The 144,179-nt window shown below is 37.6% G+C and overlaps 1 protein-coding gene across 2 annotated transcripts; it reads right to left on the reverse strand.

Moving 5' to 3' along the window:
* Positions 1 to 26,719: 26,719 nt before the first annotated feature.
* On the reverse strand, positions 26,720 to 113,704 carry LOC116510352 (cadherin-10). 2 transcript variants are annotated; one of them, XM_032219868.1, is made up of 11 exons: positions 113,474 to 113,704; positions 74,617 to 74,911; positions 62,732 to 62,851; positions 59,127 to 59,294; positions 50,954 to 51,141; positions 47,741 to 47,994; positions 43,230 to 43,366; positions 40,792 to 40,913; positions 36,617 to 36,725; positions 34,467 to 34,718; positions 26,720 to 27,213 (listed from the first exon to the last, which is right to left on the reverse strand). In XM_032219868.1, exons 1-11 carry the CDS (start codon positions 113,702 to 113,704, stop codon positions 26,720 to 26,722), a joined length of 2,370 nt encoding a protein of 789 aa, XP_032075759.1. The 2 variants fall into 2 exon arrangements, with proteins under 2 accessions (XP_032075759.1, XP_032075761.1); XM_032219870.1 differs by lacking the exon at positions 62,732 to 62,851 and having other exon boundaries at positions 113,474 to 113,542.
* Positions 113,705 to 144,179: the final 30,475 nt, after the last annotated feature.

A 144,179-nucleotide genomic window follows, 5' to 3' on the forward strand; every position in this document is an offset into this window, starting at 1 on the left:
ACTTGTAGTGATGTACTTGAAAGCTCTGTGACCTTCCTGCAGGCGGAAAACGCCAGACTTCTAAATTTATGGCAAAAAAATTTATGACAGAAATGTATAACAGAAAACAATGTAGAGTGATTTAGATGCCCTCAAATACAAAACACCATTCTCCTCCCCACTCCTGTCCCTAGGACTGCAAACATTATAAGCTGCCCTGCAATTTACAATGCAAGCATTTATTGGGGTGCATACGAGTGATTTGTGCATTGCCTTTATCACACATTAATATTTTAAGTTCTGCCAGACTGCAAGTTCTAAACCCAAGGCCATAGGAATAATAATGTGACAAGAACTGGTATAGCGGTGCCTTCTTAAAGAGGTGATGAAAAATAACTTGGCAGGAAGCAGAACAGGATTTTTAAAACTTTTGCATGATTTTATACTACATGATCGGGAGTCATTATAAAATAATATCTTAATACATAGAATCCTTGCAGGTAATGTCCATAAAATAATGTGAGTCTCTAATAACCCTGCAATTAATTATAATTATCCCTGCAATACTTTAGAATATATATAGTTTTTATTGCAACAAAATGAGTATGGTTGTACATATTCTATTTTTTCTTGGATTTTTTTTTTTTTACTGCTTTCATAGTATCTATGAAATCTTGCTGTTTGTACTGAACGTTATTTCCTCTTTTATTATAATAGTAAAGTAGACACACCATATATGCAAAACCTATTAGCACTGTATATTAAGCTGACATTCCCTTTTATTACTATTAAAATATCTTAATGGTTATTGCTGTATTCTTGAGATATATAGATTAACCTTCTAACAGTGATCCCGATTTTAATACGATCCACACAGCAGTTGTGCAATCCTCATTGCTAATTTAATAATGGTTACAAGAGACTTTTATAAGCATTAGAAGTATTCAGTATTTAACTTGCTCACAGAGCCAGTTGTTTACCAGCCGTAAAGCAACATACAGTGTGTTAACAAAAATCTGCCAGATATTTATTTATGCATCAAATTTATATCACCACTCATCACACAAGAAGTGATTCTGGCCAGCATGCAATAGTCAAGTCAAACAACAATATAAAAACAATAATTTTAAAAAAAACAACAACAATGTTTATTAAAAGTAAATATTATTAAATATTAAAATACAGAAACCACAAAACAGAGAGAGAATAACAACAACAATAGGGGAGCCATCTTATAATATCACTGGTTACCTTTGGACCCTCAAATCTAATAATATAACCAGGCCTTGAGGGACTTCCAGAACATCATCAGGGATAGAACTAACCTTACTGGGGAGAGGGAAGAATGTCCCATCAGATGTGCCCCATGGCAGAGAAGGATGTTTCTTGGGACCCAGTAAATGTAAGTCCATTGCAAATAGTACTCACAGCATGCTTTCCGTGTCAGTTCTAATTAGACTGGCTGATATTCCAAGTCTTCACTTAAATAGGTTTTGATTCTACCCACAATCTGAAAACATCGTTATGCTAAAATGGATATGTTTCCATCAGGCTTAAATATTTATCATCCTTTTTGGAAATAACAGCCACCCTGGGATCTGAACCACAAATTTGTCATATTTCCTCCTGGGTTCAAATGTACATATTGTACACAGATTTACTAAGTTTACCACTGAGACAGTCATCCTATGAACCCAATACATTGAACAAATTGGAGTCCCCTGCAAGAGAGATTCATTTATCTAATTACTGTCTCTGCGTTAACACACTTGTATTTTGTCACTTTAATTTCTCCTTTATTTTTTCTTCTGAAATTAGACTATGTGCTGCATTTTATTTTATTGATAAGATCTCAAAACAATCAATCAATCAATAAACAGTGCATTACCAAAATGAATGTAGCCAAATCTAATCTTGTCATAAGTAAGTAGCAATAGCAATAGCAGTTAGACTTATATACCGCTTCATAGGGCTTTCAGCCCTCTCTAAGCGGTTTACAGAGTCAGCATATCGCCCCCACAGTCTGGGTCCTCATTTCACCCACCTCGGAAGGATGGAAGGCTGAGTCAACCTTGAGCCGATGAGATTTGAACAGCCGAACTGCAGATCACAGTCAGCTGAAGTGGCCTGCAGTACTGCACTCTACCCAATGCGCCGCCTCGGCTCTATGTGCACTTGTCCTGATTACTCATTGCATATTTACTTATTGTTTTTTCCTTTCTGTAATAATCAAGGGTACAATTGAATGACAAATTTCGAAAGGTCCATAAGAAGGCATCTGCCAGGCGTTCAATAGCCAAAGCAACATGTTCGCAGTTCCTCAGAGTTTTTAGATTGAGTTAAACAACAACACCATTTTCCTAGTTAGATCATCCCATACACAACAGAGTCAAGAACAGTTAAAACAAACAACCCTACTGTTGTTACTTATTAGGACCATTAGACGCAGCAAATGAAAGAAGTAGAGAGGAAAACCCCAAATAAAATCAAGTGTAATCAATAGGAATTTCCTTACGACAAGCTAAACAAATGGTACAATAAACAGTATTATGCTTTCAGCTACACTTCTTCTCGTCCCCAAAGCTTGACTCTGTATGTAATTGGTCACAAAGTGCCTGTTTAGTGAAGCAACATCTTTGTAATATGTTAGCTGCTGAAAGGTCTAAAAGTTACAAGATAACTAGTATAAATCCAGTACACAACACAATAATTTTGGTAAGTCAACTTGTTTCAGGAGGAAGTTGAATTTTTGCATGCTCTGTTTCCAAGCCCTTTTTTTTCCCCAGCAACAATTCAGATTTCCTAATAGTGTTCAACAATCCAATTCACTCTATGAAGAAATGCTAGTTTCTCATGAAGTCCCAGAAAAATAATATCAATATTAGTTACTGAAGCAACCCATTCCCGCAACATTTCTATTTCAGCAATAGAAGCATTTCAGGGTATATCTATATTATGGGTTCAGTTTAACAATCTGCCCCCAAAAATAATTATTATAGAAATGCTATTCATGATAATTCTATAAAAGAAAATAAATGAATAGCACAGGTGGCATGCAGAACCCTCTCTGTGGGCACACGAGCCGTCACTCCGGCTCAGCTCCACTGCACATGTATGCATGCCTTCCTGGCTAGCTGGTTTTGGGGTCTCTGCTGCACATGTTTGTGGGGAGGGGCACATGCAAGAAAAGTATGCATGCACGGGGATCACACATGCATGTTTAGGGATGGGGCACATGCAGGAGGTCAAGAGCACATGTGCGGGGGGACAGGGACCATGGGGGATCACTCATGCATGCATGGGGTACATGGGGGGTTGTGCATGTGTGCGTGGGGGCAGTGTCATGTGTGCAATGCATTATGGGTGCACTGCACACACACACACACACACACACACACTTTTTGCATGTGATGACCAAAAGGTTAGGCATCACTGCTATATTCCCTTCTTACAAGAATATAACAATTTAGCTCTCTCCATATTTCAATGGGACCCAATGACCAAATTTTAAGGGACTTATAGAAGGTCAATGGAATTGGGGCCAAACTCACCTTAGGGAAATGATATTCCAAAAAGTGGGTGCTGAATATTAGTGTAGGTAGTGTAATATTAGTGCGGTCAAATATTATAATATAATAGAAGAGTTTGAGCAGAATTGCTCTTTTGACTTCTATTTCTTATTTTATTGTTGTATAGATTTAAGTATTTTTTTAATCAACATCATCTCAAGCAAGAACATTACATGGTTGAATTTTAAAATATTACCTATGGAACATGACTGCTTTTTTTTTAAGAATGATATTGATTTTAACTTGGACAAAAACTTTTTAAAAATCCTTCTAATCCATAGGCAAGATCAGGGAGGGAGGGAATGTTTGGAATGTTTATTATAATTTATAGGCCGCCCTTTTCCCTGAGGGGACTCAGGGCGGCTCACAAAACACGGGGAGGGGGGTACAAAGACAAAAACATAAGACAATACATAATATTAAAAATAGAGCACAACATTCATTCATCATTCGGGAGGGGACAAACTAAGATTTTTCATCCCCAGGCCTGACGGGCTAGCCAGTTCTTGAGGGCCGTGCGGAAGGCCTGGGCGGTGGTGAGGGTGCGAATCTCCACGGGGAGATTGTTCCATAGCGTCGGAGCTGCAACTGAGAAGGCTCTCCTCCGAGTAGTCGCCAGTCGGCACTGACTGGCGGATGGGATTCGGAGGAGGCCTACCCTGTGCGATCTGATGGGACGCAGGGAGGTAATTGGCAGAGTAACAACCACTTTTTAAACATGTGAATACAAATTAAACACAAAAATCATACATCCCGGTGGCAATGCAGTGAGTGGGGTTGGGGGAGGGAAGAGGAGGAGGCAGCAGCAGGAGTGAAGGAGATCAAAGAGACAGAAGCAACAGAGTAAGGTCCTTTGCACTTGGGAGCTGTGGCAGTGACTATTTCAGCCACAGGCGGTCCAAAAAGCTGGCCCGTAGCACCTCTGATTACAAATGTAGATACGCTGTTAAGAAGGGGCCAAGCTGTAAGACCCAATCTCCTGAGCAGACTGAAAGAAAAAGCTCCCTGCTCTCCTGTCAGGAAATTAAATATTTTATTTTTAAAAAGTTATTCAGAGTACAGGGTAGAAATAAAAGGTAAAGGAGGGAGGTGGATGGATGGATGGATGGAATAAAGGAAGGAAGGAAGGAAGGAAGGAAGGAAGGAAGGAAGGAAGGAAGGAAGGAAGGAAGGAAGGAAGGAAGGAAGGAAGGAAGGAAATGTCTTGGTTGGTGCTCGAATATGAAAATAAGATTCTGCTCATGGTAATTGTTGTCAAAGCAATAGACAGATGTTTGCATGAATACACAATGATGCCAAAATGACAATTGTTGCACATAATGTCATTTCATAAATGCCACTGCATATTTGCATTCCAATATTTAAGTACAAATGAAACTTCTATGATGAGGTCATCATCATACCCGTTTTTCTGTCTATTTTTTTTCTTCCTCTCCCACCCCACCATACTATTAATAGACTTTTTAAAAATGATTTTGTCTGATTAGTATAAAAAAAAAGAATCCTAAAAGTTTGCATAATGTTGTGAAGTTGCAAATAATAGCAAATATTTTCTTTGATGTCTGTCCTTGGCAGTTTATTTCTTATGGAACAGATTTGGGAAAATGCATTTCATTCAAACATGAGTCAGAATTATGATTATTTTTTTTTTCTTTTTGTAAAGGCCAAAAAGGGGAAACGTGTCTCAATTGCCTGACATTAGAGCTGTGATATTGTTGAACAAAAGGCTAAAGGCACTGGAAAATGTAATATCTGTTCTAGTAATATAACCATTCATGTTGAACAAATTAACATTTTCCGTTTCAGGTATCAAATTTCAATCACAAAATTTAGTTATTAACTCTGCGGGTGAATTCTCAATTTAGCATCCTTTAAGTGAAATGTCAGATGGCTTTTCAGATAATGTCCATGATAAAATAATAATAATTGAGAATGAATGGAGAGAGAGAGAAAAAAAAAAAAGCTAAGAGATGGAGGCATGCAGATTGTAAGTGTCTGATAGACCAAACATGTTTCTTTCCCTTTACATTTGCCAGTATGCTATTTCTTCAAATTGTTTATCTTCCCTCTGAATTCCTTCCAATTTTCAGAAGTTCAAATATTATGCAGTCGGTGTAATTACTTACAAAACTACCTTTTGGTATTTGATAAGTAGCTATCCTCCTCCTCCTCCTCCTCCTCCTCATCATCATCATCATCATCACCCACGCATACGTACACACGTACACACACACACACACACACACACACACACCTGTCTGGAAAACTAAACAGTGTTTGTTTGTTTGTTTGTTTGTTTGTAAATTGGTGAACTTCAGTTCCCAATAGCTCCTCATTATCAAATGAGAGAAATGTAGGGAGTTATAATTCAGCACATATGAAGGCTCAATTGGCTTCATGCCTAAGCATAATTTGTTTTGGCATGATATTTTGAATAAATCAGAAGAAGCTGGGTTTGCTATTCTTAGCCCACAGAACATGATCTAGGATTTAGAAAATTAATGTCCAGATTGCACTAAGGTCTAAATTGATAGGATCACCCAATAATGGCATAGAAATATAGAGATATTCAAAAAAAAACCACCATAGACCCTTCGCTGACATCTAGTGACAGCAAACATAGAGTTTTGCAGTTCAAATCTAGCCACCTTATACTGAACCGAAACCAAATTGTATTTTGATTTAATTAATATATGCATCAACTCAAGTGGCATAGAAGCAGAGGTGGTTTTCAGCAGGTTCTGACCAGCTCTGGAGAACCGGTAGCTTTGAGTAGTTTGGAGAACCAGTAAATGCCACTTCTGGCTGGCCACACCCCTTCTATTCTCTGCCTCCCGAGTCCCAGCTGATCGGGAGGGAATGGGGATTTTGCAGTATCCTTTCCCTGCCATGCCCACTAAGCTATACCCACCAAGCCATGCCACGCCCACCAAACCATAGCCACAGAACCAGTAGTAAAATTTTTTGAATCTCACCACTGCATAGAAACCCTTTTAAGTAAATAGACAGGTATTAAGTAAATAAATAAATTCAAAACCAGGAAGAATGATATAGTTCCAGGCAATATTTCTTTTAGAAATGGGCACATGGGCACAGTGCAGTACTGCAGGCCACTTCAGCTGACTGCTAGCTGCAGTTCAGCGGTTCAAATCTCACCGGCTCAAGGTTGACTCATCCTTCCATCCTTCCGAGGTGGGTAAAATGAGGATCCAGACTGTGGGGGCGATGTGCTGACTCTGTAAACCGCTTAGAGAGGGCTGAAAGCCCTATGAAGCGGTATATAAGTCTAACTGCTATCGCTATTGCTAATGTAGACTTTCCCCCCATTCTCTCAGTATTTTTTTATACAATAGATACACTGTATATAGACAAAAGGAGACAGATTAAGCATATTAATCAGATGTTTTAGTGGGATAAAATAATTATTATGAATGCTAGTTACAGCTTGAACTGTGGTTCCTTTATTTTATAATGTTTAAATACTAGCTGCAAGCTAACCTAACATTGCCAGAGCAGAATAACTAGGGACAAATCTTTCTGCTTTTAGTTTCTGAGTTGGGTTGCTATTTCTTTCATACAAATTGCTTCCACCATTTAAGCATAGCCAGTAGTAGCTAGAGAAAACAGTTACTGACAAGTGATGCACAATTAATATTCATGCAATAGCAATAGCAATAGCAATAGCAATATAGCAATAGCAATATATAGCAATAGCAGTAGACTTATATACCGCTTCATAGGCCTTTCAGGCCTCTCTAAGCGGTTTACAGAGAGTCAGCATATTGCCCCCAACAATCTGGGTCCTCATTTTACCCACCTCGGAAGGATGGAAGGCTGAGTCAACCCTGAGCCGGTGAGATTTGAACCGCTGACCTGCTGATCTAGCAGTAGCCTGCAGTGCTGCATTTAACCACTGCGCCACCTGCGTCAACAAGCAGAAGCGAAAAGCCAGAAAGAGTACATGTTTCTAAAATGTTTTACGTGTTAAATACCTGGAGTTAAAAGAATTGGTTCAATTTCCTAGCCACCACTGCCTTTCAGATTTCAATTTCCCATCTTCTGCCCCACCCTTTCTTCACCAATTTATGAATTCATACCCTTCAGTTCTATATGAAGTTGTCCCAAATCCATTTTTTCTCTTAGCTCCATCATTCAACAATTTCATGTCTCATCGGCTTTTCTTTTCCAGACAGACATTGTCTATTCTGCTTTCTCTTTTCTTCCTTAGGTTAGTCTGCTGAAAATCAGATGTTGCTTTCCACCAATCTACCCATCTGTCCAGATTTTTTTCTTCTTATTGCCAATGCAAGATGATGATGATGATGATGATGATGATGATGATGATATTAATAATAATAATAAATTTCCTCCCTAACTTTCTTATTCCTTCAGTAAATTCTATTGGAGGCAGAGGTGGTATTTAGCAGGTTCTGACCAGTTCTGGGGAACTGGTAGTGGAAATTTTGAGTAGATCAGAGAATCAGTAAATACCACCTCTGACTGGCCCCGCCCCCATCTATTCTCTGCCTCCCGAGTCCCAGCTGAACAGGAAGAAATGGGGATTTTGTAGTAATCTCCCCCTGGAGTGGGGAGGGAATGGAGATTTTACAGTATCCTTCCCCTGCCATGCCCACCAAGCCACGCCCCAAGAACTGGTAGTAATTTTTTTGACATCCCACCACTGATTGGAGGTCTGTAGCGAGTGGCATTTCTATTGACTGCAAGAGCAACATAGAGATATGAAGAACCTCTTAATGACATTGTCATAATAAATACACCTAACTTTCCCAAACTTTCATTGTATTGTTTTCATGGGAGGTATGTACATTTTAAGATTTCACTACGGAAAGTGAGATGTCAAATATTTTAGAAAGCCCGCCTTAAAGAGTACAGCATGAAATGATTCTGTAAGAAAATGGAAGATTTTCAGATAGAAAGAGAGTAAGCGTAAGAGGATGAATCTAAAGGAACAAATAATGGCTATGAAAGACTACTTGCATTTAAATTCCCCTGCATAAACAGAATAGCTTCCTTTGTGATTCAATTCAGGCTGCAGCTCTGAGGTTTGAATATGCATGATTTAATTTTCAGATTTGAGATGCAAGGGCATCAACTTGATTTGAAATGCTTTGAGATGCAATTTTTTTTTTGGGGGAAAGGTTCACAGATTGTATAACAAGGAAGCATTTAAGATTTGCAACTGCTGCATTTTGAGGGGAAATATTAAAATAACAGGAGAGGTATATACTTAAGCGGGGAATTAACTTTAATGCCCTCTTAAGTTAGCAATTTCATGCTAGCCTATTTTTAAAATGTTTCCCTGGATCTTCAAAGAGAAAGAGAGGAGGGAGAGAGAGAGAAAGAGAGAGATAGAGAGAGCAATTTTTGAGGTGGAGACAGAATGACAGTCTATTCCAGCAAATAGTCTTAGGGTAAAATTGTAGTGAACCAATGTAGAAAATGTAATGCTCCGACTTCAAAGTAATTGTTCCAAAACAGTTGAAAAAGCTCAGCTTTTGGATGCTCGCAGACTTAGCCCTGGGGGATGGCGAGCTTAGCTCCCTCTGATCTTTGGGTTTTCAGGGATGCCAAGATGGCTGGCATCGGCATTTGGCAAGCTTGGCCTTTTCTGGGAAAGGCCCCTGTTACCCTGGGCTTTGGGTGGATGCCAGGAAAATGCAGTAATGCTTGGGTCAGTGCCTGGAAGTGCCTGGGAACAGTCACTCATGTCAAAATAGAGCTTGTATTTCATTTAATGAATGTACTATCTTGTCAGAACAAACGTGCCTGAGCAGGATCTAATAGGCAGCTACAGAATCTGTGATTTCAGCTTGCTTTTAACAAATGCCATGGCTGTTGTTACTTAACCACTTAAATGTACTAATGTAGGTTAATGCTACTTCTTTTAGAGATAAAGTTGCAAGTAATCAGATCCAAATCTATCAAGAAGCAAAAGAAACTGCCCAACGAATAATGATAAATGTTCATATGAGAAACTAAGACGCACAAGAATCAAGTCCTGGCACTTGTACAACAGAGTTGTTTAGTGCAATTCGACTCAACTTTCACAAAGACGAGAAATGGAAATCTAAGCTGCTTATAACTTATGCTCCAGAAGTAATAAAGGTATTTCTATGAAAGTTGGAGAACTGAACAAAAATGCTAGTAAGAGCAACCAATACAATATTTACCAGATTAGAATTTATTTGGAAAGAAGGGGGAAAGAAAGAACATGGAATAACAGAGTTGGAGGGACCTTGGAGGTCTTCTAGTCCAACCCCCTGCTTGAGCAAGAGACCCTATCCCGTTGCAGACAAATGGCTGTCCAATCTCCTCTTAAAAACCTCCAATTATGGAGCACCCAAGCAATTACACTGATTATTGTTCTCACCATTAGGAAATTCCTGCTGAGTTCTAGGTTCCTTCTCTCCTTGATTAGTCTCCATCCAATGTTTCTTGTCTTGCCTTCTGGTTCTTTGGAAAATAGGGTGACCCCCCTCATCTTTGTGGTAGCCCCCCAAACATTGGAAGACTGCTATCATGCCTCTCCTAGTCCTTCTTTTTACTGGAGTCGACAATCCAATTCTTGCAACTGTCCTTCATAGGTTTCAGCCTCCACCTCCCTAATCAACCCACTAGACATCATACTATGCGTACTTGTAATATATGTGGCTTCCATATTACTTAAGATTACGGTGGGATGGAGGGAATGTCATGTACCATAAAAATACTGGCATCACTCGGTTTCCTCACCCTGAAATACCTCGTGTGTACTTAACAAGCCACACATTCGATTAACGAATGCTTGGGCAAAAGGAGGGAGGGATTGTGTTCAAGATACGAGATTCACTCCCATTAATCTTCAGGTTACAAATGGAACTGGCAATCTCCATTTCATTCTTAACTCCAGGACTACCTGCATTATTTTATCAGGGTTTTTAAAAAGATTTTTATTAATAAACATGTAAAATACACACACACAAACAAATTAGATGCACACCACATTTATACAATACAATATGAATGGGAACTTCCTGTTCTTTATAATAGCAATCATCAATCAATACCGCTCACCATACCTTATTTCCCTTTCTATTGTATTTCATTTAGATTTCACCATTCTTAACCCTCTTATTTTACTCATAACTATTATTTTTGAGTTTTGTTATATTATTTCATTGATTTTTGTTTCTTTCCTCCATCCACCTATACCATTTATCCCATATCTGGTAGAATTCTGATTCTTTCTTTCCCTGGATTTCTTTAGTTAGTTTGTCCATTTCGGCACAGTCCATAACCTTTCCTATTATTTTGTCTTCGCTTGGAATTAATTTGTTTTTTCCATTTCTGGGCAAAGGCAATCCTTGCCACCGTAATTATATGTAATATTAAATACTGAATTTCTTTTTTATATTTTGCAGACATAATTCCTAATTAAAAAAAAACTTCAGGTTTCCATTCTATTTTAACCCCTGTTATTGCCTCCAGCCAATTTTTGATCCTTTTCCGAAAAAAATTTAGCCTCCTCACAAGTCCACCATAAATGGTAATATGTTCTGTGTATTGATTCACATTTCAAACATTTTGGGGAGGTATTTGTTAAGATTTTAGGTAACCTTGTTGGTGCCAGGTACCATCTATAAAGCATTTTGTACTGGTTTTCCTTGTATGCAACTTTATCAGGTTTTTTTATGTTTAACTTGTGAGTTGCAGAGAATCATTGAAATTTTGGTGGGTATGCATGTAATAAATAATAATATCAAAGATGATATCCATTCTTATCATCACAAGACTGCTACTCAGTTGGGAATGGTTCCTGTTCACAAATAATGTTTTTAGAGAATATTATATTGATAAGATTTACTGGTGAACACAAACTTATACTGCCATCCTTCTGCCATTAGCAACTCCTTGAAAGCTTTTTATCAATTAGTTTACTTTTCAGCAAATTTAGGATACCTTTCTCCAATCCAATCAAACATATCTAGCCAGAGCTCCATTTTCGGATCTCCCTAGAATAGTATTAGTCTGACTTTAATATTCACCAGATCTGGACATTCCCACTAAATACCTTAGTCAACTATTCTGTAATAATTACTTTACAATATATTACAAATATTTTGGGGGAGCGGGAGTGGGGAGGAGAGAATCCTAACTTTCTCACTGTTGATGTTATCTTGTGGAAGCAGCTCTTAAATAGCTTGAAAGTAAGCTGATTTTTATGACTGGTTTTGAATGAGTTGGAGTCTTGTCCATGAAAATATCCACTGTGTAAGATGAGATAAAATGACACATAATTATGGAAGATAAAAACTAGACAACAGGCATAGAAGCTATTAATTGAGAAGCTGGAGAGTTTCTGAGCTAGTTCAATAAATATTCCTAATTTGAAATAGCTGTTATTCAATTTCTGTCATTTAATTAATGAAGCACGTCCCATTATATCTAAAGGATAAGACACCCTTCATAGAAAAATTTTAATTGTATATTTGGTTTTGAATAAACAAAGAATACAAGATGGCCATATCTGAGCCTGGATTTGCTATTCAGTGAGAAGTGGGTGGAGGATGACAGTCTGCTGATATATCTTCTACCAGAGTTTGGCCTCACAATGGGGAAACAATGTCAGATATAACAGCTGATTCCTTCCAAAACTGGAAGATTCAAACTAGAAGACTTTGAAAGGGTCTTGAGCAAAGTTTGAGCAAAGTTAGATATGCTCTGAAGATATAAAGAACAAAGAACATAGTGTTTCATTCCTTCAACAAAAATGGAACCTAGAAAATATTAAAAAGCTGCCACTTAGATGGATCTCAGCCAGCAAGGCATGCACAGATCTTCAAGCACCCTGCAGTGATGCAGGCGGTACGCCCCGGTACGGGTGTACCGGAACCAGCCCGGAGCACCAGACACTATTCCGGTACGGTGCTCCGGAGGGCCCACCCACCTGCCCGAGCTCCTTATCTGTCTTTTAAGTCTTCCGTGTATGTGCATGGCGTGTACAGCGCCTGTGCGATGCTCCACTGTGCAGCTGGAGCATCGCGGAGGCTTGCTGACAGGTAGGACGCATGCGCACATCATGCACGCCCGTGCATGTGGGTGACGTTGGGGCCGTTCCAACCATACCAGTTGGAATGGAATCCGGAACCCACCACTGGCACCCTGTCATATCATATCAACCTTACTTAGCTAGGAAATATCCTATTCAATATCCTTCTGGTTTTTTTCATTTAGAAAACAAGCATATTAGATGAGATAATATAATGTCCCTGAGCTAGAATTTTGAATGGTCTTGCCATATTGGAGTTTTATCTTGGATATCAGAACTTGCAGTCCTGCAGTTCGGCTGTTCAAATCTCACTGGCTCAAGGTTGACTCAGCCTTCCATCCTTCCAAGGTGGGTGAAATGAGGACCCAGACTGTGGGGGCGATATGCTGACTCTGTAAACCGCTTAGAGAGGGCTGAAAGCCCTATGAAGCGGTAGATAAGTCTAACTGCTATTGCTATTGCTATTGCTATCTATCTATCTATCATCTATCTATCTATCTATCTATCTATCTATCTATCTATCTATCTATCTATCTATCTATCTATCTATCTATCTATCTTAGATAAGTGCAGTGGTTAGGGTACAGTATTGCAGCCACTTCAGCTGACTGCTAAGGTGCAGTTCGGCTGTTCAAATCTCACCGGCTCAGGGTTGACTCAGCCTTCCATCCTTCTGAGGTGGGTGAAATGAGGACCCAGACTGTGGGGGCGATATGCTGACTCTGTAAACCGCTTAGAGAGGGCTGAAAGCTCTATGAAACAGTATATAAGTCTAACTGCTATTGCTATTGCTATATCACTTTTTCTTGTAGTGATACTGATTTCTTATGTTTCACATAAAAATCTTATAAAAATGGAATCATTATCAGTTAGCATTCTTAAAAGCTATAGCTGATAAAGTACTTAAAAACATATTTCAAGTGGTTGGCACTGGCTTAGTCAAAGTATACTGTTTCAAAGATAGTGTCTGGTGTTTGCCAATCAGAGATACTCCCCTTCAAAATTCATATGCATACAGATAAAAATTTAACAATGATTCAAATCAGAATCTTTAAAAGGTTAATTCATTTCTGCTGAGCCAATATGCAAGTAAACGAGAATAGAGAAGCTCTCTGTTTTTTTTTTAAATACACATCCGCATAGAACACTTCAATAAGCTCATTATCCTCTCTAAATTCACAAATAGCAGGTTGTAGCTTTTCATTACATAGTTCTCCTGTTTTAATTGATAAACACATTTTATCCCAGTTCCATGAAATAATAACATGAAAAGAACAATGTTCAGGAGAGGAAGTGAAGGTTCTTACATGTTGAAATCATCCCCACTATAATTGGCAGCATCAATAGTCACAAATACAAGGTCCATATGAGTCTTTTAAGAGGTAAAATATGTTATTTCAAGACACTTCCTTTCATTATCCATAATTAAGGGCAAGAAAACAAGCTTCCTTCATGGCAACTGTCACTTTCAAAGGTTACTGTGACATTTCAAAAACATTCTGCTGCACATAGGACTGAACTATGCCTCTTCCTTAGCTGTTGCTTTGTCTGCAACACCAAATCCTTTGGAATGGAACTGACATTTTACATGGTGGAACAGGTTTCTTTTTTTTTTCCCCTTGTTAATTAAATGGGGGAAATAATTGTGTTGAGTAGGAATATTTAATAAAGTATAATGCAAACATGACAGAGTGCTTGCAATCAGTGTATCAGGACTCCAACTGCAGCAATAGAATTGTTAACATTGACAGGTGGTGAGGAAAATACTCTTACTGTTGCAAATTGGAGTGGGGAAGGAGAAATTACACATTATATGTGTGTGTGTGTGTGTGTATGCGCGCGCGCACATGCATGTGTGTAGTATTTGTGCTGATAAATAAATAAAGGGAGACTAGTATAGATCTATTTCAAGCTATTTAGCTCTCATCAGCTAGCCATACCCTTACTGGGATTTGAACCTGGGCTGTATTGCATAGATCTATACACTACTACACAAATGTAACAAAAGGCAACAGTAAAATATTGGGCTTTCTGTCTGGATGGTCTCTTGTGACGAGCCGATGGACAGAGAATGGAAGCAGTTAGCTTCCTCCCATAATTGGGGCATATCAGGGGTTGTGACTTTATATATATAATGTATGTTGTATTTGTGCTGATAAATAAATAAAGGGAGACTAGTATAGATCTATTTCAAGCTATTTAGCTCTCATCAGCTAGCCATACCCTTACTGGGTTTCGCTGAAGAGAGCTAAATAGTTTGAAATAGATCTATACTAGTCTCCCTTTATTTATCTATCAGCACAAATACAACACAAATGTAACAAAGGAAACTGTAAAAATATTGGGTTTCTGTCTGGATGGTCTCTTGTGACGAGCCGATAGACAGAGATAGGAAGCAGTAGGCTTCCTCCCATATTTGGGCATACCAGGGGTTGTGACACTAAATACATACCTATTTCCCTGGCTCAGCTGATAAAGAAGGAGAACCTTGTGGCTTAGTGGTTAACACAACTGCCTAATATGTAATACAGCACAGGTTCAAATACCAGTAAGGGTATGGCTAGCTGATGAGAACTAAATAGCTTGAAATAGATCTATACTAGTCTCCCTTTATTTATGTATTTATCAGCACAAATGCAACACAAATGTAACAAAGGCAACAATAAAAATATTGGGTTTCTGTCTGGATAGTCTCTTGTGACGAGCCGATAGACAGAGATAGGAAGCAGTAGACTTTCCCCCATATTTGGGCATACCAGGTGTTGTGACACTACATACATACATACATACATACATACATACATACATACATACAAACAAACAAACAAACAAACAAACAAACAAACAAACAAAAGACAGATGAGTGGTGGGACTTTGTCATGGTTTTATTGCTTTTATTGATCATCTGATGTTCTTACTGCTTAGGAATTTTGTGAGCAGTTAAACTGAAAAACATGACCAATGTAAATGAAAAAAATAATTACATATCTGAACAACTGTGGTTTGAAAAGGAGTGGCTGAAACTGCTTCTGTATGAATCTGTTTGCTTTATTCAGTACTGTCATATCTTGAGAATTCAAAAGTCCTGAAGAATGATGCTCAGACTCAATTAGAAGCAGCCTGAACAAACATTTGATGTGTCTCCTCCCTTATACGTATCCTGATCCCATGGTTTATTTAGAACCTCATGAAAAAAAATTACGATTTCTATATTTTTGAAATTAGATTATGGTCTACCCTTGGCTTTTTATACACTACCTTCAAGTATACTATAGTTTTTCCTTAGAGGGATCACAAGATGCGTATCACTTTTTTTTAAAAAAACCAAGATGTGCAGTGTCATGATTAAAGAGACTTTTTAAAAAATATTTCCAGCAGAGAAGCTATAAACCTCGGAGCAATGTGCATGTCACATTAAATATGCCAAGAGTAACAGGTCATCTAAGAAGATACCAGAATCAAATTGGCTTTTTAAATAATTTTCCCTTTAGATGCTAAATCCGTCAAAGAATCAACGATGAGTTTCTCAAGTGATGAGTGGTCCAAGAAGGTCAAGCACTTCTCCCAGAATGATAAACATTCTTCCAATTTCCTTCTTACCTACATAACTCTCTGATCTAAAAGGTTAGGTGCCTTTCAGGGTACTGTTTGATCTTTTACAGACCTCGAGAGAACCTTCAATCTTCTTTTTTGCAAGATTTGGGGGAGATGTGTTGTGTCAATCTTTGATTATCAAAAGTTGAGCTACAACCTCTGCCTGCATAGCCAAGACAAAATCCATAAACAGGCCAAACTTTCTCTCTGTTTCTTTGGAGTTTCACTGAAAGTTGTGGAAGAAGGAGTAGGGGCAGAACACTAAACACATTGAAATATAATCAATTAATATTTGTCCAGAGTTTTAGAGACACTGAAAGGCTGGAACAATGACTTCAGAATTGCTCAAAGAATTTTAGGCTTGGAAAAGGACATTTAGTCCATTGGTTTTAAACTCTTTAATCAGTAGAAATCAATGCATTCAAAAAAAGGACGTCTCACCTCCTCTTGAACGTTTGCAATAAAAGGGCATTGGGATTCATTGTCACGATGGAAACTGGTTGTCTAGTAATTTCAATTCTAATCCTTTTATTCAACTTCAGAATTGAAGAAGCTTCTTTGATGACAAGTGGAACATCTGCAAAACAAAAAAAACAAACACCCCCCCCCCCCGAAAATCCAGTTGCCTCTTGAAAAAGCACTTTTGAGACAACCATGACCTGGATGGCTAAGAATCTACCTAGACTTTTATTCCAGGGTTCTCCAATGTGGACAATATCAAATCCCAAGGATTTATTAGACTATGCAATGAGTTGTTGTTGTTGTTGTTGTTATCATTACAACAATACAAAATCACAGCTGCCGGTTCTTTAGCTGGCATTATTTGAATTGAATTATTTCCAAGAACATCAGCTGTCGTAATGTACTGGCACAATAAATGTGCAGATCCAAGCAGTGTGGTCTTTTGTAATTGACAGATAGAAATTTTGTCAACGTGCAGATTTTCTAAGTGAAATGCGGGGATTTTTTTGTTAAGACCACCTAGTTATTATTAATATTCATAATATAATTACTTAAAGGTATTTATTAAATTATTTTCATATTTATTTACTCATTTATAAAATGTATTGATGATAATTTTGTATAATAAATGTTTGGGGATTGATGAAAAATCTGAAACTTCATGAAGGAATCAATGAGCTGAAGAGTTTTATTCTGTAGCCAAAAAAACCAGCAGTCTGTGGCCTTTATATATTTTTTCTGTAAGTCTGGATCCCCCTCTGTCCATAGTTACTGATGGCAGAAATTCTTGCCATCCTGAAAACTGTTGTTAGGAATATAATCTAATGGTTGGGTTGGCAATATATAAATCATGTAACAATGCTATACCTGTTTCTTTAAATCATACTGTAAAATGTGATTGGTTGCTGTTTTCTTCAATCGGCCATAAGAGGGAGCCAGGATGACTGTTAGCTCTCTCTGTTTGTAAGATGCTGGGCTGATCTGATCTGAGTGTTTTGGAAGCTGGCTGTTAGAAAGTGCCGTGAGCTATTGTAAGTTTTGCAACTGCTAGCAAACTTTGTGTACTGGACTGATTGTATGATTATGTTATTTGGATTAACCCTTAACTGATTGATGACTGACTGTCTTATCCGTGTATGACTTGGACTGTTTGATGGACACTGATACCTCTATTTCCATGAAAGTAAAAGCCTATTTAAACTGCAGTGTCTCTGTATGCTGGTTTGTGTGTTCTCCAACACAACTCTCACAACACTTCTCTGAACGTACTCGCTCTCCCAACGGGAGCTTACCTAACAACTGTAATGAAAGAACTTCTCTTTCTTTTTACAATTTTGTTGCTTTATTTTGAAAATCCAAAAACACCTCAAAACTCCTCCTTTGTGAAGGATATATGTCTTAAAATGTCATTCACACTGTGGCCCTCAACTTCTAAATGGTAAAGCAAGTGTGCCTCATGTTCACAAATGATGTTTCCCTTGATTTAATGGATGAGATCAGGATCCAACAATATTCTTACTATTCACTATTCAGATCATCTTTTAAACCATTTAAACCTCTTCATTCTGCAAATATTGGAAAGATTTCTTATCCATGATTTTCTTTAACACTGAATAAAAAAGAAAAAGGTTCCCCTTGCATAAATGTGCTAGTTGTTCCTGACTCTAGGAGGCAGTGCTCATCTCTGTTTCAAAGCCAAAGAGCCAGCGCTGTCGGAAGTCATCTCTGTGGTCATGTGGCCAGCATGACTAAATGCCGAAGGAACACAGAACACTGTTACCTTCCCACCAAAGATGGTTCTTATTTTTCTGTTTGCATTTTTACATGCTTTCAAACTGCTAGGTTGGCAGAAGCTGGGACAAGTAACAGGAACTTACTCCGTTACTAGGGATTGAACTGCTAAACTGCCAAACTTTCTGATTGACAAGTTTAGCCACTGAGCCACCGTGGTCCTGAATATTATTGAATAGTTAAGACTTATTGTCTCGGTCAGAAAAACCTGTGCAAAGAAGATCCTTTATAAACATATTTTCCCCCTTTCCTTATCATTCTCATAATTGTTCCTTTCCTTTTCTGTAATTTTACTCCTTCCTGAAGTTGGTTTGGCAAGAGCTGGTACATTTCAACAGCTCTTTGACTCTGCCTAACTAATTTTGCTCTGACTGAGGAAGTTGTTTGAATGAGCAATGAAGTGTCTCAGATTAACAAAGTTTGATCCAGCAGCCATGATTCAACCTTTAGACACTTTTGGCCTGGATGATTGAGTTTTCATTGACATAGTCTTATCCAGGGTTATCTACAAAAATGGCAAGATGACAGGAAGGGCACCACAATCCTTTTTACATATGTACCTGCTGTTATTGCTGTGGAAGAGGAGGGACACGGTGGCTCAGTGGCTAAGACGCTGAGCTTGTTGATCAGAAAGATTGGCAGTTTGGTGGTTTGAATCCCTAGTGCCATGTAATGGGTGAGCTCCCATTATTTGTCCCAGCCTTGGCCAACCTAGCACTTCAAAAGCATGTAAAAATGCAAGTAGAAAACTAGGAATCACCTTTGGTGGGAAGATAACAGCGCTCCATGCACCTTCAGCATTTAGTCATGCCAGGCACATGACCATGGAGACATCTTCAGACAGCGCTGGCTCTTCGGCTTTGAAACGGAGATGAGCACCATCACCTAGAGTTGAGAACTACTAGCACATATGTGCAAGAGGAACCTTTACCTTTACCTTATTGCTGATGATGTCTCTGATTTTAGCCCAACTCTTTTCTTTTTCAATGCTCCTTTTTATACACTTTCCCCACTCTTTCAAATCCTTCCTAGTTTCCTTTTATTTGTATTTCTCACATTAATTTTACTTTCACAATTGTTGGGGATCCCAGACAGCAAGTTAAAAACCACCAAAAATAATCTTGACTTTCTGTTGCAAATTTCTTTTGTGCTTCAAATTGCTAACTTTTTAAATTAAATTAATTAGGAATTGTTAATTGTTGTCCTCTCACTGCAATTATTAGATTGCCTTTGGTTCTATAAATTGTATATCTCTCTGTTACATATGTAGTAACCATATTTCAGAAGGTGTTTTGGACCTGTAGCATAGGGATAGAATCAAGATCATATGAAAAGTTAGTACTACTCTATAATTCCTTGGTAAGACCACAACTGGAGTACGGCATCCAGTTTTAGTCGCCATGATGTAAAAAAGATGTGAAGACTCTAGAAAGAGTGAAGAGAAGAACAAGAAAGATGGTCAGGGGACTGGAAGCTAAAAACATATGAATAACGGTTGCAGGAACTGGGTATGTCTAGTTTAATTAAAAGAAGGACTAGCGTGTGACATGATAGCAGTGTTCCAATATTTGAGGGGCTGCCACAAAGAAGAGGGAGTCGAACTATTCTCCAAAGCACTAGAAGACAAAACAAGAAACAATGAAACTAATCAAGCAGAGAACCAACCTAGAACGAAGAAGAAATTTTCTGTCAGTGAGAACAATAAACCAGTGGTACAGCTTGCCTTCAAAAGCTGTGGGTGCTTCATGCCTTTGGGGGTTCATGGAGAGATTGGACAGTCATTTATCCCAAATGGTATTGGGTCTCCTGCCTGAGTAAGTGGTTGGACTAGAAGACTTTCAACATATCTTCCAACTTTGTTATACTGTTATATTTTCCCGTGATTATTGCTTTTGTTTTGCCTTGTTAAAAAGAAAAGAGTTTTCCATAACAGTCACAATATCTTGAATTTGTTACATAGTTTTATTTGAAATTTCTTTTTTGCTAAGAATTTATGGAATTTGGGAGGGGAGAATTGTAACATTTTATCCTGATGTTTTTCTGAAGTGTGTCACATGATAATAATAATAATAACAACAACAACAACCCTATCAGCCACTACATATTATTGCATATCTTTATTTTCAGTGATTTTGTGGTTAATGTTTCACATTCCACATTTCCTGATCTGTGGAAATCTGACATTACAGTTTCAGAGTTATTTATTTACACATTTATCAAATTTGTTATAATGCCCAGAGTTCCTGTAGAGTCAGTGGTCTTTCGGATCTGATAAACAAGCATAAAACTCCAACTATAGTCTGCTCATGTCTATAAACTCCCTTTTCAAAGAGAATTTTTGAGATGGCAAAGCATTGAAATGGAGAAATATTTCTACCCAGTGTGATATTTCCAAATATTTTAAATAGTTAAAGGATCAAAATATATGGCAGCTTTCCCTTCATTTCTTCTTCAAATATCCTTTCCTCCAGTATTCCAATATAAATATTATTTGTGAAAAACATCAAAATGGATCCGATTATAAAGGCTGTTTCAGCAAAACTCATTTTAGAGGTCGCAGGTACAAGCTAATACTTGCCCACTTTGAGGCTAAGAAATAAAGTTAGATGCTGACAATATTAAAGAACTAAAAAAAAGGTGAAATAACAGTTTGGATGTAGAGATCAAAACAGCACACTTTTGAGTTCCAAACAAATATTTTAGGTGATATTTGTTATGAGCAAATCAGGCAACATGATGCCTCCAGTTGTTCTGGATTCTCATAACTTCTCCCAGTGATCCTATTCTGGCTGTGGTTGATGGGAGATGAAATGTAAAGCATCTGGAGGAGATCCAAAGTTTGACCTTGGTCTAGACTTTTCACATAAAGTTTGCACTGAACCAAGTTGGTGCAATTGTTCAAAACCCATTTATGTTACCAAAGGAAAAATGAAAACTTTTCAAGGTGGATTATAACTCTGATTTTTAACTCAGGACACAAAGGCTTTGAGACCATTAAATAAATAGAGAACATGTTTTATTTTGACCTTGATACAAGCATAATGGATTAAAGCAATTACTGAAGATACTTGTGCTCAGAAAAATGCTCAGAGCTATAGCCTAACAAAAAAAATTGTTTAAAGTAAGTACTGTTTAATTTTGTCTCTTCAGAAAGTTATTCTGCTAACAGAGCCTTGCTGTACACAAAGGCATAAAGATTTTCCCCACTTCCAAAGTAAACGGTCAAACGTTATTACAAGACTGTTGACACAAGAGTTGGCAAACCTACTACCTCAAAGTCTTAAAACAATATATTTAGCTTGTTAAACATTCTTAGATGGAATTCCTTAATGTAATTGGGAGAGTCAGAAAAAGGTCCTTTGGCCAAATTCATAGTTTGGATTGGTTAACTAACCAGAAGTCTACCGCTTAATTCTCAAGCCAGCTAATCACCTGATTCTTAACCTCTTATGTTATCATGGCTTACCAATCAAAAAAAAAAAATTCTCAGATGACAATTTTCTCCTCAAGAGATAGGAAATACTTCATGTTGCATGTTGCATCTAATGTGTTGATGCTTTCCCTAAAACTCCTTTGTTTCCCTCAAGCCCCACTGATCAACCCACAATGGCAAACTATTTTTTGACTGCAACTAAAAAAAACTATAGACAGTGGATGGAGTTGCCAAGAGTTGAGTTTACTTAAATATCTCTTTAGTTTTTCCAAGGCCAGATCACATAATCACCTCCAACATTTTTGGAGTACTGCTTTGCACTAGATAGGTATTGAAAGCTGAAAGCTTTGTTGAACATGTTTATGAGATTCTTTTGGGGAAAACAAAAACAACACAAAGCCAAGAAATTCTATAAAAATGTAGCAGAAGGTACTGTAGATCCCATCCAGTATTCATGTATCAAGGCCTGAAATTGGAACAAGAAAACCAGTTCACCCACTCCCTCTTGTCTTTTCCTACTTCTCCCTGATGATCACATTTTTCAGCTAGGAGGGCTGAACTAATGCTATATTTGAAGAAATGATTACCATTGTGTAAGCAGCCCTGCTTTATTAAGATGTTACACTACACATTTTCGGGAGAGGATGCATTGACTATAAAATTGTGAAGCAGAACTCAATGTGGTGCTTGAGTTTTATTTTTTCTTGTCCCTGAAGCCCCCTCTATACCATGTTTGGTGTTCGTAGAAAGATTTTCTTGCCACACTGAGATCAGGAAAACACTAGTGTGAAACCTTAAATTACTCCTATCATGGTTAAAACATCTCTCTTAACCTCCACTCCTCAAAACAGTCTTATCTGCATGCACTTGTACTGTATGTAGCATTTCTCTCTTTGATTCCCAGTCTTCCCCCTCATAGTAAAAGAGAATTTGACAACTAGACAGATTCTTTGGGTATTAAAAGTCTCTTTACCATGTGGAATGGGAAAAAAAGAATGATTACCCTTAAGATTACTTGTTCTGTTTGCTTCCGCTAACTAAAACAAATGAAACAGGATATTTGTACCAATACCCCCTGTGGGGAGGTAAATGAGTAATGAATGTCATGTCTCTGTTTTGGGAGATTGTGTAGAGGTCTACATGACACAGGAAAGGGGTCTACGTGACACAGGAAGGCCAGGTATTTGGGGATGATCGATAAGTTGTCAAAGAGTATAAAAGACTGTACACAACTGCCATTCGGGGTTCAGGTTTTGCTCCTGAACCTTTGCACAAATAAACCTTTCCCTTTGACAAAGAGCTGGTCTTGTCTCATTTTCTGCAACAATAGGATTAAGCAAAGTCCTTGGCCATCACAATTTTTCCTATTTTGTTCCAAAGAAAGCACATAAAACCAAGGAAACTTCTCTGGATCAATCGGCTGCAGAAATAGCAAGAAGAAAGGAAACTCCCTTTATAGGATGGCTTGGTTTGAATTATTTTCTTAAGGTCTGTAAAGGGCACCATATATGAGCAAGTGTGGAGTAGCATAGGGGGGATTTTATTTCTCAGCTGCACGCACAAAGACATGTGAAGACACGTCCTGCTACCAAGCTTCTTGATAGCCATAATGCTAAGTTTAGCTAATATAAATGCATCCTGGAATAGGCAAGGATAATGTTACGGGAGGAGAAAATTAGAAAAAAAACCTTTTATGAAAAGAGTTGGGGAAATGTTTCTCTTCCAGTATTTGCATGTTTTGTTTAAAATCAGTTCAGTGAAAAACCAATAAGAGGGGGGAAGCCCTCTTATTTCTTAAATAGGGAAAGTGCAATTTTTCAACGTTTCATTTTTTCCCCTGACATCATCATTAATAAAATTCCATGAATTTAATGAAGTGGACTGTAAACATTGGAACCTTGTGTCAAAATAAGTGGATTAGTCTTTTCACTGTTTTGCTGCAAAAAAAAAAAGGCTATGTTTTTGATCACCATAATATTTGGCTGTGTTCCCATTGCAAACTAAGACTAGAAAACTCAGTTAAAAAGCAGGTCCAGGCAATAATTTTGCCTCCTGCTGTGTGTTGTATTTTAATCAAGGCCTATAGCTTAGTTTATGTTACATACAGGCTAACAGCTGCATGTGTACAGAACGGATATCTCTGTAAGCAATATAATTCAAAGTCTGACCAATAATTTTATATGAATACCCAAAGACTATTGCATTTCATGATTAACTGGCAGAAAAATATGTGCCAGAGCTACGTCTGTAGATTAATCAAGGAGAGAGCCAACCTAGAACGAAAATCTTTAGAGATTCTCAGCCATCCAGGCCATGGTTGGTCCCAAAGGTAGTTTCCCCCCTGGAAATCCATTTTTACTCCCAGAGGAAAAATTGCAGAATACAGGAGCACCACTCAGGTGACCCTGAGGACACAGATAAGCCTCCAAGTTCTTCAACCACCCTCTAAAAGGATTCAAATGACCAGAGGTCTGCAAAGAATATAAATCCTTCCATTCCCCACTCTCCTTACAGAGCTGAAGAAGCTTCTTGGATAAGAAGTGAAACATCTTCAAAAGAAAAGAAAAAAACAAGAAAGTCCAGTTCAGTGGTGAAATCTGATTTTTTTTGCCACTGGTTCTGTGAATGTGGCTTTGGTGGGGGAGGGGGGTCATGTGACTGGGTGAGTCTGACCAACTTTTTCCCACTTTTTAAAGCATTTTTTTTCCTTCTGGGTAGGGTGAATAAGTAGGAAAAAATGCCTTCAAAAGTTTTTTTTTAAATGGTTCTGAAGTTTGCACAGATCAGCTGTAAGCACGCGACCATCGGCCCCTCTTTATTTCACTTTTTAAAGCATTTTTTCCTACCTATTGACCAGAGCTGGTAGTAAAAAAAAATGCTTTAAAAAGTGAAAACAAAATAGCAATAGCAATAGCAGTTAGACTTATATACCGCTTCATAGGGCTTTCAGCCCTCTCTAAGCGGTTTACAGAGTCAGCATATTGCCCCCACAGTCTGGGTCCTCATTTCACCCACCTCGGAAGGATGGAAGGCTGAGTCAACCTTGAGCCGGTGAGATTAGAACCGCTGAACTGCAGATAACACTCAGCTGAAGTGGCCTGCAGTACTGCACCCTAACCACTGTGCCACCTCGGCTCGGATCAAGGTTCCCATGTTCACATGACTCACGGCTGATCCGCACGATCATTGGAACCTTTCCGCCCCCCCCCCCCCCACTTTTTAAAGCATTTTTTACTACCTATTTGTCAGAACTGGTAGTCAAAAAATGTTTTCAAAAATGAAAAAAAAAAGGATCTAAAGATTGCACAGCAGAGCTGAGATCATAGAACCTTTTTTCCCCCCACTTTTTAAAGCTTTTTTTTTTTTGCTACCAGTTTGGGTGAACCTTAGCAATTTTTGCTACCAGTTCAGAACCGGTAGCATTTCACCCCTGGTCCACCTGCCTCCTGAAAAAGCACCTTTGGGACAAATAAACTATTATTTGTGGGTATTCCAGTACTGGAGATTTTTAAGAGCAGAGTGGACAACCTTTTGTCTGCAATGTTTCGGATTTCCTGCTTGAGCAGAGGGTTGAATTTAAAAGCCCCCCACCACCACCCGCTAAGTCCCTTCCAACTCTGTTATAACTTTGTAAAGTAGGATTAGACCATTAATAAAATCTTAAGTGAATTCACAATAATCATTCTCTGAAACCTTTAAGCCTAACAGTCCCAGGCAATGTGTGTCTCACTATGTTTAATAACATTCGCTTACATGTTCAGAGAGCTTTGCTTAACCTTGTAATATGCTATTTCCTTTTATAGAACAATCAGGGAGCAGAATCGTTATAAAACTGGTTTATTTCTTAAAAATAAATACAAAAATATAAATATAAAACATTGGCAGATAGAATCTGATGAAATGAAGTTGCACAATTTTTTTTTCTTTTTAAACCAGCTGCATATCACATTAACACCACGTGTACATTTTCAGGGGTCAATTTTTTTTTAATGTACAGAATAGGGGCAACTGTTTTCTTCCTACTTCTTTTGGGTTATGATCCAAAAGGAAATGCACAGACACTCTGTCCATACCATTTCAATTTTTCCCCCCAGTTCATTTTTCGGAAGCTGCACAAGCAGAAAAACCCCAGATTATAACTATTGTTCTTAAACAATGAAATCTGAACGTGTCTATCAAAAACTCTCAGGGTATATAGCACTAAATTATTTTCCAGAGGAGCTATTTTTCTCCCAAAAAAAACCCAAAACCCAAAACAAAACAAGAAACAAACCCCAGTTTGTTCATTATATGCGTAGATTTAGGAGAGAGCACACTCTCTGAATGAAAATGCTTAATACGGTTTATTGGGGGGGGGTCTTCTGTGCATAGTTTCAGAAAAAGAAACACATTTCCAAGGAAAATGTGGGTGGGCATGTGGAATGTGCATGCGTGATTCTTTTGTAGATCGCAGTCTGGGTCTTTTTCAAAGCTTTCCTTGCGAGTGGAGAGCATGTACCTAACAGAAGCAACTCTCATCTGACTGTTTGAGAGATTATATACCTTCTCAAACAGCCTCTCCTTTATTTAATAAAATGGATGACACCAAATTTCAATTGCTTTGGCTTTCAGAACAGGGTGAAATAAAATGCTGAATATATTCCATGTGACATTTTACAAGAAAGAATAAAGGACATTAATGAGCAATTCAAAAACCAAAACGAAGGGGGGGAAAAAAAGAAGAAGAAAAAGAAACATTGTGCTGAGTGGTAGGAGAATGCTCCTGAACATCAAATATTGTCACGTGGAAAACGTATCTGTAAAGTTACCTCCTCTCAATTGAACTATATATCCTACCGCAGGTTAGGAAGTGTCTTTATCACTTTCGCCTCCACCATACATCTCAGCAAGCTTATTAAACCGAGGGCCCCATTCCTTGAGGTAATCATAGTTTTGGTCTGCCTCAGTGGTGCCAGATTCTAAAGAACTCAAGGATTCAGCTATAGAATCATTTCCTTCGTAGGCATAAGTCGCCAGAGAGTCATAAGGAGGGGCAGAGGGGTCGTGATCATGTTCCTTCAACCTTTGGTTAATGAAATCACGGACATCTGTATTATCTGGAGCAGAAGGAGTCCTCCGTGGTATAAATAATGTTTCTGGGATAATATCTCGGCGGAGTTTCTTATCTTCAATCGCCGCGGGATTTCTCAAAGTGCCTATATCAAAAGCCTGGGTATCTTCCTCTCCACCCCCTTCATCATTATAACTCACGATGTTGTCTCTGATGTCTTCTTTAGAGAGGATCAGAGGCTCTTTCTTGCGCTGCCTCTTTAGAGCAGCAAACAACACCACTATAACTTGGAAGAAAGAAAGAAAAAGCATGAATTAACTAAAAATGAACATTTTATCATACTTTTTCTTCATAAAGATAAGTATGCAACTTGGTTTATTGTCATTATCGTTACATTAGCCAGGAGACTACAATGCAATTGCAGAGTAGTAGTTTGGCTGTCTGTTTACCAGTGCTGCCAGGCACATGCTTGCACGCTACCCATGGTGCACCATAAGAGACAGAAGAACTGGAAGAAAATTGAGCAGCTGTTCTTGTAGCATCATCCACGGATCCCCTCCCTCCCCTGGATCCACCTTGCAAACAGGTGTTGCAACCGGGAAGATTCAGAGCCGGCAGGAATCTGACTGCCTGCATGGAGCACCAGTTTGTCTTCCGACCGAAGAGGTGCCGTTGTATCTACTTGCCTCACCAGTCTCATGAGGAAAAGAAAATAATTTTTAAAATAATTAAAAAGGCCAAGGTAGTTGCTGCCAGACTCCAGAGTCACAGTGACTCTGAGTCTGCTTAGTGCTAACTGTAGGGGGAGGTGAGAGAACTATGGGCCTCCTTTGCATAAGGAATTTTTCGCCTTTTGAGAGTTAAGCAAGGGTTAAAAAGCGAAAAATTCCGTATGCAAAGGAGGCACGTGATTCTCCTGCCTCCTGATCTGGGAGCAGCAAATCATGCCTTGGCAGCCTTGCCTAAGTAAGTTGCTTTTTTATTTAATTTTTTACACTTTCATCATGGCAGGTGGACAAGAGGGGAGTAGAAATCCACACCTGGAAAAGGTATGTGGATCGGACGGAGGGAGGGGGGATTCAAAATTATTTGTAATGTAAGTAATTGTAATTTGTTTTTTATTGTGTGTGTGTGTGTGTGTGTGTGTGTGTGTTTACCCGCCTCTGCTGGTGCACGGGCTGGCACATTTATTTTTATTTTTTATTTTATTTTTATTTTTTAAAGCCATGCCGCCTCAGCCCGCCATAGAGCGAAACATGTCCTGGTTTGTGGCCGGGAGGCACGCTGGCACTTTAAAGTGCCAGCGCGTCTGTCCGCCATAGAGCGGGCTTGTTCTCTGCTTTAAGGGGGCTTTGAGTGGGAAGGGGGGGCTCTGCTTGGCTTCCCCCCCTCTCCTCAGGTGCAGCTGGGGTGAGGGGGTGGATGGCGTGTACGTGCACACTATTCCAGATGGTGGGGGGGAGGCGAAATCCTGCCCACTTGCCTCACCGGCGGTGAACCTCACCGCACGTCACTGCATAGAACATGCTTTCAAACTGCTAGGTGGGCAGAAGCTGAGGCAAGTGACGGTGCTCATCCTGTTCCACAGTACTAAGACTCTAACTGCTTCAGCAGAGACCATCTCCAGCATCATTAAGCTACTGAGCCCTCCCAGATTTAATATAAGACTGTTTTGCTATATTCTTTTTGGATAAATCTTAATTATTCTGATCCTGGACTTGTGGAATGAACCAAGGAAGAAATGTAAAAAAAATCCCTGCTGAAGCAAACCAACATTGCTGTTTTCCTTTAGTGTTTTGTTTTGTAGAGTTGATAATTTGGGGAGTTGTGATTCCAATATAACTAGAGGGCATTAGATTGAGGAGGCTGCTATAGAAACACAGAAATAGAATAGGAAGTTAATTGTCAATTTCTATCCTTGTTTCAAGCAATAATTATATGCTCTTGCACCTGAATATGAAAGGACAGATTCATTGCAAACAACTGCTGATTAATCTATCAACCATCAGCTTAACTATTCTTTAAAAAAAAAACACAAAAGAACCATAAAAGAAATCAATTACGTACAGATTGAAAACGGAATACTTCTTCCCATTGTTCCTTGTTTTTAAGCTACTATAAATATATCATAGAGAGATGATATAAGAGATGGGGTAGCTCAGTGGCTAAGAGGCTGAACTTGTCAATCAGAAAGGTCGGAAGTTTGATGGTTCAAATCCTTAGCGCCATGTAATGGAGTGAGCTCTCATTACTTGTCTCAGCTTCTGCCAACCTAGCAGTTTGAAAGCATGTAAAAATGTGTGTGTGATAAAGTTTACTCCTCAGCTATTCTTACTAGGTATATGTACTGACTTTACAGTGGTAGAGACTAACTTGATTCTGCACCTAATAATGGCAGCAAGACTGTTGGTGGCGCAATACTGGAAGAAGGAAGACTTGCCTACAACTCAAGAATGGACATTGAAAGTCACAAATTTAGCCGAGATGGCTAAAATATCGGCATATCTTAAAGATCATTCAAATGAGAGATATAAACGAGACTGGAAAAAATGGATTGACTATATACAAAATAAATATGGGACCAAGAAATTCCAGTTAGCCTATGCTTAAGATCAGAAATGATTTAAATTGTTTAAAGTTAGCTCAGCAAGAAGAAGCTAAGATCAGTGTAGAGATGTTATTAATTTCTTTATTTCTTTTTTCTCAATAGATTTTAGACTGTGTTTGTTAAAAATCCATACCATGTACGGGTTCTGGGAAGTTGGGAGGGGAAGGAGGAGGGGGGTTGGGGGTGGAGGGAGGGAGGGGCATACAAAAAAAATTGTACTTCGATGTTTTACTGATTGGGGAATGTTGAAATATTTGTGTTTTTTAAAAGAAATAAAACTTTTGAATACATAAATAAAAATATGTGTGTGTGTGTGTGTGTGTGTTCGTAGATTTTCACGGGTGTAGGTATGTTGGTCTTGTTGTATTTGGGTCTTTTCCCATGTAAGATTGTAAGATTGAGATTGTCTTGGCAACGTTTCAGCGAGGTCTCACTCGCCATCTTCAGGCTGGTGTTTTCGGCTTTGTGCTTGTGCGAGTAAAGCATGATCGGAGCTGCCGTCTCTCTATAAATCTTGGTGGGGGTGTTTCGTATTTCGTAGACTCCTTGGTTTTCTAGCTGGATCTTATCTTTGTATTAAGATGTTGGCTATTTTTTGGTCAGTGCTGAAGGCTGTCTTGATATTGTGCTTGTGGCAAATTTTGCTGATTTTATCCATGGTGCCTTTGATGTAAGGGAGGAGGGACACGGATAAAATCAGTAAAATTCTCCACAAGCACAATATCATGACAGCCTTCAGCACTGACCAAAAAATAGCCAATATCTTAAGGAACTCCAAAGACAAGATCCAGCTAGAAAACCAAGGAATCTATGAAATACCTTGCAAAATCTGCCCTGCCACGTACATTGGACAAACTAATAGGAGAATAAATACACACATCGCAGAACACAAGAATACAATCAGAAAAAAAGAAAAAAACTTCCTCCCTTTTCCAGCACCTTAAAGCAACAAGACATGAAATTGATTTTGAAGGAACCAAATTCATCTCCAAAACTGAACACTTCAACAAGAGAATAATTATGGAAGCCATCAAAATAGCGAAACACCCCCACAACATGAATAAACATGATGATACCTCCCGCCTACCAGACATCTGGAAACTAGCCCTAGTCAACAAAGGAGTCCACCCACCACCCAGGTCATTACAACCCAAAAGAACAATGGACACACAGCCAGCACCTCAGCCACACAGGATGATACAAAACAGCCAACAAATCTACAAACATCAACTCCATCTACCAATCAGGATGCAACTACACAGCCAATCAACCCACTTACAGCAACAAAGCCAGCACTCCATACACACCCCCACCAAGATTTATAGAGAGACAGCAGCTCCGACCACGTTTTACTCGCACAAGCACGAAGCCGAAAACACCAGCCTGAAGATGGCAAGTGGGACCTCGCCAAAACGTTGCCAAGACAATCTCAATCTTACATGGGAAAAGACCTGAATACAGCAAGAAATGAGGGACTAAACTCATCAAGTGAGAACTTTAACATCTCAGAAACAACTGTCTAAATCATCATGGAAATTTTAATATAGCCTACTTGATAAATGTTATGTATGGACTTTCAGTGAATGACAGTTTATGTTTTAAGCAAAACATTGTTTGTGAATGTATTAGTGTAAGCCTGGATATGTTCAGACTGAAATCCCAAGACCACAGTGGCTTAAATAATACTAAGGAAAGGTTCTGAATTGTCAGGTAGCTGATAGGAATATATACACTTTGAGTTACTGTGATAATATAACTAGGGATGTGCAAAATGACTTGCGTGTTCTCTATTTGAAATCAGGCAATTTTCTCTTGAGTGCTTTCTTCAAAATATGAAAGAAGACTGTGCTAAGATGTCCTTTCTAGCAAAAAGGAGCATTGTCTTTTGAATTTTCCTCCTTGGGCCAGTATAAATGTTTGTCTTAGCCAAGCTAAGGATAATCTGGAACTGAATGTTGGTATAATGCAGTAGGCATATAAGCAGCAAATGACATAATGAGGAGCTAGTCTGGATCTGTTTGTTGCTAGCACAACACCAGGAAAGGAAGGTCTGGATCGCATCAAAGCACATTACTGGATTCTGTCATTTTCTGGATTGCTACTACTGCTGCTTGTCCTAAAACTGGCAGATATATAGCTGTCTGTTTTTCAAATACTGTAATTCCCACATTCTCAAGGCAGTTAAGCTTTGTTATTTCTTCTGTCCAGCTTTACAATAGTCTTTTTTTTAAATGAGATAGAGAAAAGAGTGGTAAGGCCTTTGATTTTAACCTGGGCTTTTTTCTGGGTGTGTGTTTCAAAGGACGTTCCCTGCCGGATCCCTGAAAATCAGGCCTGTCTATCATTTGGGAGACACAATTCCTTTAATTAGGTTTAATGTGTATTGGTGATAAATACACCACAACCTTAATCTTGAAAACCCATGCTGTGCTTCCTGTTATTTGTTAGTGAAAAATGGGCCAGCAGGATGAATGCAATAAACATCTTTTGCTGTCTAGAATGCTTAAAGATCTTCTTAGGCATCCAAACAGGTATCTTTTCCACTGTGGCAACAATCTGTAGCCTTGAGATAAGGCCCCCGGTCTTAAACAGAGCAAGATGCCATTACAATGAATGAAACAGTCATGAAGAAATAAACTGCAGGGTACATTAAAGTAATCAGGTTCACACTAGCTCTTATGAAAATGATGGCTTTGAACAAGCAGGCTGTGATATGTTAGTTAGTTAGGATTAGGGCAATTTTTGGCTACTTTCAGCAGCTAATTGTTACTATCTTGTATTGTTACCAGCATACCTGCGAGACCGCCTACTGCCACACTCCTCCCAATGGCCAGTAAGATCCCACAGGGTGGGCCTCCTTCAGATGCCGTCAGCCAGACAATGTCGGCTGGCGGCTCCCCGGAGGAGAGCCTTCTCTGTGGCTGCCCCGACCCTTTGGAACGAACTACCCCCAGAAATCCGGACCTTACCCACTCTCATGGCCTTCAGAAAAGCTGTCAAGACCTGGCTATTCCGGCAGGCCTGGGGCTGTTGACCTCACCGTTGAGATCCAGCTCCGACTGAAATGAATGTACCTGTGTTGTTTTTTAACTTGTCTATTTTATTTTATTTTATTTATTTTATTTTTTTATTTCCCCTCTCTGTAAGCTGTCCGGAGTCCTTCGGGATTGGGCGGCCTATAAATAAAATTAAACTTCAAACTTCAAACTATCTCTGTGACATGCTGGAAGAAATATTTGCAATATCTGTGTGCATCAGGTACCAACCTGTACAGCCACTTAATTTAATATATTTGGATACATAAAGGTGGAGTTTGTATATTTTACTCTTTTGTCATTGTGCACTAAGAGGAATGGAGGATCAAGTTATGGGTAGATGCTACCTGATATGCTGAACAGAGCTCATTGGGACACAAGGCGACTGTGACATTAAGTGCACAGCTATAACGGGCTTTCAGAGGAGAGGAAGTTTGGGGCCACCGGAAAGGAAGATTAGGTGGACATGCTACCTGCAGTAGTACCAGCAGCCAGGTCTACATTCTGGCATGAGATGGTAATCTCCAAAGTATTTGGGACTGTGCATATTTTAAACATCCCATCAGAAAATGAGTTGGGGGGGGGGGACCTTGGAGGTCTTGTAGTCTCCTCCTCCCCTGTTGTTGATTGAAAGGGGATTAGTTTGACCTGTTATTCAAGAGTTTTCTTTAATATTTTCCTGCAGTTTTGATGACAAGTGGCAGCCATTGTATATGGCTATGCCAGTTACTTTTGGTAGGTAGGCTGTGAAAGAGAGCAAAGGACTCACATCAGTTTTTAAAACATTTCCTATGGAAGGAACATTGAAAATGTTTCACGTTTTGTTTTAATGAAAGGCAAAACACTCAAGCTGTCCATAATTTTGTTCAGTAACAATGCAGTCAAGTCAACCTTTAAAGCCCTACATGGCCTAGGACCTGGGTACCTATGAGACCATCTCCTGCCACATACCTCCCTTAGACCAATAAGATCACACAGGATGGGCCTTCTCCAGGTGCCTTTAGCAGGACAATGCCGGCTGGCGACGCCTAGGAGTAGGGCCTTCTCTGTAGCCGCTCCGGCCCTATGGAATGAGCTACCCCCAGAGATCCAGACCCTACCCACTCACATGGCCTTTTGCAAAGCCATTAAAACCTGGATTTTCCGGCAGGCCTTCTGATTGGTGTTTGTTGCATTCTTTTTTAACTTTGTGTGTCATATTGTTTTTAAGCTCTTTTAATTTCTTTTTATTCTGTAAGCCGCCCGGAGTCCTTCGGGATTGGGCGGCATAGAAACCTAACAAATTGAAATTCAATTCAATTGTTCCAAGGAAACATTTTGAATGTTCTGTCTTCAAACCTAATGTGTTCCCATTTTGGGCATGTCTGGTATTAATATTTCATGCTTTCTTTGTGGTTTGTTATGGACTTTAATGCAGTAGTTTATCATTTGAACTGGGCTTACACTGTCTGCCTCTGCATGACTTGTTCTCGAACTGCTTTATAGCAATAGCAGTAGCAGTTAGACTTATATACCGCTTCATAGGGCTTTCAACCCTCTCTAAGCGGTTTACAGAGTCAGCATATTGCCCCCAACAATCTGGGTCCTCATTTTACCCACCTCGGAAGGATGGAAGGCTGAGTCAACCCTGAGCCAGTGAGATTTGAACCGCTGAACTGCAGATAACAGTCAGCTGAAGTGGCTGCAGTACAGCACCCTAACCACTGCACCACCTCGGCTCTTCTATAATCCAAGGTTGACTCTCAAATTACAGTAGCTACAAAGGGGTTAGTTTCTGACTAGTTGCAAGGAGAGTCAACGATGTTGTGTTTGAAAGGGTTGCACCCAATACAGCTTGGTTAAATCTAGCATTTGGTAGTATTACGCTTAGCATGTGATTATTCCCTCGAAACTTACCCAGGAGAATGATGATGCACAGCAGAATGGCAATGAGTGCGCCTGTGCTAAGGCCCGCTGGGAGGAGCAAAGCTTCCGCATTGCAGGACTGCATGTTTCCCCGACTGTCACAAGCACACACACGGATTGTCAGTGTGCCTGTGCTACTCTGGATGGGGTAGTCATTATCTGATATCACCACTGGAAGAAGGTATGTGCTTTTTTCATGTCGGCTAAAGCCATTCCTTCTTGTCAAAATCCGGGCTGTGTTATCTGAACCAAGAAGTCACAAACAAGACATGCATTACAATTAATCCCATCAAGGAACGCAATCCACACTTCTAGTGTAAGCACGCTTACAGCTTCACTGACATTTAACAATAGCAATAGCAATAGCAGTTAGACTTATATACCGCTTCATAGGGCTTTCAGCCCTCTCTAAGCGGTTTACAGAGTCAGCATATCGCCCCCAACAACAATCCGGGTCCTCATTTAACCCACCTCGGAAGGATGGAAGGCTGAGTCAACCCTGAGCCGGTGAGATTTGAACTGCCGAACTGCAGAACTGCAGTCAGCTGAAGTAGCCTGCAGTGCTGCATTTAACCACTGCGCCACCTCGACTCTCTACACACATTGAAACAAATTTACCACACATTGAAACAAACTTTGGTAGTATTTTTTTTTTCTTACTATGGCATTAAATAATAATACAACCTCTCTCCTCCAAAGGTGTTTTTTTTTCTCCTTTTCAATGAATGTATATGTGTGGCTTCTTAGTAAGAAATGCAAACATTTGCAACTTTGTTTGAGAATTAAATTATAAGGTAATAGTTACCTTATCTATTACCTTACAATTTAATTCTCATAATAATAGATAGAAGGCAGCATATTAGAAAACAAAACACCTCTGTAATTGAACTCTCAGAGTCTATAGGGCAATTTCCTGGACAGATCTAGCAGGTAAACTAGATCTCTATTTTTTTAAAAAAAAAATGCAATGTAACAGCCACACCAGGTCCTGGTCTGAAATAGCAATAGCACTTATTGCTTATATGCCACTTTACAGCCCTCTCTAAGCGGTTTACAAAGTCGGAATATTGCCCCCAAACAATCCGGGTCCTCATTTTACCCACCTCGGAAGGATGAAAAGCTGAGTCAACCTTCAGCCTGGTGAGATTTGAACTGCCAAATTGCAGGCAGCCTGCAGTTAGCAGAAGTAGACTGCAGTATTGCACTCTAACCACTGCACCACCATGGCTCATACATATGGAAATACATATTTAAACTCATCCGTTGTTATATGCTGATTAAGTAGAACTTCTTTGCACAAAAGCATTTGAATTTGGGGGCTTCTGCGTGGAAAGCAATTATATTCCCCCCCCCCCAATAGATCTAGAAAATCTAAGTGGCTTGTTTCTACAAAAAAATGCTTTTTGATTCAATAATAAGCAGTTATTTGGAAATTCTGGAAAAAAAATAACATTTCAAAATGTTAGGTGGTCACCGCTCAGTAATTGAAAAGATTTATCAAATCATCCTCATCGTCGTCATTATCCTTTTCAATTTCACTTTTTTGGCATTTCAAACTTGCTAAACTTGCTTTATTTCCCTATTCTTCCTTTATCAACATGTATAAAAAACACTTATCCATAATCATACATCCTGAGTAATAATATAACAGAGTTTTTAATGTCAAATAATTTAGCTTAATAATTAAGAATTTATTATGTAAATATTAATTTATTAATTTATTATATAAATATAATACAATACAATAAATACAATAAAAATATTGTATCAAACTGAAAAGATGGCACAACAGATTGGTCAATACAGCTAGACTTAATAATATGTCAAAGGTAGTATATATTAACACTTTATGGATATAAAGTGTTTCTTTATAGTTTAGTTTCTTCAAAGCTACCCATTTAATTTCTATGTTGTATATTCTTTTCTGATTACTGTGTTGTATATTGCTTTCTGATTTATGAAGACTGTGTTGTATTTTATCATTTCTTCCATTCTTTGTATATTTCCCCAATCATTTCTTTTTTAAATATATATATATATATATCCTAATTTCCTGAATCAGATAACATCTAACTGCTAAGTACAATACACTGTAGAAATGTGTATGAGAATTAATCATCCTTGTTGTGTATGCATTATACCTTCATTGTCTTGTACGGTGAAATTTGGATTAACAGCAGCTAAACTGAAGAAAAACTTTTGTCCTCCAAGGGGATCATCCTTATCAACAGCACTAATGGTCTGTATTAGCTGCAGAGGAGAACAAAGGAAGAAAAAATACAGCTTGCAACATACATGACTGCTTTAAAAATAAAAAAAGAGTCACAAAAGATAGTAATAAAATATCTTTTATTTTATTATTAACATAATAATTTTATGGAAATAATTTAATAAAATTAAAATGTGTTGGTATAATGGCACACAATACATTAGCCACATTGACTGATTTTATTAAGGTGGGATAGGCAACAGGCTTTCCACCGTTTTCAATTGGGCTTCTTAGAACCAACTCAAAACCAACCGATCTCAGCATTGGTGCACAATTCTAAATCTAATGGAGAGATAAGCATGCTGTGCTTTAATTTCTCTCTTCCCCTTAGAACGCATATAGATGAACAGACTGCAGCAAAGTAGCATTTATGCAATGCAGGGTTGGTTTTTCTTTTGGTGATTCACACTTATAATTTTTCAGGATTTCCCACTTCTTATTTAATTAACTGTTCCAGGCAGAAAACTTAATGATGATTTTACACTATAATGTTAATTTAGTGTAATATAGTTTATTCCATTCATCCATCAATTTCCTTCCTCTCTTCAATAAAATAACTTTATGCAGATCTCAACAAATATAAATTATATCCCTTTGGTTCCTTGTTGCCAAGCAAGATCCTTAAGAAATCTGGAGATACAAAGAGGATCATGGCTACCAAAGATTCTACCGGTGGCCCAATTTGATATTACCATGAACTAGGTTTCTTAATATTTTGGGGTAGTAACACCTTGGATAAATTACAAAATGGTTGCAGTAATGGCATTGGCAGTCACACATACACACACGTGTAGACCTCGTACAACAATGCTAGTCGGCACAACTATGTTGGCTTGCATTATATCGGGATACCCAACTTTAAACTATGGCATAACATTTCAAATCTCTGACTCCCCATTCATCCTTTAACATATCTGCACATAAAACACTACAACTTTCTGGTTTCATCCAATCATACCAGCAAAACTGAGAGATTTGGGTTACACTTCCTATTTTAATTTTAGGCTGTCATAATACAAAACAGAGGCATCAAAGATATGAAAGAAGAAAAGGGAAACAGTGTGAAAACAGTCAAATCCATGTTGTTTGTCAATCCTGTTCCAAATTACAATAAAATGTCAAAGTAGCAGAGCTGGAAGGGCTCTTGGAGGTCTTCTAGTCCAATCCTCTGCTCAAGTAGGAGATTCTGTACCATTTCAGACAAAAGGCTGTCCAATCTCTTCTTTAAAAACTCCAGGGATGGAGCACACACTACCTCTCGAGGCAAACTGTTGCATTGACTAATTGTTCTGTCAGGAAACTTTGACTCATACTTGATTTCCTTGGGTCACAAGGTATAATTCCAAACCCCAGCTATTTCTCAAGCCTGGGTTACCTCCGTTCAGGACAAAGGTACATGGAACAAGGCCATGGGTGAGAAATCAATATCCAGCGGAGTTACTTATGCCTACTAATGTACTTGCAGTAGGATTTGCTTTTATTGCTGTTCTTGCACTGAGGTATATTGTATTGTCTTTATATATCTTATTCTGAAATAGATATGGCATTTATTTATATTTTGATATTTTCTACATTTCCAAAATCCAGATGGTTTGTAATGCTGTGAAAACCATGAACATTCAGACATTTAAAATCTTTGAAAAACCCCACATCATTTCTTCTATTAATTTGTAATATACCATTAGCATTTAAATGGAAATGCTGCCTTTTGAATTTCTCTCTCAATATTTGAGCAGCAAGTCTTTCAAAAAAATTGGGCTGCGAGAGATTGCTTTTTATTCCCCCTCCTTTTAAAAATAAAATAAAATCTGTGTCTCTATATATTTTAGCCATTCATTCCAACATTTGCTGCACACATCCATGAGTTTTTAATATACTCTGTCAACTTTCTCTGAGGGAGTTAAATGTACTGATTTTTAAATTACTCAGTAAGGCAAAAAGTATGTTTTTCTCCGTTTAATAAGACACAATTTTATTTTGCAGGTTAATAAATTATATATATATATATATATATATATATATATATATATATATATATATATATATATATATATATATATATATATACACACATACACACACACACACACACACACACACACGCACACACACATATCTGTGTGTGTGTGTGTGTGTGTGTGTGTGTGTTGTATTTGTGCTGATAAATAAATAAAGGGAGACTATTAAGCTATTTAGCTCTCATCAGCTAGCCATACCCTTACTGGGATTAGAACCTGTGCTGTATTACATTTTAGGCAGATGTGTTAATCACTAAGCCACAAGGTTCTTCTCCTTATCAGCTGATACACACACACACACACACACACACACACACACACACACACACACACACAGAGTCGATAAAATTAGTTTAATATGCCACTGTGTTTACTTCGTCAAGCAAATAACACATTTCTCTATCTAAGATGGTAAATTATTTGTTTAATATAACTCTGGGTACCATATTAAAAAAAAAAATCTGATTTCTTTACGTTGGCTAATTGCAGCGGCTTCACAATGTGTTCCTTTTATAATGTTCCAGGTAATTCCAGGCAGATCTCTGGAAATATCCCCAACGTCTATATTTATACAATGTCTACTTTTCAAAAGTTTCTGCCACAACCTAGTCCTTGATCTTTTCTTTCCCACTCCCTTGATCTAAGATTTGCCCAGCAACAATCACAATCAATTGTGCTTCCTAATTTTATGAGTTGGAAGGGACCTTGGAGGTCTTCTAGTCTAATCCCCTGCTCAAGCAGGAGACTCTATATAATTCCAGAGAAGTGACTGTCTAGTCTCTTCTTAAAATCCTCCAATGATGGAGTGACCACAACCTCTGAAGGAAAAGCAATCCCACTGGTTAATTGTTAGGATCGCTATTAGGAAATTATCTCCTAAGTTCTAGGTTGCTTCTCTCCTTGATTAGTTTCCATTCATTGTCCCTTGTTTTGCCTTCTGGTGCTTCGAAAAATAAGCTGACCTCTTTTTCTTTGTGGCAGCCCCTCAAATATTGGGACACTGCTATCATGTCACACACACACCTTCTTTTCACTAGATTAGACACGCCCAATTTCCTGCAACCATTCTTCATATATTTTAGCCTCCACTCCCTAACAATTATTGATATCAACAGCAATTCCTTAAACCAAGTTCCCCATTCTTATAGTAAAACTAAACTAGTAACTACTCATGGTCTGATTTAGAGGCAGGGGAGGGTATCCCAAATCTTCTCCTTTAATGAATCCAGTTTTTGATTTCTATTTTTTTTTTTTGATGGTGATTATTTGGTTTCTCCTTTCCTCTTGTAATCTGTTCACTCAGAGTCAACTTCCCAAAGTTGCTTTGTTCTCATAACTTCGCCCACACATTGGAATTAAGGGAAAAGGGCAGGTTTTTACTGTTACAACAACTGGTTTTCCCTTGTCTCAAAAGGAAATTTCTGGCAGAATTCCGAGCTTGGTGCTTTGCTTTTTACTATATCGAAACTACTCTTTATCGGTGTTCAGTATTCTATATACATCTGTAGGTGAAGGAAAACATATGTTCTTTTTTTTTAAAAAAAAAAACTAACAACTTTTTATTCTTTTGACTGGGATGAAAATAGCATTTGCAGAAAGAAATGCTGTCGGTGATGCTTTGATACATATCAACAGAAGACTGAGCTGTGTAAGGGGGAAAAAATCATATACACATATACGCACGCACAAACGAACTGATTACAAGAAATAGTTTATAGCATACTTTTTTTTCCGACAAAAATATGATACAAAATTATTGTATTTCTGGGAGAAAAGAACCAAACAAAAAGAAGTTGAGGGGAAAAAAAATAAGTTTGAAGAACACAAAGTGTTTGGTGAGAATAAAAAAAAAAGGTTGTGTTAGCATTGCTAGAAAGAACATCTATACAAAACTGGATTCTGATTTATTGACAGACATTTTTTCCACTTTCATATCGTATTTCCAAATTATTGTGAGATGAAATCTTTTATTTTTTCCTGTTCCTAAAACAAAACTAGAGAGTTCAATGCATGTGCATAATTGACTTACTTGTCCTGCTCTTGCATTTTCACACACAAAAGTGTCATAGAATACAGCAAATTGTGGTGCATTGTCGTTCACATCCAATATTCGTACGTACACAGAGACACGGGTTGTCTCTTTGGGATTGTCTGTCAAAGCAGGGGAAATAGGCAACGTTGTTTAAAAATGGATTTGTAGTCCGTAACCAGGATGTCCACAAATATACTACATTTTACTTTAAAGATTTCTTTAAAGGATAAACACATTTTCAGTCTTAAGACATTTCTAACAATCTCTTTGCACCCAGTCTGTGCTCTGTTATGGACAGAAGACACAAAACTTACTGCTTATTTTCTATGCCCTTTCAAAGGAAAAAAAAAACAAATATAAAGTAGTGGTGGATAATAGTTTAGTGACCAGAATTTACTTTTTTTCAACCCTGAAGGCCAAAGTGGCATCAATCTCAAATAAATGGATAGGGCCAACATTTTAAATCTACTATTTTCAAGTTTCTGGCAGTCTAAAACAGAGCAAGAAGCATCTTAGTGCCCACCTCCCACCCTCTATTTTGGGTGAAACGAAGAAGCCCAACAAATTAGAAGGAAACAGTTTCTTTTGAGACTTGGAAAGATGGGAAGAAGCATAAAGGACAATTCGCTTCTTCCAGTTTCAATGAAAAATATATTTGATATTGCAGATTTCTTAGAATGACATTATTATAAGTTATTCCAGGACACATCTGATTAGGATATTATTTTTAATTAGCTCCCAATAAAGTAAAGGGCAATTGGATAAGAACACAACTATATTCTTGTTTAATTTCCCTTTCCAGCCTATCCAAACTTTCTACTTTCCAAATTCCTCTCTACATCACCAAGCAGCATAACCTTTGATATCACATATTAAGATAGCCGTAAATAGGGAAAATTGCTAATGATTTCACACCCTACAAAATAGCTGTTTGTTTGTTTGTTCATTTATTTATTTATTTATTTGCTTACTTACTTACTTACTTATTTATTTATTTATTTCCAAAACAAACATATATTGTAAAAAGTATATCAGCTGGTTACAAAAAGCTTTTGTGCATTTCTTCTACCGTCATCAAATATAATTCATGAATTCAAATATCTTAACTCAAATATTTACTATATTAACATCATCATACCTCCACTTTTATTTGACTACAGTTATTTAAACATCCTTCATCCTTAAATATACCAAGATTCAATCCATAACCACATGCTGGCATTTCATTTATTTATTTATAAAATCCTCCATTAACATTAAGTCCTCATATCCTGTTTCAGCTAAACATCCATAATATTTAATACCAAAGTTTTCTAATCCTCCATGTATATAATTTATTATCATTATCCTTTCTTTATTTAACTATATCCTATATCATAGCATTTCCCCCCTATTAGTTAAAAAATTAACTGTATATAGTTTTGTTTTTTTATGATAATTATTATTGTTATTAATAATATTTATAGATAGCCCAAAAATATTTCTAACCTTCCCTTCTCATATCCAATTATTACTTATCATAATAACTCAACATTGTATACATTACTATCATTATCAATTTTTATTTAACTATACCTATTACCAATGGATTTAACTAAGTTTAGCTAATTTTGAATTATACTCTTCCATCTATCAACCTGTATCTCTCCAATAACAGAACTGTTATTGGAGAGATTCTGCAAATAGCTATTTTGATAAAGAAACACTATATACTCATCAGTGTGACGAAATCCTCCTTACTACTATGGTGCTGAATAAAATCCCTTCCTAATATAAATTGCAGCCGTGCCATTGTAGGATTACAAGTGGGGATGATTCAGAAGTTAACATTTCCAAAAGAAATGCTAATAGCTTATCTTGTTTTTGTTTGACATTATGGCTACATGGCTAACCAGGGAAGTATGCATTGAATTCACAATTCACATATCTGAATTGTGCTGAATTAGGGAAAGTTAGACGGTCACACACACATATTTTGCTGGAGGACCACAAAACCAAACAGGTGGCCCTCGACTTACAACAGTTAACCTAGTGACTGTTTGAAGTTGCAACGGTATTGGAAAAAGTGACTTATGTCCATTTTTCACACGTATGACCATTATAGCATGCCCTACATCATTTACATTTCAATACTTGCAAACTGATCTACATTTATTATGGTTGCAGTGTCCCGTTTTGCTACCTTCTGGCAAGCAAAGTCAACGGATAAGCCAGATTCACTTAACAACGGTGGCACTACTTGAACAAGTACAGTGATTCACTTAACAACATCATAAAATGGGGGCACAATTCACTTAGTACATGTTTTGCTTAGCAGCAGAAATTTTGGGCTCAATTGTGCTTGTACATCAAGGACTATCTGTATTACATAACCAAGATACATTTCACTAGACACAATAAATAATATATATATAGACTGATAGTAATGGACTTACTAATTTCTGCTGCTATTACACTAAGGTTGTGCCACTGTGATATTTCTCGGTCAAGCATCTTAGAAGTATAGATAGATCCATTTCCTGAATGTATGTTGAATATTCTATCAAGATCAGTGTGGCGATCCAAGGAAAACCTAACGATTGGTAGGAAGAAAAAGAACTTTATGTTGAGATGTACATTTATACCACATATAATCTTATATTCTAATTGCGAGTAGTGACATAGTTGTCAGCAGCTTCTAAAAAGCATTAAAATCAGCAAGAGATAGATAGTATTGAGATGCAAGTCTCACACCCTTTATATGAGTGGCAACAATGCATACATATTCAATATGCTTGCATCATGGCAAAATGTTGCCCATCTTGATGATTTCAACACCTGCCCCCTTCCCAGACCCCACCATATGTTGCCTTCTTTCAAATGCTGAGCTCTTAAGAAAGCAACAGTTCACGAAGTTGTTTAACTCAAGATGCAATAATTACAACAGCAACAATGTTACAGTTGGTGACAATAAAAATTAATCAGAGATAACTGGCATTTCTAGACTTAAACATATTTAGAACTGACAGTTCGGTCAATCAGACTGAATAGGAAGATGCTTGTATCCATTCTAATATGCATAAAGTTTAAGCTGCAATGGTTAGAACTAGATGTGACAGCAAGGATAGGTTTGCACCACACCAAAAATCTTCCTGATGTTCAGCTCATAATTAGGGGCATTCAGTAGACGGTCACAATACTATGGATTTTCCATTGCTCTGTTTCGTAGACAGTATTGTCAAAGGAGTTCAGAGCTGGATGCATGAAAGCATCTGTGATGCTGGCAAATGGAGCAAAAACTTAAAAGTTGGTTCTGGATGACCTGAAATGCTATAATTCATATGTGCCATTTCTACTGAGAACTTTCTCTTTTATACATTTCTTTAATACATTTCCAGTAACACATAGAGAATATTCACATCAGCAACATCATGCAGGCAGTCTTTTCAATGCCTCTTAACTGTGAAACACAAGGTAGCAATGAGGTATATCAGCATAAAAGGTAATTACTGCATGATTTGCTAATGTTGAATACATACATGGGGCTAACCTAAATATATATAATCATTGTTCCAGAGAGCTTATATTTAATCTCTCCTTTTCATAAGAACAGTTTTGTTGCATCAAGTGCTGTTCTATTCCACTAAAAAGACAGTTTTGGCAAGAAGCATAATAATCACTTATTGTAATTTAATTGGCAAATAGCAACTTTTGCTCCCCTCTGAAAAATACAGTAATTTACCTTTATTAGCCTTATTACCTCTGTTGGTTAAAAAAAATATAATAATTAGAAAGCTCTAATGAAACCCTATGGTTCCTTCACTGAAACACACCTTTTATCACTGCAAATTGCCTAAAATGCTTAGACAGCTTTGCCTTTCAGAATGATCACTATTTCTATTCATTCTTTACCTACAGAGTATTTTGTAAAAGTTTAAATCTTACCATAGTTCTAAGAATCTGGTCTGAGATTACACAGAAAAATGCACTGGAACTGACACTAATGTTTTGAGATATTTCCTGACAAAATATATTTTTTTTAAATCTCTGGAAATTTTGAAGTATGCAGAAATATCTAAACATATCGTTCTTAAACTACATTGCTTATTTTTTTATTTAAACTTCCTTTTTTTTTAAGATCTAACAAATTAGATGGACAGTTATTTTGCCCATCTCCAACCAGTAATGGTTGTTTGCCCATCTTCAATAATGGTTGACATAATCTTTAGATTATGAAAGAATATCCTCATGGGGATTGGGAACATTTATATGAGGGACTTCCAAATTAACAAAAAAAATATTATGCTAGCATGGATTTATGAGTAGTGCTTGACTTCGTATTTTAGCAATAGCAATAGCAGTTAGACTTATATACCGCTTCATAGGGCTTTCAGCCCTCTCTAAGCGGTTTACAGAGTCAGCATATCGCCCCCACAGTCTGGGTCCTCATTTCATCCACCTCGAAAGGATGGAAGGCTGAGTCAACCTTGAGCCAGTGAGATTAGAACTGCTGAACTGCAGATAACAGCTAGCTGAAATGGCCTGCAGTACTGCACCCTAACCACTGTGCCACCTCGGCTCTTTTTTGGTTTAATGACATGGGTGTATCCTCCGTCATAAATTGCCTTTGGAATGATATAAGCTCAGTCTTTCCCAGTTTTGCATGTAAATGATTCGTCCAACTTTTCTTTAATTTATCCATGTATTTCATTAACTGATGCTGGACTACCATTTGTTATTCTACAACTATACAAAATGTCTGGACAGTCGTTGACAGCTTTAGACAGCTCAAGTTTTGGCAGAGCCCATCAGCTTTCATTACTACCACATTTTTCAGAGTATAAGATACACTCCCCCCCCCCCAAAAAAAAGGGGCTGGAAATTTGGGTGTGTCTTATACTCCGAACATAACTTTTTCAAAGGTTTTTTTTTTTCACCCTTTTGAGGCGCCAATGAGTAAAGTGTTCTTCCCCACTTTGCCTGCTTTTCTCATTGTTCCTCACTCCAATGTTAGTGCCTCATTAGGGCTGAAAAAAAAAGCTTTGAATATTTTTACTGCAGCATACTCATCCCTTTGGATGCCGGTACATCTAAGTGAGGCTTGGAAGAGTAAAGATGAAACAAAATGGAGTCTGTGCTTCAAAAAACAATTTCTCAAGGAACGGAAAATCTACTTCTCTCCAATGCAACACATTCTTTTGCAAATTGTGCCCATCTTCTTTGAATGCCCTTCAACTTTTCTCTAGTATTGCTAGTATTACTCCTGCAAGTTTCCAGAATAGAAATAGCACTGATCATGCTAGTTGATGATCTCAGATAGAGTTTAGATAGGAAAGCATACTCCTTGTTGGTCCAAATAGACTTCTCACTTGCGCTCAATAATGATTGTTTGTAATGATTGTAAGTGATTGTTAACAAGAGCCGAGGTGGCGCAGTGGTTAGGGTGCAGCACTGCAGGCCACTTCAGCTGACTGTTATCTGCAGTTCAGAGGTTCTAATCTCACTGGCTCAAGGTCGACTCAGCCTTCCATCCTTCCGAGGTGGGTAAAATGAGGACCCAGACTGTGGGGGCGATATGCTGACTCTGTAAACCGCTTAGAGAGGGCTGAAAGCCCTATGAAGCGGTATATAAGTCTAACTGCTATTGCTATTAATCAGTGTGGCCTCACTTTGAATACATAATCCAGGGGATAAAAAGCATGGACTCTCAAAACTAGCAAATTTATTTGCTGAAGCCAACCAGACTAAGGATGCAACCCAGATGAATACCTGGAAGGCACAATTTTCCCCCTATTTTCCTCTCCAAAATCTAAGGTGCATCTTATACTCTGAAAATATGGTAAATCACAGCTGTTGGATTATGAAATTTTGATTTAAAGGAACACTATTTAAAGGCTTTGCATAAACATTTGTCGTACTTCACCCTTGAAAATAATGGACAAGTTCATTAATTCTAAACCCTCTCTCCGGACAATTGATAAAATTCAGTAATGTGATTATAATTATACACTTGATATAAATTATGTCAATTATGTAGATTTGGACATTCTGGTTTTATGGATACATTTTCTCCAGAAATGATCATGAAGTTTTACTGTATTGTAAAGTAAGATAGCAATAAAGCTGTTGGGTTAAATAATCTCATGACAAATCTGCTTTGAAGAAATTCAAAATATGGAGCTGATGTAAAATTATTATGCAACTATTCATTGAGGATTTTATATTTAGACTTAATATTAGAGCTGTGCTATTTTTCTTTTTCATATTTTAGTACTGGAAAATTATATTTAATTATTCATTATATTATTGATTATATTTAAACATCAGGTACTACTATAAAAATATAATATTTAGTATGAGATTTCAGACAATGATACTATTTGCCAACAACTTGGGAACTTTCGTATTTGGTATTGGCCAATTGCAATGAAAATCAATTAAACCAATGAAACTTCAGGTAGACAATGGCAAATTTCACATTAAAATTAAAGGTTATATTTCAAATGGGAATTTCTGGCAATTTTCCTCCATTTATTAATGCCCTTTTTCAGTTTATTAATGAACCTCTATTAAAAGCAAGCAAGCGGGGAAAATTAACTTATTGTCACACTATTTGGCATTAAAGTTATGCTCGGTATATCAGCCTTTCACAAACTGATATTTTGCAGATAGAGTGAGACAACAGATCTAAGAACGTCAAATGGAACAAAATTATTTCTTATCCCTCATTATGCATATTGTTTGGCAATATGGGGAACTGTCAGTATTGTTTGGAGACATTTACTTGGGCAAGGCTACAATTTACCTGTAGAAGATTATCTCACATGGCTCAAATTAAACTGGTGATAGGAAAATGATGCTCCACTTTCTGTACATTTTGTCACTCACAACAAAAGTATGAACTTAACTATTGATACAAATAACTCATCTTCCTATAAACTGTAATGTTTTGGATTCTGGCAATTACCTTATTGGGCCTGCAGCGGAATCTGGATCTCGTGCCATGACTGTGCCTATGATGGTGCCCACCTCAATATCTTCATGTATTTCAAAAAGATACGAAGATCTGCTAAATATAGGAGGCTCATCCACATCTTCCACAGATATTTTCACGGTGGTTGTATCTTTAAAAGGTCCGAGGTAATAAAAGCGTGGGTCAACATACAGATTTTCTGCCTCTACTTTCAAAGTATATAGCCTTCGATTCTCATAATCCAATGGCTGTATTAAAAATAAATGGATATAAAAATACAGTTATTAACACAATGACACAGAAGCATTTCAGGTATCAAAATGGCACATGGTAAAAAAAAAAAGTGTGAATAGTATATCAAAGGACTGTTTCCATTCATTTAAGGCCAGAAACTATTGTAACTTCTTACATTTTCTTATTATACTTTTTTATTTATTTATAAAGTAGACATTTTATATTCTAAGTTATATTATGCAGCCTGTAAACCACTACTTTTAATAATGGAGCCAATGCAACTTTTATCATGACAGGAAGGAATAATGAATACAGTTACATAGTTTCAAAGAACAAATTATACCAAAACTGATTTCAGTCTCCAAAGTACAATGAATGTGCCTTTAAATAAAGACAAAGTTCAGACTTGTTTCAGGTGACAAATCCCTTACTTAACAGATTTAGTATACAATGAATTTTGTAATAGTTTTTTTAAAAATATATATATATAAAATATATAAGCGCAATTAATCACTTTTAAAAAATGAAAAGATAATCAAGCTTGGGATTATAATTTATATGTTTTATGATAGCCCATGTGTCTAAATGGACCTGTCTATGTGGTTTTACTGTATATATTACATAAAAAAAATCTATTTTATCATTTTGACTTTTAAGGGCTGACAAAGTATAGTCAAAAATGAACCCAGAATTTCTTTGGTGAATACCTTTGAATCTGTTTAAACATAAATAAAACACAGAAAAGGGGGAACAATGTGCTTAAATCTTCTCATTTCCTCAGAAGTAATATTATATTGGAAATAAATATTGCTTTCAATATTATCTTGAGACTCGCCTCCTTGCCATTTTAATGTTATTTTCTAGGACATTTTTATCCTGCATTGTAATTAATATATCTCAAATAAATCGAGATTTTAGAATTGCGTAGGGTTACACACTGCAGAGCAGTAATGTGAGTTCTAGGGATTGAAAAGTAGCCATCAAAGAAGACATCTGATTGGATGCCAAAAAAGTCATCCAATATAAATCCAGTTGACCTGTTTGAAATACTTCTGCAATTGCTTGGCGTTGAACAAACAATCAACATATATCCTTTAAGAAGCCAGAGGATTTCCCTAAACGTTTTGCATTTGATGTTCCAGCTGGCTACTAAGCTAAGATTCTAATGTCTGCTGGTTAAGTAGTAATTAATTTAATGTCCTTCTCTGAAGACTTTAAAGAAGATGCAAAGGCCAAGTTCTTCTGAAGATCATTTGGTGACTTTTTCATCAGCCCTACATGGCATCGGACCTGGGTACCTGAGAGACTGCCTCCTGCCGATTACTTCCCATAGACCGATCAGATCTCACAGGTTAGGTCTCCTCCGGATCCCATCTGCCAGCCAATGTCGGCTGGCGACTCCCCAGGGGAGAGCCTTCTCTGTTGCAGCTCCAGCCCTCTGGAACGACCTCCCCATGGAGATCCGGACCCTTACTACCCTCCCGGCCTTCTGCAAAGCCGTTAAGTCCTGGCTGCTCCAGCAGGCCTGGGGGCTTTCGAAATATCCAGCCCCACGGTAACTGTGAATGTTGTGTATTTTTAAAGTGTTGTTTTGTTTATTTATCCCCTTCCCTTGTTTATTGTAAGCCGCCCGGAGTCCTTCGGGAGTGGGCGGCATTACAAGACCAATAAACATAAACAAACACAAACATAAACATCACCGCTGTTTGGTCGATACATCATTGCTCGATAAAAATGCAAAGTGGCATCATTTTTTGGGGGGGAGAGGGAGATGTGGGCCACATTTCTTAAATTACACCTTTGTAGGGATCAATCTGTGATGGAAATGGATAAATATTTAGAAAACGTTGCATTCCTTCTTGTGATCATTTATGCCATGGCTACCTCATGAATGGACTGTTGCGATGCCTCTACATGAGGCTGCCCTTGAAGATCATTCATAAACCACAGCTGGTACAAAATGCAGTGGGGCAAGCAATAATGCGCACTTCACAGTATCCCCTGCTTAGGCTGCACTGGTTGTTAGGAAGTTTCCAGATGCAATTCAAATCTATCTCCAATTGTTTTGGCCTATTAGGTAGGTTTGGATGAGTGAGGAGCTCCAGTTCCTTTCAATTGAATTCTGCATCTTACAGGAATCAGGAAGTGTGCCTTTTCTTTCATGGCCCCCATACTCTGGAACAACACCCCCCCTCCAAATATTTGGATGCTCCCCACTCTTCTGAGATTCTGGAAAGCCTTGAAAATCTGTCTCTGTTCACAAAGCTAGGGTTAAGTGTGATATATTGGATGAGTCTCTGTTGTATTATATGTTATATTCTTTGCACTCTTTGTTTTAATTGTTTTAATCCATGCTGCCTGTTTTGGTGCATTTTAATTGCCTTTGTTTTTTATGGATTCCAAATTAATTTGAATTGTATAATTAAATCAAGTTATTATAACTGAGAGGCACATAATCTCAATGCTGTATATTTCTATATACCAAATATTTTGGCAGAACTTCTAGACACTCATCCACAATTATTGTTTTTTTTTTTTTCAAAAACCAGATCATCTTATTTTTTGTAAAATCTTTTCCCATGTTATTGTATAGTTGGTCATTCTGCTGAAATCATATACCACTAGGAAGATTTCCAAACAATATCCCAATATTTTTTTCAACTATAGAAAGTATCCCATTTTAACAAACAAATCATAAGTCTTCCTCCCTTCCTAATCAATATGTTACAAAAATAAATATAAATAACCACCAAAGGAAAAAAAAAGTTTTAGTTGTTGCTTTTTATTCATAATATTGTTAACACGTAGTGTTAACAATACATGCACCAAATTGTTCTATGTAAGGAGGAGTGTGAATTACAATACCAACTTGTGGGTATTTTCATGGTGTTTTTTTATTTTTATTTTATTTTTGCAAGGACTGAATGGTTAGTAGTTCCAAGCACACAATGCAACGTATTGAAAAATATGCACCTTTCGTACTGTTATAATGCCTTCCTGTGTCTCTTTTTGTGTTTCAACATCAAACATGTCTCTTCCATCACCATCAATAATTCGGTATTCAAGCTCTGCATTTCTCCCAATGTCAGCATCAGAGGCTTTAATGCTTCCAATGGCAGAGCCAACTGCAGAAGATTCTGGAATGCGTAGGTGGACTGAAGCTGCAAAGAAGAAGAATCAGAAAAATGTTTTTTTTTTAAAAAACATCTGATTAAGACCCCTGGTATGACAGCTTTGACCAAGAAACATGTGAATTGCTTTTAAATGAGTGAGGCCTAGGAAAGTTATAGATTTAAATCCAAGAGCATCAGGTTTCTATTTAACTACAGAGTCACTGCTTTCAAATGGACGCTTCCAAAAACAAACTTGCACTAAATATAGTCTGCTAATCCTGTTGGAAAGTTTAAAAACTTGTTTTCCCAGCATTTCAAATTGTGTTGTGTGATGAAACAATATTCTGTAGACCCATTTCCCCACCACCACTAATCAATGCATTGTTCAACATACCTAAAAAGAAAAGGAAATTTCCAAGAAAGGCCTCTGGAGCTGACTGAAAGACTCTTAGTGCCTTCCTTACTTATGCAGTGATCATGAAACACCATCCTGTCTCCCCCGATCTTTTTCTAGCCAATTGATGAGAAGCTCATGACAGCCTGGTCTGTGCTTTATAGCAATAGCAGTTAGACTTATATACCGCTTCATAGGGCTTTCAGCCCTCTCTAAGCGGTTTTACAGAGTCAGCATATCGCCCTCACAGTCTGGGTCCTCATTTCACCCACCTCGGAAGGATGGAAGGCTGAGTCAACCTTCAGCCGGTGAGATTAGAACCGCCGAACTGCAGATAACAGTCAGCTGAAGTGGCCTGCAGTACTGCACCCTAACCACTGCTCCACCTCGGCTCTTTCTTTCAGGCTACTATAGCTGGTGACTACTATGCATCTATTGGCAAATAAGGAGGCCAATACACACTCTCTTGGCCTCATAGGAGTGAGATGGAAAAAAGAGAGAGAGAGGTTACTGCAACTTGAAAGAAAATATCAAAAATCTGCTGATCCATAAAATCTGAGTCTTTCAGACGGAGCCAAATCCTTCTTTTGAAAAGTTAAAAACTGAAAACAAGTTTTCCGCCTATTCCAAGAGGACCTCTTTTGGTTCAGGAAGCACAGAGAGGTTGCAGTATGACTGGGGAGATGTGTAAGAGCCGAAATAAAAAAGTAACACAGCCCAGCATCTTTGAGTACTTTTCAATATGAAGATTAACCCCCCAAAAAATCACCCGAGAAATTCTAAAACGGTGATAAAAGAAAGTGTATTTTAGGTGAAAGAAACTGGAGAACATATCTTTGAATACCATTAGGTTTTCATCAAGTACCTAACCAGCCACAATACAACACTTCTTGGCAGGTCAAAGAAAAAAAAAGTGAAGAAATAAAGTAGGTTTTTACAGTAGTGCTAAGTGCAATTTCACTCAAGAGTGTTTGAAGTATAGACCTAAGTGAATACTAATAATCATTTGCAAATAGATAAGTAAAATACTAAAGAGAAAGTAAATTAGCAATGCAGTCCAATATATTTAGAGGGTGTGTGTGTGTGTGTGTGTGTGTGTGTGTGTATACACGTGTGTCTGTACATTTGTGTGTGTGTCCCCGTACCCGCAAATAGATAATGGTAGAATTCTTAAGGTTCACTATGAAGACTGTTTGGTACACCCACCTTGTAAGAGGCTGTATAGTTTTAGCTGTGTTTTGACTGGAAAAAGTAAACCAACTTCAATAATTTTTCCCAAGATGTGTCTGGGGGGGTGCATTGTAATTACAAAAATAAGCAGCATCCTAATCAGTTTTGAGTAACCATAATTCAAGCAGGCATTGGCTTGAATTACCGCCTACCCTTACCATTTGCCATAACCTATTCTGGCACTTAAATTCAATTCTCGTAAGCTTTAGCTAATTACTTTTAAGTAAAAATATTAAAATCAAATTCAAGTATTTCAATCATTTTGCAAGTTCCACCAATTTTTGCAGGAGGTGATTTGATCTGAGTTTTGTGAGTCTCTTTTCCAACATCCCCCCCAGTTTCTTGAAGTACATAAATGCTTGCAGTGAGAAGGTGAGGTGAAGAAGGAGCTGCATTCCAATCCCTGATACTGAAAACATCACTGCAAGAGTTTGTAGGAATTCAGGGAAACTAATAGGGTCTGCAGAAGCAAAAAAAAAAAAATTGCTCTTGGGCATTTCTCTTTCATTACAGCACAATTTGTACTGGACTTGTTTTTGATGGAGTCATGCCTCAATTTGCGGTATTTGATGGTTTCTCTTGTGTAGCATGTGTTGTGTAAAAAAAGCCAAGTTTCTCTGTGTGGGCTTCTGTCTCTCCTGGCACAGGCAAACCGAACAGTAACATCTCCATCTGTATTTCTTGAGCAATCGCCTCAAGTGAGTGTAAATCTGGTGAAAATGTTTATTTTGAAAAAGGAAAACCATTATTCCAGTAGAAGCCAATTTGCTGAAAAATTATGCACTCCACTAACGTTTAGTTTCCAGGCAAGACATGAACGGCAAAGGATTTTGTTGTTATAGTTATTTTTTTTAAAAAAAAAAATAGTTCGGCTTCTTAAAATAAATTTGTAAGATACTGAGGGTAGGTCAGAAGAGAAATACAGAGAGAACTATGTGCGTGAGAAAAAAAATTCCAACACTCTTTTCTTTGTATTTTATTCCCCTCCTCCTTGTTTGTGCCTCATTAGACCATAAACAAGCAGGGCACCTAGATTTTTGAGGTAAGTTATAAATTACCATTATTATTCTTTATTTGCACTTTGCCTCCAGGAGCTAAAAATCGCAATCAATCATTTTTATAAGTCTAGCAGTTTCTATAGCGTTGCCAAATTGCACAGCTCTTCACAACTCACTTGAAGTGAATAGGCTTCATTTTGTGATTTTCAAAAGAAATCCAGAATAGAGAAGAGGAAACTGCTCCTGCTGGTTTTCAAAAGTATTTGTAATTTGTGAGGGTTGAAGCTGGCAGTGTTTGAAAGTTACCAAAGCCAGTTTTCCTCCTGCTTCTATGTTAACCTCTCTCTCTCACACACAGTCAATGGAACCACCATAATCCCCTGGTGATACTCCAAGGAAACTACTCATCTTTGCTTCTACTTCGAGAGAGAAGAATGCAATCACACTTATAAAAGGATTTTGATAAAGACACAGAGTGCCATTTCCTGTGCCAAAACCAAGAGGCTTATGCACCAACCCATGACTGTCTAGGAAGGGGGGGAAAACGTGCTTTATTATTTCCTGTCTCATAAGAAATCTCTTTGGATTGAATTTATATTTTTCCCATTGGAAGAGTCACGAACTGTAGTAGTAAGGGGTATAATTAAAACCAAAGACTCATTTCAAGCAGATTTGACATAAGGGAGTAAGGAAATCTGGTCAATATCAACACTACATTCAATTCTGCTGTTTTCAGACAATTTTTCAGCATCTCTCTTTAAAAAAAAATTCCATTGGAAAATTGAAAGTTTACAAGATTGGTATTATATGGAAAAAATGTGGCTGAATCTAGATGTTCTGCTTTGGATACCCTGAATCCTCTTCCCAAAAGGTAACAAGGAGACAGGTCATGAAGAGAATGTGTAGCATCTCAGACCCTGTTCATGCATCACTTATATGCCATGAATGAATAGATAGATAGATATAGAGATAGATAGATAGATAGATAGATAGATAGATAGATAGATAGATAAGAGAGAGAGAGAGAGAGAGAGAGAGAGAGAGAGAGAGAGAGAGAGAGAGAGAGAGAGAGAGAGAGAGAGAGATATGGATGGATGATGGATGGATAGATAATGATAGAGATAGAGATGATAGAGATATAGATAGATAGATATAGATATAGATATGGATATGGATATGGATATGGATAGAGAGAGATAGAGAGAGAGATAATGATAGATATAGATATAGATATAGATATAGATATAGATATAGATATAGATATAGATATAGATATAGATATAGATATAGATATAGATATAGATATAGATATAGATATAGATATAGATATAGATATAGATATATAATGATAGATATAGATAGATAGATATAGATATAGATAGATAGATAGATAGATAGATAGATAGATAGATAGATAGATAGATAGATGGATAGATAGATTCTGTAAATATTTTTTCTGTAAATTATTTATTATTCTGCATAATTTAAACAGCTACTCTTGCTGCTTTTTTCCTGTGAAAGCTCCTAGTCTTAGAAAAAAAGTTGTGTGTGTGTGTGTGTTTGTGTGTGTGTACCTACATTAAATACATTTCTCTGACACTGTGTTTTTTTTGCTGAAAAACGCTACCTAACCTTGTCTTAAAGATTCACACCCCTATTTTCATGATCTAAGATTAATTTCTTCAGACATAGAAACTATTAATTAGCTTAAAACTGCAAGGAAGTCTGTTTTATCCCTGATATTACAGCATAGATGGCATTGAATCACAGCAACTAGCAACCACTAAGAAACCTTTTTCATATATAATGCTTCCTGTTGCTGGTAATAGGATATTACACATTCAAATAGCACTATAAGGTGGGAAGAGGATACCCCCACTGGGAAATCTGATGGGCTGCCAATTCCAGTTACAGTCAACTTAAATTGCTCTTCAGGAAGCTCCCATCCTACTGACAATTCTGGGAATATTTCTGACTCTGTAGGAAAATGTTTAAAATATTATCCACTCCACTTGGCAGAAGGAGAATGGAGCTATGAAAGCAAAGGCTTTTTACATCATATTTATATCATGCAGGGGCTATCCCATTATTTTCTGTAAATTAACAACCTTCTCTTACTAGATGTACCTTGATTAGGAATGATGAAGATTGGTATTCAGCACTTCTAGAAGGTATCAAATTGCGGAAGGATTATAAAATTAATATCAAAATGCTTTAGAAAGGAGGGGATGTTCAACCTAAATTCTACGGTTACTGGAATTCTATAGTAAACAAAAAAAAATCTCATGCAGGTATTAGAGCACTTAAGTAAATCTATCTATATAACTAAGGAGACTTAAGCACACATTAATTTTTCCATGAAATTGTGCTTTTCTGGCACATCTCATGGAGTTGTTGTGAGGTTAAAAAGAAAAGAAAGGGAGGAAGGGTTTGTAAAAAAAAATTACATTTTAATTTTTTTGTGCTGGAAATGTCTCCAGCAAAATAAATAAATAAATAAAAAATTCCTGACTTGTTTTTTGAATCAGAACTCTTATCACTGATCTCATGTTTTCACAAGGCTTCAGAAAGGTGTGATTAGTTCTTTGTCATTAATACTAGTGCAACCCTAATCTGATAATAAACTGTATAAGGTCTTCCAATTTCAGAAGTCCTCCTGATCCATAATCAAGTCAGCAAATCAGACAAGAGATAAGATCCGTTAAGTGTACAGTTTCACATTTGACATGAATATTATTGATTCTCTTTTAAGAAGGAATCAATAAGGCCTTTAGCACTTACATGAATCAACTCCTTTCACAAGCTCATTCGTTCACTTTCTTTTAACATGATATAAGCCTCATTAATAAAGAGAGTGTCAGGGGAACTGGGGAGGAAGAATATTTAATTTTAGAAAAATGCCTTATAGCAAAAAGGGAGTTTATCTTACCAAGTTCATATATAACTATAGGACAAAAGTAAATATTCCCTCAAATCAAGCCTGATTTGACACAAGTTTACGCTGCAACATTAGAGGAGTGATTCGCCACTGCCCTTTTCGATAATATTTTTCCATTTCCCAGTCTAGTTTACAGGCTAATTGTTCCCTGGACTAACCAAACCCAGTCTTGTTATGACTGAAGACCCATATATAGATAAACGTTGTAGTAAAGGTAGAGAAGGGAATTCAAACAAATAGAAGATATATGTCTGCAGTTCCAACTTCCAGCAGCATCCTGAGATCACAAAATACAGAACTGACCAGTGTTCTGAGACTATACAAGAAATTAACCTCCCTCAAATGAATTAGTCAGTGAATGGCAAGGAAGCTACACAAGGCTTTTCCAGCCATACCTACTATGAGCAAACAAAGAGAAGGAACACAGTACATTGCTCAGATCATCACTACAGAGGAAAAGCATCATCAGAGGGTCTGGAGGATGACTGCCCAATTCTCATGACTCAAAGTCATAAGCTTCAGATAAAATAAATAAATGTAAATCAAGTCCAAGTACTGCAATTTTTTTTTTAATTTATTGTAACTAAAAATAAGTGGCAGTACTACCCATGATAGTACTGGAAATATTCAAGCGGAAGCTAGACTGTCATCTATCTGGCAGGGGGCATCCATGAGTGGGAGGGGATCAAAACATCATAATTGTGACACATTCATGCAGTTGTAGCCTTATCATGTGTATCATCACATGATAAGGCTACAACTGCATGAATGTGTCACAATCATGTGTGTTGTAAATAAAATATGACAGAAGATTGAGAGACCTATGGAATACATCTGGGATGCCTGAATTAATAACTTGAAGATGGATTGGACCTGATTGGCCATTTCCCAAGTCTATGGTTTTATTTTTGTTAAAAAAAAACATTGTTAAAACGTGCCCTTCTATCTTGATTTGTTTTCACAATATAATGCAGCAATGCATTAGCAGCTACAAAAAGTCTCCTTTGGTAAAGAAGCTGTTGTTAGTTATTCAAAAATTACTTTTGAGAAATATTGGAAATGGATCTGCAAATACCTTCTTGAATCCTTCCTCCTGCTGCTTGATTTTACAAACTGAGTAAGGAGAAATAAATAGACAAGAGTAGATGAAGATTAGCTTTTTCCAAAACCTTTTCAGTAATTTTGTTTTGGAAAATTGAAATGCATAACAAGTTCTCTACTAACCTAAAATGTATTAACTAAGCACATTTGGCCTTGTGTTTATGACTTTTTGAAGATTTCTTTAAACCACTTCAGTCTGATGGATGGGAACTTCCTCTCTCAATCTGTAACTCTGAATTGTAGTCATCTTTCAAAAACCCTTGTTTTGCTACAAAAGGCATTCATATTTTGGTTTATGTTGCTTACATTTGTATATTAACTTCCAGACATCAACAAACAAAGATATGCTCTTGAAACTTTAATTATAGAGTCAAGCTCAGAAGAAATCATTCTTCTATATTCTGCTTTGGTTAGACTTATCTAGACCAGGGATGTCAAACTTGCATCCTCACGGTGGTGTCATGTGACGTATCGGGACTTTCCCCCCCCTTCGCTAAACCAGGCATGGGCGTGGCTAGCGCATGATCCATCTGGCCCGTGGGCCGTGAGTTTGACAGCCCTGACCCAGAACATTAATTACAGAGTAGTTTTGGAAAGGAACTAGCAAAATACAGTATGTTCAGAAGAGAACAATTAATTAAACAATTAATATATTATCAATTAATAATATAAAGTACCGATAAAGGGGAGGAAAAGCACAAGTTTATATGAAACATCTGAACGTTTTGGATATGTTTGACAAGAGAAAACAGCAATAAGACACAATAAATGTCTTCAATTATCTGGTCTGTTGTCATGTAAAAGATGGGGCAGAATTGTTCCAGGAAAGGAAACAAAGAACAATGGGTTTAATTACAAATTTAGTTGGACATCAGGGGAAAAAATATTAACAGTAGGAGTTGATTAACAATAGAGAAGACTGCTTGGGAGGTGGCAGCCCCTTCTTTGTACGAAGTATAAACTGGATGGCCATCTGGTAGAGATGCTGAAGCAGTAGATTCCTGTTATTGTATAGTTAGTTGAACTAAATAATTTCCAAGGTCACTTCCAACCCTTACATACTAATGTTATTTCTTCCATTCCTCTTGTGGAGGAGGGAGGGAGAAAGAGTATCATTCCGTTACCATTATGCTAAGAATTATCCAATATTAAGCAATTGTTCTTTGCAACTGTATTTTTCTCTAACCAAGTTGTCCCCGTAGCATCTCATTACATTTTTTTTCTAACAACGGTGAATAAATCTGTGGATAAAGCCTATTTTGCATGTGCTCCATAAACTAGATTTTTATTTTATATTAAACCAGATGGTAGTTGTCTAATTCTTTCATTCTGATATTTTTGTAGCACAGAAGGACAATTAAAGGAAGCTTACTCTGTGGGAATCGAGGTGGATTGTCATTGACATCAGTCAGAGTAATGTTCACTATCGTGGTTCCTGATAATCCGCCCATCTGGCCCCCCATATCCTTTGCCTGGATAACAACCTGATATTGCTCTCTGTTTTCCCTGTTCATATTTGGCAGAGCTGTTCTAATAATGCCTGAAAGAGAAACAAACAAAGATTTGCCATCACTCTCTGTGGAACAGTATGTCTATTATTTAGAAAAATAATTTTTCAAAATGTCAAGCAGAGTTTAATGAATACATTGAACACAGAAATGAAAAGTAGGTGATTGTGGCTGCAATATATTAAGTAGCAGTTTATGCATTAAACAACAATTCTGAATCTGCAAGTTCAGACACTGAGGGAATATTTTTGAGTGCTCTGCATATTAATAACAACAACAATCACCTCTCTAAAATAGTAAATTAGTAAAAAAAAAAGGAAGACAATTTTTGCATAGCATACTCCCTCATGTGTTTATTTTAGTAAATGCAGGGAAGTTTTGAGAAAGAAGGTAAAATATAATTCATCCACTATCTTAAATGTCACTGTCACTTCATTTTGCACAATGTACGTAACTTCTCTTTACATATTTTATTTTTTTAGTTACTATTTTTAATCTTTGTCTTTGACTGCTCTTCTCATTTTTACATTATGAAGATTTTTTAAGAAGGGACCAAGAACACATCTTCGGAATCCATTCTTTTACATCTGTAGTATTGTTTTCAGTCCACCTTAGACAAACCTGTGGCTTGACAAGATCAGAATTGTCTGCCAGCATCAAATTCCATATTTTTGAAATATAACTCAGTAATTACATTTGGATTTTTAACTACAATGCTTTTTTCACAATGGCTACATTAATATGTACATGGTTATGGCTCACATATTTCAGCCAGTTTAGAAATTCTGATTCCAAAGAGGCTGCTAAGCCATCCATATAAAATTTGAACACTGCTGAAGCCAAAACACACCTTTTCTCCCTCCATGTTGTGTCAGGGGATTGAATTAGTTAAGCACTATTGGGACTATATCAAATCTGCAAAAAAAAAAAAAATGACTTAAGAGTATAATTGCATTATGAGAAAAAAAACTGCCTTCTGACAGTTCAGGATTCCGTTATCTTTCTCCATAAAATACTCTACAAATTGAGTCTCAAACTGCTTTTAAGTCAAAAAAAGATTATGTTTTAGTCCTCAGGAATATTTCCCTATGAAATGGTATAAGATCAGACAGTGATCCGATATAGAATAACTTGCTCTGAATTCAGCCTGCCAAGATTTTAGAGTCCCTTGGCCACCTTCCTAACTTCCTTAAGAGATGCATAGCTTAAAATCTGCATAACGCTGATAACAAACCAGTGATGCAATAGTTCAAAAGGTATTTTGGAAATCTTTCCTTAACACAGGTACTACAAAAGTGTTTTATCTATTTTTCAGACTAAATTCCACTGATTTTCTGAAACTGGACACTCACAGTCCTTATTCCGTCATGTATACTTACATCACTGTTACTAAGTTTCAACACATTTTGAAATTTTCTATAGAATTGAATTGTGGGTTTCCCTTCTGATAAAACAGGGGTGTCAAACTCAATTTCAGTAAGGACCACATCAGGGTTGTGTTTGACCTCAGGATCTGGGGTGGGTGTGGTCAGACTGGGTGTGGCCAGCATGACACCACTCGTGTTGGGGGAGGGCGCCTCTGGTGGCCTGAGTGCTCTGCCAGCAAAAATGGCTCCTGAGCTCCCTTTTCACTTGCAACATCCTCCTCCATTTTGAATATAATTTATCTGAATCCAGTGCTTGGTACTTGGTACCACCCGCAGCCCTCACAATCTCCATTTTTGTTGGCAGAGGCACCGTGGGTCGGTCCTTCACTGTTTCCAGGTCAGATCCAAGCACCCCATGAGTCGGATCTGGCCCCTGGGCCTTGAGTTTGACACTCCTGGGATAGAACGTATTTTAGACATCTATTATGCTGCTTTGCCCCTGGATCTGTTGAAATTAGACTGTATCATTTTTATCAGGAGTGTCAAACTGGCAGCCCATGGGCCAGATGGATCATGTGCAGGCCACACCCACCCCACCTCCGTGAATGGGAAAACCGCCATGAAATATATCATGTGACACGGCGAGTTGTCTCGTGATTTTGACAATATGTAAATCGTCTATAGTACTAAGCACCGGATTCAGATTTATTTATTTATTTAGTAGATTTATAGGCCGCCCAATCCCGGAGGACTTTTTTTAAATACACAATATATTTGTAAAATTACTCTCCAAGTTATCAGCATAATTCAAACTTTTTTCAAGCAAAATATTGAGCTCTTACTCAGTTTTTAACAAAATTAAAGTCGAATCATAAATTGCCATTAGTTAACAAAAAGGTGGTGCTCAATAATTTAGCTTTGCTGCATGATAATAAAATTATTTAATCCACTAGAGAAAATGTTTTACCCATCAATTAGGAAATATAATGTAGAATGATATTTGTTTTTAAAAAAACATTCACAGTACAAAATTGCTGTTCTTATACAAGAAAAGCCACTGTTGGCTTTTCTTGTATAAAAAACATTTACTTGCTTAAAGGGGATTATTGACTTCACTTCAAGTTATATGATCTCATGAGCCTATTAGAATTCAAATTAAGTTTTCAAAGATTTATAAAATATTCAAACAGATAAATTATATTCAAACAGATAAATTATATTCAAAATGTAGGATCTTTGGTGATTTCTAAACATGTTTGTTTTCTTGCTACCCAAACTAGCTAACACCATCAATGCTAGTAAGGAGTGGGGTTTGCTTTCAGTTTATATTCTAGTAGCTTCCCTGTCTGTGTTGGTGGGGGGTGAAACTACCAAGCAAGCTAACAGTAAGTAGCTCAACCAAAGAACCTCTATGACCACCTCCACCAACACTGCTAGAATATAAACAGAGAGCAAACCCCACTCCTCACTAACATTGATGATATTACCTAGCTTGGGTGATAAAACATCTGCAAGGAAATAACCAAGCTCAGAGGGCACCAAGGATAGAAGTATGAAATTATATGAACTTATAGTGTGTGAAAGCTGCACAAGTGAGTGGGAGTAAACCAGGAGTGAAATCCAGCAGGTTCTGACAAATTCTGGTAGCGGAAATTTTGAGTTTGGAGAACCGGCAAATGCCACCTTTGGCTGGCCCCAGAGTGGGGTGGGAATGGAGATTTTGCAGTATCTTGCCATGCCCACCAAGCCCTCCTTTCAACCCTGAGCTACAAGTATTCTCCTTTATATTCCAAATGTAACTTCCTGGAATCCTTGAAGTAGTCATTACTAATCCATTTTTTATGCTATGAATCCTTTGTTTAGTCCTTTCCCCTCTAGCTTCAGATTAGGAAACAACAATATCTTAAGAAAAATCCAGATCAAAATTTAACTGCTATCCAATTAGTACCCACATCTGAATTTTGCTACAGTAATTAGGTAACTTTTTCTCATATACTTTAAGAGAATTTAAGCTGTTTTGAATATGGCTGAAAAATAATGTGAATACCATTTTTTCTGACAAGGCAGAAATCCTTAATTAAGATCAATAAGTACAACAACACCTGTTTCTGGCTCCACAGAGAAATATGGCTGGCCCTGGAGTATGCTGTAGATGATTCTGGCACTATTTCCATATGAAGGGTCATCAGCATCAAGGGCTGTGACTTGAACAACAGAAGTACCTGGAAAATTCAAATGGAAATTAATTAGGTATCATGTCAAAACATGTATCAACATTATATTTTGACCAGAGAGGCCTACAGATAATTATATTATCTTTACTGCAATAAGAATGCAAACATATCAGCATCAGATATTCATGAGATTCATGCGGCTTACTAAAAGCTGCAGGCTTTTTTTCCCTTTTTATTCTACTCCTTCATAGTAGTGCCTTTCCCAAATCATGGTTCACCGACAAATGCGCGATAGATATATGCGCGCCAACAAAACCGCGACAGACAAACGAGCGCCGTCGAAATCGCTAATTGATTTTTGACAATAGCGTGCCGACAAATGCGCGCCGACAAAATTGCATCATTAACAACCCTAACCCTAACTCTTTATTGTGCTTGTCATCGCGCTTTTGTCATCGCGCTTTTGTCGTCGCAAATTTGTGGGCTCCATTTTGACATCGCGTTTTAATTGGCGCTATTTTGTCAGTGTGCATATGTCTATCGTGCATTTGTCAGGTCACGGCAAATCATATCCCAGAATGTTCATAATTGCATATATTTCACCAAAACTCTCTCTCCTTCCCTCCCCCTCTCTAGTTTTTCCCTCTGGTCAGTCCTTTGAGGAAAAATTTTTTTTAGAATTTTGGTAGCTGAGGCACCATTTTTAGTGATAGGCCATATTTTCTCCAATTTGTAAAAAATAAAAATCACAAGTATTTCAGCATGTCATTTCTGTGTCGTTTCCAAACCTTTAGGTCTCAAAACTCTGAGAACATCTTTAATACCACATATGTTGCAAGGAAAAAGGAAATGCTGGCGCTTTTCGGGCAGTTCTGTGACTTTAGTAATGTTTAGTTGACAAGAAACTTTGCCCATGTTTCACCAGTAATATAAATGTTGCTTCTTGAGGCAAGGAGGTTTTCTTCCTATATTATGTAAAATATTATGTGTATTATTGATTCTTGATCTGCGGTGGCACAGTGGTTAGAGTACAGTTCTGCAAGCTATTTCTTCTGATCACCAGCTGCCAGCAGTTTTGCAGATCGAATCTCATCAGGCTCAAAATTGACTCAACCTTCCATCCTTTGGAGGTGAGTAAAATGAGGACCCAGATTGTTGGGGACAATATGCTAACTCTGTAAACCACTTAGAGAGGGCTGTAAAGCACTGTGAAGCAATATATAAGTTTAAGTGCTATTGCTATTGATGTATATATACTTGGGTGATAAAAGCACAGACTCATACTTATCTAAAGCCATTTAAAAAAAAAAAAATTCCAGGGAATGTATTGTCAAAGTACACATGGAGTATTTATATTCCTTGAAGAGATGTTGGAAGATCATGTCTCTGAACTTGTTATGCACTTTTGAGAGGATTTCTATTCTATCATTTTCTGCAATTACCAAATAACAAACACGAGAACAGATGGTGTATCATTTCAAAGATGACTGGAAGATGATATCAACATGCCATAAATCACGAGTGAGGAAAGGTCTTAAAAGCTTGCAAGCTTCTAATTCTACATTCCACTTTACCTACCACCTCTGTTTTAAAAGATAAGGAATAATAGTGGAGAAAATGTCTTCAGAAATGTTATTCAAGGAGGTATCTCACACAAGCAGGGCAGTGGTAGCGAATTGAAGGTGTTTTAGGCACACATATGGCTGGTTAGGAGTTATTTCTCCTGGATTATCTTGCAAATAAGTCACATGAGTTTAAATGTATAGAAGAAACTTGGTAGCAATCCTGGAAGGAAATTAAACAAGAATGGGGAACCCTTGTATCTCTTTTCTTTCCTACTCTGGCATACATCTTTTGAAAGACAAAAACGCGCCAGAGCTGGTTGCAGTGGTGGGTTTCAAAAATTGTTCCAACCTACTCTGTGGGTGTGGCCTCCTTTGTGGGAGTGGCTTGCCACCCATGTGACTAGATGGGAGTGGCTTGCCGCCCATGTGACCGGATATGAAGATGCCGACGACACTTGTCAGAACCACCTCAAATTACCTCACACACAGCACTGGCATGCATAAGAATAGGATGTAAACTTGTTTTTTCAAAGGCATCTTTGGTTTGCGTTAAAACAACTTCAACACACGCAATGTTCTGATTGCATCACAAACGCAGTTGTCATCCTTACCTTTCACAGATGCACTGAGTTTTATAAATATGACCATGATAGTGTAGAATAATCATATCCAAGGACCAGTGGTGGGTTTCAAAAAATGTTGGAACCTCTTCTGTAGGTGTGGCCTTCTTTCCGGGTCCACTGGTGGAACCTCTTCTAACCGGTTCATTAGATTTGACGAACCGGTTCTACCGAATAGGTGCGAACTGGTAGGAACCCACCTCTGGCTGGTTTTCATCATTAAATCTTGTGCCAACCTTGTCTATTCATTTCTTAAACTCTGGTAATTAAGCAACAATAGAAAAAAAGTCCTGGAAAATATTCACCCTTCCACCCATACATTTGATAAAGGCACACCAGGAAGGGACAATTTAATCCATCAGTGATAAATGTCTGATAATTAAAGCAGGAGATGGGTTTCAACCGTTTAATAAAATTGTAAGGAATCATTTGGTCAGTTTTAAAGGCGCAGTGAATTCTCCCCTGTAGCTTTCTTGCCTTCCATTTCCCCATGCTAATCACTTGGGAGACTAATCCATGCTGATCAATTTGAATACATTAAAAGCTTTCCTTTCTATTTCATCTCTATCTTTAGCCATTTCAGAAACTGCACAGCCTTCAAAGACCTCTGAGTTAAATTTAAGTGAAACTCCTGACTCAGCCTTCCAGCAGTACCCTGCTTGTTATATTTCTGCATATTATACTTACCTTTCTAGAGAATTATTTCATTTTTGCCTGCCAGCCATGCTTTAATCCCTGTCAGTGGAATGCTCATGTGCATTGCATTGTAAAGCTCTCAGCCCCTATGCAAAACATTCAAGAATTTGAGAAGGAATTTCCAAACTGCGTAATACTATTTTCCATTCCTTTTTTTTCCCCAGCTGAGGAACTTTATCTAAACTCATCAAGAAACCATCTTTTAAGAAACTATCATTCTTCCATATTATGCTGTATATAATAATAAGTTTCACTGGTTAATTCTTTCCAATGTTGTTTGGAAGAACAATTAACTAGTGGAAGTCGTAGGTGCTTCATCACTGGAGTTTTTTAGGAATGACTGGACAAGCACCTGTCTGAAATGATATAGGGTCTCCTGCTTGAGCAAGGGGTTGGACTTGAAGAACTTTAAGGCCCCTTCCAGCTCTATTCTAATTGATTGATTGAGTGATTGAAGTAATATTACTCTAAGAAAAGCAAGATTCTATAGGTTTCCCTTTCCTTCTTTCTTGAAATTTAGAAAACCCTTGGTGAGAGTTATTTATATTCTCTCGCTTCAAACTTTTATGGCCCTGGAATGTAAGAAAAAATCTTCTACTATTCTAGGTACATATATCTAAGTCCCACTAAGGGCTAAAATACACAAGTTTTCCTTACTTGAGTCATTTGAAGTTAGAATCTATGCATGTGAGGCTCATATGTGATCTTTTATTATGGGGCATTGTTAAATAAGTGCTTTGACTCCCACCAAAATGCCTATTTTTTTAATATATAATGTAAATTAACTTCTGAAAATGACAAAGAATATTATGGTAGAGATGGACAGGATTTAGTGAGTTAGTGTGGCCAGTGTGAAAATATCAGGCTCCAAAAACCAAGAAAGAGACACAGAGTTACTTCTAAGCACTTTCCTTTATTGTTCCTCACCTATAGACAGAATAGACAGAATCTTGCCCAACTAAAGGAAACTACTTGCATCATTAAAATGTACTCTGAGAACATTTTTGCTGATTTACATTTCATGCAATAATATCTATAGTACACAAACAGAGAGAGAGAGAGAGAGAGAGACAGAGACAGAGAGACGAGATAGAGAAAGAGAGAGAGAGAGAGACAGAGACAGAGACAGAGACAGAGACAGAGACAGAGAGACAGAGAGAGACAGAGAGACATGAGAGAGAGAGAGACAGAGAGAGACAGAGAGACGATACAGAGAGAGAGAGACAGAGACAGAGAGACGAGATAGAGAAAGAGAGAGACAGAGAGACAGAGAAACAGAGACAGAGAGACGAGAGAGAGACAGATAGAGACAGACAGACAGAGACAGAGACAGACAGACAGAGAGAGAGACAGAGACAGAGAGACGAGAGAGAGAGAGAGACACAGAGAGACAGAGACAGAGAGACACGAGAGAGAGAGAGACACAGAGAGACAGAGAGACGAGACAGACAGACAGACAGACAAAGAGACAGAGACAGAGAGACGAGAGAGAGAGAGAGAGAGAGAGACAGACAGAGAGAGAGAGAAAGAGAGACTATACTAACAGTATTATACAATAAGACCACTAGGACAAATGATGGTAAGGTAAAGGATGATTTCTTAAAAAGTATAACTGACCTAGCGGTGAAAAAGATGGCACACCATACTAATGATGGGATTAGCGAGAAGGCCTAGGGAGAAAGGAAGCGAAATCTGCTAAAAATATCATGCTTTACTTCTGAAGACAAAGGACAGCTGGCTACAATTGTTAGTAGGGTAACTTTTGCAGACTGCCTGGGGGACCCAGAAAGGGATCCTATGTGTACACATTTTGCCCTGATATTTCTGAAACAGGAGGCAGAAAAGATTAAAAGCTGAAAGCTCAACAAGAAAGGATGTCAGCAATCAGCAATACTGAGAAAATAATAGCTGGAGTAATTCAAAGGATGAGCTATTAAATCCTAAAAATCCAAGGTTGTAAAAGTTTGGTAGATAAAGCCATAGAACAAATAAGCTAGGAGGCAGAAATAAAATGAATATTGTGAAGTAGCAGCTGCAGAGCTAGGAAATTTCTCTTAGTCTTATTAAAATTACAAAAAAAAGGGATATGTGTAAGTGTGCATATGCACACACAGTGAAAATTGTTGCTGCAGGAGAAAAAAAATGTTATTGAGGAGGGGGCTTTGAAAATTAAGGCTTAAACCAGACCTTCTAGATCTCTTAATCTGCTAACGACTTCTGGGATAATCACTGATTGTTTCGTACACATCGGTTTTATATTTAGGACATATACACTACTTAGGGAGTAACGAGGGAGTGAGGGAAAGTTAAACAGCTGGTGCTGTAAAATCTTATGAACAGTGAAATTCTTGTGAAATCCCTTAGAATATACTTTTAAAAAAAGCTATAAAATGTATATCTTCTTTTCTTATATAAAAGCAAAATGAATTTTTTTATAACAGGCCTTTTTGTCCACCAAGTATAATATTAGGATGCCATGTCATTGACACATTTTCATTTATGTTACCAGTCACAGTTACTCTGAGTGAATGAACAAGCAATGCCTTGTCCCTTGACTGCTCCACGTGGCTAGCTATTTGTGGGTAGAGTCTCCTCTCACCAAGCAGATCAATCAAAATAGTTTTTCTTGTGTTTTTCTTGTTTTCTAGCTCTTCTTGCTCGCGAGCAACAACCTCTCCTTAAATCTGGGGTGAATTCAACTATGTAAGGAAGGAACACAATTTCCCAGAACAGTGTTCCATTTTACGAATGATTCTTCGTGTTTTTGTGCTCTCCTAAGACTGGAGAGTCACTTGTGTGAAATGGGATCGGACAATGAAGGGCATACTTACCCTTGTCTGGGACGTGCCCCAGAAGAGAAGCTGCCAAGTGGGGCATGCATGCCCCTAGAAATGAACTTCCAGTTTCCACTATGCCCATGCACACAGGCCAGGTTGTCTTCTGGTTACTGGCATGCATCTGTGCACGACAATCAGCTGTCTAGTGTGCATGCGCGCCATGGAAACTGGAAGACCACCTCTTCTGGTTTCCACCACTGCGGCACGTGGAAAAAAACAGCTGGTCATTGCACACACGTGCACGCCAGAAACCCAGAAGAGGAAAGGGCAACACCGCGCATGCCAGCCGACATGCCTCCGTGTGCCACTTTAGTTAACCATCACAAGTATAGGGTCTCCTGCTTGAGCAAGGGGTGGGACTCTAAGAGCTCCAAGGTCTCTTTCAGCTCTATTATGCTCCATTATGTTTGATCGATCCATCTATCCATCCATCCATCCATTCAATAACATTTTTCCTTACAATCTTTCATGTACAGTACTTCTCAGCTTTATAATTGTAATGGGAACAGCTTACTCCCCCCTCATTCTTTTTAATCCACCAACAAAACCTTATCCCCCCTTCTTTTAAAATCATTCTGGACAGTGATAAAGTATGAGAGAAAGATATGTCTTTTTGAGGGGAGACTGAACATGTTTGCCTCTAATAGGTAATTATGGCCAGTCCTTTATGGACTGACTGAAAGAGCCGAGGTGGCACAGTGGTTAGGGTGCAGTACTGCAGGCCACTTCAGCTGACTGTTATCTGCAGTTCGGCGGTTCAAATCTCACCGGCTCAGGGTTGACTCAGCCTTCCATCCTTCCGAGGTGGGTGAAATGAGGACCCGGATTGTTGTTGGGGGCAATATGCTGACTCTGTAAACCGCTTAGAGAGGGCTGAAAGCCCTATGAAGCGGTATATAAGTCTAACTGCTATTGCTACTGCTATGCAATCTAATAAAATGGGGACAATAGTGAGAAAATAATACATCTTTTTCTTTAATTGGTGTGCAAAAGAAAGAGGAAACCCAGACACAGACACCTCCCTTCATCTTTTCCAGTAAACAGGGCAGGAAGTAGCCAGACCTCTATTATAAATGATGTCCCACTTCAAACTGAAATATGGACAGGGAATAAAGTAAAAGTTGATTAATAGCAAGATTTGGAGAATTCATCATCAAAGCTGAGATTAAAGAATTAGGGGAACTTGGAAGGAAGCTTGCACTTCAGAGATATCAAAGGATATTTAAAAGCACGGAGTAAGTGATGGGTTTAGGTGTGGAAATAAGCAGTTTCAAGTTACTAATCTACAATAAAGCCCCGTGGAGATATTTGGCAAATTCCTTTCTTTCTCTTCTGTAGCAAGTTGCACCATGAGTATCTCCAGTCAAAAGAATTATGTGAACGCTTACAAACTGAAAGAAGCTGAAGAAAGTTTATAGCAGTGGTTCTCAACCTTCCTAATGCTGCAACCCTGTAATACAGTTCCTCATGTTGTGGTGACCCCCAACCATTAAAAAAATGCATTGCTACTCTATAACTGTACTTTTGCTACTGTTATGAATCGTAATGTAGATATTGATATTGGAAGACTGCTATCATATTACCCTTAAGTCCTTCTTTTCATTCAACCAGACCTACCCAGTTCCTTCATATGTTTGAGCTTCCAATCCCCTAATCCTCTTTCATGCTCTTCTTCGCACTTTTTCTAGACTAGAGTCTCTGCATCTTTTTTATAGAGGCAGCCAACATCTTGACTGCTCCTAAATTTTGGGTCTGAAAAGAATCACATCCTGGAGGCTGGACAACCTTGGCTGCTATACAATCAAACACACACATACACAGAGACACACAGTGGCTTTATTCCCACAGCCTCCTTAACTAAGTTGCCTGCAGCTGCATTCACAAACTCGCTTACCCTGCCTGGATGGATCTTCAACCTGTTTTGGAGTTGTTTGTAGGAGTGCTCTTAACCTTGGTGGTGGTGGTAAGCTTAACCTTAATTTATTGGGCAAACGTTGTGCATTGTTTATTTCTAATTTTTTTTTTTAAAAAAATTTCTCTTAAGTTCATTCACAAGTGGCCGCGCAGAGCCCATATATATATATATATATATATATATATATATATATATATATATATATATATATATATATATATATATATATATATATATATATATCTGCTTCAAAGCAAACTTCAATCACTTGAATTGAATTTCTAAAAACTAGATTAGGCCCTGCCAATCATATGACCATATTGGTTAAAATATTTCAGTCCATAAAAAAATATATATTTCAGTCCTATTTAACAGATTAGATTTCAGAACACCATCCAACTTTACAACTAAACACAAAATGCCAATTATTGTTAGAAGCATCTCCTCCTGAGCGCAGTAGAATGGAGACCACGCAATAAAGGTTGAAATAACTACATTATTTCTAACAGAGGGTGAGATTATTAGTTATATATTGCATCATGCATGAAGCCAGTATACTCATAGCCTTCTCCCCTTGCTACCTTTCCTGATTCATTTTCACCTCCTGTCTGAATGATGAGGCATAGCTATAAAGCAATGTTTTATTGTTTGGTTTAATCTGAATAATATGTGTGTGATTCATTCTATAATCATTCTATAATCACAGCTATTTTCACATCAATTTCTTAGTCTGGAATTGTTATTCTTAGGTAATTTTCTTTTTGACCACTCCCCAAAAATCCGCCCCCAATTCTGTGTCATTGTATTACATTCAATAGTTTTGTCATTTTTCAGCTCTGAAATATACGGCATATCACAGACACACATATTCATAGCATTGTGTGTGTGTGAACTTATAATACTGCTATTTAGAAACTAAACAGAGCTTATAAGTCTTTTCAGTATGTTTTATGTCGGATATTTCTCTTAGTGACTTCTACCTGCTTAATTAGTTTCTGTTCAATAGTAATATAGTAACAGTAATTAAATCTTAATTAAAGCAAAATCTCCTTCACATTGAACTTGACTTTCTGCCACTTAATACAATTTTCTTGGCAAGAATATAAAAGTGATATGCCACAGCCTTTATAGGTGATGCTGTGTGACTTCTCAAATCACAGCTTGGAAAATTTCCCATCCATAACCAGATATGAACCTTCTTAGCTTCTGATCCCAGGCAAGGTCACCCAAGGGCTAGCAAATCTTAATTACTCAATACTCAATTACTTTCAGAATAGGGTTAAAGTTTAATTAATTACTCATTATCATTTTTAATAAAAGGATTTCAATGAGAGTAAATGCTAATTAATGGAGTTTCTTGAGGATGAGAGGATAATTGAAGATGTTGATGACAAGTAATGAAGTAATGTTAGGGTTGATGGTGTTCCTTCTAATTAAAGCTGAAGAGTAGGACTAAATTCTGAGTAAATATAAAATTATCTTGGCTAAACAATGCAAAACATTTGAAATTTGAAATATCTTAAGCTCAAAAGGGCCTGTTTATAGCCTGAAACATTTGTTCTGAACTTGAGATAGGATATTCTATGTTCAAAATGGTCTGTTCAGCTTTTGAAGTAATTGTGGAGTCATTTTAAGTCCAGAACAACCTAATATGGCTTGGGGGGGGGGGACACCCCTGTGAACAACTATTTTAAGGTTGACAGAAATTATTGGATCTCAAAATCTTTTAAATGCATATACTGCTAATATTGCCAATCAGAAAGGTTTCTGCCAGATTACAGATAATAATAATATTTAAGAATCACGTGGAGCCAAAATTTTAATCTGACTTTCTTCTGGTGTAGAAGATCAATCACAGCTGTCAGTTCTTCTGTTGCTATTGGCCTTCATATCTATCAAGTTCTTCCTAAGAACCTAGGCTGTTCTATGTATTAGCATTGCATATGTAATTGCGACATCAATTATCCATGTTTTCCTCTTTTCAACCACGCTACAAATCTGGTGTGTTATGAGCCAAGACTTTATCAGTCTATATTTGGAATTCCACAGTATTTTTCATGCTTCCAGCCACCCAGAGTTGTTGAATATGAGATGGTTGGCGAATAAGTTTCATAATAAATAAATCAATTTTAACCTGCCCATTTTCTACTACTTTTTAAACTCTACATTCCCATCAATTTTCCTTTACTGACACGTGATCATTTTTACATGTTTCAGTGAAGAGTTAAGTTTGCCGGCTGTGTTATGTCACTGTTTATCATGAGTTTCTGCAATTTTCACGCACAAGCTGAGTTTACGATTTAGTGTTTCTCTGGCTTTGTACAATTTACACTTTGAAACATTTGATCTTTAAAAAAAAACATGTCAATTGCACTAGTTTGAATGACTTGCTTTCATGCAGCCAAAGCCAAGAAGTCAGTTTCTTTTCCCCCCCTTTTTTTAAATGTTCAGCCATATTTTACATTTATCTACTTTTGTAGAAATTAACCACATAATGCTTCTTCCCTTGTCAGATCCAGTTTGGGGTTTTAGTACATTATTTTGATATTCACTTTTTGTTTCCTGTACATTTATTAACTTCCAATTTGTAATTGCATCAATGCTTGCTTTTGCTGTCTTTTACATAATCAGCCAACACATGTTCTTCTTTAACAGTTTGTTTGATATGAAGTAAGCCTCTGCCACCATTTATTTAGATCAAATATAATCTAAATATCACTACAGGGATGTTTAGGCATACTGGATAGTTAAGAGTGCTCTTGTTTTGTCAAGTTTTGCTTGTGCCCAGTTAATAATTCCAGTTGTGTCGGATATCAGAGATATGGTCCAGGTATTGATGGGTTTGATGGTGTTTCCACCATTTTGAATTTTGTCTTTGGCATGTTTTTCACTATTTGGACGTACCACTAATCACATTTTTAACTTGTCCATGCCTTTTTTTTTTTAATCCAACTGTAAGATGCCAAGATACTTGTAGGCTTCATCCTGATGGCTCCTGAGGGTTTGGCAATTCTGCATTTCAATTCTAGTAGTCCATGTGGTTTTATTCTTCTTTATTGCTACTGAGGCACATTTTTCTCATCCAAATTCCATTGCTATATCGGGATTAGAAATTCCTGAAGTAATTGTCAATGGCTGAATTTTGATTTCTGGATCTGAGATAGGCAAACCTGTTTGAAGGTGTTACAGATATCATAGCAGAATGGAAGTAGTTCCAAGCAAAATCGCCCTCTGCAATTGACTGATGGGAAATTTGTCAATGCCTATTGTGTTCAAGTAGTGTTCCAGTTGTTGTTGTTGTTGTTGTTGTTGTTGTTGTTGTTGTTGTTGTTGCTATTCATTATTTATTATTTGTTCACAACAATGTGAAGTCACAACTGTTAGTTCTTCAGCTGATTTTGGCCTTATATGCATGGAATTCCAAAAATCCAGGATATCATTATGTTTTGACACAACAAGCAATGTTCAAGCAGTGTCGCCTTTGCAATTCACAGAAGGAAATTTTGTCAATGCACAAGTTTTTTTACATGCCATCCAAGGTGTTTTGGTATGGTACCCAGTGTGTTGATAATTTGGGATCACCACATCCAGCTTCTGCCCCAATCTAATTATTATTTAAGCTATAGGTAAAAATGCTAAGTTATTCCTTTTTACATTAAATGAACACCACCACACAGGAAAATATTATAACATGCAAGTCAGACAGCTCACTTCTGACTTAAAATTAAAAGAGGGAAAAAAAAACTTTTATCAAGTTATTTAGAAAATTATATAATTTGGTCTCCACATAAAATAACCTTTGCAGAACCTGCCAGTCCTGCTTAATGTAAACAATCTTATTAATGTAAAGCAACCTATATTCCAACTACCTAAATTTATAGTAAGATCCACCAACTCATGCTTTTGCCAAGGTGGCGCAGTGGTTAAATGCAGCACTGCAGGCTACTTCAGCTGACTGCAGTTCTGCAGTTCGGCTGTTCAAATCTAACCGGCTCAGGGTTGACTCAGCCTTCCATCCTTCCGAGGTGGGTAAAATGAGGACCCGGATTGTTGTTGGGGGCAATATGCTGACTCTCTGTAAACCGCTTAGAGAGGACTGAAAGCCCTATGAAGCGGTATATAAGTCTAACTGCTATTGCTATTGCTATTGCTATTTGCCATTTCTGAAGGGTATACTTACCAACCACTGACATTTCAGGAACACTTGCTATATAAACTTCTTCTGGAAATGTTGGCTCATTGTCATTGATGTCATGGATTTTGATGACAAACTCTGATTCTGGTTCCACTGGCTGAAGTGTTCTTCGGTTAATGGCCTGGGCACGAAGGGTATAGTAAGCTTTCTCTTCTCTGTCAATTCTTCTAGTGGCATGGATGTCTCCTGTTCTCTCATCAATAACAAAAAGAGTGCCAGCTCCGTCTCCTGACAAGATGTACTTGAGTGATCCATCTCCTTTGTCCTGGTCAGAGTGAAGCTAGAATAGAAAAAAAATAAAGGGAGAGTAAGCAAGGTTAAAGATACCGACCTATGTAAACATAATAACAACAATAGTAATAATCCAGTTAATTAAGATCTATTAAATTCCACATGGCCGTAGAAAATATGAACTGACAGAATCTATTCCAATTCACAGAGAGTGTAATGCGTTTCAGTATAGCAACAGTATCAAAAGCATGCTTCTCATTACCAGAACGTTCTTAATACCGAGAATAATTTTGATAGCTTAGCTTTGGTGCGCAGATTTTAGTTTTTCTACCAACACCTGTTCCGCAGAGCAGAACATTTGTGTCACAAATCTTACAAGAATTTTATGTTAATGCTGACCTTTTCTTTCTTGAAAATGAATCTATTAAACATTCACAACCTGCTGTGTTGGTTGTAAATTCTCTAAGCAGATAAAGGACATGACAAGATACTTATTAATTAAGAATATCATATCTTCTTGAGCTGGTGGTGTCCTTTAAAAAATCTCAAAGCTTCGTATTTGTTAAAGAAATATATATATATATATATGGAGGATCCTCAGAATTTGTTGGTAAACTTCAATCTCCCAATATATATTATTTCTGAAATCTAAAATGTATTAGATATGGAACAAAAGAACTTTAGACATGGCAAATTTTTGATCTAAGAAAGGATGAGAGACCTTGATTTATTCATCTCTAACAGCTCTGACTCTTGAAGAAGTAAATCTAACTAGTATTAATCTAATTTAATCTAATGGTCATTTTTAAAAAATGTATGGTTATGTGTCACATTGATTTTGAGGTTGTCACAGAAACCATATAGGAACAGATGTTTCATAGAAAACCCCAGTTTAAGCTTAGGCAGATATCACTTCATTCTCACAGGGTATTCTTCTGTTGTATTTTCTATAAATAGTTTTATTTCTGAGACATTTTTGTTCTGTATTTATACTCTCTCTCCCCCCTCTCCATACATACTGTATGTATATACATGCACAATTACAGCCAAATCAGCACAAGTAATTTAGCATACTTGTTCTATATCTCATGCTTTATTCAGACTTGGGAAAAAGAAATTGTCAAAATATTGAGGCGGAGCTGACGTTGCGACAACACAACGTACGATCTTGGAGCCCTCAAGATCGCTGTCGATAACTCTGCTTCTGGACGGTCCTTTTGGACCTAAACCAATTTTCCAATCCAGCAAAGATAGGATCCTTAAATATTATGTTGCCTCTGGCATTACATTAAATGCATTACACTAACAGCATGCATGTATTCCTATCACCTTTAGGAACAAAATTCATTATAACTGACACTATGACAGGATGTGTGCTGAATAATCATGTCATAGCCAATTTTTCTTTTAACAGTTAAGGATTGACCCAGGTACTAAGGATTGAGAATGTTGGCTGAAACGAACTAGAGATTATGCTTATTCCATTTGTTTTTGTTATTGTTTTTGTTAGTGCGGTTTAAGTCTGTCACTGCCTTCTAAATTGAAACAATTATTATTTTTTGCACATATTGCATCATCATAGACATTTGTTTTAAGACATCTATGAAAAGGTCAGTGATTCTCTTTAGCCCCATGTTGGCCTCTATTTGTTTTATGCGTTTGTTCACAAATTCTATTAAGGTAGGGCATTTCTTTGTGTTGTGCTCCAAGAGGCTATTTGCTGAGCCCAGATGATCTCACCACTCTCCTATCAGAGATCTTTAGCAAATACAATCAATGATTTCTTTGCAGTATAGCCTGCCATGAAAGCATCTGGGTAATCAGCTTTCTCTGAATTTTAAACCTGAATCCCATTGCAACAAATGTTGATTAATCTAGCCATTGCTTGTTGAATACACTACTGTCTTCAGGGGAGTCAGAACCATAACTTCATTCAAAGATGAATTCGCTATAGCATGGGCCTGATCAACCTCCACCTCCAGATTCCCATCAGATCTTTCTCTGCACTGATATTATGGCTTGCCCTTAACTATCACTAATCATCTTCCTCAAACCCCGTCTACTTCCCTAAGCCCTTGTCATTAATAGACATTATCTAACCTCTCCACAGTCAACCATACATCCTGTCAGCAGACAACTCCCCAAGTTGTTTCTTGTTGCAATACTATCACAACTGTCCTACCCAACTCACTATATCCCCATGTCTTCTTTCCTTTTGCTGACGATCAAATTTTTCCCAATTGCCATCTTATTAAATATATATTTATTTAATTTTAGTAAAAATATTGGGTTTCTGTCTGGATGGTCTCTTGTGATGAGCCGATAGACAGAGAATGGAAGCAGTAAGCTTCCTCCCATATTTGGGCATACCAGGGGTTGTGACACTAATTACATACCTATTTCCCTGGCTCAGCTGATAAAGGAGGAGGACCTTGTGGCTTAGTGGTTAACAAATCTGCCTAATATTTAATACAGCCCAGGTTCGAATCCCAGTAAGGGTAGCTGAATGCAAATGCAACATATGTATGTATGTATGTATGTATGTATGTATGTATGTATGTATGTATATGTGTGTGTTTGTGTGTGTGTGTTGTATTTGTGCTGATAAATAAATAAAGGGAGACTAGTACAGATCTATTTCAAGCTATTTAGCTCTCATCAGCTAGCCATACCCTTACTGGGATTTGAACCTGTGCTATATAACATCTTAGGCAAACGTCTTAGCCATTAAGCCACAGGCTCTCCTCCTTATCAGCTGAAGCCAGGGAGGAAGGTATATATTTAGTGTCCCAACCCCTGGTATGCCCCAATTATGGGAGGAAGCTAACTGCTTCCATTATCTGTCAATCGGCTCGTCACAAGAGTCCATCATGACAGAAACCCAATATTTTTATTGTTGCCTTTTGTACATTTGTGTTGTATTTGTGCTGATTATATATATATATATATAATTTTTATTTTTACTGACCTTCACAATGTTTCTAACAGATTCTCTAATGTTTCCTAATTGTATTATCACCAAATTGCAGAAAACGTATTGAAACTAGTAAAACTGTAGCTTTTATTAAGTACGTCTGCTTCAAGAGTAATAGCTGATTTGAGATTTTAAGCAGCAAGTTTGGCTCAATGTTTATACTTTTGGTCCCCTTAAGGTGCTTTAGTATCATTTATCTTCATGTTTTGCTTCTTTCTTCTAAATCCAAGCATGTCCCAGCATAAATCATTGTTAAGTTCATTGCTCCCAAACAGTGAAGAATGACTTAATGAAAAAGGAAGAGATTTATTTAGCAATCACTACTCAAATCACAACTGTTTATTACATTTTCTTCCCACTACCTATCTATTGACCATCTATTACAAGTTTAGCCTTAATGAAAATATATTGTTTTGTTGTGTCCTTTTGATATATATCATTATTTCTCTGACATTTTTACAATTATGCTAAAACTCATAACGCTCCAGCAGTTATTTTAATATAACTGCAATGATAATTGGATATACAGCACAATAATAAAGTTATATAAATACCTCATCTAGTCATGGACACAGCTGTGATTATAGGCAGTGATTGTGATTATAGACAGAAGTAACTATAGCCTTCACACAAACACACACAGTCATATTGTTATCCATCTCAGCCACATAGCTAGGTTAAAAAACATAACTGTCTTCATCCATCTATATCAGGGGTGTCAAATTTGCGGCATCATGGTGACATCACGTGATATATTGGTACTTTTTTCCACTTTGCTAAACTGGGTGTAGGTGTGGCCAGAACATGACACATATGGCCCAAAGGCTGTAAATTTGACAGCACTGATCTGTATGATATAAATATTGAATTTTTTTTGGTTCTCCCTCCCCATCAAAGTTGGGTTTTCTATTATTCTCCCAAAATGGATAATGTTCTAGAGATTATTAGCAGTTAGCAATAGCAGTTAGACGTATATACCGCTTCATAGGGCTTTCAGCCCTCTCTAAGCGGTTTACAGAGTCAGCATATCGCCCCCACAGTCTGGGTCCTCATTTCACCCACCTTGGAAGGATGGAAGGCTGAGTCAACCTTGATCCGGTGAGATTAGAACCGTTGAACTGCAGATAACAGTCAGCTGAAGTGGCCTGCAGTACTGCACCCTAATCACTGCGCCACCTCGGCTTTTAAGATCATCTTAATAGCAACAAAAGCCCAATTGATTGCAAACCATTGCCAAAAATCTTAATTATTTTGCTCCATTAAGCTCAGGTCATACAATAGTTAGGAGGTTCGAACCAGTAGTGCAATTCAGCCAGTTCCATCCCGTTCTGGTGAACCAATAGCGCTGGTGACTGGAGGCTCCGCCCACCCACCCATTATCACGTCCTGTTTTTGCGCAGAAGATTTGCAAACCGGTAGTGAAGGTAAGTTGATTTCACCCCAGTTCAAACATTTTTTAAAATTGATACATTTGATTAGTTATTAATTTTAGAAAGTATTATTCTTTACTGAAAATGTTAGTTATATATTTTATTGTGGACACTTCATTGCAAGTCACATCTTGTATATTATCTTAGTATTCTTAGTATTTCATACTGTATCTAATGTGTGGGAGAAGTACTTTATTTTTAAGTAGCTGTTTTTAAAGGACTCCCTATTCCATGTCTGCATTTTTGTGCAGATATGTATATTTAAGACTAAAATCTACCCATGTACTATTCATTCAGTTTGACTAGCTTCCAAAGATGTAAGAAGGTAATTGCTGTTTTAAAAATTAAGAATAAAATCAGTGAGAAGTTTTTTTAATAGTTACCACTTTAAAATTATTCTCACTATCAAGATCAGTTTTCTCCCAGTAAGATTTTATTAATGCATCATATACTGTATATTTATATGACTTTACTACTTCATATTTTATATATCATATGTCTATAAAAATCTGAATGATTTTTTTTCAACTGGTATTTTATTTTATGTCATGAACGAATGCTCATCCTATTTCTGTCCTTTCCATTTTGCATTTTTAAATAATTTCTTTTTGCCTTTAATTTCTCCCCCAGTGGTCATATTGTCTATATTCTCTCTTCAAAATGCATTGTAAGAGTGACAGATGTCTCTCACTCCTTGAAAATTCATCAGAATCCTTCTTCATATTCAAACTACTTCTATTTACCATTATCTATACAAATTACTACCTGTCTGAGTAGAACATATGCATTAGAAGGGTAAAATACACATTATGCTTCTCAGAGTGACATATTTTATTTTTAGTAACATAAATAAATCTATTAAAGTCTTGTATCTTGACAGAAAGTTTATTAACAAGGCAACACTTGTTTTAATCAAGCTGAATAAGTAGAAAGCTGCTTTTTTCACTTTTACAACACAAAATCCTTTGATATAAATCAAGATAATAATTTTTAATTACAGGAATTGGCAATAAATTGGCTCTGGAAATCAGCAATGAGAATAATTTAAGTTCACATTACTAGCACTAACTTAAGTAATGATACAACCAGGATTGAAATGCACCTTTCAATATATGTGCAGGCTCATTCAGCGATTTGGGCTTATATATATATTTATTCTCTGGTGAAAATTGAGGAGTCATACAGCTGTAATACTAATTATGTTATCTGCATATCAATGTTATTTAATTTGAATTAAACCTGCAGAAACATTTTTGGTAAGAGGTCTGCTAGAATATGCATACTATAAATTTATTCACACTATAAAACACTATTAGTATGGATAGTATGGATAATATGCAGAACTAATAAGCATACATCAGTTTTATAGTGAATATGGTTTCTTATACTAAGATGTAGATTAAATCAATAAATTATCACAGATATTTTAAAAGAGATTTTATGTTGCATTTTTTTGCTGCCTTGTTCTCAGTAATGACCAAAAGAGCATCCGTAAAAATTGCTATCAGAGTTTTCTGTGATAGCATAAAAAAACCTGCTATCACATTAATATTAATTATCATTATAATAAACTGTATTTTGAGCACTTTAAAGAAAGAAGGATAAATAATAAATATATATATAGCGCAGCCAGAGAAAAACCTAAGCTTTGCATGGAGAAAATCCAATGTTGCCATCTGAAAGAATAGACGGAAAAAAATCTTGCCTGAAATCTTCCTATATTACTGGCACTTTTGAGTCCAAAGTTTCCATTGCTAAGCAGGATGGTTGTTAAGTGAGTTTTGCTAATTGTTGAGGTCCAGCCCCGACTGAAACGAATGTATTTGTGTTGTTTTTTAACCTGTCTATTTTTATTCTTATTTTCTTTTATTGATTTCCCCCCCCCTCAAACTCAAACATTTCTGACTTTGTGGACCTGTGGGGGGAAGGAAAGAGAGTGGTTCCATGCAACCAGCAGATGTGTGCACTCAGAGCTCAATTTACGCAAGTGATGGGTGCACACATGGGTTCTCCACTTGCACAAATGGAGCTCCGAGTGCGACAGCTCTCATGTAGCTTGCATGGCCCAATTCTGAATAGCCACAGCCCGGTACTGATAGGCCGCAACCTGGTACTAGGCTGAGACCCAGGGGTTGGAGACCCCAAGTCTAAAGGATAGCCTTATATCTAAACAGATTGAGGACAACAACTATTGCAAAGTACAGAGAAGCTTTTCTCATTTATATTTTAGAGAAATTTATATGCCCAAAGTTACAGTTTGCCTCATTTTTCAATAGACTTTCTTCAACAAATTGTGGTTTGAGGCCTGCTTTTATGCACATCAACTATTTTTTTTTTTTAATTTTTGCTTCACCACGATTACTAAGAAAGGTAGGAGCAGCTAAAAAAAACCTTGTATGGCATTTCCCCAGCACTCCGGGGTGGGCTGGGGAGTAGGAAATGCTTGTTTTTAAAGAGCAACATGCCTGCATCTTGCTAGGAAAATAACGAAAAGCAAATTTTAGGAAAGGATAGTTTGCTCATCATCACTGGTAAGGCTTCTGCAAAATATTAAAAGGCAACACTATAGGCAGAAGCAAGGGAAGGGATGCCAAGAATGTCCTGAATTAACTCCGTTTTGGATAAAAACAGAAACAATTTATTAGCGATACTCACTATACTTGTATTGAGGATGTTTTTTTCTAAAAGTAAGAGCAGTTTGAATGTTTGAATGTTTATTTTATTTATATGGTTATAATTGGTTATAATTGGTTCCATTGTTAAACCAATAATTGGTTTAACAATGGAACCAATTGCCTAAAGAGATATTGGCTTCCTTTCATTGGCTATGTTCATTCATATCCACCCTTCTGTCAAGAGATTGTTTAATTGGAATTCGGATTCTGCACGTAGGAGGGATTTGGAGTTAGCAGCCTATCGGTTTTGTTCCAACTCTATGTATTATGAGATTGGGGGGGGGGGGAACGGGACCTCTAACCATTCTGGAACAAAAGACATGCTTCTTCCTTGGGCCAACAATTATTTATTTACTACTGTATTACCTGGGCTTATATGCCTTTCCCATCCAAACAGCATCTAAACCCTATCTTGGATGCTGCCATCCTTCCTTGTGTATTTTAGCTGCCATTTCTTTCATGTTCTCCAACGTGGCTTGTCACAGCTGCTTGGTGCTGATAGCAGAGTCCCTGCTTTTGTGAAAAACACCTACCTTCTTCTCTTTTGAAAGGAAGGCAAGAGCAATTTTGAAATAGACCAAAATCACGCTGGGGACAGAAGACTCTTTCTTTAACAGTTCAAGCTGAAAGTAATTTTTTAGTGAACTGTAGCATATAACATAGGACTTTTTTGTGTCTACGCAATAATATTCCTTGAAATATCCAGCCAGACTGACTGGAGAATAGAGTTTGTTACCATTGCAGAAATAAACTGCAAGAATTAAATAGCAAACAGTCTTCGAATAAAAACATATGATTGGGGATAAAGCAATCCCACTTTAGACTTTGATCTGTAATCACTGAAGACTTTCTATCTACAGTGAGTATCACAAATAATCTTCGCTTGTCATGCAATACAGCCTTATGTACAGGCAGTCCTTGACTTGTGACCACAATTGGGCCCAATATCTCTGCTGCTAAGTGAGACATTTGTTAAGTGAATTTTGCCACATTTTACGATCTTTCTTGCCAACATTGTTAAGTGAATTACTGCAGTTGTTAACTTAGTAACATGGTTGTTAAATGAACCTGGCTTCCCCATTGACTTTGCTTGTCTGAAGGTCACAAAAGTTGACCACATGACTCTGGGTCATAAATATGAGTCAGTTGCCAAATAACCTGAATTTTGATCACATGACCATGAGGATGCCATAACAATTGTAAGCGTGAAAAATGGTCATAAGTCATTTTTTTCAGTGCTGTTGTAAATCTAAATGAAGTATTGTAAGTTGAGGACTACCTTTATTGAGGTAGGAATATTTTCAGAGAGGATAAATACTATTATTTAGATAGATAGATAGATAGATAGATAGATAGATAGATAGATAGATAGATAGATAGGTAGGTAGGTAGGTAGGTAGGTAGGTAGGTAGGTAGGTAGGTAGATAGACAGACAGACAGACAGACAGACAGACAGACAGTTGATAGATAGATAGATAGATAGATAGATAGATAGATAGATAGATAGATAGATAGATAGATATTTTTAAAAATTAACTCATTCTTATTTTTCTTTCAAAAGAAACAATAGCTTAGAAGAGCAAATCAGTTCCCTTAGAATGTAGCTCACATTAAGAATGTAACTCACATTACTTCTCAACAGGGATAATGCTGGCTAAGGCTCATAGAAGTGAAAAACTGAACATCTGGAAGTCCAAAATAGCTCATTCATAGCTCATTCATGTTTTAAAATATGTCTTTCTCTTGCCTAATTTTACTCGAATAGCAGGCGGGCCACATTATAAAAATTGGACATCTGGAAGTCAGAAATAGTTCATTGGTGTTTTAAAAGATGTCTTTTTTCTTACCTAATCGTTCTATTGAAATGGCAATCAGGTGACATTATAACTTTACCATCTCAAATCTTCATGGTAACAACAGGTTAAGCAGAGGAAAACTGGAGGGCAAAATGTGGCACCCACTGAGATAACTGAAATCCCAGCTCTCTTCTTGTGATATTCTTACTTCAATAACACTCTGAGGGACCACTGACGAACAACCCTGAGGCACTATTTAATATCAAAAGAGGCATTTTGGCTTAATATTCTTTGAATAGCAGGAATGTTGATATGGATAGAGGTGGAACTCTCACCTCACAATCAGGATGCTGTGCGCCTGAAATACTGGAACACTGCAATCATGTCACCCCTAGTCCTTATTTTTATTAAACTAGACATACCCAATTCCAGCAATAATATACCAACATGTCCTCGGTGAACAATTAACCTGCTAAATCATGTGCTCTCAAGATTCCAATTAAAAATCAAATAATAAAAGTGAGAGAATACATCTTTTCCATATATCCTTCCAACAGCAAAGAGCTAAATCCTTTATAAGAATAGCCTAGATAAGATCCCATTGGTCCTTACTTACCCCCAAATCCTGTTGTATTGCTTCATCATGATGGGGGAAGTAGGATTCCTGGGAGGGATGAGCAAAACATTGGAAATGTATGCTAAGAGTAATAAAACCCCAGCAGGATTCCCTAAAGTGTGAAAGTCAACTGGCACTCAAGATTCTACTATTAAGGAAGAACTGAGGATATTTTGGAGTATCAATGGTGCTTGTGATGTGGCTGGATTAAAATCATTTAATTTTTGAAGTAGCCATAATGGAAAGGAAAATTCAAAGACAAAATTAGGGAAGATGGAATGTTGGCATTAGTAGATTGATGAATACATATTATATATGAATTACTACCACCTTTAATTATTGGAGTAAAGCTCCAGTTATTGATGCTTTAAGTATCTATTTAAAACAATACTGATTAGATTCTTAGGCCAATATTCCAGAGCTGGTCCACCACACATAAGCAGCAATGGATAGTGCAATCGTGCCTTCATTAATAATAGGAAATCCATCACAGAGAGGGATAAAGAGAGAGGGAGGGGAGAGGTACATGATTTCTTCATATCTTTGTTTTCAACTGATTTCTGATTCTTGCTATTGGCAATACTAATCTGAAGAAGGAGAATTGAAAGCATTGGAAGAAATGCATCTCAAAATGAAATTAAGCCTCCAACTTAAATTTCTCATTTGGAATTGATGTTGTTTTTGAACAGGAAATACAAAATAATTATCTTACTTCTCTTCCTGCAAAAGACCACTTTTGTTTCCTTTCACATCTTGGAATTTTAATTAAAAGCACAAAGAAAGCTAGTCCTATTTCAATCACACTCAGGGAAAAGCAGTTTTCAGTACAGCTAATGATGAGAGTCATTATTTCGCTTCTCTTCTTTCTTCTATCTATCTATCATCTGACTATCCTGTCTATTATTTCTTATAAATGACTCAAGGCAATTAAGATGCACATATACTTCTTCCTCCTTCTATTTCCCCACAACACAACCAATGTGAGATGGGTTGGGCTGGAAGAGAGTGACTGGACCAAGGTCACCCAGTTGGATTTCTTGCCTAAGGTGAAACCAGAACTCACAGTCTCCTGATTTCTAGCCTAGTGACTTCATCACTAAACCAAACTGACCAAATATGTGCAGGACAGATTGCATAAAGCATAGATTTATCTTCTAATACTTCACTGGTTCTGCCAGAGCTACAACCATCTGCCACAAAAAGCAACAATCTCACTCTGGCTATGGTTTGTATGGCTGCAAAGCCAACTGGTTTTTTGAGCCAGGAATCCGCTGACTCACTGACAATGTTAAACTTGAAACTGATCCAGGTCTTTATGGGGGGGATGAGTGACAATAAATAGGTTTCTAACTATTGCAAAGAAGTTTGGAAGCTAAACATTCCTTTCCTTTTTCTTGTATCTACTCTACTCTGTCTTTTCTCTCTTTCTTAATATTGTTTCATATATTTTTTATGTTTATCTTTTATTTTTTTACTTTAAAATTTTCTTTAAAAATATGATAAAAAGATTGGTTCACTATTAAATCATTATGGTGTTTAATGTTGTGCCATAATTAAAAAGACACAAGGAAGAATGTTCTTCCTGGGTCAGCTCAGAAAGTTTACATTGCACCTGAAGCTGCTGTTACAGTTCTACAAAGGAATTACTGAGTCTGTCATTTTGTACTTCTATAGCTATCTGGTTGGGTGCAGCAACCAAACAGGACATGTACATAGTTAGGAGTACAGGAAAAAAAATAACTGCAACTAACCCATCTTTCATAGAGGAACTGCATATCGCAAGGGTCAGAAGGAGGGCTGAGAAAATATCTATAGACCCCTCACATCCTGGACACAAACTGTTTCAACTCCTTTCCTTCGGATACCGCTACAGGGCTTTGCATGCCAAAACAACTAAATACAGATAGGTTTTTTTTCCTAATTCCCACAGTCTTGTGTCTAAGTATATTTATTCATGTGGTACTGCTGTATTATGATAAGATGAGAAGGATAATTATTATTATCCTTCTCATCTTATCTACTACCACCTCTTATTGGTTTTATTATAATTATTATTACTCTGATGCAGTGGTGGGATTCAAATAATTTAACAACCGGTTCTCTGCCCTAATGAGCAGCAGGGTAGGTGGGGCTTGGTGGTCATGTGACTGGGTGGTCGTGGCCAACTCAACGTCACTCACGTTGATGGACGCTTCGTCTTAGCTGTTAAAATGTAATAGGGTTAACTGGAAAACCAGTTTCTATAAGCGAGGACAATAAAGATTAGGTTAGAAACAACACTAGAATGTTTCCTTCCTGCCTTCCTTACAGGATTAGCCCTGTAAAGTGGAAAAAAACAAAATAAGGTTTCTCTGAACTACTTAGAAAGTTACCAATCGGTTCTCCCGAATAGGTGCGAACTGACTGAATCCCACCACTGCTCTGATGTTTTGCATGTACACTAACAGCTTCTGCAGTGGAGACAAATTCCTTCTATGTCTAATCACACTTGGCCAAATAAAGTATGTTCTCCTCTGCTCTGCTCTCCCCTACCCATTCCATTAAGGAGCCGAGGTGGCGCAGTGGTTAGGGTGCTGTACTGCAAGCCACTTCAGCTGACTGTTATCTGCAGTTCAGCGGTTCTAATCTCACCGGCTCAAGGTTGACTCAGCCTTCCATCCTTCCGAGGTGGGTGAAATGAGGACCCAGACTGTGGGGGCGATATGCTGACTCTGTAAACTGCTTAGAGAGGGCTGAAAGCCCTATGAAGCGGTATATAAGTCTAACTGCTATTAACCAATCCAAAACTGCCCTACCAGTTATAAATAATAACAATATTCTGCACTTTTTGATCACTCATATATGGTCAATTATTTTGGGACTTCAGTTTGATTAAATAATTTTGCTTCTACATCTGAATTAAAAATTTACACAGTGTATGTTGGAGTTACTTTTCTTTCCTAGCCACATATTTTGTTTTTAGAAGTCACACCAAGCCATAGATAAGTTAATAATTTGGTGAGGCTGGCAAAGGCACCTCAGTGGGAAATACTGATTCATCACAAAAATTAATTTAAAAATGTATATATAATGGCAAAACTAGAAGCCAATTATGGGGGAGGAGGAGGAGGGGGAGAGGAAGAGGAAGAGGATTTGCCATAAAAGTGTTGAAATAGACTAAACTTTCAGAAATTATCCCATATTATTTTAAAGGTAGTCTTTTTCTTTGTGGAAAAACGACACCAGACACAAAAATCTGAAGCGTAACAGTGCGGCTCTTATTTTCTGTCATAAGCATAAAATGTTCAGACACTTCTTTTGGCTAATGGACATCTGTGATTTATGTCAGCCAAGCTGAGAAAGGAAAAGACATCTGTTTAACTGAGCAATTTTCTCTCTCCAAATGATCAGCTGTAAAAATGTGGTTTTGTTTTTATAACTTGCCTCTGATATTTTGCAAACTGTTCTTCAATGAGTTCATTCATTCTCCTCCCATCGGTAGCATTTCACTTTAGAATAGTTACTAATCACACCTTCCTCTTTTGAATCTGAATAAAAATATGTATTATTTCTACAATTTATGATGACTTTATCTTGTAACACTTTTCTCCGCATGCCAGTTTTTCATGGTATTTCTTGTATTTATATCCTACTATCCAAGAGTTTAAGATAGATTTCCTGAGGATCTCCCTTCAGTCATATAAATCTCCTTTTACAAGATCATTGGTTGGTGTCGTAAAGTATCAAGCAGAAACCTATTTGTAAATGTTATGATTCATCAAGTTAGTTGCTATAAAAATTATATTAATATGTATAATATTAGAATAGTATGTATAATAATGCATGTGTGTACTCCAATATGTATGCATGCATGTATTTTCTCAGTGCTCCTATAATTTATACACAATGTAGTTTAGCTATCAAATTATATATTCTTCGATTCAAGGTGCTACGTGTCACCTACAAAGCCCTTCATGGTAGTGGGCCTGGGTACTTGAGAGACCGCCTACTGCCAATTACCTCCACTAGACCGATACGATCGCATAGATTAGGCCTCCTCCGAATTCCATCATCCAGCCAGTGTAGACTGGCAACTACCCGGAGGAGAGCCTTCTCGGTGGCTGCTCCAACCCTCTGGAACGAACTCCCCATGGAGATTTGGACCCTCACCACCCTCCAGTCCTTCCGCGCCGCCCTAAAGATCTGGCTGTCCCGGCTGGCCTGGGGTTAAGACTCTAACCCCACTCGAATGGTGTGGCTGTTGTGTTTTTTAATATGTTGTATTGTCTGTATGTTGGAAACTGTTTTGTCCTCCCCCCCCTTTTTTTTTAAACTGTGAGCCGCCCTGAGTCCCCCCAGGGAAAAGGGCGGCATACAAATAAAGGGAAAATGAAAAAAAAAATGAAAAAAAATTGGCAGAGATGACACTATTTATCACTATTATTATTATCTAGTAAAACCTTTAAATCTCTAGAATATCTAACTTCAAAAACAAAACCGAGGCATGAGACAGAAGTATTGAGGCCTGACTGATATATTTAGATACCGTATATCACCTAAGAAATCCATTTCATTATTTTTCTCCCTACATTCAAGTCAACTTCCTTGGGTCCCCATTAAAGCAGACAGCTTGATTCTTTTTGAGAAGGATGGTCTGTATGATCTGGGCCACGTCCAAATTCCTTAATGAATGGGAAAGAGAGACAAAAGTTCTCAGAGAAGATGTTTTTCTTTCCCAACTTTCTCTCTGTCATCATCCTAAAGGTTCTATCAGCTGCTTAACATCACCCGGGACACAAGACAAAGAATTTATTTCTGACTCCACGTCATGCAAATGAAATGTTAGTCTACATTCTCCTGGCGCAGTTAGTAAGTGTAAGAAGCTCATTAATCACACCCACTAAAAATACATAGCTGTTGAAGCACAAGTTAGTAGTCACACTGAATAGCTGCTTCAAAGAGAACATTTCTTGAAGTGTTGAATTGAAAATTGGGCAAGTGCTCTTCCTATACATAGAGCCGAGGTGGCGCAGTGGTTAAATGCAGCACTGCAGGCTACTGCTAGATCAGCAGTTCAGCGGTTCAAATCTCACCGGCTCAGGGTTGACTCAGCCTTCCATCCTTCCGAGGTGGGTAAAATGAGGACCCGGCTTGTTGGGGGCAATATGCTGACTCTCTGTAAACCGCTTAGAGAGGGCTGAAAGCCCTATGAAGCGGTATATAAGTCTAACTGCTATTGCTATATTGCTATTCCTGTATAGGCAAATACTATAAGAGGTTCTGGCTTTGCTGATTTGCTTTTAATATCTCAAAAAAAAAAAATTGCCAATGAAATTTCCGTGAAACCCCAGTGTTCGCCCCATTGCCTCCAATGAAACCTATTTCTCCCAGCAAAATATTCATATAGGAAGTTGGGAATATGGTTCAGGGGTTATTCGAACCTTCATTATTTAAGGAGGAGGAGTTGGTGGTAACCATGGTGAGAAGGAAGGGATTTGCACAAATCCATTTCGTGGGACAATTTCCTGGACTGGGAAGCCCTGATCGGGGTCACTCTTAATCACTTTCTATCTGGTTTACAGGAATTTAAAAAAAAAAAAACAAAAGCCAACCAAACTCAGATGCACTGATTAGATATTCTATTCCTATTCCTATTGAAAAGATTCTTCTCATTTATATTTTTAATGTGTGTGTAGATTATTTTGCACAGTAATATATGCTTAGTCAAGGTTGCACTAGCATTAAATATGAATGTTGAAGGTGTGCGGGAGTCCCATGATGGCATGACTCATACAGCTTCACTTTTTGCAGTGACATATCAAAAAAGGTGTCAGCTTTTCGTCACTGTTTTCTTCTTGTTGTCTGAGGATCTTTTGATATCTTTTTATCTCTTGCAAGGCATCTAGGTTGTAATATGAGTCAGCTTAGTGTCAACTCACACTCATAGGCAATAAAAGTCACATCTTCCGAATTACTTTGCAAGCAGTGTTAAAAGGTGAATCTCTGGTGATGAGGAATTTTACGCTGCATTTCAACGAGACATTTAAAACCTCACCTTTAATTGATAACTTTCTCACTCATTATTATGGTAATTGAAATTGTTTTTGATTCAGTATTGAAGATGATAAGAGAATAAATAAAAAATAGGTACCTGGAAGTGGTAGAACAGGTTTTTTCCCCCTATCAGTAGTTATAAACAGTGAATCTCATATAAAACAGATCAATATCATGCAGCAAAAGATTAAGCGGAGTGCAAAAGGTTTTGTTTTGATCCAAGCCTTAAGGTAAACACTGCATAAACTTCTGGCATTGCCTGATATTAATACATATTTTAGTCCACAACTATAATTATATGTTTATTAATAGACTTGATTTATGTACATTTTATCTTTTAAGGCTTACCTTTTAATTTTTTTATTAAACAAGTTTATTTTGATGATATGGTATTTCGCATATTATCTACAAACAAACCTTTATTATTTTATTTTATATTTTATTTTATATTTTATATTATTTTATATTTTATAATATTTTATATTTTATAATATTTTATATTTTATATTATTTTATATGTTATATTATTTTATATGTTATATTATTTATGTTATATTATGTTATATTATGTTATATTATGTTATGTTATGTTATGTTATGTTATATTATGTTATATTATGTTATATTATGTTATATTATGTTATATTATGTTATATTATGTTATATTATGTTATATTATGTTATATTATGTTATATTATGTTATATTATGTTATATTATGTTATATTATGTTATATTATGTTATATTATGTTATATTATGTTATATTTATTTTATTATTTTATTTTATTATTTTATTTTATTATTTTTGCATGGCCACTCATCTTACCAAGTGAGTCTGGCTCACAAAATTAAAAAAAATAAAAACAATTAAAATAATACAAACATTAAAATACTTCACAGCTGAGAATATTTTAAAAAATCAATCGTAATGACTTCATGTATGTTCAGCATCCTGTTTTCCATATTCAGGTGTTATATTTTTTACATCTACATTCAAAGAACCTCAGGTATAAAGTCCTTCATAAAATACAACAGATGGGCAGCTCTGACTATCTACAATATCCAGTAGTTTGATTGATGTCATACCCTGTCCATCACAAAACATCCAACTACATAAAACATCCAACAAAACTAACTCTACAGTGAAGAGTTAATAGCTTCAACTAAGTGGTAGTAAGGATGCAGAATTCTGCTTACTGCCAGGAGTTCGATCACGACTGGCTCAAAGTTGACTCAGCCTTCCATCCTTCCAAGATCGGTAAAATGAGGAGCCAGATTATTGGGGACAATATGCTGATTTGTACACCATTTAGAGAGTGCTGCAAAGTATTATGAAGCAGTATATAAATCTAAGTTCTATTTCTATTACTAAGTGCACATCGATATTACATCTGAAAATCAGGAAACTGATTATTTATTTTTAAAAAAGCTTTTTACATAGTATAGACCTTAAGTCACAATATGTTTAGAAGAACTTTCTCAATATGCTTCTCTTTTTATAAAGGAAATGAGAAAAAGGCATGCTTGATGTTTTCTCAACTTTTTGTTCCCTCTTCTTTATTTCTAGATTATTTTAACCCCTCAGTAATAAAGCAATCAAAATATCACAAACTTTACTAGCAGATATTATGAGAAAACTTCATTAGCTAACACGGTAATGGAGTTTTCTTATGCTAGACATGAATGTGGTATTTTGATTGTTTTATTACTCTATCCAGGCAGCAAATAGTTTAATTTAACACAATGTATTTTGGCAATGCTTGAGGGAATTCTATGAGATATACACTATCAATATCTGTTGCAGTGTCTCGGTTTAATATCTAGCAATATCCATTTAATCATTCATGCAGGATACAAAGTATATCTTGCTTGCTTTTATATATTAAAGTAGTTTTATTTCTATTTCTCATTCTTGGCAGGTACTAAAACATTTTCCTTAACTGGCTCTATCTACACCAGGTTGTTAGATATAATTTTGGAAATTAAAAATCTGCAGGACTATCTGGCTGGCCAGCTCTTTTTCTTCCCCTTGGGAACACACACACTACATTCAAATTACAAATCACTAGATGCTTTGTCATGTTTTCAGATCAGTTCCTTTCAGAGGATTTGGGACTGAAGGATGAGTCTGCTAATTTATTGCTCAGCCTTATTTCACATTCTTTCTGTCAAATGTTGACATTCAGTGTCATTGTTTATTTTCTCTTTTTTCTCTTTAGCATTCATTAAGCTAGCAAGACTAGAATCTATTTGCTTATGCCAAATATCATAGCTGAAAAGTTGAAACGTGAAATTTGCATTAGTAACCCCAGCCAATTTCCACAATCCTTTATCTGGATATAAAATTGTGTCTTAAATTGATATAATTTTTTTGCATGTAAAAAGAATATTATCTACTTTTCGCTGTATCCAATAGAACTTAAATGGGCTTTGTGGAAGTTGCTGCTATCTCTTATCTGTATCTCATCTTAAAAGAATAGAATAATTTTCATGCTCAAAGGACCACCACATTAATTTCTGGAATCTAGCAGACAATGTTTGCCTTGTGTGTTTAGAATGTAAATTTTATCATTCACTAATAATTTTGGGGTTTTTTTAATTGTCATTAACTTTTTTCTAACTCTCTGTAAACTGCTCCAAATCAGTGGCATTTGTACAATTGTAGAAACTAATCAAGTATTTGATCAATCAATCAAATTTCAATTCTTCATAGGCGAAGGCAAGAGTTTTAAAAAAATATTTCCCACTTTTATTATTTTTAGTCACAATAATGGTGAATGAGGAGACTTAGGGCCAGTTGTGGGCTGTCACAGTGATCACATGATTGCAACTTGGAAGCTTGGTAACTGGCTCACAATTACAGCAGTCACTGCATCTTGTGGTTGCGTGAGCACTATTTGTGACCTTCACAATTGGCTTCCATCAAGAAAACTCAAAGAGGAAGCCAGGAGGATGTAGCAAGTAGCAACCACATGATGTCACACATAACAACTACGTAGGATTCTCCTAATTGCAACTGGAATGTCAGAACTGCTGTTGTAAGTCAGTACTGTCATATCATATTCAACCATGTTACTCAAAGTTGTAATTCCTGGTTCTGATTACCATTGTTTACTGAGGATTACAAGAATGACTGAACAAAGAAAAAAATATGCTTCTGAATTGTGGAACTGCAGAAAATTACTAATATTTTTAAACATGTATTTGCCTAGCTTTGGACATGCTGATATGTATTTGCGAAAACTCAAGCAGTTTTTGACAGACAATCCCTTCCATTGTGTCTCACAGAAAGTAAGTGATTGGACAATAACAATAATGTGCGGTTAAAGAAGAAATGTGGCAACACACAGTTTATATACAGCCCCCTAGCAATTCACAGCACTCTCTGTGTGGCTTGCAATGTCAAAGCATGTGTGTCTTATTGCCCCTTGCAATCTGGGTCCTCATTTTACCTGCCTCAGAAGGATGGAAGGCTAAGTCAACCTTGAGTCTCATCAGAATCGAACTCTAGGTGTGGGCAGAATTTGCTGGTAATATTGCACTTTAACCACTGCACCATCAGGGCTCTTGTATGTATTAAGTAGATTTTTAAAAAATAGCTAACATGAGTGGCCCTGTTGGACTGAATTTACTAATAAAAGAAATAGAAGCTGACATTTCCAAAAGAACTGGAAAAGGTAATCCAGCTCTTTTAAAATGTTCATTTTAGTTAACAATCTTAAAATATTTATAGTCTGGATACACTTTTGAAACAGCAAATGTCAGATTATCTAGGGTACAGAATCTCTGATACTAAAAAAAACAGTACTCAATTTATGTAAACAAGACAGCTAGTATTAATGTCACGAAGGATCATTGAATATGTCTCTTCCCTGTGCAACAGTAAGACATGATTCTTCCCTACATATCTTTACCTTTTCTTATAGGCATTAGTATTTGAGTAATCCTATGATGAAAAGGATAAGCCAATTGATAAGCCAAATGGGGGATAATGTGATCTTTAGTTTGCAATTTGTCTGACTGAATAGCAATTTATCTTACTCCTTCAGCACATTTCCATTATACAGACAACCAATGCTACTTTTTAAATAGAAAACAAATTTGTTGGAGAAAACAAACATATAATGATTATTATGAGTATTTTTTAAATACCCAGGAATGTTGTGGCCTGGCAGGAGCCATTGGAGCTGCCGCCAGACTCTGACAGTGAGGGGGGTCTTATGAGTCGGCCTTGGAGGAGGTGGAGGACCCTGGACAGGGTGTCGACTCCGAGCAGGGCGAGGAGAGACTGATTGGCCACCAGATGGCGGCAGAGCATTGGATCAAAGGGAATGTTCAGGAAAACATTTGGGAGTTGTTTCAGGATGCACGCAGGCAAAGGACTACTCGACGTAAAGAACAACTGCGTAATTGTAGGAGATGATTGTGCTTAGCTGATGCTGATTAAGATCCTCTCCTGAGTATAAAGGAGACTGTTTGTGCCACGCCCTGGTTGCAGGAGTCAACGTTCTCATTGACGTTCATGATTCAGAGAAACCAACTTGGATAAGTGGTTTGCTATGAGAGATTGTTTGCATTGCCTAGTTTTGTAGGACTTGCTGCCAGAGAGCTTATCTCTTTGTTTATTTTGGGCTTGCAGCCAACAAGAGTCTGGACTGATTAAAACACTCTTTCGTACATCTGTTTTGGCTTTTGTTCCTGGATGGAGAAGGGGGGTGTCAGAACACAGGACCATCTTCAACTCGAGCTCCCCTTGTTAGGATACAAAATTTGGGGTGGGGGGAACACTGCAATCTCCATCCAGCAATGGTATAAGCGCAGATTCCAACTGCAGGAATTTGGGGTGACTGCAAGCAAGCAGCCATAAAGGGGTACATTTGCAGTTTTATGTCAGAGTCTGTCACACCTCTGTCACTTCACCTAAAGTGTAAGTGTGGCGTGGAAGGTGTTTTGTGCTGAACAAAGCAGAAATACTTATTAGTGCTCTGTTTCAGCAATGACTAATGCCCAGAAGAGATACAAATCACAACACCTATCCTGAGGCAGCAAATCAATCAGATGTCTTCAGCAAAATCACAGTTAAAAGATGGGGCTTCTTATAATAGCACTATCGATGACTGTACACCATCACCACCATCTCTAAGTAGGAGTGTTGCCTCTTTATTCTATAGAAGTGAAATGGCAGTGCCTGAAATAACCATCACATCATTTTGGCCAATATGGAATAAGTTATCACTGCTTAAAAAGGGTTGGCTAATAGAATAATATAGTCTCAAACATCAATTTTAAAATGATATTTAATTACTGAAGAAGGGAGGGACTGCAAACTAACGATTTGTCTTTAAAAGTGTTTTGGAATACATTGGGGAGGGGAGGTCTAGAACTGAAAAGAAATGGAAATTTAGGTAATCTAACTGAAGGAGAATTGAGTGAGAGTAGGTTAAGCGAAAATGGGGATGAGAAATGGAAGCCATAAATATTTAAGAGCTGCTATCAGTTACATGGACTCTGGAGCCGCATATTTTAGAAAGGAAGAGAACTGAAATGTAGACCCATTGGTTGCTGTAAATCTACTGCATGTTCTAATTCACAAATGGCCTTTTCTTGTATGGCCTCAAAACATTTTTTACCGAAGAGAGTCAGATTTCTTTTCAGAAACAGTTAAAGATCATTTACTAAAATTTATTCTGAGCTTGTAAATTCCAACAGCAGTACTGACTCAGACTGTCCCTGGGATCAATGTTTTACCCAACTTTTTTGTCCTTTCGGTCTAGGCACTATTTATTTATGTTTTACAATTTATTTCCAGTATTACAGTCAGGAAGACAGACAAGCCACTCTGGAACTAATAGCCTTTGATAGTACTTTTTTTCCCCCCGGAGGCAAAACCATCTTCCAAATTATATATCATGGTAACTGCAAAATGGCCAAAGGTCTTAAGCAAATAATTCTCCATTTAACGCATAGCTTGCTTTATTCTAACAGAGCTTCTAATTTCCTGCAGCAAAGTTCTGGACAATAATACATCGATTTAGAGAAATAAAGTTCCCGTTTTTAAAAAAAATAACCATGACTTGTAATTTAATATCATATTCTACCTCCTCCCCTGGACTGAGTTCCAGCAAGAGTGTCTATTTAAGTCATATAATACACAGTCTATCTGATCCATTCCATGGATCTCCATTCTTCTACCTGTTCATTCAGGTGTCTGGGAATTTAGGTGTATGGGAACAGCTCCTCCAAAGTGAGTGTCTAGAGGGAGGGAGGGTGCCTCTCCCCATTGTTAAACTTTTAAATAAATTGCTTCCCGCTATTGGATAATCTTGAATTAGATTGTCTAATCTAATGTCCCAGTTCTATTAAAACAGAGTTTATAATGTCTATGCAGGGAAAATCTGCTTCTATAATGTTGGCTATATTATCTATTGTGGCCCAGCAGGAGCCGTTGGAGCTGCCACCAGACTCCGACAGCGAGGGGCCCTATGAGTTGGTTCTGGAGGATGTGGAGGATCCTGGACAGGGTTCTGACTCCGAGCAGGGCGCAGAGAGGCTGGTTGGCCACCAGGAGGCACCTGAGCCTTGGACCAGTGGGGAGGAGACAAGGGAGAGTGAGCCGGAGGCCAGTAGTGAGTTGTTCCTGGATGCACGCCATCAAAGAGCTACTAGGCGTCAGGAACAATTACACAATTACAGGAGGTGATTGCACTCAGCTGGTGGTCATTAGGCTCCTCTCCAGACTATAAAAAGGCTACTTGTGCACACACCCCGCTTTGTCAATGCAGGATTGAATGTCGGAGGACATGACTGTGAGCTTGGCAGGCTGGATTGCTGCCAAGCCTTATCTGTGTTCATTGCTGTCCGAGTTTGTCTGAGTTGCTGCCAAGGTCCTTATCTGTTTGTTTTGCTTGGCTTTCAGCCACCGAGGTTTTGGTTTCTTGCTATTAAAGTACATTCCAGTTAAGCTTGTCTCGGCATTCGTTACTGGACAGAGGAAGGGGTCAGAACAATTATCTATATGTATACATATATTATATTATATATGTGTTACTCAGAATGGAGGAGGAAGGTTTGGAGCTTTTTCTTCCGGGCTGGGTTTTAGAACGCAACCACTTTATACATTTCTAGATTAACTCCAATCATTAACTGTGGTGGCAGATCCTTAGATCCTGTAGGCTCTGTTAGTGGTATCTCATGTCAATGGTTGCCTTATGGCCATTGCAATATTCATTTCTCTAGAAATTCAATACTTTCATGGAAGACAAGGAGTCACCTTGCTTAGATAAAATACTTCATTTTGGATAGCATCAATCTTAGTTATGCTCTGGAATGCCTTTTACAAAGGCTAAAAATCTGGTCCTACTGATAGGTATGCCCTAAGATTTGAACAAGTCTATTTCTCTGCCCTTTGGTTATAAACAATTTGCAATCTATTTCTCATGATGACCATCTGTTTACCGCAGTCTCTATTTAGAAAACAATACTTCCTGCTCCCAATTTCCCCATTTTCTGCCTTACATCTCATGCTAGAAATTTTTTCCTGGATCCTTAAATGTCCTTTTTGCAATCTCTATCCTTAAGTTTGTACTTCAGCTGGTATTCCAGATGGCCCTCTTCAGGGAACAAAATATGGTTGATTATATTTTCATTAACTGAACCTTATATTAAGTTGAATTGTTGTGAACATCGGAAAAAAGGCAAGGGATACTTATTTATTCTGAAATAAACCCTGTTGTTCTGTACAGAAAGGACAAAACTTCAATCCTTAAGTATACTTTGGAGCTTAATAGAAAATATGAATTCTGAAAGAAATAGAACATTCTGCTGTAATTATGGCCTAATCTTTTCCTTTAAAAAAAATGCAACAATTGAACAAATAAATTCCAACAAGAATTTTATACATGGACGTAAAGGCAAGACTTCAAGCAAAGAGTGATTAAGAAGAATTCTTTAACTTTTCAAATGCAGTGAAATGCCCATAAGGCGCAAAAGAAGAGCCGAGGTGGCGCAGTGGTTAAATGCAGCACTGCAGGCTACTGCTAGATCAGCAGTTCAGCGGTTCAAATCTCACCGGCTCAGGGTTGACTCAGCCTTCCATCCTTCCGAGGTGGGTAAAATGAGGACCCAGATTGTTGGGGGCAATATGCTGACTCTCTGTAAACCGCTTAGAGAGGGCTGAAAGCCCTATGAAGCGGTATATAAGTCTACTGCTATTGCTAAAAATCACTGTTTTTCTCCCAGTCAAATCACTCACTCTTATCTCAAGTGCCAAATAAGGAGACTTAAAAGGTCGACAACATGCAAGAAAGAACCAACATCACCCCTAACTACCATATTTCAAATTGTGGCTAAAATAACTGGCTTTTAAGTTATTATATTTATTTATAACTTTACACAAGAGGCAGAGATGAAAATCAGTAATGTGGCGTATTTCTTATTTCCAAGTAATTTATTACACTGTAATGTAGTGATTTCCCCTCTTCTTTTCTCTCATTTTCTTCATTGGCTGCGCCTATGAATACCAATTATTCCAATTTAATCAGCTTTTTAATGCAGTCAGAGAGCTTTTGTGATAGGGAACTGTCAACTTGAAAAGAGAAACTTGTTTCCCAAGTTGTGTTTTCTTGAAAGGCAGAGAAAAAGAATTATGTCCACAGCCTTGCGTCATTTGTAAGTTAAACTCAGACAATCTCATAGTCCAAAAGTAGCTCAGGGCACCTCATTAAAGATTAATTGTGTGTTTGGGGGAAGGGTGCCCACTGCCCTTACTCTCAATTTCCCTGCCAACTAACCAATGAGATGCCATTTCTTTGCTGGCTTCAGTTGCCCAATTGTCTCATTGAGATGTGAGAAATTGACATAATGGAGCAGTACTACAGCACAGAGATGTAGGCATCTTCATTAAGCACAGAGTTCAATGTTAATAAGATAAAAATAAAAATAAAAGAAAATACATCCTAAGCCAAAGTGGCAAATAGCCTTGCAATTATGACAGGGGTGGGTTTCTCGCCCCGTTCCAACCGGTTCGGTTGGAACGGGGCCAGCGGCGTCATCGTACATGCGTGCGGTGCACGCATGCGTACTAGCGTCTGTACGATGCTCCAGCTGCTCCTGGAGGATCGCGCAGGCGCTGTATGCGTTCTGTGCATGCGTGGAAGCGCAGAACTCGTCAAAACCAGGTAAGAAGCGCGGGCGGGCGGCTGGGCCCTTCGCCGTTCCCGGAATTTACTTACTTCCGGGTTCGCCGACCAACCGGTTCGCAGGGACCGCCACGAACCGGTTGAAACCCACTCCTGAATTATGATTATTCCAGCGGTTGTTTCTTCTTTCTATTTTTCTGGAAAAACTGACCTAAAGTATCCAGAGGACCTCCAGAACTGTTGACTAAGTGGGACTACCATATTTTCCAGAACTACCTCCTAAAAACAACCACATCCTTCTGGTCCTGCTCTTCCTCGGCCATTACTGCTACTACATGTAGTGCTCAGTTACTGAATGTATCATTTAATGATTGTTCAAAGTTATGACAGCACTGAAGAAGTAATTTTATTGCCGGTCCTCATATTTACAAGCCATGCAACATCTCCACACTCATGGGAACACCATTTCTGTACTTCACAATTGGCTTGCAACAAGCAGACTCAATGGAGAAGGTAGCAGTAAAATCAGTTGCAGTCATATGATGTCTCGCTAAATGACTGCAACAATAGTGACATGATAAGATCCTCATGGTCTGTAATTGACCTCACTGTTTAATGACAGAGTTGCTACTTCCAGCTGTGGTCGCTAATCCCAGTTTCTCTATTACGCCTTTTTGTTTATGCTTTGAATATTATATTAACAAGCTGAAATGCAGAAGCAGGCATTTATCAATAGAACTTTTTTTTCAATGAACATTTATGATGACACCAAAATTACAGCTGTCAGTTGCCTAACAGCAATGTTTCAGGTGAGTGAAACCTGCTGGTGCCACTTTTGTGGCTCACAGACTCTTTATGAATAGATGGAGGAAAACATTTCACTATGGTGTGAAGAGGGGGAGGAGAAGGTCTAAAGAAACTAGATAGCTACCTTAAGCTTTGAAAAAAACTGAAAGCATACCTAGAAAAGAAAAAGAAAACACCAACCCCAAATGCAACTTGAATTTTTATACTGGGGCTCTTAACATGCCATGCAGAGCCCAAAATGACTCACAAGCTGTAATAGCAATAGCAATAGCAGTTAGACTTATATACCGCTTCAGCCCTCTCTAAGCGGTTTACAGAATCAGCATATTGCCCCCAACAATCTGGGTCCTCATTTCACCCACCTCGGAAGGATGGAAGGCTGAGTCAACCTTGAGCCGGTGAGATTTGAACCGCCGAACTGCAGTTAGCAGTCAGCTGAAGTGGCCTGCAGTACTGCACTCTACCCACTGCGCCACCTCGGCTCTGTTAATAACCTGCATACCATGCATCGTATGTATGAAGCAAGCAAAGGAATTAAGACTGAGATCCTTCTAGTATTAAAATGGACATCAATCATAAAACTTGAGTAAAACCTGAGCAACCAATCAAATGGGTACCTTACAAATCAGCCAACTGTCAGTTCAGTTACTATATAGGTAGTCCTTAACTTAACAGCCACAATTTGGATCAGAATCTTGGTCGTTGAGTAAAGCAGTTGTTAAGTGAGATGTCTTATGACTGCTGACAATCAACGAACACAATCTCAATACTCCTGGTTGTGGTCATTAGGCAGTCTCACAGGTTGTTAAGCAGATGGAGTGTCAGGGGAGGAGCATTAGGTACCTCAGGGGTAGGGGATCCTGGGAGATTTCACTCAGTAGAATTTTCAACTCCTGAGTGAAGGGATAGTGGTGGGTGGCTTGGACTGGGCCATCCCACCTGCCTGAGGTACCCTATCTGTACCTTACTGCACTGTCCCTCTGCTTGGATTTTGGTCCTTCTTGTCTCTGGAAGTTGGTTGAAAGAGAGTGTTCCCTCTTGCACACCCTCAAATGGGCAAGGAAGGCTACCCTTTGGGATTTGAGCTCTGTTTCTACCCTCCACTGGAGGAGTTCAGCTCATCTCTGTGCAGGGGATGGAATTCCTCCAGGGGGGTTCAGCAGCAGAATTAAATCTTCAAGATTTGAGATAAGTTCCAGCACCTCCTTTTAAGTAATTCAGCCCCATTGGCAGGCAGCTCTTTCAGCCAGCTCCCAGAGATGAAAGGGAGTCCTCTTGGCAGATGGCAGCAGCTTGCAACCTTCTCCATCGACTTGTTGGGGAAGCTGGCAAGGAAGATTCCAAATGGCAATTACCTTACTACAGGGTGCTTGGCAACCAGTTGTAAGTACAAACAGGCCTACAAGCATCCAGATTCTGGTCACTTGTCCAGTGGAGAGGTGGTTCAACATTCTGAGATTAGAAGTCCTTTATGAACACCTTTCCTGAGGCTGTCATAATTCCAGACCGTTGTTAAACAAAGAGTCATAATTTGGGGACTACCTGTGTAGTCCAGACAGACTTTGCTGGGGTTATATTTGTATTCCATTGATACAGGAAAAGCCCAGCAACCTAAAATGAAATGCAGGGAAACAGGAGTTCATGTTGCAACCAGCATGTCTTTCCATTTCTGCCTAGATCATTCAAAACCTGCGGATGACTGTGGTCCCTTTGTCACTCATTCAGTCTACATGCGTACAATCTGATGCAGCCCAATTTCATGCAGCCCCCTGATCTGATTCCAGAATCAATTTATCAAGCGGCAATTTAAACTTCTGACAAAAGCAATCTGTTCCTTTCCTTGCTGGCTGCTGTGTGAGGAGAAAGAGAGAGAAGAAAAGGCTCTCACCAAAAGAAGAGCAGGATCAGGACACTGGCATTTCCCCATGAGTTTTAAGCATGCCCAATACATCCATCCAAAGGTAGAATGCTAATTTTATGCTGTGCCTCTCCTACGTAGCAATAAACGATTGTTCACTAAAGTAATAGTGGTGGGGAACCAGTGGTGGGTTCCTACCAGTTCGGCAGACCGGTAGTGGTTTGGCCATCACGGCTCATATACAACAGGGATACAAAAACAGCGTACATTACAGGATGTGGAAGGAACCAAGATGGGCGGGAATGAACCACAGAGAGAAAATGCTAACACAAAAGCCAATTTACTGAAATGTAACAGCTTAAATCCATGGAATCACCTCACATGTTTCAGCATGTGGTGTTTCTGGTTTCTCTGCTTATTCCTATTGAGATAAAAGACAGAAGAGGGAGATAAAACATGGCCTGCTTACTTCAGAAAGAGGTCAACTGGAGACTCTACAAAATTGCTAATTAACCATCTGCGCTACATATTAAAACATCCCTCTAGATCCTCTGGACAAAGCCCAGGTTCAAGAAGGCAGATCAAGTTATTTTGCACATATCTATTGGTGCAATATGTGCAGGACAGTCTGTTTCCACACTTTGATTTGTTACATATTTTCTGTCCTCTCTCCTCCGCTTTTATCACTTTACAAAAATGCCTCTTTAGATGTAATCTTAAAAAGAAGCTAGAGGACAATATGAGGCTCCACTTCCATTTTCTTATGGTTCTCTAGTTTTCTTATTATATTTTTTGCTGTCCATCAAGCTTAATTTAAATAATTCCTAACATTAATTCCAGTACTGTTTATTTTCAAACTATGCTATAATCTTATAAGTTTTGTATCACTTAATATACTACTTTTATATTTTAATATATTGTAAAAGTCATTAATTAAAATATCTGTAAATGTCATCAATATTCCTTTTTGCCTAATAACCTAAAAGGCAAGATTGTTCCAAATTGCTGATGAGCATCTTAACATTAAAATTAATGGGCCTCAAAAATAAAACAAACAAACAAACATACATGCATACAAACATACATGCATGCATGCATGCATGCATGTATATAGTGATGGATGAAGCAATGAACATATAATTTCTTCAATATATGCATGAAACACAACAAGATTTCTATGGAAATGTATTACTTTCATACATTTACTTTTTTAATGGATTGTTAAAAGCTAAAATTTCTACATGCATGTTGAGAAGTAGAATATTCCCCAAATTGTCTGCAACCCTTAAAACCTGTGAATAAATGTTAAGTAGAAATGGAAACAAAAGATCACATCTGAAAACAATAACTGAGTGAGCAAGCCTAGTTGCTTTCACCAACACTGGTATTCAAATTAAAAAAAAAAAGTGATTATGTGTCCTTAGTTTTCCACTTAAGAAGTAGGTTAATAGGACAATTATGAAAACCTCCTGACAAAAGAGGAAAAAAAGATAGATATTATCAAACAAAGCCATTGAGACTTTTTAAAAACTGTGTGTTCCTTATTGTCACTATTTTCACGTACAAAATTCACATAAGTAAGTTTTGAAGAAGCTGAGATTGATATGTTGACAAGAGTGAGTCACTATAATTCTCACTTTGAAAGTGTTGATCAAAATTGTTGATTAAAACACTGAATTTCACTTACAAATAAACAACTGTAGTCTTTGAGAATTTTACCACTACTCTGTGTCATGTTCCTTGGGTGTTAATGAATGAGAAAGTTGCTCTTTCCTTCCTTATCAGCCTATTTCCCTTTACGTATATTCTTACAAAAATTGCATACCTTTTAACAATTTCTCGTCATTCTTTCTTATGTTGAAATTAACTTTCATCAATCCAAAGGCCCCTGAATCAAAACGCAACATTCCTTTAAGAGAACTGAGTACTGACATGGATTTTGCTTACGCTGTGAAAAATCAAGACCGGAATATGTTAACAGGGTGGACTAAAGAAAAGGCTATCAAAACGAGAGCGATGCAAAACTTCAAAAGGAGGCTTTGATGAAGTGAAGATTTGAATGAATTATCCCAACCAAGCCAAGCTGCATATCAAAGCAGAACCACTTTAATGCTGCAAATCAAATAAGGGAGCTGCAACGCGCTTTGCAGAGTCAATGCACATTTTCTGCTGCTTCTGAAATCGTTACAGACAATACACAATGCATAACTTCACTCTTCTATACAAAGAATATGGTGGACGGACATTTAGTGATGTTGTAGGCTGTCTTACATTGAAAGGAGAAGCTGAGCAATACATTTCATCAACTTCAGTTCTTGGGTTATCAAAGCCTATCTTGAATGCAAAACTATCATTGTTGTGAATTAATTCATTTTTTTTTTCAAGTTCAAACTTATTTAATATGACAAGGCACAAGACTTTACTCCCCCCCTTTTTTGTGTGCTAATAGGAAGTTTCTCTTCTGTACTGATATTTCATCTCTATTTGGAGAACTCTGTATATGGGTTTAAGACTGGCCAATTCAGTATATACTGTTGGATCAAACTTTCTTTTTAAATTCTGCATAACCAGGACAGGTCAAATTCTCTTTACAATAGCTGAAAGTGTGCCAACTACTGGGGTGGTAAGGCTTAAATTTCCAGAGAAAGATTCTTTCTCTGGCCAAATGTTGCAATTTTGCCTTGACCAGCCTGGAATCGAACCAGAGGTCCCTTCCAAGAGAGCTCAAACTTGTCAAAAAGCTATGCCAACTTTCTTGGCAAACCAGATGCAGAAAAACTGCTTCACCCCACAAGAGCAAGTTAACATATATTCTTCAGAATTAAGCCCCGCTTCTCAGAAAAGAAAGAGTGACCTTTTTAAAGTGTGTGTGTTTGTGTGTGTGTGTGTTAAATTACAGTGGAATACTGTGTACACCAATACAGTAAACTTTCTCTGTAAGTTTTTTTTCTTGATAATGAAGAAACAGTGGTGCTATTTTTTTTCCATCTTTGACTTTACAAAGATGCAGAGGGAATATTTTATTTATATCTGGTAGGAACACGCAAACACCACATGTCAAATTCGAATTGTTCAAGTAGATTTCTGGCATTTGTGTCTTAATAGTAATATGTAAGCAGAAATTGATTCTTCTTTCTCTTCATAAAAGTAGCATACCATCTCAGTTTTCAAAACAAGCCAGAGCTAATCAACAACACTTTTGAATTCATTCCCTTATTTGTTTTTTTTAAAAAAATATTAAGCATATTGCTGCCGATCTGTACCTCTACTGAGGTGCAGGAAAGCTACCAGGGTTCTATGCTAGTAATGCTGATTCAAACACTGCTATTCCAGTGAAGAATTCTAAGGAGCACCATGTTGAAAATCAAAACAGAAGACAGAAGGAACTACAGGTAGCGATTTTATAATGGCACGTCTTGACGTGTATGTACATTTTAGTTGGTTGGATGTGACCAATGGTATGTTGGCTTCCAAGAGAATCTCTATATTACAAATCTTAGGTTCTATAGAACTTTGGAATAAAGCTGGGCTTTTATTGGGCTTGTAACATATAGGACAAAGTGATCGCTGTTGTCCTTACCATTAGGAAGGAATACTAAATATGTCATGATATCAGCTTCAGAAACTAAGAAAGACATGTGAGATTCTTCTAAGTGGTTTCCTTTATTGTTTTACATCTATAGGCAGAAATCTTGCCAAATTAAAGCAAATAAAACCAAACTATTTAAAGATTAGGGAAGTGTTGGCTGAGTGGTTAAGACACTGAACTTGTTGCTAAGAAAGATCAGCAGTTCATCAATTCGAATCCCTAGCACCGGATAACGGAGTGAGCTCCCATTACTTGTCCCAACTTCTGCCAACCTAGCAGTTTGAAAGCATGTAAAAATGCAAGTAGAAAAATAGGGACCATCTTTGGTGGGAAAGTAACAGCGTTCCGTGAGCCTTCGGCATTTAGTCATGCTGGCCACATAACCACAGAGACATCTTCAGACAGTGCTGGCTCTTCGGCTTTGAAATGAAGATAAGCACCACCCCCTAGAGTCAGGAACAACTAGCACATATGTGGGAGAGCAACCTTTATTTAAAGATTGGCATCATTAAATATATATGCTGAGAACTCTTAGGCAGGTGATGTCTTGATCCCCTTCCTCACAACTAAACTAGTGAAACTTTGCCATCTCTTGCTCCTCCTTCTTGAGAATCCAGATAACATCCCAAGGAATATGGCTACAAATAAGGATGGTCACCTGACCTATGTTTTCTCTTCTTATCAAATGATATTATGCAAAAACTTTGATTGGTCAAAGTGATAATGGATAATTAAAGGTCAATGCCTATGAGTGTTATCTGGTGATGACTTTTGCATGCAGAACATTGAATTTAAAGATATAAGAAGGGTAAATGGTTAAAAAAATGTGAGTTAATAAATGGAAGACATTTTCTTTTCGCCTTATTTTCGGGGAGGTCTTATTATTTTTCAGGTGCAGGAGGCGGTGAACATGGTAACCTCATGGCTGCTGCTGTGTTGCAATATTTTCGGGGAGGGCTTATTTTAGCACATGCGCTCAAAAGCTCAGCTGGGCTTAATATCCGAGCAGGTCTTATTTTCGGGGAAACAGTGTAAATAAATAAATACCCATAGAGCACATCCATAATATAGTGCACTTTACAATATTTACTAAAGATTATCTTATTTTTATTACAATCAAATAACAGCAACGAGAATAAAAGAAGGGTAGGATTAATAAAATAGGTCCCAGCCCAAAAAAATGTATATTTTTTGTTCTAATTCAGCTACTGTGTTGTTGCTAACATGGCTGGAATCTGAGAAAAGGAAATTGGCAAAGTAGCCTACTCTCCTTCCTGGGAGGCATTGCATTCAGGATAATATATAATCCTTGTTCAGATCCTTATTAAAATTGCAGTGAAGCTACACACGTTGGGCAATTTCTGTTTCCTCAGAGACAGATAGGCCAGGCGGGGTTCCGTTAGTGGGATTTTGATAAATGTGGCCTGTAATAATGGCAATGATAGCACATTATCTCAGGCCCTGGAGAAGTTCTTCTTCACTCCGAGAAAGGTTAGCGTGAGTAACTTACAGACTGCCAAATATTTTTAGCTCTTGAGGTTTTCCTATCCCAGGAAGAGGGTTAGTAAATATATGGCGAACCTAGACAGCCTCTGTCTCTGATTCACTGCCAGTAACATGATGAAGGACAGTCATTTGCCAGAATTAATAGTATCAGACATTTTGGGCACAAAGCAATCTTTAGCCAGTACTTCTAGCCTCCATGCCCTTAACTCTATTCTGAGCATACTTCTCTCAAACCTGAACAAAGTACTATATTAGGAACATTCCTTAGATCTGAAAATATGTATTTTTGAATAATATTTTTTCCCTTCATATAATATCCTTATAGAGCCGAGGTGGCGCAGTGATTAGGGTGCAGCACTGCAGGCCACTTCAGCTGACTGTTATCTGCAGTTCAGCGGTTCTAATCTCACCGGCTCAAGGTTGACTCAGCCTTCCATCCTTCCGAGGTGGGTGAAATGAGGACCCGGATTGTTGTTGGGGGCGATATGCTGACTCTGTAAACCGCTTAGAGAGGGCTGAAAGCCCTATGAAGCGGCATATAAGTCTAACTGCTATTGCTAACTGCTATTGCTATCCTATCTGGGCTCCATCTAAAAAAATTTAGCTTCAAGTAATCTTAAAGCTGGTTTACTAAAGATTAGAAACTCCCGGGGCGGGAGAGAGATGTACACATTTTGTAATAAAGTCAGTTGGTAGCCTATTTCTCCGTTGCAAGGAATGATTGTTTGTTAAAAGAAGCTTTAAATGGTTTGTACAAGAGTGTGCTTTGTTATTTGGAAATGCAGGTTCGGAGAGAGAGAAAAAAGTTAATAAGAGTGAGTATGAGGAATTTAAGAAGTGTGTGAAGTAAAAAGAGGAGAACTAATTTAAAGAAAGAGTGAATCAATATATTCTAATGGCAAAGATGAGAGACAAGGATAGATTATGAAATCAACATAAGCAGCTTGACTAACTTTATCTCCCCTTCCAATCACAAATTAAAGTCTGCTTACATAGATGATTTTCACAGCAATTTATGCTACTTATGAGAGAATTCTGTGCTGCTTGCTTGAAGTGATAAGCCAAAAAATTATGCCTGACTGGCACTTTCTGGGTATCAGTGGCGAATTATGGGAATTGCACAAAAGAAGCTTTCAGATGTGCGGTAAGTGTAATGTGCACTGAAGCATTGTATGTACTAGTCATCCATTCTGAGTTGTGCGTTTATAAAAGATTTCTGCAGCAGGAATTTTTGATGACATTATTCCTGAAACTATGACTGTCCCAGCGTGGAAGATATGCTATTTATACATTGGGTTTGTGGTGCACATAGGTTTTAAAATTATTATTTATTTATTTAGATATTAGGTTTGCAATAGCGCAACAAGTAACACATTATTACGGTTAGCTGCCTAGTCAGCCAGATGTTTAGACAGGATACAGCATTTTACCCACTTACTGAATTCTTCCCAAGAACCTCGGACAGGCATAAATTATTGATATTATTTCTTGCTGATTTATATGATTCATTTCTGCTGATTTAAATGCTAATAATTTAATTGGCTAGCATTGTATGCATTTATATGGAGCACTGGTACTTGTTTAGTACAAAGGAGTGTATATATTTATAGCTTTTCTCCAAACACATTTCCCCACATAAGCATTTCTCCTCACTCACATTTAATTAAGCACCAATAGTAACTGGAGCACCTAATTCTGATATTCGCCTTAAGGAAGGTAAGTCTCCAGGAAAAATATATATATGTTAAAATGAGAAAAAAAAATCTCTTGGGATTTTAATGGGGGGAAAAAACTCAGGATGAGAGACTAACAATCACACTTCTTGGATCTATTACCTCCATTTCTAACTGTCCTCCTTTCTTGAAAGGTCACAGAAACCACAGCAATTTTTCAGCTGAATAGAATTACATTTTTTTGTAAACCTTTCCCTTAAGATCAGGAGTGGCAGGAATAATGATGGAACACCCCTTCCATTCCATAAATAACACCTTAAAAAAACTAGCCATTTATTTTCTTCAGATAGGATCCCTGAAATGAGACCTGATTCGGTTTGCAAAGATGTGGTGGGTTTACTTTTTGAACAAAAACAAAAATACATACATTGTGAAATAACATTTGACACAATATGGATAATGATGTCTCTGAATATTTATAATAAAAATGTGAATATTCTCTGCATATGGCTGCATCCAGTTGCTGCAGTAGATTCCAGTTTGTTATTGCAAATACAGAATGAATTCAGACAATTAGAGAAACTGTATCTGCCTTTCATGATGTATGGATTACCCATGGTTATAACAATATATTTATGCAATACCACACTGCATAAAAAAAATAGCCAAAGAGATCATATGTATCACTGTCATTTCAAATATGGGTTATAGCACATGCAAATGTAATATTTGAAATTTTGTTTTATAGTTCTCCCCAACGAAGAAATAAAACAATCAGGAATTTATAAATATATACACAGGTTGTCACTAATATGTATGCACAGATTAATCCTGAATATTTTCAAGCATCTTTTGAAGTTACTGATTACAGGAAAGAGCAAACAATATCTGGGCAGGAAATAATATTTGCTAAAGGCATGTAGGGACACGGTGGCTCAGTGGGTAAGACACCAAGTTTGTCGGTCAGAAAGGTCAGCAGATCGGTGGTTCGAATCCCTAGGGCTGTGTAACGGAGTGAGCTCCCGTTACTTGTCCCAGCTTCTGCCAACCTAGCAGTTCGAAAGCATGTAAAAGTGCAAGTAGAAAAATAGGGAACACCTTTGGTGGGAAGGGAACAGCGTTCTGTGCTCTTTCAGTGTTTAGCCATGCCGGCCACATGATACAGAAATGTCTTTGGACAGCACTGGCTCATTGGCTTTGAAACGGAGATGAGCACTGCCCCCTAGAGACGGGAACAACTAGCACATATTCGCGAAGGGAACCTTTACCTTTACCTAAAGGCATGGATATCAATATTATGCTGTCCAAAAATCCTTTTCATTTCTGCATTTTTTGATACATTATCATTCCCAAATTCCAGGAGAGTGATCCTGTATTTTAAAATCTATTGGGCAAATCTGAGCGTACAGCTACTATTTAAGGGTATTGTCGGTTTGCGGTTTTATATTACGATTCATATTTACTTTACCACGATATGGACTAATGTAATCACCAAGCTAGGTTTGGGTATGTGTAATATTACACACTATTCAGACAATTTCGAATCCAGAAAGCTGTTTTAAAACAAGAAAAGGCACAAATGTAGATTTTGTTACGTTCAATTGCTACCTTTTTTTTTCTTGAAATCACTTGACTTAAGTTAGGTCACATACGAATTTGCTGGGGAAGTGATTAACCAATAAATCATTACTTGTTACAGCCAGATTTTATATTAAAGAAAAGATGGGCCAATCATTTATGAACTTTTAAGGTTGTTTTACTTCTACATTCAAGAGATTGAAACCAGGGACAAATTCTTATAGATTTTGTCCTATTTTACCTACTTTTGTAGAGTATTTAAAACATTTTCCCAATAACAGTATTGTTTCATATATTATTTTCTTTACATCAGGCTTGCTGGTGAGAATTACTTTCTTTTCAAAGAAAGAGGCGCTATTGGAAGTTGGGGAATATTGACATTTTAGAGAAATCAGTAGGATGTGTCATTTGAAGGATGGAGCGCTGTTAATGGACATTATGATTCAAAATCCAAATCCTTGAGGAACTACAAAGTCATCAACATGTCATGCAATGACATTATTAATTGGTTTGCTCCCAGGAGAACATTTGCCTAACAACCTTTGCCTAACATTTGCCTAACAACCAATATAAGAGCCAAGGTGGCGCAGTGGTTAAATGCAGCACTGCAGGCTACTGCTAGATCAGCAGGTCAGCGGTTCAAATCTCACCGGCTCAGGGTTGACTCAGCCTTCCATCCTTCCGAGGTGGGTAAAATGAGGACCCAGATTGTTGGGGGCAATATGCTGACTCTCTGTAAACCGCTTAGAGAGGCCTGCAAGGCCTATGAAGCGGTATATAAGTCTAACTGCTATTGCTATCTATCTATCTATCTATCTATCTATCTATCTATCTATCTATCTATCTTTCTATCTATCTATCTATCTATCTATCTATCTATCTATCTATCTATCTATCTATCTATCTATCTATCTATCTATCTATCTATCTATCTATCTATCTATCTTCTATATCTATCTTATCTATTATCTATCCATCCAAGGCTCAGGGTTGACTCAGCCTTCCATCCTTCCGAGGTGGGTAAAATGAGGACCCAGACTGTGGGGGCGATATGCTGACTCTGTAAACCGCTTAGAGAGGGCTGAAAGCCCTATGAAGTGGTATATAAGTCTAACTGCTATTGCTATCTATCTATCTATCTATCTATCTATCTATCTATCTATCTATCTATCTATCTATCTATCTATCTATCTTCTATATCTATCTTATCTATTATCTATCCATCCAAGGCTCAGGGTTGACTCAGCCTTCCATCCTTCCGAGGTGGGTGAAAGGAGGACCCAGACTGTGGGGGAGATATGCTGACTCTGTAAACCGCTTAGAGAGGGCTGAAAGCCCTATGAAGTGGTATATAAGTCTAACTGCTATTGCTATCTATCTATCTATCTATCTATCTATCTATCTATCTATCTATCTTCTATATCTATCTTATCTATTATCTATCCATCCAAGGCTCAGGGTTGACTCAGCCTTCCATCCTTCCGAGGTGGGTAAAATGAGGACCCAGACTGTGGGAGCAATATGCTGACTCTGTAAACCGCTTAGAGAGGGCTGAAAGCCCTATGAAGTGGTATATAAGTCTAACTGCTATTGCTATCTATCTATCTATCTATCTATCTATCTATCTATCTATCTATCTATCTATCTATCTATCTATCTTCTATATCTATCTTATCTATTATCTATCCATCCAAGGCTCAGGGTTGACTCAGCCTTCCATCCTTCCGAGGTGGGTGAAAGGAGGACCCAGACTGTGGGGGAGATATGCTGACTCTGTAAACCGCTTAGAGAGGGCTGAAAGCCCTATGAAGTGGTATATAAGTCTAACTGCTATTGCTATCTATCTATCTATCTATCTATCTATCTATCTATCTATCTATCTATCTATCTATCTATCTATCTTCTATATCTATCTTATCTATTATCTATCCATCCAAGGCTCAGGGTTGACTCAGCCTTCCATCCTTCCGAGGTGGGTGAAAGGAGGACCCAGACTGTGGGGGAGATATGCTGACTCTGTAAACCGCTTAGAGAGGGCTGAAAGCCCTATGAAGCGGTATATAAGTCTAACTGCTATTGCTATCTATCTATCTATCTATCTATCTATCTATCTATCTATCTATCTATCTTCTATATCTATCTTATCTATTATCTATCCATCCAAGGCTCAGGGTTGACTCAGCCTTCCATCCTTCCGAGGTGGGTGAAATGAGGACCCAGACTGTGGGGGAGATATGCTGACTCTGTAAACCTCTTAGAGAGGGCTGAAAGCCCTATGAAGTGGTATATAAGTCTAACTGCTATTTCTATCTATCTATCTATCTATCTATCTATCTATCTATCTATCTATCTATCTATCTATCTATCTTCTATATCTATCTTATCTATTATCTATCCATCCAAGGCTCAGGGTTGACTCAGCCTTCCATCCTTCCGAGGTGGGTGAAAGGAGGACCCAGACTGTGGGGGAGATATGCTGACTCTGTAAACTGCTTAGAGAGGGCTGAAAGCCCTATGAAGCGGTATATAAGTCTAACTACTATTGCTATCTATCTATCTATCTATCTATCTATCTATCTATCTATCTATCTATCTATCTATCTATCTATCTATCTATCTATCTTCTATATCTATCTTATCTATTATCTATCCATCCAAGGCTCAGGGTTGACTCAGCCTTCCATCCTTCCGAGGTGGGTGAAATGAGGACCCAGACTGTGGGGGCGATATGCTGACTCTGTAAACCGCTTAGAGAGGGCTGAAAGCCCTATGAAGCGGTATATAAGTCTAACTGCTATTGCTAACCTGCTGCTCCTATTTGCCAAGATCTGGCGCCTTTTTGTTTTTAACAAAACAAAGGGCCCTCAAGGATAATTTCATGCCATTTCATTCAATGCAGAACGTTGGACTAATAGAAGAAAGAATGTGTGATACCTACCTTGCCTACATATTGATAATCCGATCCGGTATATTCCTCCAACAAGAAAAACTGGTTCCACATCCAGCCTCGTTTTTGGCGGTGCAGAGCCTTCCCATCATTTCCTACTCCACGATTTCTGTAAGTTGGGGGTTGGTGTTCTGTAGTCCTAGTAAACACCATCACTGCCAAGCAGGGGTGTAGCAGGCATACCCAGAACAGTGCCAGCAGTAAGACTTGCTGTATTATCATAGTTCTTGGCTTCACACGTCCCTTTGACTGCAAGTTCAATATTGCACTTCTTCTTACAATAAGCTTTTTGGGCACCCTTGGCACAGTTTATTAAAGAAAGCCCATCTGTAGTCGGTGCATATCCAAAACCTTAAAGCAAACAGAAAAAGAATTTATACCTTCAGATGCACTCCTTTACTGTACATTACGTTTCACATTATACCTGGCACCATAACTGCAAATATATGTATTTCCCCCCCCCCCCAAACACATTTAAATAAAACTACAAAAGTAGTTTGGTAACTGCCACCTAATTCAACTTTTGCAAAACCTTAATGTAGTGTGAAGTTACTCCCATGGCCACGTATTATGTAAATCAATGCTTTTTTCTAGTCTTCTCATGCAGCTCTGCTGACTTTTTAATAGATTTATTAAACTTTAATAAATGTAGTAACTATTAGAATGTTCATCATGTAGATTAGAGGAATTCTACCACAGGTACTTAAATATTAAATACAATAGCTTTTGTTGTTGTTGGTAGTAGTGGTGATGCCTTCAAGTCAGTGTTGATTACTGGTGACTGCCTGGACAAATTTCTGAAGATTTATTGCAAAGTTTTTTTTTTTTTCAGAAGTGATTTGCCTCTATCTCTTTCTTAGAGCTGAGACAAAGTGACAGACACAAGGTCACCCAACTAGCTCAATGCCCTTGGCGGGACTATAATTCCATCTCCTGGTTTCTAATCCCATTACCTTAACTGCTACATTAAATTGGCTCTCGCTATAGTTTTTATCTAAAATATTTTCTGCTTGATTTGGCTTGAGAATCAAGCAGTGATTTATTAATTTTGCCATCAAGAAACATTTAAAGACTAATGCAGTTTTAGAAATTATGGAAATAATAGAATATTAGTTTTCCAGAGTATTGCAAAAAAGAAAGAAAGAAAGAAAGAAAGAAAGAAAGAAAGAAAGAAAGAAAGAAAGAAAGAAAGACAGACAGACATTTGCATCAGAAGAGAGACATGATCCAAATCAAAGATTTCAAAAATCAATTCCAAAAGTTTCCCAAGAAGACAAAGTGAATCATGAAGGAACAAATGCTAAATAAAAGATTATTTTGATCTGCATTTGAAACTATGGAAAGAAAAAATGCCATGTCTCGTGACCTGACAGCATAGATTGTTGTCCCAGTTTAGAAGCAGAAAACAACATTATCTAGAACAGTGTTGGGTTGCTAACCAGTTTACTACCATTGGCTTGTGCTCATGTGTGCCCTTGTGCGCAATGCTTCTACGCATGCGCAGAAGCGACCGGGTGGGTGGGTGGAGCCTCCCACCGCCACCACTACTGGTTCAACCAAACCAGGTCGAACCAGCAACAACCCACCTTTGATCTAGAAGCAGAAAAACAATCAGCTATAGATGCTTTTCAGTAGGAATTATGTAGGCAGTTATGTTTTAAAATGGTCTATTTATTCAGTAATTTATTCTCTGGTTTACATCATTGCTCAAAGGTTGTCAGCAAAACATTTTCTTGCTCTGTTAAAAGTTTGGGAGAGGAAAGTTGCGTACCATATTATGTAATTTGATATAATATTAGCATCTTCTGAACCGTGATGGCAAAATGTACAAATGAACTTGTTGGCAAAGAATAATGAGAACTTGATTGCAAAGTCTTTTCTTATATACTATACTTTTTCAAGTTATTAAAAAAATAAAACTAAGCAAAACCAACTACAGTTAAAGAAAAAGATAGGTTAAAGGAGTTGGAAAACATCCATTTGGTATAGGCTGTAACATATAATAATGAACCACTAAAAACCTAATAGTAAATAATACATCGTTTATTACCTTAAACAGGATGTGATTTTTATGGTCATTCACTGACCATCTTATCTTATAATACAATTGTAGAGATAGCAGTTAGCAATAGCAGTTAGACTTATATACCGCTTCATAGGGCTTTCAGCCCCCTCTAAGCGGTTTACAGAGTCAGCATATCGCCCCCACAGTCTGGGTCCTCATTTCACCCACCTCGGAAGGATGGAAGGCTGAGTCAACCCTGAGCCGGTGAGATTAGAACCGCTGAACTGCTGAACTAGCAGTCAGCTGAAGTAGCCTGCAGTACTGCACTCTACCCACTGCGTCAACCTCACAATGGATTTCCAGATGTTGACAATTGGAAATCCTAGCATCTCTCTGCATGCTGTGTAGTAAAGATATGAGTATATTTCAGCAATAACTGGAGTGTGTATACACACACAAACACAGAGACACATATATGAGTGTGTATATTTATGCGTGATATAGAATATATAGATATTAGTTATAGACATATGGTTAGTAGGTGTTAGGTAGGTAGGTAGGTAGGTAGGTAGGTAGGTAGGTAGGTAGGTAGGTAGGTAGGTAGATAGATAGATAGATAGATAGATAGATAGATAGATAGATAGATAGATAGATAGATGATAGAGATAGAGATAGAGATAGATGATAGATGATAGATAGATAGATAGATAGATAGATAGATAGATAGATAGATAGATAGATAGATAGATAGACAGATATATGATAGAGATAGATGATAGATAATAGATAGATAGATAGATAGATAGATAGATAGATAGATAGATGATAGATGATAGATGATAGATGATAGATGATAGATGATAGATGATAGATGATAGATGATAGATGATAGATGATAGATGATAGATGATAGATGATAGATGATAGATGATAGATAGATAGATAGATAGATAGACAGACACACAGACACATGCAATTATCAATTGTGAATAACCTTATATTTAAAAGGCTAAATATTTCTCTAATCCAATCCAATCTAATCCTCAAACCCCAAAGCCAATGTTCTTAAATGTTTAACCTTAACAAAGACATTGGCTACCATAAGAACCACTCCACCTTTTCTTATACAACAGAGTAAGTTTTGAACTGCTTGTATATGACACAGGACTTTTTCCTCCTGGCTTCCTTTATAGAAAGGCATAATCCATTCTTTACACATTCTCACTTGATGTTAAAGTATTGTTAACATTCTCTGGGGAAATAATTCTTCAATGTTAGCTATTGTTATTGGATTTCTTTCTTGTTAAATTAGGTTAATGGAATAAAAGCTTGGATGGAATGTGTTGAAATTACAAAAATAGCTTGTGTACACAAATCTGACATGCAGGTCTGCTTAATGGATTGCTACAGTGGGCACATTTTTCCCCTCCACCCGTTACCTATTGGCTTGGAGAATCCTGCCTGAGTTCAGTTTATTGCTGTAAGTACAAAAGCCTTTCTAATTACCTGGTTTTAAGCATCAATATCTTTCCTGCCTGCGTGCAATAAAAGAATTAAGCCAATGAATGCATTTACAAGGATCAAAGGGGGTTCTTTGCTTTCATTTTTTTTTAAAAGATGCAAGAGTCACTATAAGAGAGTCTTATAGATTGCAATTTTTCTTTAGGTAAGGACTGGATCAGTGTTTCTCAACCTTGGCAGTTTGAAGATGCGTTGCTGGCTGGGGAATTCTGGGAGTTGAAGTCCACACATCTTCAAACTGCCAAGGTTGAGAAACACTGCACTGGATAGAACACTACATATGTCAGTGAATTCTAGTCTGATAAGATGATTTTATCCCCCAAGGATTCCATGAAAAGAAATGGTTAGAAGTGGATAAGAAAGGTGCATGATTACAGACATTTTGGTATCAATGGTAAATAATTTAAAAAAGTATTATCTCGCAATTGATTCAGGAGTGGAATCTACTTACCTTCGCTACCAGTTTGCAAATGTGAGCACACGGGCCATCTCCGCACATGTGCAGGGCCTTCTGCGCATGTGCAGAGCATCAAAAACAGATGTGATGACATCCGGGCAGAGCCTGCTACCGAGCATGCCTGAAAAGGTAAGTAAAACAGTGAAGCGGGAAATCCACTGTGCCACGCGATTTAGATTAGCTAGAAAGCAGGAAATTCTGCTTTCTAACTAATATAAATCACGTGTAACAGTTGATCGCTGGAAATACCAGTTCACCCGAACCGGTAGCATTTTTTTTTACTGCCACTTCAGGTGAACCAGTAGCTTTTTTTCACTACCAGTTTGGGCGAACCAGTCCAAACCGGTAGCATTTCACCCCTGAATTGATTGTTTTTTAGTGGGACTTGTTACCTGCTGAATATTTCCAATTTTTCCAATTTAATAAAAATTTGTATGCCGCCCACTCCCAAGGGACTCTGGGCGGCTTACAGACAGATAAAAAACATTTAAAAATTTAAAAATAAAGGTACATTATTAAAATTGCACATCATCCATTCAGTGTAGGTGGGGCTGGACATTGATCAACAGCCCCAGGCCTGCCGGAACAGCCAGGTCTTGGTGGCTTTACAGAAGGCCGGGAGAGTGGTAAGAGTCTGGATCTCTACGGGTAGATCGTTCCACGGGGAATATATCCTTTTGTGTAATATATAAACAGGCTCCCTTTATATATTTTTATTCTCTACCCAGACACTTCTTTATTTCTTCTTCTTCCTGCCTTTTTCTTCCTTCTTTTTCCCCATTCCTGTTGGAAAGGAGAAGAGTCTTGAAAGGGACATTCAGAAACCATTTCAGAAATAACAAGAGCAGAAGCCTTTCTTAAGCTCTGGAGTGTTAGGGAGAGATTCAAGCTGGCTTCCTACCTGACCACCTGGGTACAGGAAGGAGGCAAGATCAAGCCAAAGTAGAGTTGCAAGATCTTGAAACTCCATGTAGTAGTTATTCATCGTCTGTGTAATCAGTTTACAGATCTGCTGTTAATCATAGAGTTGACAGACAATATGTTTACAATATTACTAGTAAAGGAGAATATTTGGGGTTGAAATGAAGAGTCTTTGGTGCTCTCTGAGCTTGTAAATGTTTCATTGAGCAAACTAAGTAGCATCAGTGCTAGTATGTATGTACTTACAAAATGTATGTCCAAGCATGTAGACATGCATGAGATCTCTGCATTAATAAGGTTCTGTGTCAGACTGAAAATGCCTGAAACATGTATAGGATGATAAAAACAGTTATTTCTATTTCAAAAGCTATTAGTGGGGATCAGTATTGCACAAATCAAAACTGCATTGACAGGATAAGCCAATGAAGTGCTTAATTTAAACTGCATTATAGTATTTTAGTTTAAGAAACACCAAAAAAGAAGAAAATGAATTTTTGAATGTGCAGTCGTTCTTTGCCTTTTTGGAAACCATATGCAAGTTTCTATGAAGTCAACCAATTAATCAACTCAAATAAGAAAAGAGAGAAAGAAAATTGACAAGCTTCCACTTCTATATTGCCTTTCCAGATTTGAAGATCTTTAATTTTTTTTAGTGTATATTATTCCTAGTCACAGTGAATTTTGAAAACCTACTGCCTCTAAATCTACGTGGGAATATTAAAACAGATGCTGAAGTTATTGATCATTTTCCAATAACACACTCAGCATGAACATGGCCAATCATACCAACTAAATCGTTCTATACCTTAGATTTATGATCAATACAAATTGCACCACTGAAATAGAAAGAAAGCTGAAATACCAGATTTCCTTTAGATTGCCAAATTGATTTTTGTTGTTGTTGTTTTTGCCCCACTGTTGGAAGAATGTTCTATGTTGTCAACAGTCTAGATTAATACTGCATGAACGGGCATACCGTTTCTCGTGCCCTCTGGATAAATTCCTGCTCTGTGGTAAGAATTCCACTAAATGACACTGAACGTCTCTAAGAAGGCATTTCTTCCCTTCAGGCTAAATGAAATATTAAATCTCTAGGCCCACTCTCTCTGTCTTCCCCTCTCTGTGTCAGCAAGTTACCAGGTTTATTAGTGGAAGGGAAAGGGCAAAAAACTAAGCAAGTATCTAAAAACCTGCCATTAGCTTCTCAAGCATTTGCAATGTCTGCTGAGGCTGAAATCCTGCAGCTTCAGAGAGCAGAATCAGTTCATCAAGGCATGAAGAAATAAGGCACTGAGAAGCAGGAAATGTGATTTAATATTGCACTCACTCAAAGTATAACAAAGTTGTTTTATTAAAGACCAAGCACAACCATTATTGGTAATTAGCGGATGGCACTACAATGAAGTACTCTTACACAGACAGGTGCCAACACAGATAGCAATAGCAATAGCAATAGCAATAGCAGTAGACTTATATACCGCTTCATAGGGCTTTCAGCCCTCTCTAAGCGGTTTACAGAGAGTCAGCATATTGCCCCCAACAATCTGGGTCCTCATTTTACCCACCTCGGAAGGATGGAAGGCTGAGTCAACTCTGAGCCAGTGAGATTTGAACCGCTGAACTGCTGATCTAGCAGTAGCCTGCAGTGCTGCATTTAACCACTGCGCCACCTTGGCTCTAGATAATGTACATCTAGCATCCCCCACTGAAATTAATTGTCTTCCAAATGAATGCCTAAATATTTATTCTTCTAGTAAAATCATTACACCACACACCATTTTTATATTTCCGAAAAAGATTTTCTCCTCATTACTTCAAGGATTGCTTAAGGAATCTAATCATTCTCAACTCAAATGTAAAATTACCTGAATTGTCCCACTTGGATTGATTTGACAATGAGAACTTGGCACTCCAATAAATTCTGTGCTTTTCTAGCTTGGAAGCACAGAGCTTGGGAATTAAAGAGATTGAAAATGCATTTGTACATATGCACAAGTAAGCATTGCAGATCAATATTTATTACTATTATTTTATAATTGCTACTTATTAGGCAGGATTCTAACGCTATTGCAATTACTGTAAAATGCATATTAGACAATTCATTCAAGATACAGCAATTAAATTCAAGTACAAAAGAACTGTGGGTAAATCATAGGAATATGGCAACAGACGGAACAAAACATTAACTGTGATTATCTGAAAGTCCACCAGAAGGCCAGGAGCACACTATCATCATAATTGCACCTCCTTATTGCCAAGCAACAGGTATTTAGCAGTATTGTGTTTCTGACAATGGAAAGTAAGTTTTCTCACCATGCTGTCTTGACTTATACAGGGAACATTCTAAAATCTAAAGCACATAATTTCGGTGGGAAATGTGATGAAAATGTTGTGTATTCATGCTGGATTAGACTAAAGGGTTTTACCCTGCATCTTGGTTCCCTAGTGGCCCAATAAACAGAATCATTTTCTTGTACTGCACTATTTAGGAATGACAAGTCCCTCCCTAATTATTTCTACTGTTTTCCCAGAAAAAATGTTATCAGAAATGTAAGTAATCAAAGTCCAGATTGGAGACAAGAAGGTTGAGTATACAGTGTCTAGAAAAATGTGATTCGTAAAAGATTTCAAATAAAACATATGTATGTATGTACGTACGTATGTATCTATGTATCTATGTATCTATGTATCTATGTATCTATGTATCTATGTATCTATGTATCTATGTATCTATGTATCTATGTATCTATGTATCTATGTATCTATGTATCTATGTATCTATGTATCTATGTATCTATGTATCTATGTATCTATGTATCTATGTATCTATGTAGTGGCAGCTGGAGGCCTCATTCACCCACCCAGTCACTTCTGTACATGCAGAAGCGTTACACAGAAGTGTTGCACATGTGTGGGAGCACACCCAAACCACTGATGCATATATACACATATTTAGAAACACAGGAAATGTAATTTCAAAAAATAATATTGGCATTTTTTGGGTGGGGTTGGGGACTCAATATATCTTAGAATTGACTTAACAAATGGACTAGCTGTTGCGTTTCTTCTTTGTAATATCAGACCCCATAGTGCCTTTAAAGAAGACATTATAAATGCTTCTATCTCATGTACCCCATTAATTAATGATCCTTTAAGGAGCTTAAAAGTGAAAGATAGCATTCTCCTGGGAGACACTGATTGTGTCAGGCCTTCTCTCCCCCCACCCCCACCCCACTGGAGAGCTTGAACTGAGAGATAAACACAGGTGGCTGGAGCAGGTTATCTACAGAAGGTTCATTATAAGCAAAGTGAATTGAACTGTTAAAGAGAGAGTGCGAAAGAATGAACTAAAATTAATACCAAAACCAATTATGGATTTAAAAGCCATAAAATACATACATCATTACGGATTTTTACTGAGACAGTATGGACCTAATCCAACTGCCAAAAGGAATGAATTCCATAATCTATATAAGACTAGAATAACGTGGCTTCACTCAAAAGGGACAGTCCTACAGTTTTTACAGTGATAGCTAACCTTTTTGTCATTGTGTGCAGAAAGCGTGTGTGTGCGCACCCAGAATGCAATGCATGTACAATCCCCTCACATGCCGCTCCCCCACGCATGCACATGCAAACCCCCACACTCTCCCATGCAAGCTTCTGCATGCACCTCTGTGCATGCACGCCCTGTGCATGCCCCCCCCATGCATGCATGGCAGAGACCGCAAAAATAGCTGGCCGATGGGAGGCCCATGCACATGAATGGTGGAGCTGAGCTGGGGCGGCAGCTTGTGTTGCACACAGAGAGAGCTTTGCATGCCACCTGTGGCACACGTGTCATAGGTTTGCCATCATGGGTGTAGAGTGTGGAGAAACATCTCCTTAGATGCTCAAACTTTAAGTTATTTAGAACATTAAAGTTTTACCTCAATGCCTTAAAAGTGTGCACAATAAGGAACTGACAATCAGCACATGATATTACTATGCTTCTAACACCGTAATTGTCACATTTTGGATCTGCCACCTTCTGGTTCCTTTTCAAGGGCAGTTTCTCATGCAGTGTGTTACTTTACAGTATATAACTAAGGTATAGACAATTTTTTTTTGTCAAATCTGATTGCCCCAGGAACAGTTGCTGCCGTTACACCAGTTAATTATGTGAAAGTGTTTCTTTGCACTATCACTATTTAACAGTTTTGCATGAGGACAATGAGACATTATGGGGTTTCTATTTTCCCTAAATACATTCCATAGCTTGATAAGGTTGCTGTCATCAAAGCTTTTCCGTAATCAAGGAAGAACATTTTGACTTTTTTTTTATATATTCTTTCATTTTCTCAATTATCCAGCAATGTCTCGTTTCCCAGTCGATTCTAAAATATTTGGCATCTGTCTTTCCCTTGTAGCATATGACACTAAGGATATTGTATAGCAAGCAATAGTAGCAATAGTTAGACTTATATACTGCTTCATAGGGCTTTCAGCCCTCTCTAAGCGGTTTACAGAGTCAGCATATCGCCCCCAACAACAATCCAGGTCCTCATTTTACCCACCTCGGAAGGATGGAAGGCTGAGTCAACCCTGAGCCTAGTGGGATTTGAACAGCCGAACTGCTGAACTGCAGTCAGCTGAAGTAGCCTGCAGTGCTGCATTTAACCACTGCGCCACTCGGCACCTCGGTATGATAATGTGCACATATTTTTAAGGCTTCTTTGGTAACTATACAGATTTTTCCAATCTGAGTCATGCTCTGGATGTGCTGACATAGCCTTTGCTGATTCTTCCTCTGTTGATTGCCATATTTCTGTAATTATTCAAGCAACTCCTCCAGTCTTGTAGTAACCTGAGAGCTGATCTAACTTCATTTTCTAGTATTAAAGGTACTTGACAACATTTTAAGATGTCTAGAATGTTGACATCTCTATCAGTAATCTTCTACCTTTGTTTGATTTTCTATGAATTAATTACTGTCAATTGCAGTAATACAGTATTAATTCTGGAAGAAATACATTGTCTAGATCAGTGTTTCTCAACCTTGGCAACTTGAAGATGTCTGGACTTCAACTCCCAAAATTCCCCAGCCAGCGAATTCTAGGACTTGAAGTCCGGACATCTTCAAGTTGCCAAGGTTGAGAAACACTGGTCTAGATCCTTTTTAATCAGAATCCTATCTTGGGCATGGGACAGAAACCACAATGGTCACTCTCACGACCTAAGACTTGAATAAGGAAAGTGTGACCCTATTAGACTTGCTGGGTCTCTTGGTGAATTTATCAGCCATGGTTGACAGTATCAAAAGCTGCCAAGAGTTCAAGAACCACAAGGCTGGGCGCACAACCATTCCAGCTTGAAACCCAACTGAAACAAGTTAAGAGAATCTATTTCCTCCAGAGTTCTCATCTGCTGCAGACCAATCCCCTTCTTAGCAAGCTTCCTCAAAAGGGCAAGGCCGGCAAAGTAATAATTATAGCAATAATGCTCAGACTTAGCTGCCATTCCATGGTGCTTTACAGCACTCTGAGCAGTTTACAAATGTCAACATATTGTCCTCCCTCCCAACAATTTGGATCTTCATTTTACCGATCTTGGAAGGATGGAAGGCAGAGTCAACCTTGAGCTGGAGAGGATCAAATTCGTAACTGCAGGCAGAATTTTATCACCATACTGCATTCTAACCAGTGCATCATCAAGGCTCCCAACATAGCTTAGAATTATCATTAAAAACTACTGGATCCAAGGATGGCCTCTTGAGAAGGGAATGCGCTACTACTTCCTTCAAGGTGGCCATCACCACCCCTTCCACCGAAGAAGCTAACACTACAGCATGAACCCTACTTAAGTTTGAGGAAACAAAAGGTGTCAAGCTTGGAGTAGCCTTGAAAAGAAAAGAAAATTACTCTGGGGAAGAAGCAGGTAAAAACAAAAGAAGAAGAAATACAGATATTCTATAACTACCCTGCATGTAATACAGGTAGTCCTTGACTTACCACAATTGAGCCCAAAATTTATGTTGTTAAGTGAAAATTTGATAAGTGACTATATGACATTTTTTTGCCACAGTTGTTAAGTGGATCACTGCAGTCAGTAACCTGGTTGTTATGTGAATCTGGCTTCCCCATTGAGCCGAGGTGGCGCAGTGGTTAAATGCAGCACTGCAGGCTACTTCAGCTGACTGCAGTTCGGCTGTTCAAATCTCACCGGCTCAAGGTTGACTCAGCCTTCCATCCTTCCGAGGTGGGTGAAATGAGGACCCGGATTGTTGTTGGGGGCAATATGCTGACTCTCTGTAAACCGCTTAGAGAGGGCTGAAAGCCCTATGAAGCGGTATATAAGTCTACTGCTATTGCTATTCCCCATTGACTTTGCTTGTCAGAAGGTCACAAAAGTTGACCACATGACTCTGGGACACTGCAACGTTCATGATTATGAGCCAGTTGCCCAGCATCCAAAGGTTGATTACATGATCATGGGGATGCTGCTTTCACCACTGTGAAAAATGGTCATGTCTCTTTTTTCAGTGCCATTGTAACTTTGAATGGTCAGTAAATAAACTGTTGTAAGTTGTGGACTACCTATATATGGAAGTATGTACGTGTGTTTTACATGTACACACACACACACACACACACACACACACACACACACAGGACTTGAATATAGAAGATATACTTTATAGTATCAAAGCCGGGCAGAGAATTTGCTAATTAATTCATGCTCACAATCCCTCTGTGAGCTTAATTATCTCCATTGCATATCAATAGGAACCAGGGAACATTCGCAAATACAGGAAGGTCCATTAGAACAAAATGTAGAAATTATATCCCATCACAAACTAATACTTCCGTTTTTATAACAATTAAGTGGGTTTCTTGAACAGGGGCATTCAACCTGCAAGAGGCTGAAGAATGTGCTCTTTAATGGCTTCTTCCCCAGAGTAATTTTCTTTTCAAGGCTACCAAGCTGGATTCCTTTCGTTTTTCCAACACAATGGCCATATTATAAAGTGGAGATCCTTGAAACCAAAATACATGAATTGGGGGGATATTCTTGTTACTTGGGAAAGGTGGCTATGCATGCTTTGCTTATGTGAATCTGGGCATGTGTGTGGTCCATGGATTGGTCATCTTTCAGGGAAACAATGTTTTATACTCTTCTCTGCCTATATATAAAACTATCCGTTCCACAGCTCTGTGCATTTGTCATCCAATAGCATGTATCTTGTGAAGCCATTAACAATATTCAGTAAGTGCAATGTTAACTTGCACTAGCATTTTAAAAATAATCTAGTGATTTATTTTAATGCAGTTTAACAAGTGGAAATAAGAAGCCAGCACTGTGTAATCAACAACCTCCCCTCCTCCTCAAAGCATCAACATTTGGGAATTACTGTACTGGAGAATGAAATATCACTTGACTGAGAGATTCTACATCAGCTGCTGAAAAGGCTACCCACTTTTCCCCTGCCCCCAGGGATTACTATAATTTGAATGCGGAAATATCCACTCATATTATGTTTAAAGGTAGCTCGCTTGGCTGTACTTGCATTTTAAATTGTCACTTTGGAGTACATGGATTTCGAGAAATACTTTTTTTTGCCATTATGGGCAAAGAGCAAGATAGCTCAAGGGCATCACCGCACAATGCTCAGTGCGTTGAATACATCTTGTGTATTCAAAAAGAAAAGGGAACTGTTCTAAATGGAAGAGGTGCTTCCTGAATTGTAAAGATTAAACTGTGTAAATGCATCAGTAGAGACACTGTTGAAAGAGGGCTATCTTCTCTCCAGTGTCCTTACAATGCAGAACCTTTCAATTCCCACTGAATTCAAAGTTGTCGACGGGGTGATGTTCCTGTTAACATTAATCACCTTCAGAATAATGATGGATTTTCAGATCGCAGTGAAAATTAAGTAAATTTCCACCATTAAAATCAAGAGAGAGACAGTGCTTAGAGTCCTTTTACTTGAAATAGGAGGTATTTGACATATATTTAACAGAACGGCTGTCTTAAGTTCCTTCCACTGTATATTGACAAGCAATAGCAATAGCATTTGGACTTATATACTGCTCAATATGCTTTACAGCCCTCTCTAAGTGATTTACGGAGTCAGCATATTGCCCCCAACAATCTCAGAAGGACAGAAGGCTCAGTCAACCTTGAGCCAGTGACAATCAAACTACTGGCAGTCAGCAGAATTAGCGTGCAATACTGCATTCTAATCACTGCACTACTACAGCTCTTAAGGACCCATACTTAATCACATTTAGAGAGTGACCCACTGATATAAATTAAATTAGTATTTTATTAGTAATTTAAATTAAATTAGTAATTTAAACCCATGTATGCAGTTGGGCCAACTGTAGCATGTTTTATCTAAAACCAAGAAGCCAAACATTTATTGGGAAAAAAATTCATTTAAAAAAAAAATGTGGGTTTGTGAAAGGCAAAAATAAATTTAATAAGGGCAACAAAATCAGCTGTAAAAACTGGGTCATATCTTAAACACTAATAATACTCTGCAGATGGTTAATCTATTGGAAGGCTGCTCAGTCTAAAGCAGTTGATTTTCTGAATGTATATTGAAGCATCTTCTCCATACATTATAGCACAAATTAATACATTTTGCAGATCTGAAACAATTGGAAATTATACCGCTGACACCCTGTACCCTGGAGAAAAGCTTTTTTATTTTATTTATTAATTTTTATTATTTTTTATTAGTAAAAGAAGAATACAACAGCCAATAGATTGCAAAAGACAATACAACATCCGCCACTGTTTTGCTTTACATTTGACTACGTTTCGAGACATTTCCTTAATAACAAAATCGTTATAGACATCAAAAGTTAGGCATCTTCTTCCCTCCCTCCCTCTTTCCTTCCCTCGTTTCTTCTCTGCCACTCCCCTTCCTTCCCTCCCTCCTTCTCTCCTTCCCTCCTTCCTTCCCTCCTTTCTTTTCTCCTTTTCTCCTTCCCTTCCCCCTCCCTTTCCTCTCTCCTTCCCCCCTTCTTTCTCTCATACATTCCCTCCTTCCTTCCCTCCTTCCCTCCTTCCTTTCTTTCTTTTCTCATAGATTCCCTCCTTTCTTCCCTCCTTCCTTCCTTCCTTTCTTCTCTCCTTCTCTCCTTCCTTCCCTCCCTCCTTCCCTCCTTGCTTCCCTCCCTGCTTAAAAATAGCTTTTTTAATTCTTTTTTTTAAAAGACTGTTATCCATTAAAAAAAGATTTTCACACTCATATGATGATTGCTGTTCCAGAATTGTTACTATGCATCGGGTTCCATCCTGCATACATAATTAGCTTGACCTCCTATCGTCTGCCATGCAAAGGAACAACTTGTAGAGTATGGCATTTTCCCTTTTAGAAGCCTAGACCTGGGTAGCTGTGCTTGTTAATTTGCTGGATATTCCTCTCACAGATCCCGTTTTCTCAACTGTCATAATTCAAAGCTCTACCTGCTATTTTGAATTATTTTGAGCTTTTGTTCTTCACCCAGAACTGCTGCACATTTCTGTTATCTTTTCTACCAGGCTGTTTCTCATTAGTTCTTCCTATTCAGAGCCCAGAGCTAGTAAGCTATTGCACAATCCTAGCCTTTGGCAAATAGTTCCCCAAAGACCAATCACGGCTATTACATTTAATGTTAAACTGTTTCTCATTAAATCCCTCATTCAAAGCATGTACATCCTTATCTGGTTCAGGCTGCACTTGGCAATTATTCTTCAACATGTTTAGCATTCAGCCATGATTTTGTGATGATGTGGCTGCTGCTGCTTGTTTAGGAAGCTTGTACTTTATTGATTTGTTTAACAATATTCATGGGCCACCTCAGTACAATTCTGGATGGCATGCTATCATTCAAAGCCAAATGAAATTTTAAAAAGTATTATAAACAATACTATAGGACTTAATTAACACTGATGGTTTTCTAGGGGGGGGGAAATCAATAACCCATAAGCCATACTTGATTGAACACTACTTCTTTAATTTGTTACCTGTACTTTGGAGGTAAGATACTCTATAAGGGACATGTTAAACACATGGCCTATGGTCCAGATCCGGCCTGCAATAGGCCCAGAATTGTCCTGTGGTGCCATTCCAGAGATGGTAAGAGACCAGCCGCTGCCACCCACTTGACAGCTTTAAGACTTGTGGACTTCAACTTCCAGAATTCCTCCTCCAGTCATGTTGGCTCAGGAACTCTGACATTGAAGTGTGCAAGTCTTAAAGCTGTCGAGTTACAAGACTCCTAAACCTTTAGGAAAAAACCCAGGGGTGTTCAAACTTGACAGCTTTAAGACTTGTGGACTTCAACTCCCAGAATTCCTCCTCCAGTCATGTTGACTCAGGAACTCTGACATTGAAGTGTGCAAGTCTTAAAGCTGTCGAGTTACAAGACTCCTAAACCTTTAGGAAAAAACCCAGGGGTGTTCAAACTTGACAGCTTTAAGACTTGTGGACTTCAACTCCCAGAATTCCTCCTCCAGTCATGTTGACTCAGGAACTCTGGCATTGACGTATGCAAGTCTTAAAGCTGTCAAGTTACAAGACCCTTGCACCCCTAACCCTTTAAAAAAAAACCAGGGGTGTTCAAACTTGACAGCTTTAAGACTTGTGGACTTCAACTCCCAGAATTCCTCCTCTCGCTCTTCATCTTGATGATGTGCGGACGGGCGGGGGAAGGGAGCTGGAAGCGGTTCTAAACGGCACTGTAGATTTGTGGAACCTCTTCTAAAGAAGAGCTTAGAACTGGCAGGAACCCACCCCTGGAGTTCATCTAATTAGCACTACCAGGCAGTTACCAGGAACCATCTAGATATGTGAGACTCTACCCTGGTTGGGATGTTCTTATAGATTGACAAGGAGAATACACCAATAGCGATGCTGTTGCCATATACTCATTGCTGCTTGTGAAAAACTGTATAAAAAGCAATAAACTCTGCGGAGGCGGACAGACATTTTGGATAGCTTGCTATGACTGGTTTCTGAAGCCATCATCAACAAAGGGTACAAATAAATATCACATTCATCATATATGATGAATAAAACACTGTTACTCAGGTTATATTATGTATAACAAGTTTGTAAAGAGAAAGTTTGTAAAGAGAGCTATGAGCAGCACTCCCCATCACGGTGCTTTCAAGATATTATTAGGCATTAGCTGATGCTGACTTGAATAATACTGCAGTTGTAATCCTACACACAAAGTTGATAAAGGTACTTTCGAGCGAAATCCTCCACCCACCCACGATAAAATGCTTTGAAGTTATCATCAACCTCCTGACTGAACTTTCAGGAATAAAGTATGTTCTGGTCTCATCCCAAATTAGACTCTGTATCTATCCAATTAGCTAAGCCCATTTTCAGTCATGTAAGTCTGTCTTGAACTTTACTGATAACACAACTTGTGCCACGAATTAAGACTCTCAAAAGATCAATGCTTAACTGTCAAAAATGATGAGCAGAAGTTTTAACAAGTTGAGATAAAATAAATGCTATGGTAGGAATGAAAAGACAATTAAATGCCCGGGCTCTCAGAGAATAAATCAGGCTTTACTTCTACGGAAGGGAAAATAGATTTACCAAGATTAGGGGCCTCTTTTGAGATAAAACCAATCAATGTATGATAGCAGGCAGATGAGCTACTGACTGAATGGCAAAGGAAACGTGAGCAGCTGAAAATATCCCAAGAGTAGGCAATAATATGAGTAATATAATGCCTATTTAAAATTCGTAGCTTCAACTCTATAGAATACAGAAATTAAAGCTTTTCTTTATTCAAATAAATAACAGATTATTAGCAATAGCAATAGCAGTTAGACTTAAATACTGCTTCATAGGGCTTTCAGCCCTCTCTAAGCGGTTTACAGAGTCAGCATATTGCCCCCAACAACAATCCGGGTCCTCATTTTACCCACGTCGGAAGGATGGAAGGCTGAGTCAACCCTGAGCCGGTGAGATTTGAACAGCCGAACTGCAGAACTGCAGTCAGCTGAAGTAGCCTGCAGTGCTGCATTTAACCACTGTGCCACCTCGGCTCTTGATGATATGCCATAGTGCATTTACAGTTTTTCATGTTAGGGGAATGTGTCATTCTTAAAATCACAGAATAATAGTATATGAATGTAAAAGATGCCTTATTCTAAATTGTCTGTCATCTACACCATGTTTTTCCCCATTATTCTATCTTAAGCATTCCACAAATAGCCATTACGAATAACAGAATGCCAGCAAGAAGGATCTTACAGTTGGTGCTCACCTATTTCTTTATCGAAATAATCAGTCCTAATCCGCAGGGATCTTAAATAGCTATGCTGTTCTCAACACTCAGGGAAGAAATGTAGCATGTGTTAGATGGGGGCTATTACCATAATGGGTTTCTTTCAAATCAATTGTGGCAGAAATGCAGAAAAGAAAATTGAATTTTAAATCTATTGTTATGGACTAATGCAACAAGCAACACAATGTTGAGCTGACCCAAATGATGTATCTATCTAAAGATCATGACCCAATCAAGCTTCCAACAAATATGGCTATTTATCTTTAAAAAAAAACAAACATCCAGGCTCCATACCAAATAAGAAAGTGACTGCTATAACTTTGGCCATGGCAGCTAATTGCTGACATCATTTGAGAACAGTGAGTAAGTAATATTCAGCCCAGTGGTGGTTCTGTGGGAATGGCTTGGTGGGCATGGCATGGTGGTTGTGGCAGGGGAAGGATACTGTAAAATCTCCATTCCCACCCCACTCCAGGGGAAAGTTGCTGCAAAATCCCCATTCCCTCCCGATCAGCTGGGACTCAGGAGGCAGAGAATAGAAGGGGCGTGGCCAGCCAAAGGTGGTATTTGCCGGTTCTCCGAACTACTCAAAATTTTCGCTACCAGTTCTCCAGAACTGGTCAGAACCTGCTGAATACCACCTCTGATTCAGTGCCTTAACATTTGGGTGTTTTTAATTATTACTTTTAGAAAAATAAATAAAAAATAAAAATTAGATAGGCATAAATGGCACCTTTTTTCCCTAATTTTATTTTGAAAAAGGCTGTGATTTCACTGCCTTATAGAAATCAATCAATACTGCATGGGTCTGTCTGAAAGGAATAGCCCAATATTAGGATTTAAGATTATTTTATAGATAAAGGGATGCATTTGTGCAAGATAGTAAATTAAGGAATAAAGGAAAGAAAAAGTGTTAAATGATACCTGTATATATCCTCCCCACCATTCTGCTTCAAACAACAAGAAGTCCCTAATTAAATTTAAGATACATCCCAAAAAAACATAATCCAGAAAAAAAATCTTGTCCATCCAAGTTAAACAAGTTTTAATCAGAAAACTAAAATTGGGTCATTGATGTTTCTCTCGAGTAAAGGGATTCAGAATGTTAATCATATTGGCACTAACCATAACTCTTAAAATCATTAAGCCATCCAGATTTTTAATGCTGAAAAAATTATTAAAACATCCTGAGAGACCTTTGCATGGTTTTTCATTAAAAATAAAAATAAAAATTGAAATGTTGATCCCTAAATAATTATGAATTGCCAGATCACATAGAAAAGTGATATTCAGTATGCTTTTCTGCAAGTCCTGTCACTATATCTGAACAGAAAATTAAGCCTGAAAGCTTTCTTAATGCAAGAATCTCACAGAGAAAAAGGACCAGAATCCTCTACCTATACTGCTGTTTCTTTCTAAAGAAGAGGGTTAAAGTCATTCTGACTGTTGAGGAAATAATCAAAATATGATGAATTGAGGTTCATAAATAAAATGGTTATGATACAGTGGTACCTCCATACTCATTGTTAATTGATTCCAGGAAGGGTGATAAGTACCCAAAATGATGAATACCAAAGAAATGTTTCCTATAAGGAATAACGTAATGAGTCACAAGGCAGCCAATTGTAATAAATTCTAGCTTGTTTATTGAATACGAAATATAATTATGAGTCCCGGGACAAAATTTTTGCATCAAAATGCGAAATACATTGAGTACCAAATTTGTTGAGTTTCAAAGCAGTTGAGTACTCTTTACTTCTATGACACTTTAAAAACTAAACTCTCTTAACATACTTAGCCTACAAACATGGTGATTGTTAAGAGAAATATGTTTTTGTTTTTCCAATAATGAAGATATGAAGTATAATCAAAAAGCAGAAGTCATAGAGTACTGTCGCCACTTGAAAGTTAGAAAGTGGGCTTCATTGTTTGATCTTTCAAATTTGATATTGTATTATTTAAAAGGTTTGTAGGGATCCCCAACTTAAAGCACAATTCTAAGTGTCTCACAGCAACAATTAGAAATAGAACCATAAAAACTACAAAAACATAATTCTGGGGTTCCAGGTGAAGGTTTATAGCAGTCTAGGCATCCCCAAAGGAACACAGAAGGCAGTTCAATGGAAACGGGTAGCTAGATGAATCCTGGGGTGACACAGTCTCTCTGGATTGATAGTAAGATTGCCCACTTGAATCTAGACAGCTTGTCTTAAGACGACTGCAAGATATTTTGTAAATTGAGGAGCTGGGGAATGAGAGAATTAAATCAAGTTCACAGTTAGAATGCAATCTATATGGAAACAAGGTTTACACAAGCCTTACTTTTTTAATCACTTTCAGGTGCAATCTATTTACCACTACTTACATATTTTCTCAGTGATAGGAGAAGAGGAATCTACTTCATGATTCAACATTTTGTCTGGATTAAAAAAAAGGAGGAAAAAAAACAGGATGGGGAGGCTTCACCAGATTTAAATTTTATCAAAAAGCTTTAAAAAGTTTGGCTATAAGAAAGTTTGAAACAGACGAAGGAGCATTGACTTAGAAAGATTGATTTCTGCTTAAAGTGCTTTTGAACAAATTGGAGTTAAGCAAATAAATGGATTGAACCTTTGTGGGAATGTTATATCTTTACTATTAAAGAGTGCAAACAATTGGTTGATTTTACACAACAAAATAAATCAAAATTTGTGTGGCAAGAGGGAAAAAAACTTGAGTTAAATATAAATTGTCACAAGATGCAAAGGAAAAGGGAGAATGGGTCTACCTGATTTGAAACTATATTTTTGCAGCTTGCTGTTCGTTTTGGATGAAAAAAGTGGGTGCTGTTGAGAGATAGAAGGCCTTTAGAGTTAGAAGAACACGATTTGAGATTTCAGTGACATGGATATTTGTAGCACAATAAAGTCAAGGTTAAGGTGGATTTTAAAAATCTTTATGCTGCATTTGTGACATTAAGAACAAATCCAGGTTGTGTCCCAAAAAACACTTTTGCAGCTCTCAGAACACGAAGCATTATATCAGAGTTGGTCTGCTGCCAGTTCGCACCGATTTGGGCAAACTGGTAGTATTGGTAGTGGCTGCAGTGCGAGGCTCCGCCCACCCACCCAGATGTCATCAATGTCTGCCCACTCATGCCCAGGTGCATATGCTCCCGCTACTGAATCGGTAGTGAAGAACATAGAATACCATTACTGCAGTGGTGGGTTTCAATTTTTTTTTGAACCTCTTCTGTAGGTGTGGCTTGCTTTGTGGGAGTGGCTTGCCAGCCATGTGACCGGGTGGGAGCAGCTTGCTGGCCATGTGACCAGGTGGGCATGGCCAACTTGTAAAATGTGGTGAAACTCACTTAACAATGTTCTTCCTTAGCAACCAAAATGTTGGCTCAGAAACTCTGGCATTTGAAGCACGGAAGTCTTAAAGCTGTCAGGTTACACCTCCAACCCTTTAGAAAAAAAACCCAGGGGTGTTCAAACTTGATAGCTTTAAGACTTGTGGACTTCAACTCCCAGAATTCCTCCTCTCGCTCTTCATCTTGATGATGTGCGGACGGGCAGGGGGAGGGAGCTGGAACCGGTTCTAAACGGCACTGTAGATTTGTGGAACCTCTTCTATAGAAGAGGTCAGAACTGGCAGGAACCCACCCCTGCATTACTGCATTATATGGACAAGAAATTATAAACAAACATAAATAGCTAACATATAGTGAGATACTGTACTACAATTTTACCAAGGGGGGAAAAAAAACAGGATGGGGAGCTTCACAGATTTAAATTTTATCAAAAAGCTTTAAAAACTTTGGCTATAAGAAAGTTTAAAACAGACGAAGGAGCATTGACCTAGAAAGATTGATTTCTGCTTAAAATAAAATCAGTCTAATTGGTAGCAGCATACTATACTTGCCAAGGGTTATTTACTTTGTCATTTTGTCCAGTTATCAGACATATTTTTCATTGGACAACTGTCCATTGTTGGACAGTTGAAAAAAATGTCTTGGAAACTTTGTTTTTGTATACAATAACTATAGCATAATTATTGTATGCACAAAACTGGAAAGATCTGGCAATACAAAATTCAGTATCTCAATCATCCCCTTGAGATGCCCCAATAACCAACCCCAGATATGTGCATACTATCCCAATGTTTGGATAAAAAACCAGGTCTTAATGGCCTTCCAAAAGAGTAAAGGAATGAAGACTATCAGGTCATTGAAGAAAACATATTCCACAAAATAGGGGTAGCCACAGAAAAGGCGCTGCTTTTCCATTCTTTTCCAGTAAAGTTTTCTTAAATATCCATTAAGAAACCTAAACCTATCATTAATATAGAAAAGCTAGTTCAAGAGGACAAAGTATTTCCATACATATTTATATATGTAAAATACCAAGAAAAAAGGCTAAAATAATTCTGAAACACTGAAACATTGTAGTGCCCTTTTGTTTCAGCAGTAAGATTTCCTCAGTGGATAGATATCCTTCTTACTCTGTCATAAGAATTTCATGACCTATTTTGCAAAGGGCCAGACAAATCTCCCAAAACTTTTGAGAATTACAGCAAGAAGCACATCTGCCTTAAGAAAGAGGATTACTAATAGTGGCTAACCCACTTTACTGTTGGGCAGATTATATAACCAGGGAAAAATAGCAGTTCTTTTTCTTCTATTTTAATATTGAAACAAATCTTTTAAACACTGCCCATTTTTTGTCTGACCTTCTCCATTGGTTCTTTCATAGTTCTGAAGTAGAAACCCTCCACTATGCTCCAGATCACCCTTTATGGCAAAAAAAAATATGGTTTCTTGCTTTTGTTTTTCATCATTTATCATCTCTGTAATATAAAAGCCTTGTAACAATGATTCAAAATTAAATTAACTATTATCTTTATTTAGACATTATCTCCCAGCTCATGAGAACTTTATCTTTGAACAACCATTTCTCCAGAATGTTATAGGGCCTCCTGCTTGAGGAGATGGTTGGACTAGAAGACCTCCAAGGTCCCTTCCAACTCTATAATACTGTATTCTGAATTATCTGATATTCCAACATTTTATTAATAGATGATCGGTAAATATCCTGTCCCACTTTACTTACTTATTAGAGCAAACATTTATATCAATTCTGTTTAATGTGTTCCTCAAGAACATAATCATTCTGAACAATAAGGACAGCTGACATTTCAAGCATGACATAGCTAGTTAAAAGGGACACAGATGCTAGAAGGCTAATTAAGGAAGGCTAATTCCCCAAATCAGCTGCTAAGGTCCACATCCCAAGCTTGTCTTCGATCATTGTTTTCTTCAATATTTTCCAAAAATATTGGACTGCAACCACATTTCAAAATTATTTGTAACTACAGCTATAGGGTTGAAGTGGGACTTAGAAGTACTTTTGGAAATTAAAAAAAAAAGATGCTAAATATTCAGCTGGCTTAATCAAATATGTTCTTAATATTCAGTGAGTAATAGGGCAGACAAGAAAGAAAATATATGGATATGATCTCTCTTAAGATTATGCTCTATATTTTTATTTTTTTTAGAACTTGATTTGAATCTTCATTTCTTCAGTCTTGATTTAGATCTTCAATAAGATCAGGTGCATTTCCTCAGTTATTTATAAAATGTGCTTAGCAAGTTCATTCTGGATGTGATTGTTATACGCTACTAAAGCCAAGCCATCTCTTCAAAAGAGGGAGAGGAATCAGCTGAAGCTGATAAAACAAAGCTATTCACTATTTCCTCCAACTGAACACACAAAATATAATGCCAGTTCCAGGAACAGTTCCAATTTGCATTTAGAAGTCCCCAAAGGAAGCATAATTCTTTCCCAAAATATATTTCAATTCAGATAAGAATTCCTAGCCAAAACTACAACCCTCTCTAAACGCTTGCTGAGAATTTTGATCAAATGAGCATTCAGCAATGCTGAAAGAGTGCACAAAAGAACTCTTTTCAATGGGTTAATTATTTCAACTAGCTGCTATATTTGAGAAATATTAATATTACAAAGTGACCTGAAGTGTAAAAAGAAAAAAAAATGTTTAGATATGGAATCATGTTTTGGCTTACCTGCTAAAGTATGCCTTCGTCTCTCCTGTTTTGCATTTAAAATGCCAGCCTTTCTATGAAATATTGTAGCTACTACCCATGCCATTAATAACGCTGTATTGTTATTGCCTTTGTGATGGTCAGGTACATGATTCTAACCACTTATATGAGTAGTACAGATTCAAACTGGATGACCACAATGACTTCTCCTAATCCTATTCACTTTGAATCAGGCTCTCGGGAGACCAAATTCATAAAGTTTACAAATGCATACATTTTTATAATATATTACATTATAATACAAAGATATTATCAGTATTCCTAGATATTTCAATGCTCAGAGGGAAAAAAAAAAGTTTTCTAAACTTTTAGACACACCACAAGATGGCACCAAAAGACTAACAACCATACACTTAACAACTTGCAACAAAAGGTACTTTTTCAAGAATTTCATCCAAAAAGTGCTAGAGGTCAAATATATTATTAGAATCTTTGAATAATGCTAATATAGATATTATAGATATACAGTTCTTGCAAAAAAAAAAAAAAAGGAAAGTGTTGCATGCTAATCAAAGAATTCTAATGAATTCTGCATGGACGTATGACAGAGAAGCTATTTTGATTCAGTAGTCAAAGTCATTGGGTTAGAAATGAGCCGAGGTGGCGCAGTGGTTAGGGTGCTGTACTGCAGGCCACTTCAGCTAACTGTTATCTGCAGTTCGGCTGTTCAAATCTCACCGGCTCAAGGTTGACTCAGCCTTCCATCCTTCCGAGGTGGGTGAAATGAGGACCCAGACTGTGGGGGGCGATATGCTGACTCTGTAGACCGCTTAGAGAGGGCTGAAAGCCCTATGAAGCGGTATATAAGTCTAACTGCTATTGCTATAAATTAGGAGACTATGAGTAGTAGTCTTCCTTTAGGCATATCAGGAGTCAAAACTGATGGGAAGGCGAAGAGGAAGAGGAGGAAGAGGAAGGAGGAGGAGACACATTTTGGGAAATAAGAAAGTCAATTTTTTTTTCCTAGCTTGACTTATTAAACCATGTCAATAGCATCTATATACATAAAAGTTTTGATACATTATTCTAGTATCATCTTAAGAACTACAGTATGTTACAGATAATGAAGGCAAAATGTTTTCAATATTTATCAAAATAAGGTCACCATTAGCATAATCTATTAATATAAAGTATACATGCACATCAGTGGGGGGATTCAATTTTATTTTACTATCGTTTCTGTGGGTGTGGTGGGGAAGGATACTGCAAAATCTCCATTCCCTCCCCACTCTCAAAAGTTCCACTACCAGGTGTCCAGAACCTGTCAGAACTAGCTGAATACCACCTCTGATGCACATCCATCCATTGCATTATTCTCTTTCATGGGAAGCAATTTATGGAGAATCAGAGTAAAAAAAAATGGTAAACCAAATAAATCAAATTCATGACATAAGAAGAAAGGAAAATGAATAGAACTCATTTAGTTTGCACCAATATCATTAATTATGTCTCTGCGTGTATTTTTAACCCTGCCAAACATATTTGCTTCTGCCATTTCATACTCTGCTTTTTGCCTTTTTGTTTTGTGGATATCATCCAAACATGACTTTCTCATTCTTTTCCTACTATCAGCCCTGTGCGGTAGGCTAAACCAGGAAACCAACTTCACAAGTTTCATTAGAAGTATATTTGATACACCTCTGCAAACAGAACCTTGAAATTCCAGTGTTTTTCTTTCTCTTATACGACAGAGATTTGAGAAAGAACCAAGGTGAGTTTCCTAATGTTTTCTTTGTTTCCCTTTCTCCAGACATCTTGGTGTACATTTTTTTGAAGCCAGCTCTGCTTTCTTTCTCCAAGATCACCTCTTGTGAACAACTCACTCCTCTTTAATATGCTGTTTGCAATTTGATTCTGATACTCTCATTCTATATTACTAATTCATCTCTGGGCACTTTTGCTTTTGAATTCAGTACACATTTATTCAACAGCCAATCATTATTGGTTCACTATTTCTTCTTCTTGTACCCCATTTTCATTCCATTCAGCTTAAACTTTCTGTTTATTCTGACAGGTCCAACTCTTATTTCCATATTCAAAAATGAGCAAACTCACATTTCCATGCCACAGCTGCTTCATTTGTTTTGACAAATATTTATTCCTCACATTTCTGAGTACCATGTATTTTCTACTGCCTTTTTGCCATGATTTGCACATCTTAAAGAATAGCAATAGCACTTAGACGTATACACCGCTTTATAGTGCTTTACAGCCCTCTCTAATTGGTTTTATAGAGTCAGCAAATTTCCCTCAACAATCTGGGTCCTCATTTTACCCACTGAGGTGGCGCAGTGGTTAGAGTGCTGTACTGCAGCCACTTCAGCTGACTGTTATCTGCAGTTCAGCGGTTCAAATCTCACTGGCTCAAGGTTGACTCAGCCTTCCATCCTTCCGAGGTGGGTGAAATCGCAACCATTCAAATGGGGCTGGGAACTCATCAGCCCCAGGCCTGCCGGAACAGCAGAATATTTTACCAAAGCAGGTACTCTTTCAAAATCTCTTTAACATAATTCTTAGTCACAGAAATCACTTCTATGTGCTTGTAGAATTTTGCCTAGATATAAATCATACCAAAAGGGGAAGAAAATTGAATTTATCATTAATGTACATCCAACGATAATGTGTAATTCCTCCCTCTGCATATACATACTTGTAAAGCTATATTTTACAGCCACTATGATACACTATTCATTGCTAACTGCTGGTACCCATACACCTTCAGAGACATTTAAATTTAACACACATTAAACATAATATGACTCCATTAGTGGTTTATTACATCCATCCATCTGAATACTAGTAATCCTAATCATGTTTATTACATCTTATTTTAATCCAGATTTACAGATCATACTTTTCCATGTTGTTTCCTTTAAATAATAATTTCATTTTGGGCCCATTAAACCAAAGTATATGTCAAAACTACAGTATATGCAATCAAAATCTACATCTGATAATTAATTAATTAACCTTAGATTTATCTAGAGAAAAGTATCCGGACCGCACTCTTTCTGTCATCTCCTCAACCATGGCACAATCACGCATATAATTGTATTTTTTCCTTGTGACATTGCCTCCCTCTCATCTCCAGCCTCTACCTGAAGCAGCTCAAAGTTATTCTTAGCAATTCCAGGGTGAAAATAGTGTTCTCTCTTCTTCCAACACATTTTATAATGTGGGTATATAATCTAGCACATGTCACTGGTGATGTGGCTGTTCACACTGTCAGGGCTTGGGATCTGCCCAGCTCTATTTGCCTCTTTCAGGGGTCTTTCTGTATGGCAAACGGGCATCTGCATTCCAAAACATTTAGACTTTGCCTATAGGGGAGACCAGAAACTTCTGCAGGAACATCTACCAGCCTATTTGATGGCGGGTGCTCTCTGGAGCAAATGCCATGTCTTAAGAAGGCTGCTTTAAGCCCAGTTTTAGCAATCCTTTAAAAGAAGAGTGGACCTTTGTTTTAAAAAAAATAAATGCTGGACCTATCCCTGTGCTATGCAGCAAGTTAACTTAAACTGGGAAAGAGATCTGTGTTCCACACGCTCTGAGCTGCTAGTTCTATAATATGCCATGGGGTCCATTATGAGTTTTCCGCTTATCCTGCTGAGAAGGAGTTTACTGTGGTACGGCCAAACCTTATACTGATTTTATTCTTCGGAGGAGATGTCATTTTCCCTATTTTATTCTGGCCTCAGCATCACTAAATGTCATGGCGATGGTTTTGACCTTCACGTGCATTTACAAGGCATTCAGTGAAATGCGACCAACATATACACATTAAAATAAACCTGCCTCATTTCCCATGTAGCAATTGGCTTCTTTTTTCAATGCACTTTTAAATGATAGGTTAGCATAGCTGAGCAGAACATTTTCCACTACATTAACACATTTGCCAATTCCTAGCGCATACGTCTATAAAAATGTACAGGTGTACATTAAATGAGTTTTGGGCCAGGGCGGAGGGTGTTTCAGTCATGCTACCTCCACAGATGCAGCAATGTTTTAAAGTTGTTACATGTCATTGCACTCCATGTGGTTGTTCTAATATTTATGTCATCCCCATAAGTGTGCAGCACACCTGCAGTCCTTAGGAGGGATGCTATTTCAAGGTTAAATTGTGGAATCAAGTTTTATTAATAAAATCCACAGGTTTACTCTTAAAGGTTCACCAACAAATGCGTGATAGACATATGCGTGCTGACAAAACCGCGCCGACAAAACTGCGATGTCAAAATCGCTAACTGATTTTCGACATATGCGCGCTGACAAAATTGTGATGACAAAATCGAGCATACTTACGTTATAACCCTAACCCTAATTTTTAAAAAAAATATTATTGTGCTTGTTTGCGGTTTTGTCGGCGCAATTTTGACGTTGCGAATTTGTGGGCGTGATTTTGACATCGCGGTTTTGTCGTTGTGGTTTGGTCGGCGCACATATGTCTATCGCACAATCGTCGGGTACGACTCTTAAATATATTTAAATTTACACTGCAAAATTGAACAATGCATTCGGCAGAAAAAACAACATAAAAACTTCTGAATATAACAGATGATTGACAGCATAAAAGTCTTTGTTTCTTGTTTTTATGCTCAGGAGACATAGACACATCTCTTTTTTTACTAAGCTTTTAATTATGACTTTAAATACAGTATTTCAAATGTTTGATTTCATTCTAACATTGAATTAAAAGTCATTCTATTTACATTTTCTGTTTTTTATTGCTGCAATACATTTCATTTTCCAATGTATAGAAATCAGAATATAAATCTACAAATGAATAAATATATGCTTAGTTAAGATATTTCCTTATTGTTGGAACACAGTTGTCACTATTAAAACTGAAACTCTTACTTTTAATGGACAATATTATTTTTGTTTGAGATCTGTGATTTTTTTTTAAGGACAATTAACTCTTTAAAAATTAAAATAGTGAATGACTTAAATTTTGTTTACAGAATGTTAATTTCTACTGTCAGATTAGAACAACTTGTTTGAATGTTGCGTTTTGGTGAACAATGATAGAACATGAAAGTTCCTAGTCCTAACTCATATTCTTATTCTTAGTGAGTTTGAAGGATCGGAAGTAACTAAATGAAATTTGAAATCCCCTGAAGCCAATGGTATTCAGACATTTCACTTAATATCATTGTCAAGTAATAACATATAAATTATTTCTCCTTCAAAAAAGAAGAAGTTAATTATGCCATGGACTTAACTTCATTTACCTTCCACATCATAATATAGATAGTCTAAAAATGAAAAAAAAAAAGCTATTAAAACAACTAATAGACAGTGACAATCTAAATTACTCTTAAATTTGCCTTAAGATATGCTATACACTAATATACTAACTTAAGGCAGAAAACACATCTAACACACAATTCCTCCTGCAATTTCCCCCTTAACAACATCCACCCTGTGATATGAATTGGGCTGAGAGAAAGTGACGGAGAGTGACTGGCCCAAAGTCACCCAGCTGGCTTTCATGCCTAAGGCAGCACTAGAACTCACAGTCTCCTGGTTTCTAGCACGTAGCTGCCCTTAACCACTATATCAGTGGTGGGTTGCAGGCGGTATGCCCTGGTACATGTGTATTGGTGCCTGCCGGAAGCAGCAGCCACCGTACCGGAACACTGCTTTGGAGGGCCTGGCCTCCCGCCCTTGTTCCTTACCTGTATTTGAAGGAAACGGGCCATCTGTGCATGCGCACACAGCATAGGGCACTTGTGCAATGCTCTGCCAAGCAGCTGGAGCATCACAGGCAGTGGGTGCACATGCGTGTGCAGCATGCGTGCCCGTGGTGCATGCCCGGCTCCCGCTGCAGCATATCAGTTGCAACGGGAGCTGAAACCCACTACTGCACTATATCAAACTCACTATTTCTGCTTACTCTTAGCAAATTTTAAAACAAATGTATCAAAGAAAAATCATACCAGTTCTTCAGATGAAATCTGGGCCTTGACTCTTTTAATTTTAGTTTAATTTTAAAACAATACAATAATTCATAGAATCACAATGGCAAAGAGAGGCTATATATTTTATGCTACTTCTCACAGTGAATTAAGCATTTTAATTACTCTACCCAGCCTTATGCAATCCAACTTGCAGACTATTCCTCAAATTTGCAGTGACCCAGGTCATGAAAAAGTGACTGCATGAATGTTAATGTGACGATAGTTGACTTCTGTCAATAAAATGTGGGATAAAGCTATTTCCCATTTCTTTCTTTGAGACAAAAATTTAAAAAACAAAATGATCTAGACCCAAATTCAGCATCCAAATCACATATCTCAAATCTTGCTGAGTCCTCAAGATATTATTTTTGGTATAAAAGGACACAATTTCCAACATATGCTGCTTGTTTGAAGCTGCAAGAAGGGAAGTGAGTTCCAGGTTCCAATTCATAAGGGTAAGTTTATGTCACACGGAGTATTTGAATACTGCAAAGAGTTTTCGGAGTTCACTTTCTCTTTCTCTGTTCCTCACTGTGTGTGACAGACACAATATAAAATCAGAATTTTATGAAAATCATAAATAATAAGGGGGGGAATCATCTTTGATCCTTTAAAAAATAATGGAAGAATCTCAGTGATTCCATGCTTTGTAACTACTACGCAAGCTACATTGCCTGCCAATGGCTTCCCAGTGCAACTCAAGGTGCTGTTTATTACCTATAAAGCCCTGTATGGCACAGGACCTGTATCTCCAAGAGATAAGTTGCCTTTGATTGTTTGTGCCCATTCAATAAGTTTCAGCATCCTCCAGTTCTCCTCAATTCAATGCTGCTATCTTGAAAGATGGAGGAAGTGTTTTAGAGCTTTCTAGAGTTCCAGAAAGAGCTTTCTAGAGTTCCAGAAAGCTTTGAAAACCTGGCATTCATTCCAAGCCAAGGGTTGGTGTTTATTATTTGTTCAATATTCCCTGTTTTGTTTTAATCATTTTGTTGTTTATCAGATTATTTTATTTACCATGTATATTGGACTTGGGAAAAAAGCAGAATTTTTGGGGTACAAATGCATACAATGATATAAAAATGTTAAAGATTAATATTGAGAAAAAGACAAAACTATTTTCATTGGGACATATGGATAGCCAATTAAATAAGACCCATGGAAGACTGACTTTATATAAGGTCATAGCAGCATTATTATTATTATACTGTATGTACAGCAAAGGAGGGATGTCAAAATTTTCACAATGGAGTAATAGATTGTGAAAATGCAGAAATGGCAAAGCTTCTTATTATTTGGTCAGGAACAAAATAATAAGTACTTTTTACAAAATACCAGAAACTTTTAATGGAGTTTTTCCAGAAAAAAATAATGATTTATATATCTGATGATTAAAAAAGGATTCCTCCCTCCCTCCTTCCTTCCTTCCGCTTTCTGCAATTTTCTTTATTA

Source organism: Thamnophis elegans, chromosome 6 (genome assembly GCF_009769535.1).
Source record: "Thamnophis elegans isolate rThaEle1 chromosome 6, rThaEle1.pri, whole genome shotgun sequence".
In the NCBI taxonomy this organism is placed as follows: domain Eukaryota; kingdom Metazoa; phylum Chordata; class Lepidosauria; order Squamata; family Colubridae; genus Thamnophis; species Thamnophis elegans.

Coding starts and splice junctions, on each gene's coding strand:
- LOC116510352 (XM_032219868.1), bottom strand. CDS start 113,704: ATGATAATACAGCAAGTCTTACTGCTGGCACTGTTCTGGGTATGCCTG. Junction 51,142..59,126: donor TCCACCTCGATTCCCACAGA/GTAAGCTTCCTT, acceptor TCTTCTTTGCAG/CTTCAGTCCACCTACGCATT. Junction 43,367..47,740: donor TCCGCTGCAGGCCCAATAAG/GTAATTGCCAGA, acceptor ACCAATCGTTAG/GTTTTCCTTGGATCGCCACA.